The sequence below is a fragment of the Epithele typhae genome (genome assembly GCF_022376455.1).
Source record: "Epithele typhae strain CBS 203.58 chromosome Unknown BXZ73scaffold_44, whole genome shotgun sequence".
Lineage (NCBI taxonomy): Eukaryota > Fungi > Basidiomycota > Agaricomycetes > Polyporales > Epitheliaceae > Epithele > Epithele typhae.
In genome coordinates this window covers 4,485-135,087 of record NW_025954235.1, presented here as the reverse complement: position 1 = coordinate 135,087, position 130,603 = coordinate 4,485, and the positions used below count along the sequence as shown (strand labels likewise).

The window sequence follows — 130,603 nt, the reverse complement described above, 5'->3', positions numbered from 1 at the left end:
CAGAGCGCCCCTCGGCCATCGTTTCCCCTCACTGCCGGCTTGCCACAAGGTTCCCACCACGCAACTAGGAAGCGTGAGGTTCGAACGAGGCGCGAGGAACGAGCGCCTCGGCCGAACGGGTGCTTTCTAGGCGTGGGTTGCCGGTGGTTGCCGGATGAGGGAGACGCGCGCTAGCGCGCTAAAGGCTATCGCCTCTCGTCTCCTCCCGCATCGCACCCACGCAGCTCAAAGCGCACCCACCCACCACTCCCAGCGCTTTGGTTGTGAGAGTGGCGCAGAACGCGTCGCACTCCGGCCTCGCGCTCAAGCGGACCGTCCGGGATCGCGACTCACACTCGCGTTCTGCCCAGCATCGGGCCCGACCTTCCCGGACGGGCGCTCCGCTTTTCCCTCCCGCAGACCAAGACCGAACACGTGGGGCGCTACAGTGACCAGAGCGCCCCTCGGCCATCGTTTCCCCTCACTGCCGGCTTGCCACAAGGTTCCCACCACGTAGGGTTCACCACGGGTGACCCTCGGGTGATTTTGATTCGACCCGCACCCGTACCCGCGCACACCCGCACCCGTAGACCCGAGGGTCAGCATACACACGGGTCGGACGGGTATCTCACGGGTGTGCACCCGCGGCGGACACCCGCGGGTGAACAGGCCTGGGACGAGTCACCAGTGAGGTATTGCACGCAAGAGCATGCATGCGATACCGCACGCGCGAAACGGCATGTGCGAGATGAGGCGCATGAGACGGCACGCGCGAGACCAAGACGGTGACGCGCAGGAGATGGCACGAGAGAGATGGCGTGGGTGAGACTCCAGTATGGGCGAGAAGGCGCAGACGAGAAGGCGCGGGACAGAGACGGTGCGGGCGAGGGAGATGGCGCATGGGAGAAGGGAGACGGCACAGGCGAGAGACGCTGTGCATTATTATATTTATTGTACACTACTACAGGAGGGGACAGATGGAGGGAGGCAGAGGGCGGTGCCGAGGCGGGCGAGGCAGGGGAGGGCAGCGCGGGCGGAGGTAGGTGACGCGGATGCAGGCGAGGCAGAGATGGAGGAGGGCTCGAGGGAGGAGGCGCAGGGCCGGGACGAGGCGGAGGAGGTGAGGCGGGGGGAGCTGGATGAGGCGGGGGGAGCTGGACGAGGCGGAGGAGGGCAACGCGGACGCAGGCGAGGCGGACGCGGGGGAAGACAGTGCGGAGGAGGGCAGTGCAGAGGCGGGCAACATGCGCGGAGAAGGGCAACGGCGAGGCGGGCAATGCGGGGGCGGGCGGCAGTAAGCAGATGGGCGGTGCGAAAGGGGCAAGAAGCGTAGGCGGAGCAGGGCGAGGAGGAGCAGGACGGGCGAGGAGGGTGGAGGCCAGCGCGGAGAAGGGCAAGGCGGGCGGAGGAGCGCGGTTTGGAGGAGCGCGGCGCGGAGGCGGGCAACGTGGACGGAGGCGGAGGAGGCGGGTGACGGGCAGAGGAGCGCGGCGCAAGAGAGGAGGGTGGTGTGAAGCAGCATCAGGAAAACCCCCACTTGCTAATTAGAGAAAATTCGCTCTAATTAGTGCTCATTAGCAAGTCTTCTCTAATTAGAGCGAATTAGAGTAGTACATTGCTAAGGCATCTAATTAGCTCTAACTAGATGCAAATTAGATCTTCAGGAGCTCTTCATTAGCCGCAAGATAGATCTCAAAGAGGACTCAATTTGTGCCTAATATGTTCATACAATGCTCTCAATAGATCACACAAAGGTAAAGGAGAAGCTCTATATTTGTTGTACTACGAGATACAGAGTAAAGACTAAAGACTACAAGACAGACAGACATACAGCCACTCGACTAAAGAATCCAATACGGATGACACAGGTGACGTGGGCGAAACAAGCGAGGTGGGTGGCGACGCAGGCGATATGGACGATGCAGACGAGATGGGTGACCATGGATGACACTAGCGACATGGATAACCTGGCAAGGGGAAGCGAGCGACACAGACGAGGCGCGTGGGCGACATGGCGACGTGAATGACGCGGGTGTGGGCGATGTGGGCGCGGGCGACGCGGGGGCGAAATGCGGACGTGTCACGCAACGCAGGTGAGGTGTGTGCGACGAGCGAGGTGAACGTTAGGAGGGGTGGATGAATGAACGGCAGGCCGGCTACCCTGCGCGAGTCGAACAGGCTCGTCTGCGCGTATGTCGAGTGCCACTTGTACTTGAGCCGGCATGCACGCTGGTGTGTTCGTGCACCACGACCGTTGGTTAGGAACGATTTCAGCAAGATTCGCAAATGACTCACAAAGCTCCAGTGGGTGATGCAGGTGACACGCGCGAGGTGGGCAAAGACGGCGATATGAACGATGCGGAAGAAGTGGGCGATGCGGTTGCGCGCGGTGTGGGAGCAGAGGGCGACACGGGCAAGATAGGCAACGCGGGCGAGATGAGCGGTGGCCGAGATCGCGACACGAGTGAGGCGGGCAAGGTGAATAACGCAGGTGTTGTGGTTGAGGTGGGCGATGCGGGTGTGACGTGGCGACGGGGCCATAAGCTCACGCTGGGTGTGACGCAGAGCGAAGACGTGCTCACCAGCGTCATGCTGCTCGTTCTCGAGCTTGACGAGCTCGTACTGCGAGCAGTTGGGGGAAGAGGAGGGGTCGACGTCCTGGGTGGAGCGCGTTAGCGGGGCAATTCTTGACCTCGAGCTAGCGGCGGAGGTCCCCGAGCTCATGGATACGGACCGGCAGCGACCTGCTCGGGGTAACGCGGGTGCATGATTCCTGAGGGCGGTGTGGTGGAATGAGCGCGAGCGAGCGAGCTCAGGGCAGGGGGGAAGGGGAAGGCATACCAGCATCAAGAGTGGGGTGGGCGATGAACTCACAATCGCATGATATCGGGCACGGCGGGTCGGCGACCAACGGGTCATATCGATCGCGGGGTGCGTCGGGCGTGGTGTCGACGACTGAGGATCGGCGCTGGCCGTGTACAGGGCACGGGTCTTAGAGGATGTCGGAGGGAGGAAACCGGGGCTGGGGCGTGAGCAGGATGCGCGAAGAATGGGATTGTACCAACGTACCTCTTCGTGTGCACTGCGGCTGTGGTTATAGTGGCTGGGATCGGTGGGGGGCTTTATTTTGGACGAGCTCGGGCTCTCTGAAGGGGGAGGCTCGCACACGTCGGCGCGAGGGAGGTGGTCGATGATGAGACGAACGCGGTGGACGTACCTGTTCCATAGAACGTTGCCGCATCGGACACGTCGCGGATTGCGGTTGATGCTGCAGTCGATGGCCAGACGGCGGACGATGAGGGACGGGGGAAGGGAAAGACACGCTGGCAGGCGCCACTTTCGCGTGTGAACGGACGCGCGTCGGCTGGACTCCGCGCTTGCGGCAACTTCGCCGCGCTCGCTCTCTGGCTCACCCTCACCCTTACCACCTTCCAATCCCCTCTATATCGACCACGCCAGCCTCCCGTGCTCCATGCGTACGAGCACGCATGAATCATCATCACGCATGTTCACTGGCTCCCCAGCTCCCTCCTCTCGTCCAAGGATACCCTCTGCGACAGCGTGTGCTCGCCACGTAGTGACTTTAATCCGGTGAGCTCCTTTCTTCCTGCGCATCGTCTTCTCATTTTCCGTCTACCACTCTCCTCTCCCACACACCTCATCGCCGCCGATTCTACCTCATTTGATGGTATCTATCATTGTGAAGTGAGTGATCCCATACCTCGGACAAGTATCTCCCTCTCATTAACACCGTCACCGGCTGGTTTCCCTCCCCCGGCCAAGTCGCCGTCATCGACCTGCGCCTGTATCACGCCACGACCATCTCCTGTGTGTCTTCTCCACTACTTTCTCGTGCTTGTGCTGATCTCAACCACCCATCCCGCACATATCACCCTTTGCCCCGACCGTCCGCGTCACCCCAGCGTCGCCTTTGCTCGCTCTGCCCTGCCCCGTCCTCCACGCGCTCTCCTGCTGGGGCCATACAGGTGCTCGTGCTGAACCGCGCCACGTTCAAGCACACAATCCGGGCTTGTGCTCGCGTTCGTGCACACCATCGGGAGCGATGCGCAGCAGGATGAAGACGCCCTTGCGCGGTGGGTGTGCTGCAAGGCGAGCCACACATCGCTCAGCGACCGCGTGGGCGTTCGACGAACCGGACTGCCACGCGGCAAACACCCGCACATCTGGTCGCGCTGGCTGGCTGCCTCCGCGCCCACTTCCTCTCAGTCTGCTAAGTAAGTCATAACCGTCCCGATCCCCAGTGTTTGATCTGAAGTCATGAGCTCCCAGTGCCGCGGCTCGCGGACCACTCCCGCTAGCCCGCCTCCACAACTGCCCTGAGCAATCGCGCATGCTCACTGCCCCGGTCTGATGGTGCTGACCCCGCCGCCTCATTGTCGCCCGCATCGCCCTCGCCCGCGTCGCCCTCGCACATGTTGACCGTCTCGTCCGGCTTCACGACGGCCGCCCACTTTATCTGTCTTCTCGCCTGCGTGATCTGTGTCGCCCACGTCTCACCCACGTCACCTGCACCTTCCAGCCCCCACTGGGTATGTACAGAGAGGCCGTTATACCCAGTGTCTGCGTCATCATATGTAGTTTGTACTTTGTACCTTGTAGCATGATGAATATCAATTTGTTTGCTCCTCTTATGTGTTTGTGTGATCTATTGAGAGCACTGTGTGAGCATATTAGGCCCTCGTTGAGTGCTCCTTGAGATCTACCTTGCAGCTAATGAAGAGCTCATGAAGATCTAATTTGCGTCTAATTAGCTCTAATTAGATGCCTTAGCAATGTGCAACTCTAATTCGCTCTAATTAGAGAAGACTTGCTAATGAGCACTAATTAGAGCGAATTTTCTCTAATTAGCAAGTGAGGGTTTTCCTGATGAGGGCGGCGTACGCGAGCGGTGTGCGCAGGCAGCGCGAGCGGAGGAGGACGAGGAGGGACGAGGAGGAGCTTGGCGATGCAGAGGCGGGCGACGCAGAGGGAGGTGGCGCAGGCGGACAACATGCGCAGAGGAGAGTGGCGCAGAGGAGGAGGGCGACTTGGAGGGCCGAGAGGAGGAGGGAGGACGTCCTTGGCCTGTTGTAGTTGTCGACTGGGCAGCAGGGAGGACGGGTGGGCGTTGGGAATACGGCAGGGCAGGGCGGAGGACTCACCAAAACAGGGGCCGCGGTACATCGCCGCGGCCCCCATATTCCGATCTCCATACTGGTGACGTCCGGATGGACGTCCTCGTGCGCTCTCGACGTTGTGAGGGAGGCCGGTAAGGTGGGTGAAGGACGGCATGGAGGACCAAGGTGGAGGTCGAGGTCGAGGGCAGGAGGGGGAGGGGAGAACAGTGTCACCAAGTGACACTGCAGTCCAACAGCAGACGACAGACGACTGTGTAGTCGCTATCGTTTGCTTGGACAGACGGTGAGGCAGAGCAGGGAGCAGGCGGTGGAGGAGAGCAAGGACGGCGAAGGACGCGTGGCGCGCATCACTCGATGCGCACCACGCGTCCTTGCCGCCCACTGGGGCGCTGAGAAACGGCGAGGGAGACGGCGTGGGTGAGGGAGACGGTGCACAAGAGACGGCGTGGGCGAGAGGGTGCAGGCGAGAGAGGGCGCGGGCGAGAGACAGCGCGAGCGAAAGACAGCGTGAGCGAGAGATGGCGAATGCAGGCGAGAGACGGCGCGGGCGAGGGAGACGGGGCGAGGGGGACGGTGCGGGCAAGAGGGCGTGGGTGAGAGAGGGCACGGGCGAGACAGAGCACTGGGCGAGATGGTGCGGGCGCCGAGACAGTGTGTGCGAGACGGTGCGCATGAGGGGTACCGCGGTACCGAGTGGTATACGTACATGTACTTTGTCCGGCCTCCAGCCACCCTTACTAAGCAAATGTATAGCTAGTGGTGTTCGGCCCGACGCGTCAGCCTCAGGTGCAGTGCTAACGGGTGCCAAGGGTCCACGGGTCCTGGAGATGAGACCCGCACCCGCACCCGTGGTACCCGCACCCGCGAACCCGCACGGGTCACCCGGACCCTTGGTGATCCCTACCACCACGCAACTAGGAAGCGAATTGAGTATGACAATCTCAAGCGCGATCCCCAGAAAGCCTCACAAAGATGACGCTAAAGCGTGTCCACCAGGATACTTGCGGATGTGAACACTGGGATTGCGGTCTTGTAGCATACTGCACTGTTTGCCGACGAACATGCTGATCAGGACATGAATTCTTGGGCAACACCGGAATGGAACTCACCGTTAAGCCTTTATTACAGTCGCAGAGTGGTAGGATAGCGCGTGTCGCACTTGCACAGGAGGCTTGGATGGTGGATAAGTATACAGTAAACGAGAGAGAGAGGACGTGACAACGCGTCACTTAGGTCCCGCATCACTCCAAAACCAAGTCACGTGTGTCACAGTCTCTCAGCCTCCTGTTTGGGCGCCTAAGCATCACAATCGACGACATTCTTTGCATCCGCGCCTTGTCACCCTGAAATATTGGCATACTTTAGCACTGATCGGTTTATGAAACGCCCCTTTATTCCAGTAGAAATGACCTCAGTCTCCGTGATTATTAGACCCCTGCAAGAAGCCCATGCCATGGCAGAGGTGGTAGCAGCATCGGCATCGGCAGCGTTCTATCGTTATCGCCCGTGCTCGCCACACGGCCCCGCCATCCCGACCACCGTCTGACTCGACAGCGCCCCTTGACTCCGCCAACTTCCTAATAAGGCAGAACCCGCCGCGTGGCATCAGCGGGCGGGGAGGGGCGCCTTCCAAATCGAGGAGCGCGCCCAGTGATGGAGTCACACGGAAGCCCCAGAACGCCGGGCGTCTAGCCTCAGGGCGCTCGATATAAGCCGCCCGGTCGCGCGTGTGGCGGGGGTGCCGCGCCGCGCGTGTTCATTCCCTCTTCTCTTTCTCCCACAACCACAACCGCAACCACCTCGCCCACCGCGTGCTGCACGCTCCTCTCACACCGTCTTCACGATGCCCCCTAGGAAGAAGACCGCGGACGCGTCTCAAACGGACGGTGCCGCCGCCCCTGCCGCCCCGACGCGTGCGAGCGGGCGCACTCGCGCGCCCTCGGCCAAGGCCGTCGCCGTCGCTGCGGTGGCTGCCACCCAGCCAGCGGCCAAGTCGCGGGCGAAGCGGTCGAGGAAGGATGTTGAAGACGACGAGGATGAGGACGACGGGAAGACCGACTCCCCGACTCAAACCAACGGCGACCCCGCGGACGACGCCGAGGACGACGAGGACAAGCCTGCGGCGAAGAAGGCGAAGGTCGCGAAAGGTGCGAAGGTCACCAAGACCGCTGCGAGTAACGGGAAGGCAGCGAAGGGGAAAGGACGGAGCAAGAAGCTGGCGAGCGTGCCGGAGGACAAGGACGTGGAGATGGACGCTGACGCTGACGCTGAGGAGGATGAGGATGAGGAAGATGAGGATGAGGACGCAAAAAAACCAGCCAGCAAGAAACCAGCCAGCAAGAAGCCCGCGAGCAAGGCTAAGCCAGCAAGCAAAGCAAAGCCAGCGAGCAAGGCCAAGCCAGAGAGCAAGGCGAAGGGCAAGGCGAAGGACCCTGCGGACCTGCCGCAGAAAATGGTGCGTGTAATTGCTCTTCTTGCGCGACCTTACGCCAACGCGTCGATCGACAGGTAACCGTGCTGAAGCGCGGCGCGGCACCTGTCGACGAGCACTCGGGTATGGTAGACACCCACCAGGTGGTGTCCACCCCGGAAGCCGTCTGGGAGGCCATGCTCAACCAGACAGACCTCACGAAGAATGCGAACAAGTACGCATACATCCGCATTCCGATTGACCGCACGCTGAGCCGCCACCCAGATTCTACGTTCTTCAGCTTCTTCACCCAATCAGCAACCCGACCACTTGTACCCTCTTCACTCGCTGGGGCCGTGTTGGTGAGCGCGGGCAGAGCCAGCAGAAGGTTGGTAGTGTAGCTTTCATTCCTCTCACACGCGTGCTGAACTGCATCCCTAGGGTCCATTCTCCATTTCTGCTGGTATCGCCGCGTTCAAAGACCAGTTCAAGAGCAAGACTGCGACCGCCTGGGACAACCGCGTTGGGATGACGGCACACAAGGGTACGTTAGGTGGTCCACAACCGTCCCCCCTGTCTGAACTCAACTGTTCGCAGGCAAGTATACTTGGCTGGAACGATCTTACGACGAAGAAGACGATAAAGACGACGGAAAGGATCAAAATGCCGCGACCTCTTCGAATGACAAGAGCGTGGAGAAGATTCCCGACTGCACCCTCGCAAACGAGATACAAGTCCTCATGAAGCTTATCTTCAACGCTTCGTAAGTTGTACCGAGATTTGTCTCATGGCCCCAGCGCTCATACCTTTGCTCAGGGTGATGGACGCGGTCCTCTCGTCAATGAACTACGACGCCAACAAGCTCCCGCTAGGCAAGCTCGCAAAGTCGACCATCCTACAAGGCTTCGCCGCCCTCAAAGAGTTGTCCGAAGTGATCAACCAGCCCAACGGGCCTGTCGCCACCGCCAACGGAGGATTCCGCAAGGCCGTCCAAGATCTGACTGGCCGCTACTACTCCATTATCCCCCACGTCTTCGGCCGCAACCGCCCGACGGTGATCGACGACGCCGCGCTCCTGAAGAAGGAGCTCGAGCTCGTCGACGCGCTCGGCGACATGGAGGTCGCCTCGAAGCTGCTCGCGAGCTCGATCCCGCGCGGGCCCGACGGCTCGCCGTCCAACCCGCTCGACGCCCGCTTCCGCTCGCTCGCGCTCAGCAAGTGCGACCCCGTGGCGCGGACGGGCGCCGAGTTCGCCGCGCTGCAGGCGTACGCGCGGGACACGCACGGCGCGACGCACAGGCAGTTGAGCGTGGAGGTCATGAACGCGTACCGCGTCGAGCGCGAGGGCGAGACTGCGGCGTGGGACACGGCCGGGTTCGGCGGCTTGCCGGACGGGGAGCGGTTCCTGCTGTGGCACGGGTCGCGGACGACGAACTTTGCGGGTATCCTGAAGCAGGGGCTGCGTATCGCGCCTCCCGAAGGTGCGTTGTATGCTACGCTGCGTGGGGTGATCGGGGACTGATGTTCGCCACGCAGCCCCTGTTACTGGGTACATGTTCGGCAAGGGTGTCTACTTCGCGGACGTGTGTACCCTTGGTCTCAGCTTCCACACAATTCCGTCCTGATGGGCCTTGACCCGACAGATGATGTCCAAGTCTGCCAACTACTGCCACGCCTAGTATGTCTTCCTGCCTTCCGAACCGTGCCTTTCGCTTATCATGACCCTCTCTCCTTCAGTCAGAGCGACGACACCGGTCTGCTCCTCCTGTGCGAGGTCGCCGCGAAGCCGTTCTACGAGCTGACCACATCCAACTACAACGCCGACCAGGGCTGCAAGACTGCCAAGGCGAGGTGCGCCCCCCATCCCGTTCTCCTCTAATAACCCTCCTGACCCCCGTCGGTTCCCCGCAGGGCCACGAAGGGTCTCGGCCGCACGCAGCCCGGCGCGTGGCAGGACGCCGGAGAGGCGCTCGGGCACCCCGAGCTGCGCGGGTGCCACATGCCCAAGGGCCCCGGGAAGGATGTCGACGACTACTCGGGCCACCTGCAGTACAACGAGGTGCGTGTTTCTCGTCCGCGTTCCCTCCGCTTGAGCGTGCGGCGCTGACCGTGTCCGGCGCCCGCGCAGTACATCGTGTACGACGCGTCGCAGATCCGGCTCCGGTACTTGCTGATGGTGAAGATGAAGTGAAGCAGGCCGTGGGGGTAGTCGGGACGTGCGTACTCGGGTGCGCGTTGTTGTTGTCGTCGTTGTGATGTGCTGGGTCGTGTCGTTCCTGCCGTCGTTGTTGTGCTTGCTGTCTTGTCGTTCTTGGACTGTCCGTGTATTGTAAAGCGATGTCATAATTAGCCATTGCCGCGCATCCGCTGGTTAGGTTATTCGTCGTTGAGCACAAGGCGAGCGTCTACTCATCTCGAAACAAGGTTTTTCGTGAACCCTCGATACATGTGTACACTTGATCACCAGTAACTGCGAGTCTGCCACGTCTCTACTACCTTCCTCTGCACAGCGCGCAGCTCCGGCGGTCAACTGTGTCGATAAGAACATAACAAAACGCCCACCGGCCCGCTTATAGTAAGCGTGTGTTTGGCTCGAGCAGCAAATCGCGCCGGTTGAGTCACCTTCGTCAGAACCTGTTCTGATACCCCGATGTTACCCAAATTCCCCGGAATGCATACGGTCCGTCCCTCAGCCCAGCAAACACTCTACTTCCGATAAGTAAACCCCCCAAACACGACCGGTCCGTCCACCAGCCTCTCCAGCTCCGCCTGGTCGTACAACGCCGGGTCCGGCTCGTACTTCCCGACCACCGCGCCCGGCGGGAACCCCAGCCCCAACGACGCGTCCCACTCCCGATGCCGCCACTCCAGGCGCTCCAGGCGGAGCCCGCGCGCGGCGCGGTGCTTCAGCGTCTTCGCGAGCGCGGCCACCCGCGGCGCGTTCGCGCGCAGCGCCGTCGCCTCCCACCCCGTCTGCCGCGCGCGCAGCGCCGTGCACGCCTTGCGCGCGAGCGGCTGGTCGTCGCCGGGGCCGAGCCCGAAGGAGACCGCGAGGGTCTTGAGCCGCGGGCAGACGAGGTCGTCGCAGTCCACCTCGTCGTCCGGCCGGTGCCGGAGCGCCTTGAGGAAGACCGTCGTGCGCGGGCCGGCGAGGTCGAGCGAGGCGAGGCGCGGGAAGGCGCGGAAGGCGTCGGCGGCCGGCGGGATGTCCCGGATCTTGTGGAGGACGAGGTGGGTGAGGAGGGCGCCGTTGGGGCGGAAGAGGGCGATGAGGTCGAACGCCTCGAGCGAGGGGGGGCCGTCGTTGTCGGCGGCGTACAGGGTGTAGCGCACGCGGTCGGCGCCGTCCGCGAGCGTCGCGACGTCCGTCTTGGGGTTCTTCCACTGGTCGTAGTAGTCGCGTATGCGCAGGGCGGTCGCAGTGCGGACTTGCGCTTGGATGAGCGCCTTGTGGCGCGAACGCAGGTGCTCGAAGGTGCGCGCGATGCTAGAGGTCCTCTGCACGATGTTGAGGGTGACGGTGTGTTCGAGAGAGAAGAAATCCAGGAAGCGTTCGAGAACTACTTCGGTGTCGACGTTGAGGACCAGTGTGCGTAGAGATGGGAGGTCAACCGATTGGGATACCCACCCAGACGTGTCATCCTGAGGGATCAGGACCGGGTTGATCATGCACAAGTGGATCTGAACGAGGTCTGGGCAGCGCCGCAACGCGTCGACAAAGCCCTCTAAATGACACCGTTTGAACACCGCGGGAGTGATGCATATGTCGCGCAGCGTGCGACAGGCGAAGTGGGGAAGGAGGTCGATGGGGAGGCATCGTAGCGTATGAAGACGAGGAGTATCCGCAATTGTTCCTCGAACACTGGAGCCCCACGCGGTGAGTTCCTGGGAAAGGGTTTCTTGGTCATATGGGTTTTCGATATCGTGTTGATAGCTTCCAACGCCCGGCGCGAGCCAGTCGTGGTATAGTCCCGTGGTTCCGATGAAGGCGATGCCGAGGACTGTGAGATTGGGTACGCCATTTGCGAGAATCCGGCACAGGGATCCGAGTTGCTTGGCGCTGTCAAGACGCACATACAGATCGACGAGCCGGGCTGTGTGCGACATGAACGTGTGAGACAAGGCGTCGGGAAGGAAGTGGATCTTGAGGCGTAGCGGACTCGGAGACGACCGTTCCAGCGCGGCAACGGCAAACGAGATCCGATTATTCTCCAGATCTTGAAACTGGGCTGCGACTCGTGCCTTGTTGAAGGTAAGTTGGTTTCCCGGGGCTGCGACCGCATCTGCCCACAGTCGCGGGGTCTTGAGAGCGACGGCGCGCCAGTAGCGGCACACGTGAGTGAGGCGAACGCTACGCATGTCTTCCCAGCAGTATGAGAGAGCCTCGGAGAGAATTTCTGGAGGAAAGACGCGATTGATCGGCGCGATCGAGTCGTGGAGGGAGGCATAGTCTGCGGCAGGAATGGATTCCGCAAACATCGAAGAGGGAAGCGTGTCGGGAGCTGCCATGAAAATCGCGTGTCCTCTTTCTCCCTATGTGATGTAGTTTCGGTTGAGAATGAGCACCAAGTGGTCTGAAATATGAAGAAAGAGACTCACTTTGCAGTTCTGGGAGGTTTGCTACGTCACCCGTGTGGTGGACAGGAACAAGATGTGGCCGAAACCTGAGGCCTGAGCGGCTGAGCCAAGCCTCCTGGTTGATACCCGCGGGCGCCTCCTCTCCCTCTCCTCCTCCAACCGTACGACCGCCTGCATGGCACTGAAGATTTAGTCCTGAGGGGGGCATACAGTACATCGGAGACTACGTGAAGTAGTGATACATAGTCCGAGCCAATCAAGCAGTGACAACAGCGAAAGCAGAAACAACACGAAAGCATGCAATAGTGGCCATAGCCGTTCAAAGCAACATCGTCCAGGAACCTTCTTCGCGCCCTCCAGCCTCAGGCTCAGTGAGGCGCACCAGGGAACTCCAATCCTCCGTGCTGATTGACGGCAGGTTCAACAGATTGACCTCGCACGCATCCTACGCACGAGCCTTCCCCTTCCCCTTCCGGTCGACCGTTTGCGGCTCGACGTTGACGTCCATCGGGTCCTCCTCGCCGCTCTGAACCTCCTGGCGATGGCGAGGCACCCGCGAGGTCCTAAGAGGCTCATAGCCCATATCCACGCTCGACTCCAGGTCCGCGGTGAGGGGGGTGATGCACAGCGGGGCACGCCCGCCAGAGCTGACGCGCCGGTGCAGAGACACCGCGGGGGTCCGCGCGACGGTCCGGCTGCTCCCCGCCTGGGGAAGCTCGCCGTGTAGCCAGCCGTCCCGACTGAGCATGCCTTCGACTTCCGCCTCGGACCCCGACGCTGTGCGATTCGGTGCATCGTTCGCACCGCTCGCAGTCTCCGCTTCCGTCTGTTCTTCATCCTCCGCCTCCGCCTCATCCTGCGCCAGAGCCGCCTCCAGAGCCTCGCCCTCAACGCTGGCCGGTTCGTTGTCGGAGTCGGCAATCCCTGCGAGCGCCTCGCGAATGGCCGTGAGCGCCTGATCGACCTTCGTGAACGAGCGCGTCTCCTTGCACAACCACCACACGACTTCCTCGGGGACGTTGTGATGCCGTGCCCTGAGTTGCACCTCGGCCTGCATCCCGTACCACCGCAAGCGCTCGCGCGTCTCGTCGGGCAGCTGGTCGATCAAGCGCAGGTCCGCCGCGCTCGGTGGCGCGATACGTATCAAGAGGGAGGCAATGTCATCCGTGCCGGTGGTGGTGGGCGACTGGAGGCCGGAAGAGGCCCGTCGCGTTCCAGAATCGGTCGAAGGGCGGGCCGTCGGCGGATGGTCGTCGTCGAGGACGTTGGGGGTGAAAGTGCGGCGGTGGGCGTGCGCGGCCCCCGCCCGCGGCAGCTGGGGAGCGGTAGGCGTTTCGACGCGAGATGAGGACGCTTGAGGACCTGGCTGATCTGGGTGCTCGTACGAGGAGCGCCGACTCGGGTCGGCGAGACGCCTAGTGGATGGTTGCGACATCGACGAACTGTGGAGTCCTTCACCCGGCGGTCTCGCTGAGAGGGTGGTCCTCCGTTCCACTCCACTTGCCCCTGACATGTGAGATGACCCGCCAATGCTCTTCCCGGCATCTAGCAAGCTCTGGAGACGAGCAAAGTTGAGAGGAGGAAACGGTCCTGTAGGTTTGGGTCGTTCGGCATCGCGTTCGACCGTAGACGAAGAGGATGAGGGACGCTGTCGATCTGCACCGAGCAGTTTCGCTGGGTCGAAATTCGCGTTGTTCCTAACGAAGGCCGAGGTGCTAGGTGAGGACGACGTGAAGCTGGTAGAGCTGGCACTGGAGTGAGCACCCAGAGGTGGAGCGAATACCGGTTGGCTGAGGGGTTGGCTGAATGGATGGCAGTGCTGCGGCAGGTGGAACTCCATCTCCTCTACGCCAAGGCCGTCGTCAAGCACACTCGAAGTTGGGTGTTCGACGGTGACGGTCGCTTCACGCGCGAGCCCCGGAGGAGCCCTTCTCTTCGACTTGCGCTCGACAGTGCGCTTCGTCTCTATCATCACGATTTTGGTGGTGACAGCTCGGCTCGAACTGGGGGTGCGAGCATTATCGACTGTTCTTGGTGCAGGGCTTGACGGACCTGGACCACTTCCCTGGCGCACCGGGGGGCAAACGACTGGGGCATCTCGCGCAGATACAGGGGCTGGGTCGTCGTCTTCTGCGTCCGTGTGGTGATCGACATCCACTGCATCATGTATGCTGCCCTCTGCTTCCTCTTCTGAGTTCGCCCCGGAGCGTTTCCAAGCACGACCCCCTGATACGACGCGAGCCTTGCCCTTAGCGTCGGAGGACGCTTCGTCAAAAGTACCTCCGTCCGGCGGAGGGGGCTCCTTGGGCTCTGTAGACGGGTTGCGTGGGACGTGGGATAGGCTGGTACGATGCTTGGCTGCACGATCGGTCGGAGAGCTTCCCGCAGTTAGCGAGGTAGATGCCCCTGGCTCCGGGGTGGCGAAGACGTTCTCTTCCAGTGCCCGACGGTTGATGCGCTGCGGACGTCGGCGGGGTGGGGCTGGGGAGTGGCTGCGCTCGCGATGGTGTCTGTTCTTAGCCCGGTCCGTTGGAGAGGAAGCCGGCGTTGCTGGTGCGGCCTCGATATCACGTTGGATACGTTCGTGACGTTTGCGTCGTGGGGGTGACGCCCCTGATGCAGGTGCCTCTGAGAGCTCCGGACGTTCAGATGCTGACGCTTCGGCAGTTTCCTTAAAAGGCTCCGGATCCTTGGAGACGTCCAGACCAGTAGCAGTTCTGTAGAGTGAGGAGAGATTAGTAGACGCAAAAACCGGAAATGGACGACGACCGACTGAATTGAGAAGGGATTTTCGTCGACATCATCTCCGTGCATCCCGTCCAGCTCCTCCGAGTCGTCTTCGGGGGTTGGCTGATCCGTCAACATCTTCAATGTCATGTCTTCCTCGTTGGATGACTCGGAGACCGTGTCGGGGTCTTGCACTTCCCGTGTCCTGGCAACGATGCGTCCAGGCTTTGACCGCGCGGGTGGTTGGGTTGAAGAGTCGTCAGAGGCGTCTTCATCGTCACCGGAGGCGTTCGCATGCTCGCCATCTCCTGAAGCTAGTCGTACATGGCTTGGCTCCCGCGGCGCTGTTTTGACTTTGACTTCCACGTAGGCGCGGTTCTTCTTGGCAGGTGTTTGACCTTGCACATCGCTCGCCCGCTTCCGTTTCCCCGAGGGTCCGGGTTCCGCCCTCGGAGGCGATGACCTGCGCACGGTGGAGTCTTCGACCGTCCGCGGCTTCGTGACGCCCACGGGAATCGGAATATGGATGTCCTCACCGGCCTCGTGCTGTTCGATTGCCCAATCAAACCAAGCCTCATTCTTCCTGTAGCGCTCCCTCCACGACTGAACAGGGTGGCGAACCGCCCAGGGATACTCATCGGACTGCCAATTGGCATATTGTGGGCCAAGATGTACGCGGGAAAAAGAGGGAAACGCGCACATTTTCCAGGTCCGCGTACAGATGTATGCTGAGGCGACCCAGGGGAGGCGATGTCTTGCAGGAATCGGAGAGGTACTTGATCAGGTTCCGGTCGTCTTCGTTGGTGTATTCCGTTCGTGGCCGCGGGGCTCGAGTTGTAGACGTTCGAGCAGGTGATAGGACTGATGTGGAGGGTCTGGGTTGGGATGAGTCCACGAATTTGGCGATCCTCCTGTTCATGTTTTCACGGTCTTTGAGATAGTTGTACCGCCACGAATGCCACGAATGCCTCGCGGACCAACTCCACAGGCCATTCGCCTGAGAAAACAGATCAAGAACACTAAAACCACACATTGTTGGTGGACTCACATTCGCCACCAGCTGCCGATACAGATTTTTTCCCGACCTGCCCTTCTCCTCAGGGCAATACTTCGCAATATAGAGGCAGAGGTAGTGTCTGTCTTGATCTGTGAACTCGATCCGCCTGACAGATCCTATGGGTCAGTCAACAGAACGCCACGAGGAACAGACCATATAAGAGGGAAAGCAATGCAGCCACAAATATCGGCCTTGTCCTCAAGTGAAATGGGGGCAGCACGGCGGACGAAGACAAAGTGAACGCATAGAAGAGCTCGATCACTCACTGAGACATCCTGTAGGCTCAATCCAGCTTCATACAGCTCAGAAGCGGCCTGAGCGACCTCTCGCGTAGCCCCCGAGTATAGGAAGAGCAGGTCAAGTGGTGTGTGAGCGAGCGGGCGCAAGAGGATGAGACGCGACTGCCGGGAAGTCCTGGTCAACAGCGAACTCCGAGGACGTCGGCTGGAGCAACAATGCACGTGACGTCACGATAGTGCCATGATATTCACACCAGACTTAAGGACTTTCACCGGTCATCATGATGTTCTCATTTACACGATGATCGACGTTCGTGCGCACAATGATTAGCTACAGACCCAAGTGACCAAAGCAAAGGTGATACAAGAGAGCATTCAAAGCAAGAGGTACACGGGCTTCAACAGAGCGCGACAAAGAAGCGACGGAACTGTAGTAAGTGCGAACAAGACTTAGAATAGATACAGCATGCTGGAGGGGCATGGTTTGACCATCTAAAGGACGGAGAGCTCAATGCCGTCGATATTGACCCCACGCTACAAAAGAAAGCGTGTCAGGAGCCGGTATCGGTGACAGCGGCTGAGCGCATACCTTGCGCGCGCAGTGAGCCGTCAGTCGCCCGCAGCCCCACACCTTGAGGTCCTCGAGCTCGGAGCACTGCTCCAGCAGGCTCTTCACGAACCAGTCGTCCACCGCCCGGCACCAGCTCACGTCGAGCCGACGCAAGCCGTCGGCCATCTTCGGGAGGGCCTGCAGCGCCGTGTCCGAGAGGTCCTTCCACCCGTTGATGCTCAGCCGCGTGAGGCTCGCGGCCGAGTGATTGAGCAGGGCCCCAAGCGCTGCGTCCGAGAGCTCGGGGATGCGCGAAAAGTCGAGCGCCGCGACTGCACCCGCGCTCCAAGTCCCGAAGAACTCCGCGACACCTGCGTCGGTCAGGTCGACACAGTCGGCGAGCGCAAGCGCAGAGAGGTTGCGTGCATAGGGCTTGATGCCTTGGAATAGGACGGCGTCGGTGACGTTTAGGTTCCCGGAGAGGTCGAGGTGCTCGAGCGGGCCGCCAATGCGCCCGAGCAGGTCGATAATCGCCACCGTTGACAGCGCGTCGCCGATTCCAGGGTACGAGATGTCTAGGTACGTAAGCTGAGTGTTGAGGGGATCCAGGCACTCGAGGAGGTTGTCGGCCATCTTTCCAACTTCTTTCAGTCGCAGCTCCTTCAGGTTCAAGTTGCAATTCTTCACAAGCGCATTCATGCACTCCAGGTCGAACCGAGGACTCTGCGTGATGAGGAAGCCTTCGAGACTGGGGTGTTCGCGGAAAAAATTCTGCCACGAAGGCGCACGGACGAGGAAAGGCCCAAGGAGCTCGATGCGCTTGAGGTGTGGCAAGGACGTCGCCCATTCGGCTGCTACGGAGTCATCCATCCGGCCACAGAAATCAAGTCGTAAGGAAGTTAGGTTAGGGTTTAGCGACGCAAGTGCGCAAAGAGCGGGCGGAGTGAGATCTGAGGCAAATGTAAGTAGCGCATTCGTCGAAAACGGCGGAAAGACACACTAGTAACATCATACAGTGTAAGCTGTTCATTCTCTATGTTGTAAAACAGCATCACGTTCTCCGCGTTCCTGCAGTGCCATTAGCGACGCCGGGTCACCAGTAGACTGCGACTTACAAGCTCCTGTTGTTTGCGAGTGCCTTCGCAATCTCGTCCATGTTCATACCTCCAATATCTCCGAGTGCGTCGACGTCGTCAATGTGCTTAGTGATCACCTGGGCCTATCATCAGTGGACTAGTGATGCGCGCTGGGAACGGCTCTATACCTGTATGCACACCGAAGCCAGGCTCGGGAATCGACGCTCCTCGTAGCTCACAACAGTGCGCTTGTCTGATGCGGTCTTGCGTTTCCGCGCCGCCGCAGGCTTCTTGAACGGGTCGGCGCCGGATGATTTCGCGCAGTTGTGGCAGAGCCACCCTGGCGGAGGATTTGCGGCCATGGTGTACTTCGTCTGTCAAGCCGCCAAAAACCGACAAAGGGGGCTGCACGTTGGCATGGTGGGATACGCATAAAGACTGAGAGAGCACATACCACAGTAAACTGCTTGCTGCATCTGACGCAGTCCTCGAAACTGCCGACCGGTGGTTTCGACACATCGTTCTTCCACATCTTCGAGAGGGCTGAGTACGGGTCATCTTCGTCGTCCTCGTAGTCGTCGTCCTCGTCGCCCTTCTTTCCCTTCTTGCCCTTTCCCTTCGCTTTGGCTTTCTCCGCGGCCTTCTGCTTCGCTGCGGCAGCCCTGGAAATTTTCTGTTTCTTCGGGGGCGGTTCGTCCTCTTCTGGCTCATCGAGGTCATCGGAGGCGTACCCCCCATTCTCCTGGCACCACAGATATAGAGCTGCCACCAGCTGGAGTCATAAGGACCTACGCACCTGAGCCTCCGCCATCTCCGAATCCTCGTTGCCGCCCTCCTGCTCTCCCTGAGCTTGGTTACTAGGACCCGCCGTAGGCTGATCCTGTGGAACCTGACGTGTCCGTGCTCTTCTGGCGATGGTGGTAGGTGTGATCCCCGATTCCTAGCAGAGCCCGCTGTGAGCAAGAGATGCAATCGACATCTACCCCTCAAATTTACCCGCAGGAATTCGGTAAGAGCGGATGTAGGACCGCGAACGTTGTTGCGACGGCTCATATCTACTTCGGCGGGATTTTCGCTTGATGCGGGGAGAAATTGAAGGTGTGGGGAACCACGCGAGAAGGATGGCGGAAAGAAAGCGCGACCTAGGTGGGCGACGCGTCGCGACGTGTCTCATCAAATGTCACGTGCACCAAAACTACGGGAGCATTTGGCGCTAAACAAGGCTCTGAGCTCTGATCAACTTGTACTCCTTCTACATATGAAGACCTAGAGTCGCCTCTACATCAATGAATCAACCTTAAGATGTCGCATGAACTCGGACTTTTATGAAGTATGTCGATTTCTTTCTCTGAAGTACAGACCCGATGCCGCGCCGCGCCGCCCAGCGATCCGCCCCACGCGTGCGGGAAGTGCAAGCCTGCGATCATCATTATCAGCCCCCACGGCGCGAACATGGACCGCAGGTGCCGCGCATGCTGTCGCTCGCGCGGCCGTAGCACGCGAGCCAGAAGCTGGCGGTCCTCGCGCCGCTTGAGGTGCTCTGTGATGAGCCCACGTACGCGAGTACACTCAAGGGCTGGCTGCACAAACCGCTGCAGAAGTCCGCTGCGCTCACGCAGGCGCCGCAGCGCCAGCAGGAGCACGTTGACGAGTTCGTCGCCGCCGTGGTCGAGCGCTGGCTGGGCCCTTCCCTGCCACCATCTTCCGCCGTTCTACACCCTCTGTCTCTCGTAACCACACCCTGTATTCGTTCGCGCATGTTCTCTCGCCCTGTTCTGCCAATTTTCTCTGCGCGTCAGTTCTTCTTTGTCTCGATCAACCTCCGCTCGTTGAAACCTCTTCTGCATCTCGTAGATGAATCCGCGCGTGAGCATGGTGCTTGTAGTAGCACTTCCTGTAAAAATTTCATGTACCACGTTGGAGCAGAAGAGCGAAGATGTTATGCACAGAGAAGAGGCTGCCGTCTTGAAGCTTTGAAGGCTTGAAGCACCCTGAAGAGCCTTCGACGCGCGTCATGGTATCTGGTATTTCCCGGCCACTGGGGCTTGATCAGCAGCCGATCGTCAGATGGTCGTTTGCTGGTCATCTCACGTTCTGCACTCAGTGTACCCACGATCATTTGCACATTCACAGATCTAATAATTGTCGGGCCGATTAAAAAATGATCGCCAGATTTCAGCTCAAGACAATAATTGATTACATTTTCTCTACTAGACGAACCATGATCATGTGTTATATCGATGACGAAAACAGTTCATATCGTGATCAACGAGCGCTTTGGAGATCGTGTCCGTTCTATCTCGCGCGCGTTTCGTGATGGCGCCTTCATTCTCAGACAAATTATCTTCTATTTGCGGCTTACTCAGATGTGGAAGATAGCGTGAGGAAAGAAGCCAGTGCCGCTACATCTCCCTCACGATACGGGCCACGGCTATATCTCGTTTCGCTTTTGTCTCGATCGAACGAACAACATGAGTATCCCCGATGCGCAGATATTCCCTCATGCCACCGGTGCTGCTGGTCCAACTGTCGATCAACACCAAACTCCTCAGGACCTCATCTTCCACGCGGGATGGGTACGTCTCACTCAAGACTATACCCTTGGACTCATATTAATTTCGTGTTCCTTGTCCCTCCCACAGTTCTGTCCCTTCGTACAACGCGTATGGATCGCTCTTGAAGAACGTGGCATCCCATACGAATATAAAGAGGTCAACCCGTACAAGAAGGAACCTCGCTTTTTAGGCAAGCGCATTTCTGTAGCCATCTAGGACTACTTCTTCACTCCCTATCTTTCAGAGCTCAACCCCAAGGGTCTCGTCCCCGCGTTCGAGTACAGGGGACAGGCGCTGTACGAATCGCTCATCATGTGCGAGTTCCTCGAAGACGCCTTCCCCTCGCACCGCCCCGCCCTACTTCCCGCGGACCCCGTTCTCCGCGGCCGGGTCCGCATCTGGGCCGACTTTGTCAACAAGACGATCTCCACTTCGTTCACGCGCACGTTGATGGCCCAGGATCCCGCCGCGCAAGCCGCCAGCCTCCAAGAGCTGTACACGGGCATCCGGACTTTTGTCGCCGAGGTGAAAGGGCCATACTTCCTTGGAGACGAGTTTTCCCTCGCGGACGTCGCGATCGCGCCATGGATCGTACGTGATTACATCTTACAGGAGCACCGGGGGTACGATCGTGCCGCCGTCGGTGTGGATTGGACCGAGTACGCCGACAGGATCGTAGCGCGGGAGAGCATCACAAAGACGACGAGTGTAAGTGCGGTCTTTGGCGCTGCCGGGATGCCGCACTGATACATCATCGCGCGCAGGAGAGAGCCAAACAGGAGGACTTCTGGGGGCGCTACCTGCGCGACGAAGCGATGAGCGAGGGGGCGAAGGCAATTAGGGCGGGGAGGCCATTGCTCTGAGTGTTGGTTTGCAGGTTGTCTATCATTGAATGCTGGCACAATCGGCGCGTATACATCATTGACCATCTGCACTGGATCCTCTATTCCTTTCAGGATACGCATTGTGTTGGGCATCGACTTCCTCACTGAATGTAGGACCTCATCAGCACGCAATCCCGGTCCCGGACCGCTGAAGTTTCTCCATTTGCTTACCTGTTTTCACAAGCGGTTGACTCAGCAGTATGCTTCAGAGACGCTGACACGGGCGCAGTACAGACCATTGAAAAGGAGGCCACCTCGACGTGACCGATACGACAGAACAAACCAAACCAAGCTCAACTCCTCAGATATACGTCACTACCCAACATGAGCAGTTCCGACGCGAAGATATTCCCCCATGCCACCGGCGCTGCGGCGAAGACGGTCGAGGCGCACCAGGCGCCTCAGGATCTCGTGTTCCATGCGGGCTGGGTACGTCACTCGCAGCTCGATACTAGGACGCCAATGTTCTGACCTCTTCGCATCTTCTCTGTGCAGTTCTGTCCCTACGTCCAGCGCGTGTGGATCTCTCTTGAGGAGCGCGGTATCCCGTACCAGTACAACGAGGTGAACCCCTACAAGAAAGAAGCCCACTTCCTCGGTATTTCATTCCCCCGACCGCTCCGTGTGCGTGCGCTGCACTCGCTCACCACCGCCCCCACGCAGAGATCAACCCGAAAGGCCTCGTCCCCGCGATCGAGTACAAGGGCCAGGCGCTCTACGAGTCCCTCATCCTCTGCGAGTTCCTCGAGGACGCCTTTCCGACCTACCCCTCCCTGCTCCCCGCGGACCCGCTCCTCCGCGGCCGCGTCCGGATCTGGGCCGACCACGCGAACAAGGCCATATCGACGAACTTCATGCGCACGCTGATGGCGCAGGCGCCGGAGGAGCAGGCGGTGCGCCTCGAGGAGCTGTACGCCGGCATCCGCGCGTTCGTGGCGCAGGTCCGGGGCCCGTACTTCCTCGGGGACGCGTTCTCGCACGCGGACGTCGCGGTCGCGCCGTGGATCGTGCGCGACTACGTTTTGCAGGAGCACCGGGGGTACGACCGCGCGGCGGCGAGCCCGGCGTGGAAGGAGTACGCGGACAGGATCATGGCGCGGGAGAGCGTGGTCAAGACGATCAGCGTGCGTGTCCACTCTGTGGGTTCGTACAAGGGTGCTTGCTAAATGGTGCTTGCAGGAGAAGGACAAGATGGAGGGTATCTGGGGTCGGTACCTGCGTGACGAGGCGATGAGCGAGGGTACGAAGGCAATTAGGGCTGGCCGGCCTTTCTGAGTGACCGCGCACTTGTACTTCTGAGTGAATGACAGTCGTGCTTAGTGACAAGAAACCAAGCCCTAGTCCAGGGCAGAACGTATTCCACCATTAAAATACGGGGTAACCGGAACGTATAACATAACGAATGCGAGGTTAGAGTCCATCCAGGAAGCGCTGCGATGGTAGGAGTGTGGTGGAGGCTCGGGTTAGTGTGATATAGTGCAGTGCGTGGATGAAGTCCGTGTCTATCGTGTAAGTCCGGCGGAACGGAGGAGGGAGTGGAGAGAACGGACGGCCCCTCGTAGCCTCGTGCGCATCGTGGTCGTGGTCCATCGTAGCCGTGCGTGAGCGAGTGGCGAGCTTATGAGAGCTTCGCGCCGGTGTGGATTGCCATGGCGCTCCGCGCACCGAGTTTGAGGGTGACGTATCCGCCAGAGACGGTGTACCTGGTACGTAGCGTACAGTCAGTGCCACGGTCGATCGCAACATCCCGGAACACTCACGTCGTGCCCGTGCACTTGCCACCGGAGCGTGCGCCACCGACGACGTCGCAGTACTTGCCGTTGGGCAGCGACGTCTTCACCTTGACCGACCAAGTCGAGTCCTGGTTGTTGATCGCGACATGGCCAAGCGAGCCTGCACGCCCACAGTCAGCTTCGCATTCTTCCGATCGCCTGGTAAGAGGTGCTTACCACGCCCGAACGAGATGCGCTGCGACGACCCAGCGGACCAGTTCGTCATCGCCGCCTTTCCGACCTTGTTCCGGAAGCCAACCATGCCGGAGATCGCGGTCCAGCGGTGTTGACAGAGCCAGCCGTTGGCGCCGCCGTTGCCCGAACAGGTGCCGTAGCCGTTGTTCGGGCCTCCGTCGTCGGTGGTCGAGTACGAGAAGCCGGAGAGCACGGTGGGAGTGCCGAAGGGGTGGGCGAGGGAGAAGACAGATGCGAGCGTGTAGGCGTTCTTGGCCGACGTAGGCTTGAGAGTGCCGGGGTTCTGAGACGTGGGGGTAGAAAGTAAGAATAGGTAGGCGCGCAGAAGGCATGGAGACATACACGCTCGGTGTCGTGATTGGCGACGAAGACGTTGGCCTTCGAGCTGGAAACCCAGCCTAACGAGGGAATGAAAGCACGATCAAAGTCAGCGAATGAAGGCGCTTACCACGACCATCCAGAGTCTGCAGGTTGGAGAGCTTGGTCGTCCCGAAGAAGGCGCTCGCAAGAGCGTCAGTGTACCGGAACCTAACACACAATCAACGAAACATCCTGGAAGCATCATTCAAGGGCACTTACTCCTGGACGTCACCGACGGGGGTGTACTGGTTCGGAGTGACAGGCTGACCGGATCCGAAGACGACCTCCTGTGTGATGTAGATGGACTTGCCGTTCTTGTTAATCCGCGACAAGATGTTCTGAATGTCGGCCACGGGCATGTCTGATTCCGTGTGTCAGCGAGGCGTCATGAAGGCAAGCAGTGCAAGGCACTCACGCTTCGCAGCATCCAGGCGCAGACCATCAACGCCCAAGTTGATGAGGTCCTGGCCGTACTGGGCCAGCCGGCCGCGGACATAGTCGGTCTCGGTCGCAAGGCTGGGAAGCGAGACGGAGTAGAGCCGGTCAGCAGCACTCATGATTGAGGCCAAAAACGGGGACGCACTCGGCAAGACCGGCGAGCTCGCAGAACTGGACCTCGGTCGCGTTGTTGTAGTTGTTGATGCCGTGGTGGCAGGAGTGGAAGTCCCAGCCGGTGTAGGTGCCCGGGTAGACATACTTCTGGAACGAGGAACCGGCGGTGCCCGTGCCCGAGGTCTGGCCTGACATGTGGTTCCATACCGTGTCTGCAGAAAGACGTGTTGCCGATGAGCGCACGACTCCGGGAATAGGCGAAATTGGGGACACAGGCGAGAGTCTGGGCTTTGCAGCGCGCGCGGGGGCAGTGCGAGGAAGAATAGACGTACCGACAATAACAAGCACGCCGGCCGAGTGGCAGGTGTTAATCATGCTCTGGAACGCATTGCGGTCGCCATGCTTGGAGACGAGGTTGTAGGAGACGGCTTGGTAGTCCGTCCACCACTGGTTGCCCTGAATGTGCTCTTGCGGCGGGCTCACTGCGCAAGGGGAATGGCCGGAATGAGCTCGGGCCGTACAAAGACGCCCAAAGGCCGCAACGGGGAAGGGGCGCGGAGGGATGGACGGGGAACTGACCAGAGACGTAACCGTAGCCTGCGGGACCGATGAAGTTCGTGCACTCGGCGGCGACGCTAGCATAGCTCCACTGGAACATCTCGATGATGACGGTCTTGGAGTTGGAAGGTGAACGGGCATCGTGGGCGTGGAGGTCACGCGCGGCATGGCGAGCAGACGCCGGGACGGGCGCGAGGGCGGCGGCGAGGGTGACGAGAACGGAGAGGGCAGACCAGGAAGGCATGGCGGGAAAGAAATTGCGGCCTGCAAAGGAGTGGGCAGGAGGTATCGGGGAGAGAAGAGAAGGAGGCGTGAACGGCCCTGGCCCGTCCGCTGTGCTTTTGTGGCGACGCGGTGACGCTGTGATTCTGAAGGGACGCACGCGACCGGAGCCGCCGAGGCGCTGTCCCCGATCACGGCGTTCCCCGAGGTTGCCATCCGCCCTGCACTTTTCGTCGCAGGATCCGTTGCAGACTTTCTTTCCGGGTTGTAGCCCTTTGGCATGCGGCGCACACGTTGTTCAAGATGCCTCGAGTCCTGGGGATCATAAAGAGCGGTATCAGCCTCGGAGTAAATCAACGCAGCACACACGCACAGAGGCACACACGCAAGCTCGAAAATAGCCTAGATGTGCGCGATCCCTCAGACAGGAACCACTGGTCGAGGAATGGTCTCAGTTGGAACAGATGAACTGTATCCTGGATTCCTGCCCAGTTACGTACCCATGCCAGACTCGCTGGTGCCACAGCTCGTAGCCAGCGAAAGTTGTCTAGTAAGTACCTGTGGCAAGAGATGGGGAGCTTGTTATAAGACGCCTTCGAGAAGCGCACCATACTATATTGTGTACGTCACATTCCATCTATGCGATCGATGAAACATGACAAGAGTCGTCCTCGATAAGAGCAAGTACTCGCGGGGTCACGTCACATTCCATCTATGCGATCGATGAAACATCATCTGTACTTTGGTCCTACTTCTAAAACCTCTAAAACCTCTAATTTATTTTTAGAGATTCTTAGAGCTGCTTAGAATTTTTTAGAAGTGTTAGAGGTGATAGAAGTTTTAAGAAGACTTAGAGAAGGGGTAATTTGCTTCAATAGAACAAAGTATATATGCTATTTTAGTATCTGAAAAGTATGGTAATCAATGTAAGAGTTTACATAGTACCACTTGAATGCATCTAAAGTATTGTAGTGCCTCCAGTTCTTCAGTGATTTTGTACCATAGTAAGGTATCAGATGGCAAGAATGAACAATAGAGTCAAGGGGGATGATGTCTACTGAACGATGGTTATGGTTCATCTCTGGCTTCTGTGAAGACTGCAGCAAGCGACGGGAGCCGGAGAGACGAGAGGACGTCAGACAGATGGATACGAGGGGATAATCATGAGCATAAACAGACGAATACGACGGCTACAGGACTGTCTACAAGGCGTGGGAATGAACTGTACAGTATGAGACGGTGGCTAGATCTCGGCTGCATGCGCACAGAGACGCCGTGAACTAACAGCTTCACCACCCACATGCCTGTAAGCTCATCAGGAGCATCCGATACAAAGTCAAACCATTCAACTAAAGCACATTCATGCAAAAAGTAGTCCGTATTGAGAGAAAACAACTTACACAGCCTTGCCACTGCCAGACCGTGCATCACATCATCCTCTTCATCCACCTGCACCAAAACAGTGTCATATCTCGGCTCACGTCGCATCCAGTTTGGAGTGCAACGTATTATCTCTGAGTGCATACCACCTGGTAGACTAAGCTCACTTGGAGCAAAATAGGTGGCATGTGCACAGAGATAAAGAGATATTTGTGTCTCTAGTGAGATCCAAGGGCAGTCCTCAAGAGGAACTGCCTCCAGATCTCCCAAGTGACCATCCTCTTGTTGGTGCAGGAAACGACGTACACGAGCAACAAAGTCAGGAATGGCAAGCTCCACAGCAAGATCTGAAAGTCGTGTACGTGACACTAACCATGAACCAGTCAGAATAGCCATAGTATATGTCATAAAACTTACCTGGTTTCACTGCGAATGTAACCTCAGGCTTGGTATAGATATGAGGCACCTGGGGTTCTTGTTCAGGATGTGGAGGTAATTTTCCAACCTAATAGAAGTCTCATCAGAACAGGAGGAGATAATGAGCTGTGTTTGCTTACTTCTCGCAACGCCCAGTCAGTGATTTCTCCTTCAAGGAGACCCGATCGGCCTAGCTCAACCCGAAGTGCATTCAGCTTGCTGACCCGTATAAGACGTGTGAGCACCTGTGGAAGTGCATCACTGCGGTTTGATGCTCTCCAAGGTCGCTTAACGGCCTCAATGTGCTTTGACTCCGTAATTGATGTGCTTAGCCTGATAAGCGCACCAAACAAGATGATAGCCTGGGGGAAATGAAAAAGGCCATGTTGCCGAGGGAGAGACACATCATCTCTCACACCTGCCTCAATGAAGACAGTACGCAGGACACAGAACTCTTGAAGCAGTTCCTCCATCCGTGCAACAGTCTCGGAGGTGTGAACAGACAGACGAGCAAGATATGCAAAGTCTAGAAAGACTCTCACACACTCGACAACATCATCTGGCACCAGTCCAACCAGAGCAGGGAGCAGCACCTGCAGTGTGTCAGAAGCATTCTATCATACCCTATACCACACACACACCTTCATCAGAGCCTTCGAGTCATTCCCTGTCCACTGGCTGAAGTGACGACCATCAGGGAATCGTCTCAGTGCAGTGAAGATTGGCACCACAGCAAGTCTAGAAGAACATCTGTTATGGCCTGCTCGCCTGTCTGGTTACGAGCTTCGGCGCGCACCCGCTACGGACGCCCAGCATACGATCGTCCGCCACTGGTTACCTTACATGACTTATATTCTCGCACCCGCTTCACTGTATCGCTACGCGATTGCCTCCTGGCTCCTCCCCGTCGCCTCTCCTTCCCGTCTCCCCGCTACCGCGAGCCTCTCCGAGGTCAAGCGCGTCCTCTAATCCGATCCCGCCTTTCCGCTCGTCTCCGACTAGCCCGACCTCCGCGCTCCCGCGCTCCGCGACCGTAACAACATCAGAGGAATATCACTCTCAAATGACTAAACATACTGCCGGTCCAAGTCATCAAGTATGCCCAAGGCTTGTCGTTTGGTCTCGGAGGATGTACTGCTCAATCCATGTAACCAAGTGGTCCTTGAACGTGCCCTTAACCAGCTGGTGAAGCAGGTCAGGAGTTACAAGGTCGTGGATGTCGGCCCGAGGAAAGGAGTATGTGAACGGCTGGGACAGACACATAAGCTTGCATATATAGTGATGAGCGCATAACTGACCTCTACGTCTCGCACCACTCCAAAAACATCCCAGAGAGTACCAGGATCAAACACATCTTGGAGATGGTCCGTAAGAGCGCGAAAACGCGGTGTACCCTGGTTGTCCAGCTCGTCAGGAAAGGCGAGGCACCTACGACACATCAATGAGGCTCCATGGTGACCACAATAACTGATATACTCACTTCGGGCACCATCCTTGTACAATGCCAGACACGTACACTTGCTCGGGATAGTCGGCTAGAAACGGCCCAATGTCGAAGATAGCAGCACACCAGTGTCCATTGGGGCAACGCAACGGGAGCGGGATGTGCATATATGGTCGTAGTGGTAAGAGAATGTGCTTGATGACGTCGTGGTAGACCTGCTTTCGGAAGAGATGAAATTCCTTGTTGTTGGCCTCTTCACGAGTGCCTGATGAGATTATAAGCAAAGCACGCATTTGCATATAGATACGCTCACCTTTGATGATTGGAAGAAAGGCGAGCACAGAGACGGTGTCAGAATGAGCACACCGCACACCATTGTGCATGTTTCCAAGGGACGAGTAGAGCAGGTGGTATGCTCGGTTTCCAGTCCCAACCGAAACCGTTGTCTTGTCCGCACCGAGCATCACTGGGCAGAGCATGGCACCGTGAGTGTTAGGGTCCTCTGTGATCTTGTCCTATACAGGGAACCATCAACATGAGGAGAGCGAGAGCTATCAAGACACATACCGCTTCATCCCATGCCCACTGACCAGTCATAAGATCGGAGAAGACCCGCCGACCATCTGCATCAAACACCGCCTTTGGAGAGTTGTCCCAGTGCCCGTGGAGCTCCGTGTTGCCAGCCATCGCACGGATGTTCTCAATGATGTCCTGGTAATGAATCGTATATGACTCACGCTTCCACTGTGGGCTGTTGTTGTCGACCGGGCCAGTCCAGCGAATAGAAAACGATTTGTAGGGCACCCCACCAACCGTGATCGCGTCAATAGTGGTGACGAGATGCGTGTGTGATTCAAAGATGGGATCCGCATCGTCGTGACCAAGGAGAATGTCGCGGGCATGGATCGCGGTGAGAATATCATTTATGTCGGCCACGGAGCCTTGCATTTTGTTGTAAATGGTATCGGCGAAGTCCAAGGACGGGCGATCGGCAAATGGGGCAGTGTCGAAGCGGACATGCGGTGCAGGAGGAGGAGCGTAGTTGTCCAGGAAGTCGCCCCGCTCATCGCATGGCCGGCCTACATCATAATCTCAGATTACAAGAAATGACAACATGTAGCAACACATACCAGTGAGATCGGGGTGTTCATAGACAGTGTTTGGTGGCGGAGGAGGTTTTGGATGTGAATGATGGTGACGGACTAAGGCTGTTTGCGGATCGATCCACGGATGATCCGGATCCAAACCCACAGATCAGGTGACTTCCGGGGCTTGATCCAGATCCGCATGGCTCAGAGTCTCCGGAAGAGCCGGATCCGCGGGAGCTGGAGCCGTGATCCGTGGGTGGAGCCTCAAAATGAGCCGCAGAGTGTGGCTCTGTGTGGATCAGCGGCTCATACAGATCAGTCCTAGGCAAAACCATGTACTTAGGTTAAGATTAAGGCTGTGAGGGTACATTATAACAACTTTTTCATATACAGGACCCCTGAAAACACCCCTCACAAGGCAGATGGGAACGTGTGGGCCGGACGAGCACAACCGCGGCGTGTGGAGGGCCAGACGCGCTGAGGCGCAATCCGAGAAGGCAAGCGCGGGGCCATATGGGGCACGCTGTGAGGCTCAACGCACAAAATACCGACATGATCGCAATCACGGCAGGTGGAGAGCTGCCAGATACGTGGCTGAGCGAAGAGGCAAGCACACGCGATCACACCCAGCGGTGAGATCACATAATTGCGGCAGGGAGAGGGCCAAGGATGCAATGACATTCGCCACATTGGTGGCACGTTAACAGGCTACAAGTACAGAAGCGAGAGGGATGATCTAGTCAGAAACAACAATCGCCACAGTGCCACTGTCCTCTGCAGCACGACGAGCAGTCATGCCCTTCTTGTCCTTGAGGAAAGCAACCATTTCCTCCTCGGGAAGTAGACCCGGCACGCGCGCCCACGAGCCGAGGATCGTGTTCGCGCGCATAGAGTCATTCCCGAGGGAACAACGGAGGCGGGAGACAGTAAGACGGCCCCGGGAGAAGGCCCGCTTGGCATCTGTCGAGCTAGCTGGAACAGGTCTGCATCAGGTGTGAAAGGAGATGGCGATGCATGAAGACGACTTACCAGGGATGGACAAATAATTGAGGGCCATTCGGGCAAGGGCCGTGTTCTCCGAGCCGCTCTTGAGTGCAGCGTTCCAGTATGCAAGAGGATCAGTGATCGTGAGGACCGGGGGAGCATTCAAATACTCCTCGAGAGCATCAATGGCATTGTCAGCACGAGCGCGTGAAGCGATCACTGCAAAGAGCTGGGTCAGAATGGTCAGCAGTGCATGGTGGGACAACAAGGTGTTGGCATGGCTTACCGTTGCACTCGCGCTGCGGCATGTGCTGCCAGGCACTGAAGGCCGCCTGGGGATGGAAGCATTGAGCATCGCGCGAGATGCGGAGGCCGCCGGCGGGGTTGGAGGAGGGGGAGGCCTGTAGTGCGCGGCATAGTCGTCAGTGATGAGATCACGGGCCTCAGTGATCCAGTCTTCCGGCCAGTTGGCGTTCCGGAAGTACACTAGCTTGTATGCGGGGTGTAGGACTACAAAGTATGTGAAAAGGCGTCAGGCTGGCATGCTAGCGGTAGCGCGAAAAGGGCACTCACTCATGGCGATGTGGTAGAGCGGTGTCTCATCGGTCTTGCTATAGTACTTGTTTAGCATGTCACGCGCGAGGGCAGCACCCTTCTGGACGGCGGGATGAAGCTCCTCCTGGTCGACAAAGTTGTCCAGGTGCTTCGTAAGTATGTCCATGAATGGGATCACCTCGTGCAGCAGTGCATGCGTGCTCGAGGAGATCTCATTCGTGGCGAACAAGAAGGGCTGCGGTGATAGGAGCAATATATTTAGTGCGACATGTGCGACAGAACAGACAAACGAACACTTACATCCATCAGGTGATACAACTGCTCGAGGATAGACCACTCCACTTCAGTGAGGATGAACCGGCGAAGACGGACGCTCTTGCCGCGGTTGAATTGATGCATATCGCAGAGCGAGGTGAGGACCGGCTTCATGTCAAGGGCCTGGCCGACAACTGCAACGAGGGTGTTCCAGCGGGTCTTGACAGAGCGCACGAGAACGCGTGCATGAAGCCCTGCCTCGTCCGCAAGGTGCTCGAGCTCTTTGCGCACGAGCGGAGTGTGCCACACCTTCTTCGAGAGCTTTGTGATCTAATGCGTAGTCAGCGGACACATATGAGGAGACAAAATTACGATCACGCACCTTGTCAAGTGCTGCGATCGCCTCCTTCAGCTCGTCAGAGGTGCACGGTGTCAACGCTGCGAAGTCGTCCTCCGACAAGAGTTCTTCAATGATATCATTGTTGGCGGCTTCCCGCGAGTCGTCTGCAATGTCATTGTCGTCATCGTGCTCCGATTCCGACAGCTCATCTTGGTCATCCTCGTCCTCGTCAACAGTGTTGCGGGCCTTGCGTGGGGTGCGTGTCTTGGTGAAGGGCTTGACTGCGGCCTGGAGAGGTGACCTTGAGTGGATACAAAGACTGGTAATAATATGTCACGAATGTACCTTGCTGACGAGGTTAAGTACGTGGCCAAAGCACCGAACGAAGCCGTTCCCAATGCGGAGGTTGGGATGGGTCTCGCGGAGGGTTCGCATGAGGGCAACATTGACCTCCGCATTGTCGCAGGTGACGCCGATAACCTTCAGGCGAGCTGTAACGGCCCGCAGGCGTTACATTGCCTCACGGACTCTGTCTCATGATTAGATTAGATATGTTCTGTTTGATGTACTTTGTTCCCTGATCTGGTATGTCTACTGCACGCCTCGTTTAGGTACTTTCTCGTTCGCATCACACCCGGCCTCGTGCTCTGATAGATCGTAGATAAGATACACTTGTACTCTGTCACTTATACCGGCGTCGGCGCAGTCTGGCTCCCCGCCGAATCAACTTCTCTTCTTCTGCTCCCCACGCTCCGCTTCGTCCCTCGGTCCCGACTGTCAGCCCCGTCGTCCGGCCATTACAGTTTGATTCGGCCGCCTCTTACGACACCCCTTCGACCTCTACGTCCCACGACCTACGCTTCTTCGGCGCCCCGCACTCTTCGCTCGCCTCTCTAGCCGTCCCGTTTCATGTCCCGCGTCGGCAGGACAGATCGTCGAATCCGACTGCCACCCTCCGAACACTCCAAAGAAGAGTTCGAAGAGACCCACGAGCAAGCCATGGACACCGACAACCCTCCGGTCAACCCACCTCCTGATGGCGACAACCCTCCACCAGCCGACCCCGATGGAGAGGAGACAGCCGAGGATAACGGGCCTTCACCCGAAGAGGTGCTAGTGAGCATGCTCCAAGCGGTACGTACTCTCCAACGTGAATCGGTGCAGTCCCGCGACAGGTTCAAATCCGTCCTTTCCAAACTCGAATCCCTGTCCATCCGCCGCGAGAACACCTCCGGCGTCTCCTCAGGCGGCTCGATCAAGTTCCGCGACCCCCGCACATACAAGGGGAAGCAGGTTGAACTTGAGCCGTTCCTCGAGGAGATCGACATCGCTATTCGGTTGCAGCCCTGGCTCAACGATGGCGATGACGAAGTTAAGATTGATTATTTCATGCTTTATCTGGGCGAGATGCCGCGCAATTGGTTCTCTGCGCTGCTCAAAAAGAATTCCCATCTGCGTGATGATTGGGAAAGAGCACGCGAGGCGTTTAAGACGCGGTTCGAGGACCCCAACCTCGAGTCGAACTACCTTGCCAAGCTCGAGGCACTCACGCAGACTGGTCCCTTCATGGACTACGCGAACAAATTCGAGGAATACCTGCCGTACGCCAGCTGGGGCGACAGGTACGCCATGGACCGGTTCTATGCGGGCCTCGATGATACACTCGCTACACGTCTCGCGGGTGTTCCTCGCCCCGAGACTGTCGCTGAGTGGATCCCTTTCATTCACGACATTGACAAGGACCTCCGCGTCCATCTCAAGGCGCGCGAGCGTCGCAACAAGGCGTAGAAGCATGCGTCGAGCTCGAAGTTTTCGAGCTCTGCGTCCGGCGCTACAGCGTCCGGTTCTAAGTCGGCGCATGTTCAGAGTGTGCCCTATGTTCCTCCGCGCAACAACGACGTCGTCCCTATGGAGATCGACGCTGTTAGGACGCATTCCAGACCCAGCACGGAGGAGCGCGAGCGGCGCTGCCGCGAAAACCTTTGCTTCTACTGCGGCCAAGGCCCTCACCAGCAGATAGACTGCCCGAACATGTCCCCCGAGAAAAAGGCCGCGCTCCGCGTAAGGCTGGACGCTCGCGCGAGGGAACGGGCTGCCACTGCGCCGCAGGGAAAAGCCTAGCCAGGAGACGTTCGCCCGTCCCAGCCCTCTCGGCGAACTCAGGGACTCAGGCGCCCCCGCCGATGGCTGGCTCGCACGTGCGGCTGGTTAACGGCGTGTGGGTTCCCAAAACGCCTGCTGGCGCACCTCATTTCCGTCTCTCTTCTCATGTCCATTCTGATCCCACGTCTCCCGACCATTTTTTCGTCTCCGTTTCCCTCCGTTTCCCTAACAGAGAACCCATAAACACTTATGCTCTCATCGATTATGGTGCTACGACCTCCTGTATCTCGCTCGTATTTGCTAACCGTCACAGCCTTGCACGTCGTCTCAAGCCGACGCCCATCCCAATCACGGCTGTGGACGATCGTCTGATCGCGTCTGGGCTCGTGACCCACGACGTGGTCACCAACCTCCATGTCCACGACCACTCCGAAACCCTTGCCCTCAATGTTGTCTCCGTGGCCTACCCCATCATCCTCGGAGCAGACTGGCTCGAACGCCACAACCCATCCATCGACTGGGCCTGCCGGCAGCTCTCACTGTCGTGTTGCGGCGCCGCCTCAGCACGGCCTGTCTCGCTGCGTCGTACAGGCATCCTCTCCCCTCCTACGCTCGCCTCTCCCCTCCAGTTCGTCGCTGCCGCCCGCGCCTCTTTGCGCGATGCTGCACGACTCTCCACGCTCAAGGACGAGCAACTACAGGACGCCGAACGGTCTGATCATCCGTCCCGTCCGCTCTCCTTCCAGAGCCCCTCCTACGTCTCCGCTACGACCATCCCATGGCACTCTCCACGCCCTACGACCCCGCCGTTCTCTCCTCGCTCGGCACGCAGCATCGGCTTAGGTCGTACTGCGCCTAGCGTCGACGCATCGGCCCCGCCTACCATGTCTACGCCCATGCCCACGCACTCCGGCATCAGCTTTGGTCGTACCGAACCCGCTCACGCTCATGCCCACGCTCCCGACTTCGGCAACGGCTTAGGTCGTACCGACTCCCCGTCCCCTACGACCCTCCGCATTTCCACGCTCTCCGCCTCCAGCTTCGCCGCTGAAGCCACTGGTCAACCGGTCGGCGTCCTGTGGTACCACGAAGGCGGCTCACTTGGCTACCGTCTCGCCGCGTCCCGTCTCGCACCACCGCAACCACACCCAACACCCTCAGACTTCGACGACCTCGGCTCCGCTGTAGACCCTGACACCGGCGACGACTACCTCAAGCATGTGCCCGAGAAGTACCGCGATTTCGTGTCGGTCTTCTCGCCGGTCGAGGTCGAACATCTCCCACCTCACCAGCCCGACTTCGACATGAAGCTCGAACTCGAGCCTGGCAAGTCGCCGCCCAAGGGTCCCCTTTACCACCTTTCTCAAGAAGAACGTCGCGTTCTATTCGACTACGTTGAGGACGAGCTCCGCAAGGGGTTCATCCGTCGCTCGACGTCGCCCGCCGCTTCCCCTGTTCTTTTCGTCAAGAAGAAGACCGGCGAGCTCCGTCTTTGCGTCAACTACCGTGGCCTCAATGCAATCACGAAGAAGAACTCGTACCCCCTTCCCCTCATCGACGACATCCTCGACCGCGTTCAAGGTTGCAAGGTCTTCTCGGTCGTCGACCTCAAGAGTGCCTTCAACCTCATCCGCATACGTGAAGGCGATGAGTGGAAGACGGCGTTCCGCACGCACCTCGGACTTTTCGAGTATACTGTTATGCCCTTTGGTCTTTCTAACGCTCCAGGTGTCTTTCAAGGTTTTATTCAACACGTTCTCCGCGACCTTCTCGACGTCATGTGTGTCGTCTACATAGACATCAGCAAAACTGCATGGAGCGCGCCAAGAATCCCAGGGATTGTAATGCACGGGCGTCTGGGCCGGGACATTAGGATTTCATTAGAATGGCTTACTATTGACTAGGACATAGCGCCGCATTACAATATCTGAGCGCCGTGCCAGGCATTGCAAGCCATTAGTATGGCATTATATTGCGCAGGGATGCGACGGGAGTGCAGCCAAGATGAGACAGGTCGACCTATCAAGCCTGTGTTTCAGTGTCGCTACGGCAAGGCATTCAAGAAGACATTGTCTTTCGCACTAGTACACATCTGTTATTCAATACAGTAAACCCGTCCGTCTCATGGGCGTGCACCGCGCCACCTGAGACGACAGTGCCCTACTAATCATGCGCGAGCTGCGGCTCGCGGTCTGTACAGAAGAGGATGGATATGTTGTCGTAACGCGCTCCCTCGGGGACCCTAAACGTTGCTAAGGCAGCGCACCATGTGCCAGCCCCGTGAGTGTGGTCCACACGCTAGGTGGATGCGCGGCGGAGTCCCTAAACGACCGCGGCCTCGTCTGTGAGCTCCTGTGCACACCCCTGCTGCGTCGCCGATCCCAAGCCTGCTGCCCAGTCCCATCGGTCATAGTAGATGTGCGTGTCTGTGAGGGGCCACCGCTGGCCCGCCGCACGGCGGTCTGGGTGCGCGGCCGCAACATCGTGGCCTGTGGGAGTGGTGCAGTGGGGTGAACGCGTGTCACGAAACGCCGAGAGGCAGGTACCCACTTGCAACGGTCGACCTGCAGCCTGGTACGTGTCTAGTATTGCTCTGTGAGAAGCGCTGGCTCTTCAGCGACCGTACCACTCACCCCGTTGCCGGTTCCCGGTGACGATGCGTCGAGTGGGCGTTGCAGAGCTCTGGAGATTACACGGTGATGTCGCCCTCAAACACCTCCCCCGTCAGGCTTGGGCGATGCGGGAGCTACTGCAAGACCTCGTGCTGTGCCCCGCGCTGTGAGTGGCACGGAAATGAATGCGGGAGGAGGAGGAGGAGGAGGAGGAGGAGGAGGACCGGGTGTGGCCGGCGATGCTCGGTGGAGGACACGGACGTGGTGGTTGCAGGCTGGGCGATGATGTCGAGGGACGCGCGTCACCGGCGGGGCGAGGCTCGCTGTGGAGGGTGTGATCGTGGACCACAATCATGGCAGGAATTGTGGTTGCAGATGTCACGGTGTGGATGCAGGAGGAGGCGGGGCCACCAGGGGAGACGACAAGGAAGGGTAACTTGCAGGGGTATGAGAAATTGTAAACAAAGTCGTATAGCTCCACGGTGACATTTGCAGACGTCCTTGTACAACCATGGGAGATGTCATCCCGGGTCACGAGGATGGTGCTAACCTGGATGTCAAAGAGGTCAGGGATCTCCGATGAGCACGCTGGTGTGGCGTTGGAGGCTCGACTCTGTGCAAGAAGTTGAACCTTGATGTGTCAGAAAGCGCGACTCGGCGAGTGTTTGGCCGTGCTGCAACAGAGCAGAGCTGTAGGGAACGGCTGTTTTGAGCGTGGGGTTCGATACGGGCCCAGGTTCGAACAACGCACCTATAGAGCGGCGTACCCGTCAAGAGCGTGCTCGTCGTCGTCCCCGTCTTCGCCGTTGAGCTCCCCGACGTCCTTGAGAGCTTCTTCTCTGTCATCCTCCGACTCTTCTTGTTCAAGTTCATCCTCTGAAGTTGCGTTGCTGGTGGAACCGCCGGCAGCATTCTCGACGTTGGATGGGTGGACAAGCTCCGAAGCATCACCCGACTGCAAGAATGATGCGTGGTGAGCTAAGTGATATCATGTTTTGGACAGGCGCACATACATCCTCGATGGCGGGGGTGACGTGTGCTTCAGCACTGATGTGCAGATGTCCGACAGCACCACCAAAATATCTCATAAAGAGATCACGGTCTGACCACCTGGGTAATGGATATGAGCGTGGGCAACTTGAGGGGGAGTAGTGAGGACTTACATGCCAACATAGTGGTAATTCCAGTCGTCCTCAACGGCGATGTCGTCCGTCTCAATGCGTGCAATACTTGGACCTCTGAGAGCGACGTCGGAGCGACCGTGATGAAATGCAGGTATAAGATGCACACTACGCAGGATCCGGTCGGGGGAAATGAAGTCGAAGGCATCGCTCACAGGTGCAAAGCGGAGGCGGTGGGGACGGAGAGTGTTGAATCCTCCGGGGGTGAACGTGTCTAGCTCAAACCAGCGTACCCAGAGCACGTGGATAGGGCGAGGCTCGATGAGGGGCTCTGACCGGAGAGTAACGTTAACATGGAACACAGAGAGTACCCGAGCATATAGATAGGGGTGATCGCCTTCCGTGTCAGTGGTTTCATCCGGACGAGCCGCGAGCATCATCACGTCAGCGTGGCTGCTCGGGTTGACGGAGTCTTGCTCGCGACGCATATCGTAGGTGGTGTAGTTGACACGAAGCGTCTTGTGAAGCCACATTTGATCTTTTCTGATATGGACCGAAGCCACATCGCTGAGTGTCGAGGCGTCATGCCCATGCACCCGGTTATACAGGTTGACGCAGGAGCGGGCCGCGAACACCAATCGGAGGAGAGGGAGGGGTGGATGGGTGGAGATGGAGGTTGGATGACCTCGATGTAGTGGTGCAGAGGCGTTGCCGGCACTAGGCGCAAAGCAGACGCAAACTAGAGTCACGCGAGGGATGTCTAGCCCACAAAGACCAAGTTAACATAGCTCTACAGACATACAGGCAATCGAGATACTCACCTAGCCCACAAAGACCAAGAGGTCGAGATGAGGGCTAGGACACGAAGTGCAAGTGCTAAGAGAGTCCGCGATACGGGCGCTTAAGCGCGGGAACAACCTTCCAATATAGTAAAAGGCAGGGAAAAGGCAAGGAAAAGGCGAAAAATAATACATAGGGCAAGTCCAGAGTCCGTTCCACGACACAGGTGACATTTGAGTTTGTACTCGAAGTCCTGTGTAATACTATATTAGACTGTGTCAGACCCGGCATTCAACTAAATCTACTCACCGTACACGCGATGTCATCCTTGTTCTTGTGCACGAACGTCTTGATGTTGACGTGCTCCCGTTGTTCAAACGAGACGTGATGGTGGTCCTTGGGTGATGTCGACGAGAGTGACTCCTTGGTGTCACCAGGAATGCGAAGATCGGCACTCAACTCCTCAGGGTTCAATTTCCTTTTCTTACGCAGAGGAGGCTGCGGCACGTCTGCGTGCGATGAGATTTCGTGCAACAGCACCTGATGCCCCTGCCGTCGTGCTATCTGGCCCACAAACGACAATGTCTTGTTCGTTTGGTCGTAGAACTCCTTGACGTGGTGATGTTCTTGCTCTCCCTGGTTTTGAAATGTCAGCTGATTCTAGAAACGGAACATGCGACACGCACTGGCTGCGTTGTCGTGTTGTCTGTTGTCCCAAATTGGCGAATGCTTCTCGGATATTCAGGCATCTTATGAAACTTGATCGTGTTGAGATCGAAGACCTTGATCTTGGCGTCAGACGATGTCAGGGTGTTGGTAGACCCTCGGCTGCCACGTACGGAGGCGGTGGTGGCAACCTTTCGTCGTTGACGAGCTGCTGTCTCCTTAGGGAGTTCTTTCGTCAAGTATGCCAAGCAGACATGACGAACAAAGGACCTCATTGTAGCGCCAAGCAGGGTCGTCACGTGTTCCATGTAGCGTAAGGAGTCCTCTGAATGAAGGCGAAGCTTTGCCAGGGCGTGCCAGGTAGACAATCGGAAGATCATGTCCAGGACGATCTTGTTGTGTGATGGAGAGACGAAGCCGAGCCCTTCGAAGCAGGGGAACGAGCACTAAGGTGACATATGAATAACATGGAGATGATCCTCGCAACGTAGATCCGCACCTGAAGGATATCTTCATAGTCTCGAGCAGCAAGCTTTTTGAGACCCGACATATTTGACCCAAATGGTCGTATCGTAGACCTTCCAAAGGTCGGGACCTGCGAGAATCTATAATGCCAATATGTTAGCCTCCGAAGGTACTTTAGAGATCAAGAAGTACGCGCGGCGACCCGCACTCTTTGTGGGCGACCATTTTGCCGTGTCCGGTTTGACACGGCAAAATACACTGCCCGCGCCCAATGCGTCGAGCTCGCCGCACAGATCGAGCTCGCTGCACGCATCCAGGTCGTCACGCATGGCTGCGCTTGACACGCGCGAGGCATGCAGCTCACCGCACCTGTCACCCCCAAGGTGCGGAGCACATCGCGCCTCGCCGCCCAATGCGCCGAGCTCACCGCGCGCATCGAGCTCCCCGCACGCATCCAGATGATCCTCGTGCATGGCTGCGTTTGACACACGCGAAGCATGCAGCTCACCGCACCCGTCACCCCCAAGGTGTGGAGCACATCGCACCTCGCGCATCTACGCTTGCAGTAGCTCAACGTGTTCCGAATGCAAGACTGTGACCCGACCCGTACCCTCACCCATCACGTGGGCGATCGTGTGGGTGAGGGTATGGGTGAGCCTCAGACAAACCGACTCGGGTTTCCCTATCAGATGCGAAATACGTACCTTGAGTCTAGGGTCTGGATGTTGTCCCCCCCGAGAGCGATCACCAACCGTAGGAGGTGTGTGAGTGTTGACTTCCACACTCCCAGCTCGAACTTGTGCATGAGATCAGGCACGAGTATGCGATACACATCGAATCCAAATGCAGCGAGGCGTGTTGAAAAGGCATTCTGGTAGAGGTAAGCATGGTGTAGGACAAATGCGCACAAATAGCTCACCCGTGCCGGTGTTGTAGAGTGCTCATTGAGCGGTGAATCATTCATGTGCTTGGACTCGGGGTCGATACCCTGTTCGAAAACCCAGCCCCTCACATTCTCGATCCACCTCTGGAGTGTGGAGCTGAGGGCAGTGCGGGGGTGTCGTTGAGCTGCACTAGATCTTGCTTGGTACCCATGAGATGGATGTCAGTCTTGCGGACATGGCAGTCGGTACAGGGGCACTTTCCCATAGGTTTGACGCAAGCGATGAGGCATCTGTGGTAGCATCGAAATCAGACACAAGCAATACGATAGTAATGGGGCACGTACTTTTCGGGATAGTCAGCCGAGTACGTGAAAATGCGAGGGAAAAGACGACGGGTGATGCCGTCTGCGCAAACGATCAAGATGCCTTCTTTATATGCGAGCAGGAATTCGTCATCGAGAAGCAGCTCCCAGATCTTTTGCATGAGCTCGCGCTTGCAGAAGCGGAGTATAGATTCTGTAGCAGGCTCGCCGAACTGATCCTGATACCACTTCTGGATGGTTTTAGGAAGCTAGACCATGGACGAATATGCGTAAGAACAAGAAACATGGGATAAGTGCGGTACTCACCAAAGGGATGTATGCCAGATGATGTGCCGCGAATGCGCTGGGCTTGCCCCGTTCGTACTTGGACAACCAGCCGAACCAGACGTATAGGGGCCAGAGCGATGTGGTCCCGAAGTTTGTGAGGTGTGTTGAATCCGAGTATAGCATGAGAGGAGCGACTGCATACTCAACATCACTGTCGGAATCGGCAGGGTGGCGGGGTTGGGACTGGAGCTCGGCATCAGCATCGAGGAGAGCTTGTGAGTTGTACACCTCTGAGTAGATACGAGTTGATGGCAGGCTTGGCGTGTCGGGGCCGATAGAAGAATCCGCATCTTGAGGAGAGACCCGCTCCGGCGAGCGCGGTGGTTGCCAATAGAGCTCGAATGGAATCCAGTGAGCGGATCGTGCGCTGGCTGCTTGAGCACCCATTTGAATGATATCGCACAGAGTTCGGTACCAGATGCCATCGACCACCATCTGCGGCGCATTTGCCTCCGAGTCGCCGTGAACGAGGAAGTTCTTCGGCTTTGGAACCCCGATTTTGACTGAGCCCTCCCGCCACTTGTTGGACGCAGAGAATGTACCCGCCTCCGACGTTGCCTGATGGTCGTCCATGCGCTTCATCTCCCGTGCTGCACTGAAACTGTGCAGGTCCTCTCGGCTGAAGTTGTCCGCCAGAAGAACTTCGTGGACGAGTGAGTTAAGTCCAGCGATGGACTTGGTGAACGAAGACGAGTAGAACCACCTCATGAGGCGAAAGACCGTGGCATTGAGGAACGGCGCGAAAGACAACGTCTGGACGGAACCCGTATTGGAGACCCCGAACGATTGAAGTGGTTCGTGGTGGTCTGAGGCGCGAACATGTGTGGGGGCATCCGCGAAGGTGTCAAGTGTCCTGCCCTCTTCAGGATCTTGCACAGGTGTACGGAAGTAGCGGCGAAATATGCGGAAGCGATTGGCGACAGTGTCGACGAAGTAACGCATAACAGGTGGTGCTGCGTTCGGTTGAGACTCCTCTTGAGGATCTTGGAGTACCTGAGGCCCGCCCGAGTTTGCAGCTGCGGAAGGAGTGGGAATGACGGGGGGAGGGTGTCGAGGGATATGCTCAGGAAGGCCCGCGAGCGATGTAGGCACCATGTCTTGAAGTTTTGCTGGAGCGCGACGGCGTCGACCCGTTCGGCTGACAGAGTGAAACTCTGCGGCGTACTCAGCATCTGCTATCGCCTGAAAGCCAAGCGTAATGCAGCTATTAGAAAACAATAAGCACAGTGGTGCATACCTGAGCCTCAGCCCATTCTCGTTGAAGGCGAGCTTGCTCCTCCTCTGCCACACGCCGCACCTCTATCGCCTGAGCCTCAATCGCTTGAACCTCCACCTCAGCTGCTACGCGCTGTTCCAGTCCATTCTGGAAGTCGTTGTGGAATAACTTGCACTGTTTGATATGCCTTGTGAAGCGAGAAGGGTCGTAATCTCGGTGGCATCCGGTACACTTCATGAGCAGCAAGAGGGATAGGGCGGCAAGGAAGCAGAATGAGAGGGTGCGCATGCAAGCAAAGAGACTTGGAAGAGGTGGAAAGGACTGAGGCGAGACAAGAGATCTCGAATCTGCAGTGGAAGGGTGAGCTCGGAGTGCACTTGCATCTCAAGGCACAAAGCTCACTCTGATACGATTATCACGCCAGGATGGGCCCGAGTGAAACATTCATACCAGAAAGACAATATTCCGGGGAGCAATCAGAGTCGATAGCTTAGTGCTGGGGGCCAGGCTATTCGGGGATGGTCGTTCGGCGAGCACGGATAATCCTGACCATTCCACTGGCGACGAGGGCGACGGCGAGTGCTGAGAAGGAGAACATGGGGTGTTGTGGGCATATGTTTAGTTCAAGATGGTTGGAATACATGAGGAGGTGGTTGAACCACAGTTCACTGCAACTAGGGTTCACCACGGGTGACCCTCGGGTGATTTTGACTCGACCCGCACCCGTACCCGTGCACACCCGCACCCGTAGACCCGAGGGTCAGCTTGCACACGGGTAGGAAGGGTATCTCACGGGTGTGCACCCGTGGCAGGCACCCGCGGGTGAACAGGATAGGCTAGGACGGCAGTGACTCGATGCTGCATACGAGAGTGTGCATGCAAGACTGCGCGCGAGACAGTGCATGCGAGACGATGCCAGCGCATGCGTGAGACGGTGCGCACGAAACGGTCCGCAGGAGACGACGCAGTGAGTGAGATGGCATGGGCGAGGTGGCATGTGCGAGACGGTCTGCAGGAAACGGCATGGGCGAGCCGCGAGACGGTGTGCTGGGCGATGTGACAGCGAGGGCAAGACGGTGTGGACGAGAAGGCGCGTGCAAGGGAGCCTGATGGCGCGCTCGAGACGGTGCGCACGAGGGATACTGCCGGGCGGTATACGTACATGTATTCTAGTCCGACATCTCATTGTCCGATGTGTCGATGCGATCCCAATCATCATCCATCTCATAGTCGGAGCCCGCCTCGTCGATTACATCGAGCTTGCCCACGTTCTTCAAGACGTTCTTGTCGATGAGCTCAAGCTCGGACCAGGCCCCGAGACACAGCAGAGCGCGCGTCGTCTGCGCGGACATGCGGTTGCGCGTGTAGGGGATGAGGTGCCGGCCGCGGCTGAAAATGCGTTCAACCTCAATGGAGGTAGCTGTCAGAAGCGTGGAGTAAGCACAACGGTCATGGAAAGAGTGGAGCACCGGGGACAAACCTGGGATTGTGAGATAGTCCAACGCCATGCGGCTGAGGCGAGGGAAGCTGCTTGCGTGATCTTGCCACCACTGGATGGCATTGGTACCGTGAGGCTCGCGTGGCAATGCAAGGTATCGTGTGAGTTCGTCGCGGGTACTAGGGGCTGCAGACTTGGTGAAGTCCTCGGGCAAGAACGACACAGAATCGAACATGTTCTTGCTGCTCCGGCCGTCCTTCTGTGGGAGCACAATGCGACATGAGTAACACAGCAAGAAGAAGAGCGAACCAATGGTGACGTACCGGTGCAGTATTGTTGGCCTGACGGTCCGATTCTACGGGATCCTCCGAGTTGGAAGCCGCATGGGTGTCAGGAGCATTGTACGAGACGTTGAACTCGTCCCGGACGAGCTCAATGGCCGTCTCGATCATACCCTCGTCCCACTTCAGGGCCACGAAGTAGTCGTCCTTGTACGTCGGGTGGAGGACTGACAAAGCACGTTGTAGTCAAACAAAGTACCACAGATTCTAAGACACTCACTCATAGCAATGCGGTACGCCTCAACAGAGTCGGTGAGGTTGTAGTACTTGTGGAGCATCTGCTTTGCGAAGCCGAACACGGCACGGATAGCAGGGTCGTACGGGACCCTCGGCCGGAACAAGCTGCCCGGCTGGTTCTTGACAGTGAGCTCTTTGTCGATCTTGTCCATGACCGGAATGACGTGGGCAAGGTTGGGCGTGTCGCGAGAGAAGAACTCAGTGGCATCCTTGAAGATCTAGCGTGCCAACAATGAAGCAGAGAGAGAGAGAGAGAAGCAGGGGACCCGGGAGTGTGAGGCGAATGTCGCAGGAGTCGACAAACGCGCATGAAAGCCGCCGGTGGACAGACCGTGAGTATCAACTGTACAGCTGCCAAAACAAGGTTCGCACCTTCAGCGCGTCGACGAGCTGCTCTGCGATGAGCCACTCGTGCGGGGTCAGTGCAAACGAACCCAGCACATCACTCCCCTCGTCCGATGCACAGAACACCGTGATGGGTGTGCGCATCTCAACAGCTGTATCAACCAAGGTGAGTGTAGAGTTCCATCGAGTGCGGACGTCGATAGGGATGACCCGTGCTTTGAGCCCGAGTTGCGCTAACAGCTTGTTCCACGCAGGCATCAAGACGGTCGGGGACCCCTTGATCTTTACGGCAATGTTGCGAAGCTGTGGGCAAACAGGGTCGAGGTGAGTTTATGCTCTACAAATGATAGTTCGTACGCCAACCTTGGCTAGGGTCTGCCGGACAGGCGCGACATTCTGGAGGAACGCCTCCATCCCCTTCTCCGTCAACTTCCCCACGTCGTCCACCCAGTCATCCTCGTTCCCGCCATACAAGATCTCCGCATCCCCATCAAGACTGCGGTTCTCTTCGTTGAGCTCGACATCTCCCTCTGCCACCGAATCCTCGTCCTCGGATGCCAACACAGCAGCGATGTTATCACTGCTCTCCTCACCGTCGATCAGTGAGTCCGACTTCTTCGTGTTCTTCAGCCCGTTGAAGTGCTTCAAGAGCGCGAAGCTGACAAGCTGAATTACATGCCCAAAGCATCGAACGTGTCCGACACTAGCCAAGAAGTTGTCGAGCTCGACTTCAATCTGTGCCAGCATCTTGATGTTCGCCGAGGTGTTGTTGCACGCAACTCCGAGGATCTGTGAACACGGTATGTTAACATATGTTCTAGTCGTTGAGAGAGGACCCACTGCTCACCTTTTCGTCTATTCCAAACTCGCGTAGGATGCGGACAAACTCCCTAGCAAGTGTTGCACCGGTGTGACTCTGCCGCGGTCGCGCCGCAGTGACGATGATTAGCTGCGGGGACGGCGTGCCGCGTGACCAATAGTAAATGGTATGTACCTCTGTGATCTCTATGACGTCGAGCAACATGCTGATTGGCTTCGTCTTGTGGATGAAATAGACCACAACGGCCATGTACGGCCGCCCGTTCGGTGCCGTCCAGCAGTCTGTTGAGAAGCTAAGACGTCCAGGGTAGTTCTGGAAGGGGACAAGGTGAGCCTATATCCATGTGAATACCGCAGTCAAGTGATATGTTACCCAGAGTAGCTTCCGCACAGTCGCTCTCGATCCCGCAAATACGGCCTTGACGTCACGTGCCACGGTGCTTGCTGATGGAACTTGGTAGTTTGGACGACCGGTCTTCAACAGGGTGAGCAGATGGCGATCTTTGACGATGTTGTAAGGCCTTGACGACTCTGCGACCCAGCGCGCTATCAAAACACTACATGAAAACCGTTCATCAGCACCAACATCAAGAAAGCCAACAAGTTACTCCGCACCGAACTTCCATATTCGTGTGCTGCCGGTTGGAGTACGTCACCGGTCCCTTTGCACCGTCCGCGCGCTCGAATATGACACTGATGTCACCGCTCCGCGGCTTCGTCTTCAATAGCTTCTGGCGCGCATCGTCAACCGGGAGCTGTGCAGCGACGAGGTTGTCGACTGCTTCCTGCCCCCAGCACGAGATGGCGTGCTTCTTGAGCCCACTCGTAGACGACGAGTCACCCGTCTGAAGATAGCGACGCTTTTCCGACGTCTTGCAACCCTTTCCCTTCATGAGACACGTGAAGACGTAGCAACGCTTCCCCGGCAGTGAGTCATCAATGCGGGGACGCTTCTCGAAGAAGGCGTAATACGGTGAGCTCCATGACGCGGGAGCGGGCCGCGAACGCCAATCGGAGGAGAGGGAGGGGTGGATGGGTGTAGATGGAGGTTGGATGACCTCGATGTAGTGGTGCAGAGGCGTTGCCGGCACTAGGCGCAAAGCAGACGCAAACTAGAGTCACACGAGGGATGTCTAGCCCACAAAGACCAAGTTAACATAGCTCTACATACATACAGGCAATCGAGATACTCACCTAGCCCACAAAGACCAAGAGGTCGAGATGAGGGCTAGGACACGAAGTGCAAGTGCTAAGAGAGTCCGCGATACGGGCGCTTAAGCGCGGGAACAACCTTCCAATATAGTAGCAGGCAGAGAAAAGGCAAAGAAAAGACGAAAAATAATACGTAGGGCGAGTCCAGAGTCCGTTCCACGACATTACCCCCCTCCTAAAACCCATCCGTCCCGGATGGACATGATCCTCCCCTCCTGCCAGTCTTCCTTCTCCGTTTCTGCGTGCTCAGGGTGCTCAACCCTCCTCCACGGCAGCGCGGCGAATAGAGTCGCAGATATCTTGCGAGGCGCGTTGGGATTGCGCTCGTAGAACTCTGCGACCTTCTCTGGGGCATTGGCGACATTCGCCGCTGGTTCCCACGAGTCGTCCCCTCTCCGTATCCCTTCCACCGCACCTGGAACTGAAGCCGGCGGTTGAAGAACCGACTGTCCAGAATCCTCTCCACCTCGTACTCTTCCTCTCCGTCCACTTCCACCGGCTCTGGTGGTGGTGCTCGTCGCCCGTTCACCTCGTTCCCTCCATACTTGGACAGCCGATCCACATGTACGACCGGGTGGATCTTGAGCGTGGGTGGGAGTTCGAGACGATAGGCTAGGTCACCCACGCGTTCGACCACCTTGTAGGGTCCCAGCTGCCGGACACCAAGCTTGCGCGTTGCCTGGTGCACACTGATGTCTTTTGCGCTAAGCCAGACCTTGTCTCCGACTTCGAATGCCTTCCGATCACGAGGGTGTTCCTCTGCGAAGTGAACCTTCATCTTCGCCTTGCCTGCGCGCAGCACTGATTCAATGTCCTTCTGTGCTTGGCGCATGCCCTCTAGACGATCCTCGAGATGAGGGAAGCGAGTCTCTGTTCCCACTGGTACCGTGAAGTCTGGCTTGTACCCGTACATGACCTCGAAGGGCGTGTGGTTGTGCGCAGAGTGGATTCGGCTGTTCAGCGCGAACTCGGCAGTTGGCAGATAGCGTACCCAGTCGTCTTGCCGTTTGCGTACGAACAGGCGCAAGTGCTGCTCTACTTCCTGGTTCGTTCGCTCGGTCTGTCCGTTAGACTGAGGGTGGTACGCGGTGGTGAGTGCATGTTCAATGCCGAGCTTGCCGTAGAGTTCGTGCATTACGCGGGCGGCGAACTGGGGACCACGGTCTGACACAATCTTCCGAGGGACACCATGTAAGCGAAAGATCTCCGGTAATGCAGGTCTGCAATGCCAGCAGCGTCGACACTGTCGCGTGTGGGGAGGACGTGACACTGTTTGCTGTAGTGGTCGACGTACACCGCGATGGCGTTGAACCCTTCGCACTCTGGGAGCCCAGTGACCAGGTCTACTCCCACCACCTTCCAGGGGGCCTCAGGGACGTCGTGCGGATGCAGGGTGGAGCGTGGATGTGGAGCTGGCTTGTAGCGCTGACAGCGCTCGCAGCCTGCGACGTACTTGGCCACGAAGAGCGCCATCCCAGGCCACCAGTAGTGTCGACTGACAAGCTCAAGGGTGCTGCTGCGTCCAGGGTGTCCAGCTGTGACCGAGTCGTGGCATCGCCGAAGAACCTCTCGTCTAAGCTCTGGGTCGGCCGGCACGTATAGGCGACCTTCATGATACACCAGGCCCCCGTGCTCTTCCCACTCGGCTACTCCACTTGCCATCCTGCGAGGCGGCGCTGCAAGCCCGCTTCTAACCTCCACTTCGCGCTTGGTGCACTCACGGATGCGTTGCTCGAGCAGATCGGTGTCGCTGCAGATGGTTGCAGCTAGCTGAGCGAACCGTTCTGGCTTGAGTACGACCTGCTCCTGGTTGTCCTCCGCGTCCGTGACCTGATGAGTGGGGAGACGCGAGAGAGGATCTGCCTGCGTGTTCGTCTTCCCAGGCTTGTGGGTGAGGACGAAGTCGAAGCGTGCCAACCAGATTGACCATCGCGCTTGCCGCCGTGAGAGATGCTGAGCAGTACGCCAGTACTCGAGGTTCCGATGATCCGTGATGATCTCAAAGGGATCTGGAAGGCCCTCAAGGTAGTGGCGCCAGTCCTCCAATGCTCGGATGATCCCCAAGAGCTCTCGGTCGTAGATCTCGTAATTGCGCTCTGCATCCGACATGGACTCTGAGCGGAACGCGATCGGGTGCCATAGGCCATCGGGGAGCTTCTGGAGCAGAACACCACCGGTTGCGAATCCAGAAGCGTCCACCTCGAGTCTGGTGGGTCGATCTGGTGCCCATGTAGCGAGAACCGGTTCGCTGATGAAGGCGTCCTTGAGCGCGCGGAATGCCTGACGCTGCGCGAACTCCCATGTCCACGCGACGTCCTTCTTCGTCAAGTCGTTCAAGGGACGAGCCAGCCTAGCAAAGTCCTTGATGAAGCGACGATAGAAGTTGGCAAATCCAAGGAAACCGCGCAGATCTCGCAGGTTACGAGGATCTGGCCAGTCGCGCACGGCTTTGACCTTCACCGGGTCCATGCTGACCGAGCCCTGACGGATCACCAGCCCCAGGTACTCCACCTCCTCCCGCTCAACTCGCACTTCTCAGGGCGCAGGTAGAGGTCGTGCTCCTCCAACCGCTGAAGTACTTCGTGAACCAGTCGACGGTGCTCCTCTAGGGTGTCCGTGAAGATGAGGATGTCGTCCAGGTACACCGCTACCTTGCCCTGCGCAATGAGATCCGCGAAGATCGAATTCATCAGCGCTTGGAAGGTGGCCGGCGAATTGGTGAGCCCGAAGAACATAACCTTGGGTTCGAACAACCCTCGGTTAGTGACGAAGGCAGCCTTCCATTCGTCACCCTCCTTGATCCGGACGTTGTGGTACCCCAGCGCACGTCGAACTTGGTGAAGTACTTCGCTTCTCGCAGCCGGTTCACAATGTCTGAGGCGAGAGGAAGCGGATAGCGGTTCTTGACAGTGACGTCGTTCAGCTTCCGGTAGTCCTGTACTAACCGGAGCTTCCCGTCCTTCTTCTTGACAAAGAAGACTGGAGACGCCATGGGGGACTTAGAGGGTGTGATGTATCCCTTGCGCATGTTGTCCTCCAGGAACCGATCAAGCTCCTCCTGCTCGTTCAGAGGCATGGGGAAAACCTTGGAGCGGATCGACTCAGGCGCATCAGGCTTGAGGTCGATCGCTGGTCGTAAGGTTTCGACTCAGGGAGACGCTCTGATTCGACCTCGGAGAACACCTTAGCGTGGCGTCGATACTCCTCCGGGACCATCTCCTCGAACGTCTTCTGAGGTTTCCCCTTGTTGGCAGCCTCTGCCAGCTGCGTCGAATAGGTGTAGCCTGCCGCACACCACACCTCCTCCCTCGCATCCTCCAACACTCCTGCCTTCTGCCACTTCCGTCGCTGTGCCCGGTTCGCGTTGATACGCTCGAACGCAGGCCGTTCCTCCTCCTCCTCGTCCGTCTCAATCCGCATCTCTCCCTTCTCCCAGTCTATCTCCGGATTCACCGTACGTAACCAAGGCAAGCCAAGAATCATGTCCTCTGGTCCCAGATCTGTAACTAAGAAATCGAGACGCTCGCTATATGTACCCATACCTAACGTAAGCCTTGTGAAATGCGTAATACTGCCTGCTTTGTTCTTTGTACCGTCGATATTGTGCACTGTGATCTCCTTGAACAACGGGTGCACCGAAATACCATGCCTATCTATGAACCTTTTACTAACAAAAAGCGAAGTCGCACCAGAGTCAATCATTGCTGCGGTCTTAACACTCTTATCGTTTCCTTTTACTATCACGCTAGTGCGAAAATGCGAACCGGATCGATTTGCTTCAGGTATAGTACAGCTATCTACGGTATCGTACGCGCTAGGTACAGGTTCAGGGAAAGAAGAAGAAGAGACCTTGGGTGGGGGCGCCGCTGCCGCAGCTCTTAAGCGGGCCCGTTCGGAAAAGACTTTTGGAGCAGTTCAAGCTCGCCACGGAGGATCTTCTGCTGCTCCGTCATCTGCTGCATCTGCTCGAGGATTGCGTTGATCCCCTGCACATTGGAGTTCGCCGTTGAGGTCGACGCGACCGGGCTGTCCTCGGTGGTAGCTGCAACGCGCTGCTGACCGCCCAAGCGTGGCCTGCCCAGTGCCTTGCTCTGGCAAACGCTCTCGCGATGGCCACGGCCTCCGCACCAGCGACAAGTCTCGTTCGAGTGGTTGCCGTCCTTCTTCTGGTGGTCGGTCGCACCACAGCCCCAGCACCTGCCGTTCATCGACCGCCTGAACTCGCTCAGCTTGGCAGCATCAATGTCCATCGCGTCGGGGTCGCGGGAGGTGCGCATGGTCGAGGGAGTTGCCACGGATGCGAACTGCCCGGTGGCGGTACGAGGGACAGTCGGGGTCGCAACAGACTTGCCCTGTTCGCGCGCACGCTCAGCCTTGCGCGTGCGAATGCGCATGTCGAGGTCCGTAGCGACCTGAACGAGGTCGGGGAGCGCAGCAGTGTTGCGAGCAGTATGCACCAACTCGTCTTTGATCTCCGAGGAGAGGTGCTCGTAGAACCTGTCGCGGAGGTCGGTCTGGCTGTAGCCTGTCCTGTCCGCGAGCTCATTGAACCGCGCGTAGTACTCGACGACGGAGAGGCTACGCTGGTGAAGAGCCTGCAGGGCTGCCTTCGCGTCGACTGCCTCGTCGGCCGTCTCGAATCGCGTTTTGAATGCCGCTCTGAAGGTCGTCCAGTCGTTGTTGAACACGGCCAGCCCGTTACCGATCGTTTCCAGGTAGGGGGTAGCCCAGATCGCAGCGTCATCGGTGAGGAGAGTTAGAGCCGACTTGATCCACTTCGCGTCGTCGCGATCGAAGCCGCCCGTGGCGTTGGCAGTGTTCAGATGGCCACCCATCTGCATCGCGTAGACTTGGAAGGATGCTACGAAGCGGCGTGCATCCGAACTGGTCTTGCCGTTGTACGGCTGGGGCTTGTTCGCGACCTTTGTCGCGTCCTTCGTGGCTTGGGTGTTGACGTTCGAAGCCACCGTCGCATTCGTCATAGCTTGGGGAAGGGTGGTGGACAGGTTCTGGAACGCGGTTGCCAGATTTGTCACCGCCTGCGTAAGGTTGGCCTGTCCGGCAACCAACTGCTGCTGGTTCGCGGTGAGGGCCTGCATGAGGGCCTGAAACTGCTGGGCATCCATGACTAGGGGTGGGATAGGAGTGTGGGTCTCGTCGAATCTAGCCCTGCGGGTCGTGTAGGTGACAGGGGTACGGATATGAGGACACGGTTGGTCGTCGCACTCTCGCCAGAGGAGGTCGTTTCGCTCGTTGCGGACGATGTGGACGTGCCGGTTGTCTTCAGTGTCAACCGCGTGCTGATGACCTGCGCAAGCCACCGTGCTCTAGGAACCAGGATACGCTCCGGGGACGTGAACACCTATTGAGGCTTCCGGGCAGCCAATCAGTCGGGATGACCAACTGCGCGGATAGAGTCGTCGGCCGGGAGCGGGGTAGTGTTCTCAGAGTGTGATACTCGAGCTCAACAGACCCAGGGAGACTGCGATACGCTCAGAGCCTTATAACTCCGGCAGGTATGCAGGGTAGGGGAAGAGCGGGGCGAGTGGCACAGGGTGGGGACGATGCTTGCGCGAGCGGGGGCGATCCGATGCTTTGATGCCAGCACTCACTGGTTAGATCTCGACCTAATGACGCGGGAGCGGGCCGCGAACGCCAATCGGAGGAGAGGGAGGGGTGGATGGGTGTAGATGGGGGTTGGATGACCTCGATGTAGTGGTGCAGAGGCGTTGCCGGCACTAGGCGCAAAGCAGACGCAAACTAGAGTCACACGAGGGATGTCTAGCCCACAAAGACCAAGTTAACATAGCTCTACATACATACAGGCAATCGAGATACTCACCTAGCCCACAAAGACCAAGAGGTCGAGATGAGGGCTAGGACACGAAGTGCAAGTGCTAAGAGAGTCCGCGATACGGGCGCTTAAGCGCGGGAACAACCTTCCAATATAGTAGCAGGCAGAGAAAAGGCAAGGAAAAGACGAAAAATAATACGTAGGGCGAGTCCAGAGTCCGTTCCACGACACTCCACTTCATCATTGCCTTGTCTGTGTGGCAGTTGTTAACCAAACTCGTCATATCAGTGCTGTGGCGTGGAGCTCACCAAGCGCTTTCTCGCCGCTAGGGTCATCATCGTCATTGTCGTCCGATACCTCCATCACGTCACATGCGCGTGTGGTTGGGTTCCCCGCGGCACGTGTGGTTGAGTTCGTCACGGCGCGTCCTCGTGCGGCCGAGTTGGTTGCAGCCTTGCGCGTGGCCGAATCGTCCGTCACAGCGCGCGTGGTTGAGCTCGTCATGGCGCGTGCTTGTGGGGCCGAGGCGGCTGCAGCACGCGCAGTCGAACTGTCCACCGCAGCGCGCGTGGTCGAGTTCATCGCGGCGCGTGCTTGTGGGGCCAAGTCGGTTGCAGCGCGCGTGGCCGAAGTGTCCACCGCAGCGCGCGTGGCCGCGGTGTCCGTCCCGGTGCGTGCGGCCGAGTCCTTCAAGTGCTTCGTCCTGACCTTTGCACGAGCTGCTGGGACACGTTTTCCACCCGCGATGCGAGCGGGGCCAATGCTCGGAATGAACACGGTGTTCGCAGGTAAGGCCTCAGTTGTGACAGATGTTCCCGACGACTCGTTGACATTTTTTGTGGCCTTCTCATCCACTTCAGGCAAATAAGAAGGTTTTAACAGCGACGGTATAGCGAGATCCATACCTGTCTTAGGCTTCGAGCCTTCAGAGGTGAGCCCTGTTGACGCTTCTATTGCCTCGCCCTCTTTTGACTCTTTGAGGCGCTTTGAAGGAAGCCGGGCACGCTTCAGGCCATCGGGCAGGACCTCACCTGCTGGAGACGCTGCTCTTTTCTTACCCGATGGAGGATTACGAGTGGGAGAAGACATGGCAGGTTATGGAGAAGGCGACTCAGCAGTGGAGAATTGCGAGTAGAGTGAGATCGGGAGCCGGAGCAGAGTGTCATACACAGTGTCCAGTCGCCTCACACGCATCCAGCGTTCAGCCTCCCATCAGGAACTGTATAGCTGGTGGCGTTCGGCCCGGCGCCTCAGCCTCGGGTGCTGCAGCCGCCCAACTGTGGCGTTCAGTAGCCCCACGGGTGCCAAGGGTACACGGGTCCTGTAGACCGCACCCGCACCCGTGAACCCGTGCGGGTCACCCGCACCCTTGGTGATCCCTAACTGCAACTCGACGGAGCCGCGACGCGTGCCGTGTCTCACGTGCCATGTGCACAGGCCGTGCACGCTCTCTAATCAGCCGCCCTGCCAGCCGGGCGCGCGCACGCTCTCTGATCAGCCGTCCTCCCAGCCGGGCGCGCGCATGCTCTGATCAGTCCTCCTCCTTGCCTACGCCCATCTTTGTCCAGCCCAACAAACCAGGAGCAAAATTACACCCGAACAGCTCGTTTCGCGTGCGTCCGCGCGGCACCCGCAGCTCTGGAAGTTGGAGGGCATAAAACCGTGGACCCCCACTGACGTGCTGGTGAGTGCCCACAAACCTTCAATCTTCATCTCCACTCTCACATTTTGCCCATGCCTTCATCACAACACTCCCAAGACATACCGTCAATGTGAGTGTTCTCCCACATCTCATAGATCATCCCTCCTACCAACCACATATCTCCCTACAGGCCAGACAGCTCTGCCCCACGGCGGCGCGAAGAACGTGGACGGAGCCGTCACTCGGATCACTACGACCGGCATCGTTCGAACACCAGCCGTGGACGTTCGAACGAGGGCTGGCATCGTTCGCACAGTCGCCGTCGGTCGTACAGCCGAGATTGTTCATACGAACGTCACGGCCGCTCGAGTCGTAGCCATCGCCGTCGCACCCGCAGCCGCAGCCACCATCAAAGCGCACGGACCCGGTCCGCTAGCCCTCATCCGAGTCGACAGGACGACTCGTCAGATCACAACGACGCGACACCCAGCCCCCACCTCTCTGTGCCTCCGCCTCCTCATGCCAGCACCGCGCTCATCCCATTCATTCCTGGTGCCGGAGTGAGTGCCCCGACCTCTGCACCTGTTACTCTCGCTCCTGGCGGGATAATAGCCTCTCCCCTCACCGCCACTATGGCTTCCACCATGGTCACCACCAGCAATTTCCCGGTCCCGGTCCCGACAGCTCAAGCACTCAGCATCACTATCGACCCGGTCAGGCTCAGGTGCGACCGCATGATAGCGGACATGACGGACCCACACTGGACACCCAGGTACGTCTCTTCATTTCACGTGGGCGTAGAATGGTTCTCATCCCGTACTCTGTGCTGAAGCGATGCGAACAAGCACACGGACACCGCTAGGGTCCACCATTTCGCGCGCATGATCCCACGCAACCACAGCCCCTTCATCAACGTCATCGAGGTCATGAGCTATGGCTGCAAGATAGCCGTGACCAAGGACGACAATGCGAAGTGGGCCGCCCTTCTAAAAGTCATGGTCAAGTCCACGTAAGTTGCTCTATCTCGTTTAGGCCGATGCTTACTACGTTGTCATGCAGTCCACCCATCGATCCCATCTGGATCATGGACATCTTCGAGGCATTTGCCAACAACATGCCGTTCATGTGGGAGATCGTCAATGTGCTGGTCTCAGTCCCTCAAGCTGTCATTCATTTTGCCACGTTTGTTCGTCTCAATCTACTATTCGCACGTGGGCATTGCTCATAAACCCGAGTACGTCAGGTTCAAAAGCATGCGGGACAAAGCCAGATCGCGGACCTAGGTAAAGTCAAGGAATCCTTACGCCACTTTGTCAGATCCTGGACCATCCGCACACCTGGTGAAGACCCCCTCGTCGTTTCTCCGGAGCCAACGGGGAAGCAGAGTAAGGGGCAGCTGGGCTTCAATTCGCTCTGGACAGCACGCCTTCTCACTCCCCGAGAGAGACTCAAGGAGTTTGAGAGGGAGCCAAACCAGTGAGTACACACTATAGTTCTGATCGCACCCTTCAAACCATACAATGATGTCGCCCGGGACAGCTTCTGTACCCAGGTCCAGCTCGGCCTGACGACCATTGACGCTAACTCGTGGCCTACCATGGTATATAGCGAAGACACGCCGTACAACCCCGACAACCGTGTTCAAGGATTCTTCGAGAGCGAGTTGCTCATTGGTGTGAGCCCTCAGATATCATTCCTTGCGCGACGACCCTTGCTAATTTCACTTCATCACGCCAGGTGTATCGCTCTCTCTTCACTGGACATCAAACCGCTTTCGGGCCCCCTGCCATCACTGGAAAGGGACGCGCGTCCATCTCCAGGGAATATGGCCTTTCTTCCGTGACTCGCGAGAGGATTGCGTACATTGCTACCATGGTGAGTGAATCTCAACTGAATCTTGGAACTGCTTGCTCACGCTCCTTTTCAATAGGTGCGTTTCGCTCTCAGCGACACAGCAGTTTGGTGCGACCTGCAGGGCGCTTTCAGTGGAAAGGCATTCTACGATCTCATTGTCGATATACTCGACCCCCAGACCGTCTTAGGTGCTCAGAAGCTCGCGTTCTGGCAGAGGTACTTGCCCACATTGATCGGCCACGTCATATCGTGCTCACGCTCTCAACAGGAAGGTGTACGGCAGCCAAACAAGCTTCGACCAGGGGAGCTCTGCCACGCCTGCTTTGAAGCGCGCCAATGGTTTCGCCAACGAGGCGGAACTCATCAAGGCTCAGTTCGTGCAGCAGCTCGTCGCGCATGAGGACGATAGGTCAACCTCCGGGCCCATCTAGTTCTTCATGGTCAAGTCGCCGCCAATGTCTCAACACATGGTGGCTGGAAGGGTGTCCGCTAGCATGCGTTCTGCTTCGTGTCCCTGCAACAACGTCCGAAAATTATTTACTTGTGTCTCTGTTGTACTCGTCTGTTGTCAATCTACAATCCTCGTCCCTACTCATCTATATGTGCGCGCGATTTGAACCGGTACCACCCTGAGCGCTGGCGGGATTCCTGGGACCCCTCGTTCCGGGTGAGCCCATCACAATCACTGAGAGGACGGGAATCAATTGAGATATCGGGGATACAGTACATTGTTCAGGATGCTCGCATGTATCCTACCGAACCTACTTGAATTACAATGAGATCCCGCATATCCCAGGACTAACACAAGCGGATCCTTATCACGCCGTGGCTGTCAGATGGTGTTCCCAACAAGGCACACCCCTTACCTCGCATCCCAGACATCCCAAGGATTATGGCGCTTGCAACCCAATCCTAAGGCGTCCGCGCTTTTGCTGATGTCGTCAGGCTCCCGGTGTACACCGCCCTCGTCCTCTACTTCACGATCCGCTTTCAGCCCATGCAGGCCATGGAAAATCTAGCACTCGCGAACGAGCTCGTCCATCGCCACGACATACGCTTCACGACGTCCGACATCAAGATCTGGGACCCGCTCATCCTGGACTCGGAGGAGGTAGAAGGGCACGAAGCGACCGTGTGCGCGCTCAGCGGATTCTGGTACCACGCGCTGAGCCTGAACATGGTGTATGGCGCCCCCCTCCACCTGCGCTCCAGAGAAGAGGACGAGTCTTTCTCGGTCCAGGTAAGCCCCCGCCGTGCCCCGCCGCGCCGAGCTGACCGCCCGCGCCAAACCCAGGTCATGCACCCCGCGCTCTTCCGGACCCACACCGCGCTCCTCTGCGCGCGCGCCGTCTTCCTCCTCCAGCGCTCGCAGCGGCTCGCCACGAGCCTCTCCGTGGCGCCGGCGACGCCCTGGTCCGCGCCGGAACAGCCATCGGAGTGGTCGTACGAGTACTGGACGGCGCTTGAGGAGACGCAAGCGCAGTGCTGGGCCACCTGTAGTCTCGTTCCCAGACGCTCTACGAGTACACCCAACACACGCCTGCCCCTATACGGTGATTATATAATAGGAAGGGGAGGGTATACCAAATTGGGAAGGGGAAGACTGAATCGGGAGAGAATGAGAACCGTGCAAAAGCTGAAACTCTCACGCGGGCGGGGCAGGCGCGCATTGGGTGTGCTCGTAGAGCGTCTGGTGCATTTCGGGCTCGGGATGTAGATACGTGACTTTGGCGGTCACTCCGATTTCCTCCGAGGTCCCGTTCTGGTAGCACCGTGACCTCCCGTGACCTCGCTGCCTCACCGCGTTCGATGCCGGCGATAGCGCACAACTCATCTGGCGCCGCCGCGATAATCTCTCCCCGCACCTGATTGTGTCCTCTCGACCTCGTACCCCACCTGCTTCCACCACACGTGCCCCTCGGCGACGATCTCCCTCCATGGATGAAGACTACGACAAAGCCTTTGGAGCGCGCGACTCGTATGAGACAGATATCGGAGCCGACTCGGATGGAGATGATGAAGAACTCGACGCGCTACTGGCTGAGTACCCCAGACCGTTCCCTGTACGTCCTGCATCCCCGCGCGTGTCTGTCGAAGACGAAGACGAGAACACCCTCTGTGTAGAAGACGAGAGATTTGTAGCTGTCTGGGGTGAAGATACACAGTTTGGCCCGCACACCGCCTCTGATAGCCCCCTCTGGTCTCCCCCACGATCTCCTCCCCCTCCCCATCCGTCACACTCAACTCCCGGCCCCGCAACCCCTCATAATCCCACCCCTTTCACGTTCGATCCCACTACCGCGCTCCTTGCACGTCTCGAAACAGATCCCGAGCCTGTCGTAGAGAAAGTTCGCGCTGTACTACACACAATGGCCGAGAAAGGCCTCAATCTTGCTATGTTTATGGACATGGTTTTCTGGGGCAACAAGGACTGCGTTTCCGATCCAAAGGTTCGCGATGAACGTCGTCATTTCTTCCATGGTCCGCAGTGTGCCCGCGTCCTCTCCCGGATGTGGGATCCTCCCACCCGAATGGAGCAAGCACCTGCTGTCCGCGACTTTGTCCTCGACTCTGCCGCATCGCTATTCGATCAGGAACTCAAGAAAGCCATCCCTCTCCTCTCCCCTCGGCCGGATCCTCTCTCTAAGGAGAGCCTCACCAGCGTCGACTTTCAGGATATCGGGCAAGAACTGCAGTCTGAAGACGCCGCCCCGCATCTGTGGACATTCCTCCATCGTCTCGCCTTAACCCCCCGGCAGACTCGTGAAAACAAAAATAAATTCCGGTTTCATGTGAGATCCATCCCGTACTGAGGCTGCATATATTCGGATGTCGCTTACATCGTGCAGGTTGTTCTCATGATCATTTCAATGCTCTCTTATTCCCGATCTAGTCATGTATCCCGCATCCCCCAGCTCTGGTCCATTTACCTCAAGTCCTGCGGTCTGTCCGCTCGCTCCTTTAACGCCCTTCATCTCTTCAAGATCACAATGTGTCACAAGTGGACTGCAAATGCATATAAGACCATGGCCACGACTGCGAAAGCTCATCAACTACGTGCCATTGAAGAGTGTCCGTTCTTCGGCTCTCACGACAATGTCAACATTCCTATGCGCGTTTTCTCTCAGCGTCTTCACAACCAGAGCCATTTCATAAACGCGACCGCAGGAACTATCTGGATCCTTCCTGAACGTGCTCGGCTCCTTCCAGACATCCGTACGCTGATGCGTAACACTTGGTTAGCCGGTTCTCAACAGCGGTTCAGTCTCTTCGACACGGTCTTCAGAACATCACCTGAGGTCCTCAAGCGTGTCAAATCTCAGGCAAAATGGTGGATCCTGCGCTTCCTTATCAACTCCCCCACTTTCACAGACTACCCTCACCGAAACGACCTTGTTCGTGCTGCCACACCCCCTCCTGTCGATCTTCTTCCCTGCGGTAAGGACAGCATCGTTGAACAGCACTTTCTCGAAACGGTTGAACAGGATGAGTCGACATACGCAGGGACCACCCGCCTCTTTGAGAAGGAGTGGCTTGTCCAGCTTGGGATATCGGAAGATGACGACAAGCGCACTAAGTCTGTCAAGCGTATCATCGCCTGGATTGGCGACCAGCTCACAGTAGAGCGCATGCGCATCCTTGCCCGCATCCGCCATGGCGACGTCAACTCTTTCGAGCGTATGGATTGGCTAGAGCCTCACTTTGGATGGTTTCACGCTCTCATGACAGTTGCGACATCTCTTCACAAGCAGTATCTTGGCACATCGGCTGGAGTCGGGCTCCGCAAGTGCTTTGAGCTCCTTGCTCGCAAAGGACTCATGAAGGCAGACACAAAGGGAGTCTTCTGGAACAACCTTGACGAGGCACTTTAGCATATTGGCGAAGCTCACTTCCAGGCGCTTTGGTGCGAAGTTGGGCAGGTCGACAGCCTGACTGAGCTCAAACAGCTCTCTCCTGACGAGCTGTTGACAATGTTGGACAAGTTGCACTCTGAGAATGTCACTCGTGGTGCTCTGGAGAAGTTTCGAATGGAAGATCGAGACATGGTCAAGGAGCAGATGATCATGTTCGGGATGGATACCCTCCCCTACTTTGATCTCCGTGAGGCAATCCGTGAAGGCGATGTTGGCCGCATGGAAGACCTCTTGCCTATCCTGCTCACACGCTTTGCTGGTGGGCATAACCACAAGTATGTCATTGAGGTACTCGAGCTCCTGCAGAAGCTCCACCGTGAATGGCCTGCCCCATTTCGGTATGTACATCACCTGGACCAATTTCAATGAGGGCACACATTGATCAAAGCACACAGGGATTACGTTAAGCACCACTGCTGGCTTATCAATCGCAGTGGAAAGCGGAACGGCTTCCTGCCTGTCGATCTTGGCCAAGAACAGAACATCCGGGACATCAAGGTCACGTAGAGATCGTTCGGGCCTGGTGCCAACTTCGAGTACATTCAGAAGGTCTCTCCTGCAATCCCTCTACTCCGAGCTGTCAAGGCACACATCCGTGACCAGTTTTCAACCATTCAAGCACGAGGCACCCGACACGGAACTCCCTCCAAGGAGGCCGACGTACAGAAGCTCGTGAAGATGTACATCACGTCAGGCCTACACAACCACGAACCGGGTCGGAAACCCAAAAGCGCACTTGACATCGCCACGGATCTGATGACAGCGGGCGCGGACTCTCTCAATTCGGACAAGCACGTAGATACCTGGTGGGACGGACGGTCGGTGAAGAGATCTGCAGAGGAGATCTACGCTATGAAAGATGATCCACGAGTGGCCGAGTCGAACCCAGAGATGACGCAGTAGTACACATGTTCTACCAAAGCACAACTGTACCTAAAATCCATCCCGCATCGTCAGAAACAAGACGAGCGTCAAGCGCGGGTACAGCGTCGAAGGGGAGCTGGAGTCGGGTCAGCAAAGAGAATCCTCGCAGAGCGTCAGTCCTCACGCACCATTGCCTCCCTGGGGACAACACGCGCGACGTATGCAGGTGCGAGCACCCGCGAGGTGAGCGCGCCCTGCACTCCGAGCACGCCTCACGTGGCGAGCTTGTCGCTACATGCCATCGCGCGCATCGGCGGCACGTCCGAGCAACCGGATTTGGTGCGGAGAACGACAAGGGCAGCGTGGCCACCGTCGAGCAGGTCCTTGAGGTCCTTCGGCGGCGCGAAGTTGCACGAGCCGTGCCTCATGTAGTACAAGGCCGTTCGCCTGCTTGTACAACTTGTTGCGGTTTGGCCTCGGGCACTTGAACGGCTTCCAGAGCAGGAGCGACGTCGCGGGGCCCGACAGCGTGGTTGACGCAGCTGCAGTGTTCGAAGACAAGGACGCGTGCACGTTGGGCGCGACGACGCGGTAGCCGGACTGGCTGGGGCTTGGCGATGCGACGCGACGGGAGACGGGGGTGATGTCGGAGGTGTTGCCCTGGCTCGTGGGTGCGCACGGATACGCCACCGCCTGCGCTCAGGGTCAGGCTCGGCGGAAGACGACGGGAGACGGAGAGACCGCTTACAGGGCATGGTCGAGCATGAGCTCGACACGCTCGTATGGTGCGAACTTCATTCGCTCATCCCGTCGGCCGAATGAGATCAGAGCGAGCCTAACACAAGAGCCATGAGTAAGCAGAGACCGGGCACCAAAACAGTAGAAGCTCACCTAGACCAAGATCTAAAACTCCAAAACATCCGAGGCTTGCGCCTCCTGGCTGCGAAACGTACCCAAACGGCGGGATCCCGGAGGGTGGTGGCGGCAGAGGGTGGAGAGGAGCCGCATCAGCGGCTGCGCTTGTTGATGCTGCTGCCGAGCTCGTCGAATCAATGGCCTGGGCAGTCTTCTTATGCCGAGGCCTGGGACGTGGTTGAGGGCCAGGAGGAGGAACGGGAGGAGCGGGAGGAGGAGTGGTGGAGGGAGAAAGAGAGGGAGACGACAAACGCCGGCGCGATAGACACCGCCAGGCTGGCGTTCTCCTTATCGCCGTCGAGCGCCCGTTTGCGCAACTTCCCTGTCTGCTTCCTCGCTTCCTTCTCTGCCTTTTCGCGCGCAATCCTCTCTGCCCTCTCATCCTGAACCCACTTCCTCTCCACTGCCCTCGCCTCCCTCTCAGCCTGTTTGCGAGCCCGCTCCTCCGCCTTCTTCTGCTCCTTCTCCTCTCTCTCCACACGCTTCCGCTCCTCCTCTTCCGCCTTGGCCCGCGCCTTCTCCTCCAGAATACGCAACCTCTCTTCCTCCGCCTCCGCCTCCGCATGAAGAATAGTCAAGGCTCTCTTTTGATCAAGACTGTGCAAGATCTGAAGGACCTCCGCACCGTGAACATCCCGATGGAGCCATTGGAGCGGGGCCAGATCGGCAGGCTCGAGGTACGTCGTCCTACTTGAAAGCAATTTGAGGATGGAATCTGGGAGGATCCCCGCTGGGCCGAAGGGTAGTTCGCTGTACAGAGCCATGTACACCCGTCTAGTGATCACCCCGGGTACGGCCAACCCTCACGGGTCCCGGGTATGGGTGTGCTGGGTCCGGGTCCAGGTCACGGCCTCATGACCCACGCACTAGCCGGGTAACCCGCGGGTGACCCGGCGGCTATGTCACGCTGTACTGAACGCTGCCATCTGGGTGCTTCGGGCCGTTCCCGTCACTACCATCAGCACGACAGGGGGTGGCTAGCGCCACCAACTGTACAGTTCTACAATTACATAATCACAAACCCCAATCCGCCATCCTCCGCTTGCTATCCTGAGCACCCCACCTCCCCGCCCGCCGCCCAGAATATCCTCTTCTTGCACTTCATGTCCGTATCCGAGTCCGACCCCCGGCATCCTGCTCCGACGCTCAAGCAAGCTGCCTCTCCCTCTGCGCCAGAGGGGGAGATCTCAGGAAAACGAGTCCGCACGCTCTCAGACAGGGCCCAGAAGATGCTTGAGTCTGAGGGAATGGTTGTAAGTTGTCGGGCTACTACTTGAATACTGCAGCAAATTACTCACCGAATATGACAGCCTGGTGCAGCCGGTGCGAGCGAGAAGCCTGTCAGCTACGCATCTGCTGCACGCACAAAGCCTCTTGGCAACGGAGGTGCTCGCCCAAAACCGACAACTGAGGCCAGCTCTGCTGCTCGCGTGGCACCTGGTCCTGGCTCCACCACCGAGGCTCGTGCGGGACCTGCACCCGCCGCTCGCGCGCCAGGGCCTGCGCCCGCCGCTCGCGCGCCGGGGCCTGCACCTGGCTCTGCCGCTGAGGCTCGTGTGGGACCAGCACCAGCCAGTTCCACTGCCCACGCGAGCCCTGTTCACATCTCGGAGGCTTCGACTGCGCTGCCCCAGTCCTCCTCCTCCACTCCACCTGGCGGTGCCGCCTCCTCCCCTGCTGGTCGCCCCACTGAGATTGCGAAGTTGGCAGGTGGCGGGAAGGCAGTGGGTGGTGGGAAGGTCGTAGGGGGCAGCGGGAAGGTCGCGGCAGGTGGTGGGAAGGTCGCGGCAGGTGGTGGGAAGGTCGCGGCAGGTGGTGGGAAGGTCGCAGCAGGTGGTGGGAAGGTCACGGCGGGTAGCGGGAAGGTCACGGCGGGCAGTGGGAAGGTCGTGGCAACTGGTGCGAAGGCCACGGCGACCAGCGCGAAGGCCACGGCGACCAGCGCGAAGGCTGCGGCGACCAGTGCGAAGGTCGTGGAGGATGGTGGTGGGAAGGTCGCGGGCGGCTTGGCGCGAGGTGTAGACAAGCTGGGAAAAAGTCTGAAGAAGAGCAAGAAGGCCGCATCAAAGGGCAAGGTACGATATCAGTCACCGTACTGTTTGTCGGAGGAAGAGGAGGAGGCTACGCACCGTGATGTGATCGACATCGATGATTCTGAAGACTCCAACGAGGGCAAAGACTCTGGCACTCCGGCCGAATCCTTCACCAAGGGGAAGAATGGTGTGCCGTGGTTCGAAGATGATGAAGACGGACTCAAGCAGCTCGGTAAGTACACAGTCTTGCATATATGAACATTTACTTACTGGTAATCGTTATGTACGCTGCCATGCAGCCGCCATGATGGGTCGTGGTTGGAACTCCCCGATCTATGGGTTCTTCAAACCCATCCCCAAGATCGTGGATGTCGGCGGACGCCGTGTTCACATCTTCGAGTGTGGAGCGAAGGGCTGTAAGTGTAACAAAAAGTTCATCAATAGGTTTCTAAACACAGCCGACGCAACTTCGACTGGGAATATGTTCCGACATGCGAGGGTCTGCTGGGGTGAAGAAGCAGTCAATCACACTATCAAGAACAGAATGACACCGGGCGAAGTGCGCCAGCACTTCGTCAAGAACGCGTCTGAAAACGGTGACATCACCACGTTCTTCGAGCGCAAAGGGAAGGGACCGGTAACTTACTCACATCGTCAACATACCCGCACGGAAGTACGGTAAGTCTTGCATCGTTGTTTCTTGTTATAATGGTGCCTCTAATGTAGCTGTCAGCGCCGAGTTTGCGAGATGGATGGCAGAGTCTTACCGGCCGTTCAACATCGTTAACGACGAACGCCTCCGGTCGCTGCTCAAGACTGGACAACCCGGATACTGGATCCCTTTGGCGACAACTGTGGCGCGCGATGTCAAGACTCTCTTCGCGTGCTCGCGCAACCGCTTGAGTCATATGCTGCGGGTGAGTGAGTATCTTGTGATGTTAGATACCATGCGAGCTTACCCGATATGATTGTGCGCGGCCAGAACTATGACGGCCAACTCAGCATCTCAACTGACTGCTGGACGTCGCCCAATGGGCACCCGTTCGTTGGTATCCTAGTGCACTTTGTACACAACGGAGATCCGATCAGCTTGGTGCTCGATGTTATCGAGGTGCCGAAGGTACGCACCTTTTGAGATCCAGCCCAATCTGACGTTGGGCAAGCGGCTGATTGATCTTCTCTATCAGTCACACACAGGCCAGACTCTCGGCGACACACAAGTCCGCATTCTGTGCGAGTTTGGTATCCAAGATATGGTTCGTGCGCATATTGAGCATCCTGAGAGTGTTGAAGCTGACTGTAAAACTCACCTAGCTCCTTGCTGTTGCATGCGACAGTGCCTCCGCAAACAACGCAACGATTGAGCGGATGGATGATCGTCTGCCCAAGTTCCGCGCGTCGACCGGACATGTACACTGCTTTGGGCACGTCATCCAGCTTGTCGGCTTCGGCTTGCTGAAGCAGTTCGAGCCTGTTCGCAAAAAGAAGACCGCGGAGGGGGAGAGTGAAGACGACGTAGAGGACGAGGACCGTGAGGACGAGGACGAGGACGAGGACTTTGAGGACGCAGCAGAGGAGAGCGAGGAGGAGGAGGAAGACGAAGAAGAGGGTGAGCAGGAGGCGGAGAGTGATGAGGACCTCGCGGGGATCATCGACGGCGAGGAATGGGTTGACGAGCTGTCCGGCATGACTGACGCGGAGCTCCGCGAGTATCGTGCCGCTCTTCGCCCTGTGTGCGCGATGCTGACCAAGGTAGGTTCCCACTCCTATGATCTGCTGCCAGAGACTCACCGGCCCGCGGCCTCGTAGCTCCGCCGTCTCGCCTATGCGATCAAGAATTCGTCCACGATCTTGCTTCCGGCATGGAAGCAACAGCTTGCTCTTCTCAATCAGCCGACTCTGATGCTTCGAAGAGACGTTAAGTGCCGGTGGAACTCAACATTCGACATGCTGAAGCGAGCCTTGCGCCTCAAGACTGCCATCAAGTCGTTCTGTGCGCCTGACCATGATCTCCACCCCACAGATCTTGAGAAGTACCGTCTCTCTAAGCGGGAATGGGTAATTGCTGAACAGCTCGTGGAGGTCTTGAAGGTGAGTGTTCCTGCACGATGTTTGTATCATGCGCTGATCATCATTCCAACGTCCCTGTCCAACACGTCTTATTGGCCGCATTTCCTCTATCTTTCCAACCTCTCCGCTGCCTTCCTCACTTGCACGCCCACCTGCTCGTCCGTCCGTCCGCACCCACACCCATCTGTCTGTCCGCACACCCGTCGGCCCATCCGTCCGTCCGTCCGCACCCACGTACGGACAACTTCTCCGCCCTCTTCCCACACGCACGACTGCCCGCACGCTTGTACGCTCGCATGCCCACCGGCATTCGCGCTGGGTGACTTGCCTGCCCTCTTCCCTCCACTCCCCACATACCACCCGCCCGGCTGGACACCTGCACGGCGCACACCCACCTGCTGCACACCTGCCTGCCACCTGGCGTCCACACGCCCGCACGACCACACGTACTCACACACACCGCGCACGCACGCGCGTGGTCAACTTCTCCATTCTCTGTCCTGCACGACTTGATTGCCCACTGCCCGGCGTCTGCATGCGCACGCACACGCCGCACACCACACACACCGCGCCGCACGCACGCATGCACACGGTCCCGGGTCGACTTCTCCACCCTTTTATCTGCACAACTGCCCGCCGCCTGCCCACACACCCACCCACACGCTGCACGCCTGACACCCGCGCACCAACCCACTGTGACCCACACGCATCCAAACACTCGCCATTGCTGTTGTTCACAGATATTCAAGGATGCAACGCTCTTCTTCTCTCGCGGCGTCCCGAATCTTGCCACCGTCATCCCTGTGATGGACATTCTCGACGAACACCTCACGACCACGCACCTCCCTGGCAGCAAGACCTCGAAAGGTGTCCCATACGACATCGCTGTTCGCCAAGCTCACGGCTTCGCAAAGCAGGTCTTGAACAAGTATTACGCGCTCACTGATTCGTCTGAAGCGTATCGGATTGCGATGGGTGAGTCCGTAGCTTAATCTTGTTAGAGTTATAGCTAACAAAAGTATGCGCAGTCTTACACCCAAGCTTCAAGCTTGATTACTTCAAGACTCATCAGTGGCAGGACGACTGGATAGAGACCGCGAAGACTCTCGTTCGCGACGAGTACGACCTCAACTACAAGCGCGATCGAGTCTCCGATGAGACGGAGATGGATGTCGATGAGGATCCACTGCGCAGACAGGCAGGTCGAGACAACACCATGGTATGTGCTCTCTACTAGCATGTGCGGTGCGACAAGCTCTCATTGTATTGATACAGGACAACGAGAATATCAATATTTTCGATAAGCTTCCCTTCCTTCCGAGCGGTGGCGACTCGATGGACGAAGACGAGCTCACGCGCTACCTCGCGGAGTCCATCGTGCGTGCGGAAGACCCACTCGACTGGTGGAGGTCACACGCAAAGCAGTACCCCTGCTTGAGCCGTATGGCTCGTGACTTCTTGATGATCCCGGGTGAGTTCTTATGTGTCTGGAATCGTATCTCGTTATTTACTGGCTGGTGTAGCAACTTCGATCGACGTTGAGCGGCTGTTCAGCCGTGGCCGACTCCTTCTGCCCTACGTCCGCAACCGGCTCAGCGCGCAGACGACCCGCGCGCTGCTGTGCCTCGGGAGCTGGTCCCGTCTTGGTTTCATCCGGACTGAAGACGTCCTCAAGGTGGCAGCCATGGAAGAAATTGACGACACTGACCTTTTAGACTTCAAGATGCCGCGCGGCTACGACAAGATCGATCTCTCGGGCCGGGAATAACATGTTTTATTGTGTATGTCCTTATCAATGTACTTCCCGCTTCCCACCCACCTTGCCCCTCGGTTCCGCACCAGTGCGCGCGAGGCACACCACCATTCCGTGTGCGCCGGCGCGACCACGCGCGTTGTCTCTTCCCTGCGCGCTTCCGCCGTACCACACGCCGCGCACGTTGTCTCTGTCCCCATAAGTACCTTGCACGTCATGTACTGCACATGTCATCTCTGCCAACCCCACGCGCCATCTCATGCACCGTCTCTGTGCTATCTCCAAGATATGCCACTCGCTCTAGACCCTCGGGTGACCCACGATGGGTCACCACCCATGCCCACCCATGTATATAGACGCCTACCCGTGATCGTGATGACCCGGGGGTCCGTGGGTCCGGGTTTTGTGGGTATGGGTCCGGGTCATGCTGCGAATACCCATGGGTGACCCATGGTGATCACTACACCCGTCTCCGCCACTGCTGCAGGAGGGCGACAGCCTCGTTCAAGTACACGCCCGTCCGGGTGATGGGCACCACAGATCGCCATAGCCGTGGTCTTGGGGCATCGGGCTCGTCCTGCGAAGGCTCCTCGACTGCGTTTTCTGTCCCCCCGGAATCCGGGTCGGCCGGTGGATCGACATCCATCATTCCACCACCCTCACGCTCGCAGTGGTCACAGCACGCGCCCAACGGGTCTGCAGAAGCCAGCGGTGAGTAAACGTCATATCGGTTATAGATAAACTCACTCTGATGGGGCGGATTGTCAAACAGATGATCTGCGACCTCACGACGACACTGGTTCTCAGGTGCTTCAATCCACGAACGTAAGTCGTTGTCGATTTCCTTCCTGTGCTGGACCGGATCCCCTGGCTCACAATTTGCCTTGTTCACCTCTTGGAAAACGGACTCTTGCACTAATAATATCGCTCGCGCGCGAATGTCCGGACGGCGTCCAGCACGTCCAGCGCGTTGAATCTAAACTGTAAGCGAGTCTGGCACCATGAACTGCACCACTAGCTCAATGTCTGGTACGTCGCAGCCCTGTAGTCATTCGGTCAGCGTCTGAAACTACAGGACAACGAATACATACCATGCGGCTGATTCGGTGGGGATCAAGATGTCGACAAACCCCCTTCGAAAGAGCTCAAAGGTGAGCCTCTTCGATAGGTCCCCGCGTTGGGAATTGTATTCCTTAACGCGATCACGCAGGCGTTCCAGAAGCTGATTGCGAAGCCACTCCCCCGCCTTGATGAACAGCGCAATGTCGTTGAAGAACATGATTGACCAGGTGAGTTTTTCTGCTCGCTCGGCATCTTCTGGGACGAGGAACCCGAGCTCCTGGATGCTGGTCTTTGTCCCCTTCATCTTCCGCACCTCCCAGCTGATGTTTGGGCGATCATTACCGAGGTTGAGGTGGAATGAGTGCTGAGCGGAGATATGGAGGGCATCGCGGACTTTCTTTAGGGCATCGGGGTCAGTGTGGCGGAGGTCGCATGGACGGGAACATGTAGCGGGACGAGAGCGCGTAACGCCTCGAGCTGCCCGTACTCTGGTCGGAAGCTATCTCCCCACTGTGCAATACAGTGCGCCTCGTCGACGATGATGTTGAGGATTCTCTTTGAGAATTGTGGGTCACTGAGCAAGGGCCGGAAGCGGCCGCCGGCGTCGAGGCGAAGCTCTGGTCCGAGTATGACGATGTCATACTTCCCTTTCTTGATGTTCTAGTGGTGACGTTACCACACGCACGCGTATGTACTGCCATGACGTTTACAACATACCTCGTGCATGCCATCATCATACGTCTCCCCATTTACGGCAACTGCGCGCAGCCCCCACTCGCCGAACTTCCGAGCCTTTCATCATCATGTGAGCCCTTCTCCGGTTCTCCTGGTTGATATACACTCACCTGGTCCAGTTCCAGCACGTTCAATGGAGAGATGATGATTGCGGTCTTCCCCTTGCGTACAAACAGAGGAAGTGCAAACGGAGGGTCTTCCCCATCCCGTTCCAGCCATAGAAGTCGAGTCAAGACCAAGAAGCATGCTCTCTGCGATGTCGAGCTGCTCCTTGCGCGGTGTGAGCTTGACGCGCTTCTGGCACTCCGTAATCATCTTCTGCCTTGTAGCAATAGAATCATATCTTGACCTCTTCTTGGCGTCGGCCCGAGCTTTGGTGAGAAGCTCAAATGATCGTGGGTGCCGCTTCTCGACAGCGTCTACACTGTGGGCGCCGGAACGTCGTCCCAACGTCGTCCATGGGCTGGGGAATATAATGTGCAGTGGAATATGCTCTTGCCTCTCGCAGTGCTACGTTACACGCTGTCGGCTGACTAATAGATTACATAACGATCAGTTGGTGACCGTTGTCACGTATGTGCATCCCGCGCCCGAAATGCACCAGACCCTCCGGCAAGCGGAGCGTAGCGCTGGAGGGTCTGGGAACGAGACTAGGCCACCTGCAGTCCATCCTCGTCCGCGCGTCGATCCCGCCGACGGCATCGTCTTCACGCTCGGGCTGAAGATGTCGACGATCGTCGCGCTCACCGCGGAGGCGGTCCTGCACCACTCGCGCCGCGCGCCGAAGCGGTCTCGCGCGAGATGTGCCTCGCGCGGTGCTCAAGACGGTCGGGATCGGGAAGACGCTGAGCGCGAGCGACTACCGCACGATCGACCCGCTCGCCGGGGTGAGTGTGTTTGTGTGTGTGTGCGGTGTGAGGGGCGGGTGCGCTGACGCGTCGGTCGTTCGTTCGTTTCGCAGCTGTGTTGGATCGAGACGGCGTCGATCGCGTTCGAGGAGAGCGCGATGTCCACGGAGCGCCTCTGCGCGACGAACTGGCCACGGCGCGTGCGGTGCTCGTGGGCTGCGTGCCGACGCTGCAGAAGGCGGTCCCGTACCTTGGTGAGCACTTCGGTGTTGGCTCTGTCATCTGTGGCTGATTGTACATTGGCCAGCGGACGCGCTCGGGCAAATCACTAAATCCAATCATTTGTTCAATCAGCAGGCGCGCGCGCCCTATGGTGACCGCACGTAAATTATCGAGGACAATGATACTATCTTATTGGCGAGTTTGTTTTTTTGCTTCCTGTTCAACGCCCTGGAGGGCCAAGCCCTGTGATAGGCGCTCAGTACAGTCATATGGCCAGTGAGAGAGAGAAAGAGATGCGTATATGGGACGGAGACGTGTCGGCCCTGCGGGGGCCGGTTATTGGCAAGTGACTCAATCGAATCTACCAATTTCCGACGGGCCGACGCCTATGTCGTGAACACGCTTAGTCAAACTACTGCTATCCCATACGAGGGGATGGACGACGCGGCATTAGGTCTACGTGCACTTGCGGCAAGCTCCTGCCGTGCCGACCAAGGGTCCGCGTCCTGGACTCCTTGACCAGAAACCAAGCCCAAGTTCAGGGGTAGAACATATTCCACCATTGAGATACGGGATAACCGAGACGCATAAGATAACGAGCGCTAGTTAGAGTCCATCCAAGAAGCGTGGCGAGGGGGTAAGTAGGAATGTGGTGGAGGCTCGGGTTAGTGTGATGTGGTGCAGTGCGTGGATGAAGTCCGTGTCTATCGTGTAAGTCCAGAGGGGGGACGGAGGAGGGAAGGGAGGGGAGAAAAGGGCGGCTCCTCGCAGCTTCGTGCGCGTCGTGGTCGTGGTCCGTCGTGGTCGTGCGTGAGGCAGTGCCGGGCTTATGAGAGCTTCGCACCGGTGTGGATCGCCATGGCGCTCCGTGCACCGAGATTGATGGTCACGTATCCGTCAGAGACGGTGTACCTAGCACGGGGCGCACGGCGGTCAGTGCCACAGTCGCTCGCGGCATCCCGGGGTAAGTACTCACGTCGTGCCCGTGCACTGGCCGCCCGAGAGCGCGCCACCGACGACATCGCAGTACTTGCCGTCGGGCAGCGACGTCTTCACCTTGACCGACCAAGTCGAGTCCTGGTTGTTGATCGCGACGTGGCCGAGCGAGCCTGCACGCCCACAATCAGCTCCTCCATCTCCGAATGCTGAAGAGGTGCTCACCACGCCCGAACGCGATGCGCTGTGACGAGCCGGCGGACCAGTTCGTCATCGCCGCGCTGCCGACGTTGTTCCGGAAGCCGACCATGCCGGAGATTGCGGTCCAGCGGTGTTGGCAGAGCCAGCCGTTGGCTCCGCCGTTGCCCGAGCAGGTGCCGTAACCGTTGTTCGGGCCTCCATCGTCGGTGGTCGAGTACGAGTAGCCGGAGAGCACGGTGGGAGTGCCGAAGGGGTGTGCGAGGGAGAAGACAGACGCGAGCGTGTAGGCGTTCTTGGCCGACGTGGGCTTGAGAGTGCCGGGGTTCTGAGACGTGGGGGTAGAAAGTAAGAATAGGTAGGCGCGCAGAAGGCACAGAGACATACACGCTCGGTGTCGTGGTTGGCGACGAAGACGTTGGCATTGGAGCTGGAAACCCAACCTAACGAGGGAATGAGAGCACGTTCAAAGTCAGCGAACGGAGGCGCTTACCGCGACCATCCAGAGTCTGTAGGTCGGAGAGCTTGGTGGTCTCAAACATGGCGCTTGCAAGAGCATCAGTGTACCGGAACCTAACACGCAATCAACGAAACATCCTGAAAGCATCATTCAAGATGCACTCACTCCTGAACGTCACCGATGGAGTGTACTGGTTCGGGTGAAGGCTGACCGGATCCGAATACGACCTCCTGCGTGATGTAGATGGACTTGCCGTTCTTGTTAATCCGCGACAAGATGTTCTGAATGTCGGCCACGGGCATGTCTGATTCCGTCTGTCAGCGAGGCATCATGAAGGCAAGCAGTGCAAGGCACTCACGCTTCGCAGCATCCAGGCGCAGACCATCAACGCCCAAGTTGATGAGGTCCTGGCCGTACTGGGCCAGCCGGCCGCGGACATAGTCGGTCTCGGTCGCAAGGCTGGGAAGCGAGACGGAGTAGAGCCGGTCAGCAGCACTCATGATTGAGGCCAAAAACGGGGACGCACTCGGCTAGACCGGCGAGCTCGCAGAACTGGACCTCGGTCGCGTTGTTGTAGTCGTTGATGCCGTGGTGGCAGGAGTGGAAGTCCCAGCCGGTGTAGGTGCCCGGGTAGACATACTTCTGGAACGAGGAGCCGGCAGTGCCCGTGCCCGAGGTCTGGCCCGACATGTGGTTCCATACGGTGTCTGCGGAGAGACGATGCTGCCGATGAGCGCACGATGGGCGAAATTGGGGGACGCAGGCGAGAGTCTGGGCTCTGCGGCGCGCGGGGGCAGTGCGAGGAAGAATAGACGTACCAACAATAACAAGCACGCCGGCCGAGTGGCAAGTGTTGATCATGCTCTGGAACGCATCGCGGTCGCCGTGTTTGGAGACGAGGTTGTAGGAGACGGCTTGGTAGTCCGTCCACCACTGGTTGCCCTGAATGTGTTCTTGCGGCGGGCTCACTGCGCAAGCGGCAAGGTTGCCGTAATGAGCTCGGGCCGCACAAAGACGCCCGAAGGCTGCAACGGGGAAGGGGCGCGGAGGGATGGACGGGGAACTGACCAGAGACGTAACCGTACCCTGCGGGACCGATGAAGTTCGTGCACTCGGCGGCGACGCTAGCATAGCTCCACTGGAACATCTCGATGATGACGGTCTTGGAGTTGGACGGCGAACGGGCGTCGTGGGCGTGGAGGTCACGCGCGGCATGGCGGGCAGAGGCCGGGGCGGGCGCGCAGGTGGCGGCGAGGGTGACGAGAACAGAGAGTGCAGACCAGGAAGGCATGGCGGGAAGGAGAGTGCGGCCTGCAAATGAGTGGGCAGGAGGTATCGGGGAGAGAAGAGAAGGAGGCGTGAACGGCTCTGGTCCGTCCGCCGTGCTTTTGTAGCGACGCTGTGACGCTGTGAAGGGACGCCCGCGACTGGAGCCGCCCGTGGCGAGGCTGTCGTCCAGTTGCCCCGATCATCGTCACCTTCCGCTGGTTGTCGCAGGTCCGTTCCAGACTTTCTAGGTTGCACGCCTTGGACAAACGGCGCACAACTTCGCTCAAGATGCCTTGAGCTCTGGGGATCGAAGAGAGCAGTATCAGCCTCGGAGTGAATCAACGCGGCACACACACAAGCACGCACGCTCAGAAATAGGCTAGACGCACGCACAATCCCTCAAACAGGAGCCACCCGTTGAGGAATGGTCTCAGTTAAAATAGATAGATGAACTGTATCCCACCCATGTCAGACCCGCTTGGAGCTCAGAGGTCCTCCACAGCCCGTAGCCAACGAAAGTCGGACTTCAGGGCAAATCTTTCACAGGCTTGTTGGTAGCCGTGCAATACGCCTTCGAGAAGCGCACTCTATTGCGTACGTCAGTCTATTGATGTTCATGAAACATGTCAGCTCACCTGATATAAGTATTCGCATGGTGTCTTCCGAGTCCCCGCACACGCCCAAGGAAAGGTGCTTATATGCGTCGGTAGAGGGAGTGTAAAAGCACCGTAAGGGCATGCAGTGAAGGTCGACGTGTGCTCTGCATATATGCTTTCCCCAAAATCTGCGCGACGAGTGGTATGCTGTGGTATGTGCCACTACTGAGCAACGTGTAGTTCACTTGGGCGGCTTCCCTTGAGGCTGTGGACGCGGAAGGGGGAAGCTTTTGGGGGGCAGGATGGGTGGGTGGTGGTGGGGCAAAGGAAACATGCGACAGTGCGCGACTTGCGAATCACGAATTGCCAACGTGATCCCATCAATCTTGAATCTTGATAGATGAGGGGATTCACGTCTTATGCTATGACGTCATTAGAGTCAGACACTTCATCGAGTATACTTGGTGTATAGGACACTACAGCCATTATCAGCACGACAGGCCTGTTTTTTTAAAACATCACACACAAGACTTTCAAGCTCAAACGAGTCCACCAGGCCTTACCCAGTCGACACCGTCGGGTCCCGGTCCTGGGTTAGGGTCACTACCATAGGCATGATGAGTCTCCGGGGTATGCTACCCTGGTCTTACTACCACCATCGTCGCTACCTCTCGTTTTTTATCCCCGCTATAGATGTTGATCTAACGCACTTGCGACGGCCTCAAGATTCACCTGAGGTCCACCACCCCCGGATCCTTACAGACGCGGATATCGCTTCACGCGCGAAGGGGTCGCTACGGCTCGCTACTCATGGGCAAGCGTCCCGTTGTGACTCCGCACGAATTCCTCTCTGTGTGATTACTTTTTGAACGAGCCTATCGATATGATAACGGCCGGAAGGTTGATTTTGTGTTGAAGATATTGGGGGGATCTCATCACCGACATGCGACAAAAGTTGGTTGGAGGCCGACTTGTGCAACGTGCGCATAGAACTACCAGTTGCACATCGACGTATGTCATATAGCCATTAATCCTCTGCTACACACGTGCCTACGCGGCCATGCTGACATTGAGATACATCTCCGGCGTCGAGCTCTGAGCGCTGGTCGAAGGGTAGGAGATCCCGGCAAAGTTCCAAATGATCGGCTTCTCGCGCGGGCCCGGTTCGAATTTGACCGCGTTCAGAAGTATGTATAGGACCATCTCTGCGCATACCAAGTCAGTATCCCGGACGCGGAGCTGCGCCAAGCTACGTACTCATCTCCAGCTGAGAGAATTTGAAGCCACTGGAAGCGAAATGAGTGAGTGATGCGCATGGACCCTTGTACATGTATGGAAACCTACATGCAGGCGTATCCGCCTCCGAGGAACGTCATCCTGCAGCCAGTGCGATCAGTCACACGTTCAGAGCCCATCGTGCGTGCGCACGCACAAATTTGCATAGATCCCAGGGATCCGCGCGTCGTCCACGGCCTGCGGGAGTGGTTCGAGCCAGCGTTCAGGTCTCCAGACCTCCGCGTCCTCGCCCCATAGGCCCTTGTGGGTGTTGCACGCTCGGAGGTTGACGAGGAGCGTGGTGCCCTTCGGGATCGGAATCTCCGTTATGAGTCGCCCGTCGACCCCGCGAATCGGATCGGACAGAGGGAGAATGGTGTCCTTCATAGCTCTGGCGGAAATCGTCATTATGGGACTCAGGAACCCCATATGACGTGTGCGGATCTTACTCTCGGGACGTAAGCGCGACCGGGGCAAAGCTGGCGATCGGGGATTTCAGTGGGGGATATACCAGCGTGAGTATCGATGGACGTACAGTCGTAGCGTCTCGCGGCAGATGGCGTCAAGGTAAGAGAGCCGGTTCAGGTCGTCGTACGAGATGTTCTCGCCAAACCGATGGTGGGCTTCGCGCAGTTCATCGCGCAACTTGCGTTGGACGTCCTGGTGCTCGGAGAGTAGATGGAGGGCGCGTGCCAACCCGTTCGAGGTTGTGTCTGTTCCAGCGACAATGAAGGTCCTAATGAGTACGTGTGAATCAGCCCAGAACGAGAGGATAAAGTGAGGCTCCGCGCACGCCATCTGAGCGAGCAGCTCGTCATCAGGCAACTTGTCGTCTTCGGCCGCGAGCATGTTCTCCCTCACTGCATAACGTCAGCCCACTGTCCTCGAGTGAAAGCACAAAAGACACCCACACAGCACGCTCATGACGTCCTTTCCCTCCCCGATCTTCATCAGCAGGTCTTCGTCGCCACGCTTCAAGGCTTCCTTCCGCTCGTTGAAGAGCGCGGTGCATCGTGCGGACACGATGTCGAAGTTGTTCTTGACACGCTGTACGCTCCTGATCGGAAGCCTGTCAAGTAGCCATCGACGGAACCGCATTGGACCGAGGTAGTCCGCATACGGCAAGAGCTCGCGCAGCGCGCGCACCTCCGAGTTCGCCGCGCTGGAAAACCGCCGTTCGTAAGCGAACACGAGCAGCGCGCGCACATCAACGCGAGGACGCACGAGAACCCCTTGATCGCCTCCGCGTACGCGTCCTGCCTGTCGTCGATGAGCGAATCGAAGGACGTCCCGAGCCCGCCCTGCCCAACAAGCTCGAGCGCCGTGCGCCCCATCCAGCCGACCATGTCGAGCGGTGCAGGCCCATCGCGGACGCGCTTCTCGAGCGCCGCTTTCAGCTGTTCGGGGAGTCACGTGTGCGTCAGACCGGATACAAGCGCCACAGGCGACGCAAGGTGAGGCGGCGGCACGCATACCTGCGCAGCGATACTACCGAAGACGGGCGTGAGCGCGCGCATGTGCGCCCCCGAGAACACGGGGTTCAACATCTTCCGCTGCTTCTTGTGACGGTCACCTGCGGTAGATAACAGGCCTGGGCCGAGGACGAGCGTGAGGAAGCTACGGAGGTGGTAAGTCGGAAGTCGGTGGAGGGAGGGCGGGGAACCTGCCTGGTCGTGACGACGCCCCGTGAGTAGCTCTCCGCATCCTTGACGAGCATGCTATGCAGAGCTTTGGGGTCGTAGACGTGCAGCCAGGGGACCTGGAAAAACCATCGGCTGTCTGTTCAGACACGAATGGGAGTGGTGCGTACCTGGAACATCCCTCTAATGCGAGCCACGGGCCCGTATGTGTCATTGAGGTTCTTGATGAAGTCCCAGCTGTCACGCGCAAAAATCTGCAGCAAGTTCCCTGGAAAACGTGTTATTGCTGGTATAGTAGTGCCGACAGACTCGGGACGTACCTGTGATGAACGAGCCTGAAGGTGGACCAGCGACATTGCTGAACGGTGGACGAATGACGTGGATGTAAAGAGCCCGGCAGATGGGGCCAAGCACTGCTACAGCAAGCAGAAAATACTCGAGGGACGGCATTGCAGTTGACGGACTGAAGGGGTGTGGAGAGGGCCGAGGTATGCGACTGCGCCTTTTTATGCCAACCGGCGTCCGAAGGGAGCGGCGACCGGGTTAGAGGATGTCAATGCCATTGACACGCTGCACCGAAGCAAAAACACCTTGACTGAGCATGGGGCCCCTTCCATTCAGGAAAGCGGACGTAATGAGCAGTTAAGCTCAGCCGAACGTGTGAGCGTAATCTCTGACGAAGGGACTGTAGGGCGGCAGGGTCCCCATCAGTAAATATGACATTACAATACGTCGCGCAAGTCGCACGAAATGGCCCACGCACCTCACTGTTTGCAGGTAGCACTGCTGCTGGAAGGTCTATTTGTCGCGTGAGCCCACACTCTCAGAAACTGTGTGAACGTCGGTATCAATTGGAGTGGGAGGAGAGAATTTGTGCGTCACACGTCCCAGCGCGCACCCTATCGGGCCGTGAGAGCAAACTCGACGATCCCGAAGTGTGGTAGGCCGGGCTGAGCGGCGTCACCATTGCTTTAGGCACTTCCACCTCCCACCTACAGCCACCTACACGCATATCAATGGAGGAAGAAAGCCGTAAATGCCAAAGGACGAACAGAACGACGATGGTGGATGGGATGAGAGACCGCCGGATATCGATTCAGCTACTTAGCCTCCAATACGGCGGCATACAATGCGTGGGAACGTAGTATTGATATCTAAGCGCCCGGGCGTCCCGACGTGGACAAGCGCGCGACCGGCCCACGGACTGTCCCGTCGTTGTATGCGCGCTTCTCGATTGTTCTGTTCGCTTTCAGATCTGTGACGAGTCGCCCCAGCTTCATGAGAGGACGGCTATGGGGCGACGAGCCCTCATATATATACACGCTCCAGTCCCTGGACATTCAACTCCGTGTCTCCCCTCAACATGCACCCTTCCCGTTCGCCCGTCTGCTCGACTCAGCCGTCCATCTCCCGACGCCCCCCCCCCCCCCCCATCCTTCTCTCCCACTCTCTCGCTTGTCTCTTCAACACTCGACGACATACTCCCAACACCTCTTCAACATCCAAGTTCAAACTAGCGCTCACTTCTACCTCAGCCGCCAACGTCAGATTCCTCAATCTCTCCCAGCGTCGACAAAGGCGCGTGTGGAGCAAGCGAACCGCGCCAAGTTACACCTGTAAATCAGGAAGAGCATCTCGTGAGCACGGCACCGGCGGCAAACGCACCTCCGTGTAGTCAAGCGTCTACATCCGAGGTTTTTCCGTAACTCACGTGCAGCTATCGACATCGATGCTGTCATCCCAACTCTTCCTTCCCTTAGCCTATCTCACAAGTGTCCACATGCCCTCGACGCCATGATCATAGGACGGCAGAAGAAGATGGCCGGCCGGTGACCATGTACAGCGCGGTCGCTTTCAGGGCAACTCCCAAACCGCGACGGTGCCCGAAACGACTGCTCAGCCAACGACTATCGCCAGCGTGCCGTTCTCTGTGGCAACAGCTCGTCATGTGAAGATTCGCGGGGTCGAAACTTGCAGTTGGCCTGCCATCTTGAATCACCCGGACGCGCGCCCCGACTGTCGCGGCTCGCCCCTTAGAGTGAACCCCTAGACGCTCGGATAAACCTCGGCGCAATCCCCATGGGGTATACCCTCATCCCTCATCCCATTCTGCTATAAGAGCCCTTCACCATCCCTTCTCATCCCACCTCTTCTCGCTGCGCGCATCTAAACGACGCGCACAGCTCTCTTCACGTCGCCCTCTCAACCATGTCCAGTTTCGCAAACGCCAACATCGAGGAGGTCGTCGAGCAGCTCACTGTTGATGAAGCCATCCTCCTAACCGCAGGTGTCGGTTTCTGGCACACCCACCCCGTCCCTCGTCTCGGTATCCCTGCGATCAAAGTCACGGACGGCCCTAATGGTACGTGCGTGTGTGTATTCTTTGCATCTCGCTGACCCGCTGCTCTCCATCAGGTGCTCGCGGGAACTACTTCTTCATGAGTACTCCCGCCAAGTGTCTTCCTAGTTCCACCGCGATGGGCGCCACCTTCGACACCGCCCTCATGGAGCGCGTAGCTCGCGAGCTCCTTGCCCCCGAAGTCAAGCTCAAGGCTGCTTCCATCATCCTCGGCCCCACCTGCAACACCCAGCGCAACCCGCTCGGTGGCCGCTCCTTCGAGTCCTTCTCCGAGGACCCGCACCTTTCTGGCATGATCGCTGCGGCATACTGTAAAGGTGTCCAGGCTGGTGGTATCGGCGCATGCATCAAGCACTTTGTCGGAAACGACAAGGAGAACGACCGCTTCGCGTACGACTCGATTATGACCCCGCGCGCTCTGCGCGAGATCTACCTGATGCCGTTCATGCTCGCGGAGAAGTACGCGAAGCCGTGGGCTTACATGACTGCGTAAGCTCTCCTCCTGCGCTCCTATCTCTGTCCGGGCGTTGACCGCGATTGCAGCTACAACCGCGTCAACGGAACGCACCTTTCAGAGAACCCCGCAATCATTCGCGACATTCTCCGCAACGATTGGGGAAGCGACGCGATGGTCATGAGCGACTGGTAAGCCCCTTCATCTGAGCTTCGGCTCGCACGTCGCTGAGCTTTCCCGCAGGTTCGGCGTGTACTCCATCGACGGCTCCATCAACGCTGGTCTCGATCTTGAGATGCCTGGTACCAACAAATGGCGGTCGCTGGATCTCATGAACCGCACGTATGTGTCCCATCTGATGTGTTACGCGAGCTTCTGCTCATCTACATGTACCTGACCAGGATCGCGTCGAGGAAGATTACCATTCGTACAGTGAAGGAGCGCGCGACCAAGGTCCTCCAGCTGGTCCAGAAGTGTGCCAAGGGTGCCCCCGAGGTATGGTGCTTCGATCAACCCAGGCATGTCACTAACCCTCCTCGGCAGGTTTTGGACGGTGACCATGAGGAGCGGACGGGTGACCGTCAGAGTGGCCGCGATATCATGACTGACCTTGCGACTCAGTCCATTGTTCTTCTCAAGAACGAGGGCGGGCTCTTGCCTCTGAAGCCCAAGGAACAAGGAATCAAGAAGATCGCTATCATCGGCGGGAATGCAAAGGCCATCGTCTTGAGCGGTGGTGGATCCGCCGCTCTCAAGCCCAGCTTTTTCGTGTCGCCCTACGAGGGTCTGGCCTCCGCGATTGGCAAGTTGGACAAGGATGTCGAGATCACCTACGGAGAGGGTGCTCGGGGTGCGCTATCTTTGTTTTTATTTCGGAACGACATGAAATTGACCGTTTCTTCAGCATACATGCAGCTTCCAACGCTTGAGAATGAGCTCGAGACTGAGGACGGCCAACCTGGCTGGACGGGCCACTTCTACTCACACGAGGATGATGAGAGCATGACGGCCCTGAAGGACCCGAAGGTGACGCGATACATCGATGAGACGCGTGTCTTCCTCAGGTACGTCTCCGGTTGTTGTTGTTACGTGCTATCGCTAACTTCACCCCCAGCATCGACTACCCGAAGGAGCTCACGAAGCGCTTCACTCTCCGCCTGCGCGGCTTCATGAAGCCGCGCGAGAAGGACACCGATTACGAGTTCGGCCTTCTCTCGGCCGGTCGTGCGAAGCTCTTCATCGACGGCAAGGAGGTCATCGACAACTGGACGCGCCAGATCCGCGGCGATGCCTTCTTCGCCACGGGCTCGACTGAGGTCTACGGCACCACGACTCTCAAGGCGGGCGTCAAGCACGAGGTCCTCGTCGAGTTCATGAACGTCCGCGCGCCCTCAGACTCGGACCCGATCGAGGCCCTGATGGACACCAACGCCGGCGTACGCCTCGGGGGGCAAGTGGTCGAGCACCCCGACGAGCTCATGGCCGCCGCGGTGAAGCTCGCGTCGGAGGCGGACGCGGTCATCGCCGTCGTCGGCCTGAACGCGGACTGGGAGACGGAGGGGTACGACCGGACGACGCTCGCGTTGCCCGGGCGGACGGACGAGCTGGTGCGCAAGGTCGCCGCGGCGAACAAGCGCACGATCGTGGTCACCCAGAGCGGGTCGAGCATCACGATGCCGTGGGCGGACGACGTGCCGGCGATCGTGCACGCGTGGTACGGCGGGAACGCGACCGGGGACGCGATCGGCCGCGTCGTCTCGGGCGAGGTCAACCCGAGCGGGCGCATGAGCCTGACGTTCCCCAAGCGGCTCGAGGACGTCCCCAGCCAGGGCCACTTCCACCACGAGCACGGCACGGTGTGGTACTCGGAGGACCTCTTCGTCGGCTACAAGCACTTCCACCACCGCGCGATCGAGCCCCAGTGGCACTTCGGGTGCGTTCTCTCTCGCACGGCTCTCGCTCTTGCTGACGCGCGCCGAACAGCCACGGCCTCTCCTACACGACGTTCGAGTACTCGGACCTTACCCTCACCGCGCCCGTCACGGCCGACGGCGACGTGCGCCTCGCGGCGACGATCACCGTCGCGAACACGGGCGCGCTGGCGGGTACGGACGTCGTCCAGCTCTACGTGTCGCTCCCGGCGACGTCCGAGCTGACGCACCCGCCGCTGATGCTCAAGGCGTTCGCGAAGGTGTCCGTCGCGCCCGGCGCGCGCGAGACCGTCACGCTCGCACTCGACAAGTACGCGGTCTCGTTCTGGGAGGAGCGCATCCGCCGCTGGGTCGTCGAGCCGGGCGTGTACCGCGTGCGCGTCGGCCGGAGCAGTGCGCCCGCGGAGCTCAAGCACGTTGCGGAGTTCAAGATCGCGAAGCGGTTCGAGTGGACGGGTGTGTAAGGCGGTATTGGAAGAAGTGGATGCGCCGTATGTATAATGTATCATATCGACACGGCCATGAATGCGTTTTTGGATTTTCAGATCTCGCCTTTGTGACGTGACTTGCGTGTCCAGTCATTGTCACTCGGTGACTGTTGGTGTTCTCCTCGGATTCAAAATGCGACAACCTAGCCACGTCCTACTCCTTCAATCACTTACCAAAGGTGAGCATACGCATTCTTTGTTTCATAGCTGATATTATGGTTTACCTCGCTCTTACTAGCATCCAATCATCTGGCCAACTTATCCACACAGACCTATTGGTGGAACATACCCATTTTCATGGTGGGAATATGCTCCGGGGATGCTCGAGTGTTTCATCCAATGCGGGGAAGACCACTGTGAACGTGCGTACTATCCATTCATCCATGCTGAGAACACACTCCTGTGCGCTGTTCCAGATGGTGCTGGCATAAGTACAGCCAAGCCCGCAGCGAACTTCGTTTCAAGCCTACTACCCGGTGCGCAGCCATGTTCGGCACCGTCAGGCTTCCACGAGTGAACGACATCTCATTGACGACCTTTCCGTGTCTAGGATCGCATTGTTCTTGCTGCGCATCTCCAGTGATCGGATACATATTTTTGGACCATGCGCTACGTCGAGGTCATCCAGGGTCATCCTGGTGCTGCGAATTACTCATCCGACGATCGCTCACGCAGTCTGAGCCGTTCGCTCTTCTCCGCGGTTCTTGGATTTTGCAGGCGTCCACGCAAAGGTGGGCGGTAGCAGGCGGGTATAAAGCCCACTCCTCGCTGCCACTCACTACATCTCCAACTCGCTCATTCACTCTACATTCTTCATTCGTCAAGTTATACTAGGCAACTCGTCTCACCCTTCCTAAACTACTTCAATATTTCCATCATGAAGTCTACTTTCGCGTCGCTCGTGCTCGCCTGCGCGTTGCTCTTCGGTCAGAGTAAGTTCCCCTATGGCTTCCGACACGACCTAGTACATGCTAACTTCCTTTCACTCCAGGCTTTGCCGTCCCCGTCAGCCCGCCCTCACCGAATGCCGCGCTCACTGCCGTTCACGGACCCCCCTCGGACTTCGTCAGCTTCGTCCCCGGCTCCGCCCCAGGCTCAATCGACCCCTCGCAGACCTTCACCTTCGCCCGCCCGAGCGGCGTCCCCTCCGGCTTCCCCAGCGACGCCCCGGCTCTCCCTTCGGGAATGCCCAACGCTGCCCCCTCCGGAATGCCCAGCGGCGCCCCCTCCGGAATGCCCAGCGGCACCCGGATGATGATGCCGGCCGCCGCCAGCGGCCAGTCCATGCCCTCCGGGAGCTTCTCCCTGCCTCCTTCCGGCTCAGCCCCCTCGGGCCCCTCCGGCGGCGCGTTCGACGGGCCGAGCCTCACCCCCCGCGCGGTCGTCACGGCTACCGCGCCCAAAGAAAGCGGGTGAGGCGCGGATAAGGGGTAGCTAGAGCAGGAAGTCGTAGAGGGGGGAGGCGGGTCATGGACGGACATGTTTACCTCGGATTGCTCGTATGCGGTAGTACTTTGCGTCCTTTGGTTTTGCAATCCACCCGCTGTTTGACGTCTCTCGTCCTGTTCGGCGGGTGTGCCATGCTCACTTGTTCGAAGACAAGCGTCGTGGGACTGGGAACACAAGGGGTCTTTCCAGTGCCGTTGGGCGGTACGACTGCGCGGAAAGTTTCACGGCGTCTTCGCATCCGGAGGCAGGATGAGCACTTCACAGATGAGGAGGGAATACATCCCCTGAGGAACAGGCACCGTCGTTGACCGGGATCTGAGGCATTTCCTCCCAAGCACCGGGAGCGACGTCCCAGAGGAAAGCCTTATCGCAGGTCGTGGGCTTCCGCCGGGAGATCGGAAGGACTCGTGGTCATGTACATCTGTATAACTGCCGCGGCCTCACTTGAAGTAGACCCATAGCGTCGATGTCGACCTCTATATCATGAACAGTGATGCCGCACATCAGCACAGCTGCCCACGCGACTCTGTGCGCATTCAACGGGACCGAACAATCTCTACAAAGTGCTAGCGATATAAAACATACTAAGTACATCCGAGTCTCTACGCGAAGGCTCCGAGCAGCGCCGCAGTCACGATAGACGAAAGCAAGTTGACCTAACCGAGGTGAGCGCAAACGCGTCACGTTCACGCGCTCGACGTACCTGGTTGTTCGTCAAGAGGTCATAACCACTGATGATCTTGACGTCCGATCCGGGAGCAGGAGCGCCGGACTCGTCAGTGACAATGCGGTTGGTGGTGTTCAGGAAGCGTGTGCATTGTACAGTTGCGCCGAGCAGAGAGTCGAGCTGCGAATAGGATGTGGTCAAAGTGAGTTGGGATACCTCGGGAGCATGGAATGGGGACGTGAGGCAATCGCGGACAGGTACAACGGATGATCGAGAATAAGCCGCTGAGTCGCCCAACATCGAGGGAACGATACCCAGGCACTTCGTTCGTTCTACAGGCACATCTTTAGAACGAACGAACGACGGCCCGCCATGCGGCAGGGAGTCGGTTGCACCGGAGTGTGTTCCGCTACAACAACTTCCTTCTCGCTGAACATTGGGAGACGGGAGAAGTGAGATTACAGGCCATCAGAAATGAGTCTGCAGTGCTGGTTCCGTAATAGGGGCACCCACACTGCTGCCGTTAAGGACAATACCGAAGACAAGATCTCGCGACCGAGATATCGCCTTCGGCGTGTGCCCAAGTACACAATCCACCCATGCTCCAACCATCTCAAGGATAGAGTCTCAAACTCGGTCCTTCTTGTGCACAACCCAGACAGAAACGCGATGAATGCAACGACAACTCACCAGAGAGCCGAATCCGCCGGCAAACGTTCCCCACAGGAGAAGGGAAGCCACAACGTCCGTCCACTGCGACTGGCACGCCGGGCTCTGCCAGAGCAACATCCCCGCGACGGTGAGGCCCATGAGGGTCCCCCCCGCGAGCGACGAGAGGGTGCCCACGGTCGACATCCCGCCGTTCGTCCCCGGCGGCACAGGCTTGAGCGTCGTGACGAGGATGGGGGGAGTCTTGGAGAGGATGCCGAGCTCGGACGCGAGCGTGTCCCCGAGGCAGCACGCAAAGTGCCTGTGCGCCCCTCGCGCGTGAGCCGAGCCCACCCCTCGCGAAGATCCCCAGCGGAGACACTCACCCGAGCGTCGCGAACAGCAAGGTGCGGCTCCACGCCGCCTGCGGCGGGGGCGTGAGCGGGCACCACGCGTCGAAGTCATGCGGCACCCGCAGCTCGCCCGGGACGCGCACGCCCGCCGCGTCCGCCACCGCCGCCACCCACGAGCCCGGGGCGTACAGCGCGCTCCATAGCAGCGCGGCGGCGGCGGCGCTCGCGGAGTTGCAGAGCACCTGCGCCGCGGAGCGGTAGCCCGCGTCCTGGTGGCCCTCCTCGAGCTTGTGCTTGAGCGCCTTGCCGACTTGGTCGCGCGCGAGCCGGTGAGGTAGAAGACGATGAGGGCGACGCCGAAGGCGGAGAGCGGGACCGACATCATGGTGTATCCGACCGCAAAGGCAGCGCCGGCGCCGGATGGGGAAGGGAGCCTTTGCGGAAGCCATGGCCGGCTAAGAGGACGGCGAGGAGGAGTGGGATGTCTGTGGGGAAGGGGGGCTTGGGCATGATGGTGGTCGACGACGGGGAACTGGCGCGAGGGTCATGCCTAACGCCGAAGTAGGGAGCAAAGGCCAGGTGGCCGAGTCCAACGCGTCTACTGGCGCGACGCGCAGACACGTGACTTTCGACTCTTGACTCGCAAATATCCTGTTTTTCTACCAGGTGGTTCACCCACCGTGCGTGAAATCACTCGGGATGAATGGCAACACAATGCATAACAGAAGACCCATGCATCCGAGAGAAGAGTAAACAGTACAACAGACGAGGGAGTGCGAGCGAGTAGCGGGTTCAAGTGGGGTGCGACACAATGTAACGATGACACGCTGGTGTCCAAGTCCATGCGCTAAAATCAAAACCATTGTCCAAACACTCGAAGCAAACCCTCAGCGAAAGCGAGAGCGGCTCTACGAGAGCTTCGCGCCGGTGTGGATGGCGACCGCGCCGCGCGCGGGGACCGTGCCCTGGAACTTCCCGCCCTTGACGGTGAACTTCCAGTAGCCCGAGCACTGCCCGTTGGAGAACAGCCCGCCGATGACGTCGCAGTAGACACCGTCAGGGAGCGCCGTCGTGAACGTCGTCGTCCAGTCCTTGTCCTCGTTGTTGATCCCGACGAAGCCGTTGCTCCCGCGCCCGAACGCGATCTTCATCGACGAGCCCGCGACCCAGTTGTTCATCGCCGCGCCGGCGACCCGGTTCCGCCAGGCGACCATGCCCTGGAACGCGACCCAGCGGTGCTGGCACACCCAGCCGTTCGTGCCGCCGGTGCCGTCGCAGGTGCCGTAGCCGTTGTTGGGCGCGCCCGCGTCGTCGTTGCTGTACTGGTACGAGGAGATGATGCTCGGCTGGCCGTAAGGGTGCGCGAGGAGGAAGACGTTCGCGAGCACGTAGCCGTTGTGCGGCGAGCGGGTGAAGCTGAGCTGGTTGGTGTACTGCGATGGGAAAACGAGTCAGAGCGTAGTGGAAAAGACGGGATGAGAACACTCACGCGCTCGGAATCGTGGTTGGTCACGAAGGTGTTGGCCTGGGCGCTGGGGAGGTAGCCCTTGTTATCGAGGTTTTGGAAGTCGGACAACTTCCTGACGCCAGTCATGAACACATCGCGGATGTCGTCGCGCAGGGCGAATCTATGACGACGATAAGCGACTCTGCAAGTTATTAGGCTCATGAGAAACGTACTCCTGGACGTGACCTACAGACAAAATGAGCCCAGGTATGTCAAAGAAGGTAGCAATGAACTTACCAATCGCGAGGTAGTCACTTGGGTGCAGCTGCTGCGCGTCTCCCTTGATGACCTCCTGAGTGATGAAGATGTTGCGACCTTGGGTGTTGAGCTGGGACACGATCGACTTCAAGTCGGCAACAGGCATGTCTGTGTCGAATGCGTCAAAGCCACCCAACCTACGAGCGTAAAGGACAAGACTCACGCTTCGCAGCATCCAGACGGAAACCGTCAACGCCGAGGCTGATGAGGTCGCTTCCGAACTGCGCGAGTCGGCTGCGCACGTAGTCGGACTCCGTCTTCAAGCTGAGACACGCATGAGCACGGACGGCGGCAGTAACGGGAGGGAAAAGACGACTCACTCCGCCAGTCCGAAGAGCTGGAAGAACTGGAGCTGGGTCAAGTTGCCCCAGTCGCTGATGCCCGCATAGATATCGTGGAAGTCGTAGACCATGTACGTGCCCGGGTAGTTGTACTGGGTGTACGAGGACCCACCCGTGCCCGTTCCAGACCCAGAGGTCATGTGGTTCCAGATGGTGTCTGGGCAGACACGCGCGCACGTTCATCGCAGGTCGCAGAAAGCGCATGACGAAGGGGGACTCACCGACGAGGACCTGGACGCCCGCGGCGTGGCAGGTGTTGATCATGCTCTGGAACTGGGAGCGGGTCCCATGCTTGCTGCTGATCTGGTACGAAACCACCTGGTAGTCCGTCCACCACTCAGTGCCCTGGACGTGCTCCATCGCCGGGCTCACTGCATGGATCCCAGTCAACCCTCCGGACGCCCCAAGACCGCAACAGAGAGAAACTCACGCTGGACGTAACCGTACCCCGCCGGCCCGATGAAGTTGGTGCACTCCGCCGCGACGCTGTCCCAGTTCCACTGGAACATCTCGATGATGACGTCCTTGGTGCCGGAGGCCGCGGTCGCGACGAGGCTAGTCGCCTTACTCACGTCCGCGACGTTCTCCACCGGCGCGGCGGTCGCGCTCGCGGACGCGCTCGCCGTGGACGAGGTGCTCTTGGTCTTGTCCATGTGGATCCTGTGCGCAGCGCCGCGTCCGGACGCCTCGACCGCGGGCGCAAGCGCCATCGCGAAGGTCGCGAAGAGGGAGAGCCGAGACCAAGAAAGCATCGTGCTGCTTTTCTGAAGGAGCGTGGGGGAAAAGAGTGAGGGGACCCGGGGTGGGTGAGAGAGAGCCTCTAGGAGGAGGGGGAGAGTGCAGGGCAGGAAGCCTGGTGAGCGATGTGACTGACCTGGCCGTGTCTTTATGGAGAGCCAGGTACGCCAGCATATGCCGCGCCGCGACGGCCGGGTTGAAGGATTACGCAGAGACTGGCACCGAACGCGGAAGAAGGAGCTCCTTTCCGATGGAAAGTTGCGATGATGGCCGCCGTGCCCAACTGTTCAGAGCTCTCTGAATTCATGACGCGGGCAGGCATAATACCACCGAGGCTTCAAAGCGTGCTGCAGCAAGTCCGCTACAAGTTGCTCATTGCCTGTACATAGCAAATGAGTGTTTTGAAGCGGAGAGAGCTCAGAGCACCATAGGACGAACGAGCGAGCTGGAGGCGCAAAACTGATGACGGTGTTCCTGGATCGGGAGTGAGGCCGGCGACGCGGCTAATCAACCGAAGGGACATTGTTACCCGTTCCGCTGACAGTGCAAGAGGAGCGGAGTTGTCCAGAAAGAAGCTGGGGGGCTTGTGGTTCAAACGTTCATGTCCAAACGTTCAAGTTGCACAAGTGAAGGAGCAAAAGGAAGCAGCGCACAGAGATTGCGTTCAAATCGAACAAGGCAGGCCGCCGCGGGAGAGCATCCGGCGGCCCGGCGCTGGCGCCGGCGCCGTAAGCCAGCGTCTCTTGCGGATCCCACCACATTTGGAGCCGCACCAGTGTAGGCGGCTTATATTTATCACTCTCGCTCAAAGGTCTGATTAAAGAAAGACATAGCGGGACTACACCTCTGCGGAGCAATGCGTGGCGATTTATCCCCAAACACTTCGGGTAAAGGCCGCCTCCACAATTGTCCCTTGCTAACGAGGCCCTTGTCCGAGGTGAAAAGTATGGATGCGATAACAGATGCGATTGCGACGTGCGAGAGAGCGTACAGCATGCAGGCGAGAGTACTTTCCACTATCTAAATGTCCCAAGTTTTGAACAGTACAGATCCCATTACAGAAGCGCGGGTGGCTCGCTCAGACTCAGAGGCCGACCGCGGAGAGCAGCTTGGCGAAGTTCGGCGTGCCGAGCCCGGTGACCGGGTCCCAGCCCGCCTTCGCCGGGAAGCCGTTCGTGCTGCAGCCGGGGTTCGAGCCGGAGGTGACGTCGTTGAGCGCGGCGGCGCCGGCGGAGGAGTAGAGGAACGGGTTGAGGAAGCCCATCGGGCTCTTGCCGGCGGCGACGAGGCGGTCGTTGAGGAGGCCGACGACGGAGGCGAACGACGGGGACGCGCACGAGGTGCCGTCGACGAGCTCGGCCTGGCCGTCGACGACGATCTCGAAGTTGGAGCCCTGGGCGGAGACGTCGGGGAAGCCGCGGCCGGTGGTGTTGAACTTGCCGGAGTTGGTCGAGCCGAGCGCGGAGAGGTAGGTCTTGATCGACGCCGTCTGGTAGCTGGGGGCGGCGAAGTAGTTCGAGAAGCCGCCGGACGAGTACGAGGCGGCGGCCTCGGGCGAGATGCCCGTGACGGCACCGACGGAGGTCATGCTGGAACGCATCGCGGTGAGCTTCGGCGAGAACAGCTATGCAGGAAGTTGTGCTCACAAGGGGCAGCCAGAGGGGAAGGTCGGGACGAAAGTGCGGCAGCTCTGGGACTGGGAACCGGAAACACCACCATCACCGGAGGCGAAGAGGATGGAGACACCGCGGGCACCGAGCTGCGCGTACGCGTTGCACAGGGTGCTGCGGAAGATCGTATTTAGTTTACTATCGAGGACGGGTTAATGTGTGACTTACTTGGCAAGGTTGCGCGAGATGGTGCTCTCGTCCTGACCGTAGCTGGTCGTCATAACCGCGGGAGGAGCGTCCTCGTCAAGGAGGAAGTTGACGATGTCGAGGAAGCCCTCGAGGTCACCGTCCTGGAAGTTCTCACCAACAGAAATGAAGACGGTGGGAACACCGGTGGCGACACCAACGGTGTACTGGACGTCGAGGTTCTGGGAAGGATCTTGTCAGAACGTCATCGGTCGAAAGACATCGAGGTTGCCTCACAGCCTCAACGCCAGCCTGCGAGCCGGACTGAGAGTTCGAACCGCCGTCAAGGAGCTGGGTGGTGAAGGTGGTCGACGAAGAGAGATCCGTGCGCAGCTTGGTCAAGAAGGTCTACGAGAAGCGTGAAGGTCAGTTCAAACGCGCAGGCGAGAACTGGGTGAGGCGCACCTTGAGGTCGGCCTGGTTGGCGAATTGCTCAATGAAACCGGAGACAGCGATCTTGTTCGAGGACTGGGTGGCCTTGGTGGTCGGGATCCCATACAGCGCCTGGAGGCAGGCCGGGGTGATGGTGCTCTTGCACGACGAGGGGACCGCGCGCGACGTCAGGGTCTGGTTGGAAGCGAGGTCGCCCTTGAACGGAGAGGCGAACACGGGGAGGTGGCTGTTCGGGCTCGGGAAGGTGATCGTGGGGTGGACGAGGTCGAGGTGGTCCTGGAGTTCGGCCGGGATAGAGTAGGAGAGGGTGCGGACCGCCTCCATGCCCGAGTCGTCGTGGGTGAACACGGTGAAGTCGGCGTCGAAGAGCTCGTTCGCCTTGCTGACCGGGACCTCGAACGACAGCCAACTGCCGGTGGAGGTGGTGCTCGTCGCGGTGATGTCGTTTTCCGCGAGCCACGCGTTGACAGCGTCGATGCTCTCCTGGGTCGGGGCAACGAGCTCGTTGACCTATGAAGCACAGCGATCATGAGCATAGTCTACGTGTCGAAGGTTGAAATGAGCGCACCTCAGCCTTGGAAAGGTGCTTGCCGTAATTCGCGCTCGACGGGGTCGAGACGTCGTAGAGACGGCTCTCGAGCTCGGGGAAGTTGCTCTGGGTGAGCGCGATCCTGAGCTTGAGAGTCTGGTCGGGGCTCGCCGCAGCCTTGACCGAAAAACCGCTGGGGACGCCCTCGCGGGTCTCGTGCACCTTCATGCTGCGCGCCATGGGCTTCCCGAAGGCGGCGGCGATGAAGAGAGAGGCAATAGCGAAGCCGGTGGCGACCATGTTGGCGACGACGAACGGAGGGCTAGTTTGGTTGAGGGCTGGAGAGCTGACTCTAGACAGGACCTTGGGCTTGGAGAGGATGCCTCTCGTGTGCGCCCCTTTATACCATGGCGATTAGAAGTCCCGTCGTCGTTGCGGGCGGTGCGGGTCAATGCACGCCGCGGAATGGCCGGTGTCGAGGTTGGCAATCGTCGTCGCCCACATGGTGTCATCAGCGATTTGCGCGACGAGGTCTCGAAATAGTGCAGACACGAGCTCGGCGCATGCTGTAGGCCGGGCGGTTGAACTTCCCCGCGTGGCACGCGCGAGCGGGGTCAACGAGAGACCCGCGTCATGAATGGGATGACCGTGCGGTGTCTGATTGCCCACATCGTGCATGTGCATGTGCCGGTTGCGGGAATGGGTCCACACCTGCAGGCTATTATTAGACACAGTCTTGGCAGCTCCGGGACAAATGTGTGCGCACCGCAGGGTGGCCACCGTCAAACCGCGACATTCGTGTCTCCAGATACGCCCGAGGTGTGATTACAACGCGTGCTGCGCCCGCTTCTTCTCCGAAAACCACATGGGATGGGCGGGTACTGAGAAGAAGTCCTACGAATCCGGCAGTGTGGTCGCTGTCCTCAGGATTGAAAGCGCATCACGACCGCGTTAATTTGGACACTCTTATCGTGGAAGTCGAATACTCTGCCTTCACGATCATGCAGAGACGTATCCCTGTGTGCGACACAGGGTGATATGTTGAGTATGTATGATGAACGGGATGATATCACATGACGAGTAGATGTGGCTTACGCTTCTGCGCCGTTGCTCGTCGCCGCCGGAACAGATGGAAATATTGATCAGGCTGTCCGCAGGGGCCATTCGGAGCTGCTTATTTCAACAGCTCCCGTCCTTGACGACATGCGAAGCACGAGCTGCACGCGCGACGACCTGCGAGCGGTGCTCTCCATGCCTGGAATTGTTATCTCCGTGAGAGCAAGGAATTGGGAGCGCATGCGTCGTGTGATAGTTGAGGCCGAGGATGGCGAGGAAGCAGCAGGGGACCGAAGTCGAATCATCTTGATGCGACATGAAACTTCCCCGAGTCGGATAGCGGCGAGGTCGCGTGGAGCACGTTGCTAACAGCATCTGTCAAGACGGGAATGTGGTCTGGGTAGCAGTAATAAAGCCTGCAGACTGGCTGCAGGGAGCAGTGGTACGGTCGAAGAAGAGGACGGAAAGGGCATGCGGCCGTGTGGATACGATCATATTTCGTAATTCTTTTCCACGATCAGGTGCGGATCCGGGACGCCGGGCCGAGGCGCAGCGCCAGGTCGCGACGAGGCATCGACGATCAGCACGACGTCGGAACCTGAAAGATATCCGAGCTCATGATGCGCGCATACGCCTCCCAGTGGGCGCGCGGCGGAGAAAAGAGCGTGGAGCCCACCGCGAGTCCGTGAGGGGCCGACCACCATCGCAGCGGCCTGCGAGTCGGAGGGTTGCAATCAACCTCGAGCTCTTTCGCTTGGCCGGCCGACGATTCAACTATGCATTTTATATCCCGAACGGACAGGAGCGTTTCACCAGTGTTTCGAATCTTGAACTTCGAACACCTTGGCATGCCGCCCACCGGGGAAGAAATCCCGTAACGACGTAAATCTTGGCGGTCTTCAGGAATTAGGATGCTCTGAGAGAAGCCTGTGACGGAGGTGAGCGAGAGGGTGTCGACATCGTTTGGATCCACGCCGCCGGGGAGAGTGAAGGTGCCGATATGAAATCCACGTGGCAAAGAGCAAATTGAGCTCATCACATGCGGCCGACCACATTTTGCGGGAGGCGAAAAGGACAACTCCCACGTCAAGTCCTTGCCCAATGTCCTCGTCAAATTGCAGCTTGAACGCTTCATCTCAGCTTGTTTTCGAACTACGAGTCATAGTATCTGATATGCCCACGATGTTCTGGGAGGAAACCAACGGTAGCAAGTGCGTATGGCTTCGACACTTTGGAAATGGAAGGAACGACAGTGAAACGTGTATCAAGGGCGGTCCTGGCCATATACGAGCAGGTCAGGTGTGACACTGATAGTCCGCGATACAAGGCTTACAAGAACAGGCTGATTAATTGATTATATTCGTCAGTCGAGTTTCGAATGGAGTACTGGTGCAGGCCATCCATCCGAACTGTCGACTTCCCGTGATCAAGAGGCTTGATCGTGCTCTCCATCAAACTATGGCGTCACACCAGCGTCTCTTTGGAGTTATAAGGCGCGGGATAGCGTACCCTGCAAGCGCCGACGTTGTAGAAAATAGGTGTCGTGCGGCCGAAAATGCAGGATTGAGCGTGCGCTGCGGACGATGCTGATCTCGGTCGGGAGTCGAAGGAGTCCGGGACCGAGAATCAAGTATGTGTTCTAGAATGTAGCGAGGAGACGTACTTGAAAGATCCCCTTCGTCTCCGCCACGCGCGGCCACCATCTACTGCTGGTGGCGCAACATGCCCGATCTAGAACCGAACGGGTGGGATAGCCACAAACGATTGACTCGCGCGTTGTCCAGTGGGCGCAGTTTAGACCTGGATGCGTTATCGACAACTCTTCCTAACTGATTCGTCTCGTGCAAGTCTCGTGGGGCCACGAGCGATGGTGTGCTCAGCTTGGCGGAAGAAGTCAAGCGCTGACTATCGATATGTGCGTGTCTGCTGACATGATGGAAGCTGATAGTGGCTCCTGTTCCTTCCGTCATGAGGTGGGTCCTAGCCCTCTATTGAACACGACAAGGTCGTGACCGTCTCAACAGCGAAGTAGCTGTCGAGATGGCCGCGCACGATACAATGAATGAGGAGCGACAGAAAGCTGTTCTGATCTTCGAGAGCGTCCGCATTACATCCGAACTTCTTCGGAAGCGGAGACCAAGTACCTTTTCAGTCTGAGCTCCGAGAGATCACCGGAGCCGCACGAGCAGCCATGGTCATCCAGTTGCGCGACCCGAACGAGCACAAGCTCAGGTACTGTGTGGTCTGAACAGAGCAAGGACGATCGCAAGGGCACCCCGGAAGGACACACGAGCGCAGACACTGCCCAACAATGTGCCCTCCCCCGACCCTGGTAGAAGCGTTCTCGAACCTCCACAAAGCGCGAGAGAAGCCGGGACCGTCCAATGGAAGCTCGACATGCGGCACGGCGCCCCTGCCTCGCGGCGATAGCCACGAGCGAAACCGTCCCTGCGCTCCGTGCGCACAATTGGGTCCAGCACAGAAGCGGCTTGGTGCCCCAAAGACCCGCGGCCGGCGTGCTGCGTGCAAACACCGGGGCGGCAGACGACGCTTCTCCGTTCCCGCAGAGCACGAGCCGTGGGGCGTGGCACCGCCTCCGCTGGTCGAGGCGTGCGCGCGTAGGACGGGATTGGGAGACAGAGACGCACCATCGCTCCCCGATGTGGACGGCCCTTTGCCGCAGCTCCACGGTTCTCGTAGAGCCGGACAGTGCCTGGAAGCCGGACGAAGTGGTGCCACTGCGGGTGCTGGCCTGAGCGCGGACGCCGCTACAAGCAGCCTAGACCGCTGCGGAGACGGAGAGGGTTCGTGCACGGCAGGAGGACGTACATCTTGCATCGAGGACCAACCGGCCTGCAGCGGCTTGAGACAACCAGCGACGTCAAAAGGTCGAGACGCGAGCTCGGCCTGGATTCCAGCGCGATGGATGACACAACGGCAAGACAAGGGGGCGTGGCGAGGCGAAATCGATGCCCCAGGACAAGCCACCAGGCCGGCAGTTGACAAGCGGGCCTCGTGTCGGGTGCGTGCGGGGTGGTTGACACCCTTGTACTCGGGCGCATCTTTGTGGGATAGAAGACGCGCCCTGGAGAGCGCACGGCATATGTAGACGGGACAGCGACAAAGAACATAGCAACTCACGGAATCGATTCTGTCCCGACCGTCTCGTCTGGAAGGGGCAAAAGAGAGGACGTCGCGAAAGGAGAAAAAGCTCCCGTCGTCCGCAATGTCGGTGATACGCGCTCAAGACCCCAGGGCCGGTACTTACCCGGGCTTACCGGGCCGACGGATTCTACTTATCGGGACTACAATCGAGGGCTATTGCGGTGAAAGCCAGCGTCAATGCCAGGCTGCGGACGTGCACGGTGCACAGCCCTGCAATTGTGCGGCGGTGGCCGGGGGCCGGAGCGGGCGAAGATGTCGAACACGCCTGCTCGAGTGGGCAGCAGCGGCTGGGCTCTCTCATCCTGACCAGTTGCTCCTCCTCGCTGGCCGTACCCTCTCTTCATCGCATTCAATCATGGCTTTGTAACGTGCTCACGACGATCCTTGTGAGTCGCACCATGCTCCCGACATCTCGCGATATCCCTGTGCCACCCGTTGCTTAATCCACCTTCCAGCGAAGACTTGCAACGCCGCGATAATGACTGCGTGCAGGGCACGGCATTTGCCTCCAGACAACCCGCTTCATTCTTCAACGCCAGCCCCTTCTGTTCTCCCACCTTCTCCCACCGACCTCCCAGCACACGATCCCGCCTCAAGCCTCTTGCTCCACTCATCACCACCGCTGGAATTTCGCCCAAAGTCAACGCCACCCTCCGACCGGTTCCTCAACGTGCACCCCGTCTATCCGTCTCCGCCTCTTACCGACGCGGCCCTCGCGTCGACCGTCCCTCTACCTGACGTATACGCCGATCCGCCAATACTGAGGGAGAAGGTGTTCTATCGCGAAGACTACGTCCCCCAGAACATGTCACACGATGCCGCCCAACTGATAACTTTACCGTCCCCGCCTCCGACCGTTCCTGTTACCCCGAAGGAGCTGCCGTACGGAGATGAGGAAGATGACGAGGGACACTCGGTTGAGACATGGACCTACGAGGAGAGCAGGTCGGATGGAGGCGTTCCCGCGCCGCTGTTCCCGCCGGTACGTGACGACTCCGGGTTCGAGGAATTTGTCCCTTCAAGAGGACGCGATGATGTTCACAAGCACGAACGTTACTGCGGAGATTCCCCTTTGCTCGAGCCGACGCCACTGTGGGCCAGCCCGCAATGCATGGACGACGAGGGTCTCCCGCCGGTCGGTCTCCCTCCTTTCCCCCAACTGAGCCCAATGTTCGATCGTAGTTTCGGTGACACCGACTCTCTGATCAGTCCAATCAGTCCCTCCGACACGGACTCCCCCTTCGGACGTTGGGAAACACAGTCGGACATGGACTGGAGCCCGATCCCGACCGTCGTGGACACCCTCGCTTCACCCCTCCCCAAAGATCTTGGTTCTTCGCTTGGTTTTCAACTGAGTTTCCCTCTACCGTACCATGCACAGTCCCCGACCTTCCCGCAGTACGCCTCATTCCCTGGCGTGCGACCATGGTACCCCCAGGACCTCTATGGCATCACTGGATACGATCCCGTATCGCCCACGCCTCTCGCGGAGGATCACCGTCTTTTCCTGAACTTCGACAAGTCTCCCATCTCATCAGAGCCTGCGGATCTCGACTCCGAGTACGCGGACTCCATAATGCCTTCGGACGACGACAGCGTGATGCTGCCACCGCCCTCTCCGGGCCGACGACCCTCGAACGACCTTTACGAAGACATGCCGCCGTACGGTGGCCCATGTGTAACGCCCGTTCCTGAGTCGCCTCATTGTTCGTCGCTCTCCCTTCCCGACCTCGATGAAGCCCCGTCGTCTCCACACTCGCCCCACACCGCCCTCCCGGAGCTTGACGGCCTTTTCGCCGAACCGTCTGCGCCGACGCTCGAAACGATCTCGCCTTCGCTCCTCGGTGGCGCACCGGACCTCGAAGACAGCCTGCGGCTCGACATGCAGCCGCTGTCGGACCCAGCGTTTGTGCGTTCCCCGTCGCCCGGCGACGAAGACGACTTTGGATTTCTGGACGTGCAGTTCGACGCGGACGCCACCCCAGCGGAAGCCGAGGAGTTCTGTCGTCTCCGGAGTATACGCAAGACGGCCCAGGCTCAAGAACGCGCGGCACGTGCGGCTGAAGCCGAGCTCGGCGAACGCATCCAAACGGTCGCGACCTCTCTGCTCCCGCCCACTCGCACGGAGGCGCCCCTCAACTCGTCCCCTCCACCCACGGACCCCGACTGCATGCAGACGGACGAGCCGCCGCCGGACACCCCCGGTCCGTCTGCGTGCTTCTCTACCGCCCCCGACGTGCGCGCGCGCAAGCGCGAGCTTCAGGTGCTGACGGAGAAGCGGGCCGACGCGCGGCGGGCGCGCAAGGCGGCGAAGCACCGCGGGAAGGAGGTCGGTGCGCTGCTGGAGCTCAAGACGCACACGTCTGCCGCCGCGTTCGCGTTCCTGCCCGTCGCGGGGCTGCCGCCGCCCGGGGCGAAGGGCTGGACGCGCTCGCTCGCGCACCTGATCGCGCACATGATCTTCCGCCGGCGTGAGCGCGCGCGGCCGCTCGAGAACCGGCTCGGGGCACTCTGCGCGGACGGGTCGCGGCCGCCGCTGGTCCGCCGTCCGTCGCGCCTGGGGCTGGTCAGGGACGCGTGCGCGCCGGGCGAGCTCGAGGACGAGGGTGGTAGGGCCGAGGATGACGGCATGGTGATGTGAACTGCTTTCCCTCTTTGTTGCGAGCAAACTGGTGCGTTGTCGCTCGTCTCTCGTGTTCCAGCGGGCTTGCGCTGACGGTGTGGATGGCTTTGTTTCCCCTGCGTTGCTTTTGTTTTGCTCTCCGCGCTGTTTCTGTCATGTCACGCTTTCCCCGTAATCGTTGTCCACCCGGTCCGCCTCTCCGCCCCTTGGACCACAGGATGGAAGGCAAACGTTGTACAATACCAACATCCCCATGCAATCCTTCTGTAGCTATTACATGTTGTCATAGTCGATTTCCGCATACCCGTGCTTTCATCTATTCACCCCCGCCCCGCACTACATATCATGTTTTCGCCGCAGATGCAGATTCAGAATGGACAGTGCTTGCTTTCGCGCGTGGCGCCGCGCGCCGGCGTCGCCGTTTCTTTCTTGTTTCGCCGTGTGAGCGTGCGATGAAGGGAGTGCATCTACTATGCCCACCCCAAAAGCGGTGCAAGTACCGCCGTTCTGCCTTCATATTTTACACATGGGTGCCGAATCCTGATTCCTTCCTATATACCAAATTTCACGAAGAACGGGCCAGTAGGGCGAAGCAATTGCGCAAGGAAATACTGACACACCCCCAGAAACGGTGCTTTGGCGCCGCATCGGGTCACGATGCCGTCGGTCGACCACAGCCGACACAAGCTCCGTTGTGACGATTCAAAGCGCCGCCGGGTTGGCGACTCCGCTTGACCGCCGTGTGCCTGATGTCACGCCCAAAGCTCATTCCTCCACGGTGTGCTTTTCTCCTCCTCCGGGGCCTCCGAAAAAGATGTACTAGCCCCTGATAGCAATGCATAAGTATCCTCTAGCCCCTGCGAGAGAGCGCCTGCAATTACATGTCAAGAGGCTAAGCCATTAATGTCGATTGTGACAAAATCACGACTTTGTTACTCAAATTGCGAGAGCTCTCCTGCCCAGAATCTCACAATTGTTCCTCTAGTCAGCTCGTAGGAACCTCTAGATACGCGCCTCATAAAATTTGTATCGCAGAAGTGCGAGGAAAAGGTAGCGGAAGGCCGAACACCGCTTCTGGGTCAATTCTTTCAAAAACCGCTTCTGCGGTTGGCATAGTGCTTGTTGGTTCTTCTGCTCAGCATGGTCCACCTTCGGTGTTGCACGGTCGAGGGTGCTGTAAGCATTTGACTGATCGCCACAGCACGACGTCACTTTGCCCATAAAAGGCATCCGTCGGTGCGGTGTCACATCCGGTCCGCGCCCAGGCTGTCCTCCATTCTGCCTTCTGCAGCTGCGCACGCCGCCGCGCCCCTTTACAAAACCTGCGAGTCCCGTAAGTCCCAGCCCCTTTCCCTTTCGCCCGGCCACAGATACCACCGCGCAGCGTCTCTCCCGCCGCGATGCCCGGACGCAAAAACCCGATCCAGATGTCTCAGATATTCGGCACGCTGCACAACGCGATGAGCCGCGCCAAGGACGAAGCCAAGGACGGCGTGAAGTCCGCGAAGGCGCTCGTGGAGGAGCAGCACGGGCTGGAGCGGCACTTTGTCGACATTACGGTCAAGTTCATCGGAGCCTCGGGCCTGCCGAAGATGGACGTCGTGGGCTCCGCGGACCCGTACTTCGTCGCGAAGGTGGACGACAGGCTCTCGTTTGTGTGCGTGTCCTCGTGCCTGCTACTCGAGGCCCATGGTCTGGACTACAGCTGACGCTGTGTGGATAGATCCACGGTCAAGCCCAACACGCTTTCCCCGGTCTGGAACGAGCTGTGGAAGATCCGGAACGTGCCCAGCACGGCGACGCTGCACGTCGAGGTGCTCGACAAGGACGTAGGGAACCTTACGGACGACCACATTGGCACCTTTGACTCGTCCGTCGCTCCCGGCGCAAAAGAGTGCTCCATCGAGAGCGTGTCCCTGCGCAGGAACCGTGGAACCTTCTGGTTGCACGTGAGTGCTTGCGACAACCGAAGGGCAACTGCTGACCATCGGCGCAGATCGACTCTACGCCGTCGACGGACGGGAAAGCCGAGCGTCGCCAGTACATCTTCGACGGCCCCATCCGCTTCTCTCGCCACTTCTCGCCCACCGTCGGCCGCCTCACGAACCTGAACGACGCGCGCCTATACTCGACGTGGAAGGTGTACATCAAGGGCGTGCGCATGTTCTTTGGGGACACCGTCCAGCCCTGGAACCGCGACTACAAGGCCGCGCAGTCGATCTTCCAAGGCCCCGCGTCGATCGCGGTCCGCTCGACGATCCAGGCGGGGCACCGCATGCTCTACGCGCGCAGCACGACCAACGGCTTCGGCGTCATCGACGGCCCCCAGGACGTCTTCCGTCTCCTCCTGCACGGCAGCGTCGGCAACCCGGACGGGACGACGAGCGGGGCCGGCGTCGCGCAGGGCATCCTCGCGAGCCTGTCACGCACCCAAACGGGCCCGCAGGCGACGTCGACAACGACGGAGGTTCCGCACGCTCACCGGGTGAAGCCGGCGGTGTACACGTACGTGATCGCGGCGGAGGACGACTCGTTCCGGTTCTCGGAGACGGGCGCGGCGTTCTTCGTCGACTTCGCGTCCAAGCACGCGCTGCACGCGAACTGCGCGCGCGCGGTGCGCTACTCGGGCGAGTTCCACCCGCGGCCCGAGGGCGGCTGGGCGCGCTTCTCGGACGACGTCGCGGACGAGGCGGTGAGGTGGGAGCTCGTGATCGACAACAACTCGGGGACGTACAGCCCGGACGCGCTGATGCTGCCGGACCTGAAGGAGGTGCTCGAGTACAACTTCCCCGGGTTCACCGTGCACGCGTGGGACCGCAACGACCCGCGGCTGAGCGAGAGCCGCGAGGCGTGCCGCGCGTACGCGCTCGAGAAGCGCGGGGTGCGCCGGGAGGAGCTGCAGCCACACGCGGTCGACGGGCAGGAGACGCTCTCGCACAGCGCGTCGCAGCGGCGCGGGGCGGGCGCGGATGCTGCGGAGTCAGAGGCGGCGATCGGCGAGCCTGTCGTGGTGAACGACTAGCGGTTTGTTTGTTTGGTTGATTGTTTGTCTCCCGTTTGACGGTGGAGGGTCGAGCCCTATGGTAGGCGCTACGTACAGTAATCTAGCAGCGAAAAAGGAAATGCGCATACGGGATCGGACGGATGACGTGCCGTCTCACCGACTAGCGGCGCATGTGGGTCCCCGAATCGTTGATCTGAATCTTGTCGTGTATCTACCCAGTGTACTCGGTCTGTCTGTATTCGGTTTGCTTCTATGTATGCCCCACTTCTGCCAGCGCCGTCAAAGACCAACAGCCGCCAACAGCCTGTCGAAGTCCGGGGTCCCAAGGCCAGTGACGGGGTCCCATCCCGCTCTGGCCGGGAATCCGCTCGACAGGCAGCCGGGATTCGACCCAGAGGTGATGTCCGTGAGCGCCGCCCTGCCTGCGGCGGAGTAGAGGAACGGGTTGAGGAAGCCCATCGGGCTCTCCCTGGCCGCGATGAGCCGGTCGTTAACCAGGCTGATCACCGACGCGTAGAGCGGGGAAGAGCACGACGTGCCGGAGACCGCCTCCGTCTTGCCGTCGACGACGATCTCAAAGTCCACGCCCTGTGCGGCGACGTCGGGGAACGCGCGCCCGGAGGCGTTGAACCGCCCGGCGTAGGTGTCGCTCCCGAGCGCGGCGAGGTAGTCCGCGACGTCGTCGGCTTGGTACTCGGGTGTCGGGAAGTAGTTGGAGAACCCGCCGGAGGAGAAGTACGCAGCAGTCTCTGGAGACGTGCCCTGTGTGGCGCCGACGGAGGTCAAGCTGAGTTCGTGTGGTGAGTAAACGTCGACGTGCTTAGAAAGGGGGAGCGGGGACGCACAAGGGGCATCCTGAAGGGAAGGTGGGCACAAAGTTGAAGCACACGGAGGGGTGCGAGCCGCCCACGCCGCCGTCGCCGGAGGAGAAAAGGATTGAGGTACCACGGGCACCAAGCTGGGCGTACGCGTTGCAGAGGTTGCTACCAAATCTCCTCAGCCCGACGTTGATAAGGATGGTCGCAAACTGTGTATGTACTTAGCCAGGTTCCTCGACATCGTATCCTCGTTCTGGCCGTAGCTGGTGGTTAACACCTGCGGCGGGCTGTCCATCTCCAACAAGAAGTTGACGACGTCGAGGAAACCCTCCAAACCGCCGTCTTGGGTGTCCTCTCCGACCGAGATGAACAGAGTGGGCACATTCGTGGCCATACCGACGGTATACTGGATGTCCAAATTCTATCTGGTTTTCTCAGCATAGTGCAATGTCCTCGTCCCATGCTATGACTCACGGCCTCGGTGCCGGCCTGAGAACCCTGCTGTGGATTCGAGCCACCGTCAATGGTATCAAGAGTGAACGTGGTTGACGAAGGCATGTCGGGACGAAACTTCGACAGGAAAGTCTAGGAGGTACGGCGTGCTCAGCAATGCCAGTCTCCAAGTTCACCGAGAGATGGGCCGACCTCCAGGTCTGCGGTATTCGCATACTGTTTGATGAACCCAGTGACGGCCAGCCTGTTCGAGTACTGAGTCGCGGGTGTCGTGGGGATGCCGTAGAGCGCTTGGAGGCAGGCGGGGTGATTGTCTTGCCGTATGAAGGAGGAACCCCGCGAGAAGTCAAGTTATGGCCGTCCGCCGTCACGACTTTCATTGGGGACGCAAGGACGGGGAGGTGGGCCATTGGACTGGGGAAGCCAGTGAGTGAAAACGTCGTCAGTCTCTCTGAGTTGACTGAGAAACGTCACAACTGACGTGACTGTAGGATGCACGAGGTCGAGATGGCCCTCGAGCTCTACGGGGATAGAGTATGAGAGCGTGCGAACGACCTCGTACTCCAAGTCGGCATTCTCGAAAACGGTGAAGTTCGCGTCGAAGAGCTCGTTCGCCTTGCGCACGGGAACCTCAAATGAGATCCACTCCCCGGTCGACGACACACTGGTGGCCGTGAGTCCGCTTTCCTTCATCCACGCGTCCACCGCTTCGACGCTGTCCTGTTTCGGAGCTACGAGGCCCTGTACCTGCACAGACGTCGCCATGTCAGAATATATCCTGCGCGCAGATCCGAAACGTACTTCGGCCTTGGACAGGTATTTTCCATAGTTCGTGCTCGATGGCGTCGACACGTCATACAGCCTGCGTTCGAGCTCCGCGAAGTTGCTCTGCACAAGCGCGATCCGGAGCTTGAGCGTCTGCTCTGGGTCCGCGATGGCGACGGCGGAGAAGCCGTCAGGGATGTTCTTGAGCAGCTCGTGGACCTTCATTTGCGGTGTCGCGGGCTTCCCCATCCCAACAGTGACGAGCATGGCGAGGACTGCGAGGCGGATGGAGACCATCATGGGCGCGCCAAGCGAGCGAGGGGGCTGAGAAGGCTTCAAGATGCGAAGTTCAAAAAGGGTTTTAGATGTTTCGAGACCGCCGTTCATCTCACCTCCTTACACATGCACCGAGCATGTTGGGAGTGCATGGTACGATCGGTGATGCCAGACGCTACATGATCCCAGGCCATTGAAATTGAAGGGGGACATATGGAACGGAGGGTGGCACTTACCATGCGACGCAGATCATGTTGAGCTGAAAGCACGACAGTGTGCCATCCAGCGCGCGGAATGCTGGCCAAGCAAACTTCCCGTCTCTTCGGTCCATCGTCCGGCGCCAAGGCGAAGCGACGGAGCGTCCGGCCTCGCTTGACCGCTGCACCAGGACCCGGGGCATTCGCGCAGGTACGTAGCACAGCCGAATAGCAGTTGAATCGTCGGCACCCACTAACTTATGAGATAACAGAACCACTCACCAGTTTGACTGGATTGGTGTACCGGACGGAGGCTGGACAAACGAAGGGTTGCGAACATGACGAGAGCCAACCGTATGGATGGTTACTAATCCTTGTATGAGGAAGATGCGCACTGGGGAATCGGGTAGATGAACATGAAGTCATAAGTCGTCGTCTTATAAGCGGTAGTCGATACAGTGGATGCGGGCGTGATAGTTAAGCGATGATAGTGTACAATACCTATGCATGCGACGAGACATTATACCTCCGAGCGAGCAATTATCTAGACACAACGAGAGCGAGTGGAAAGCAAATCGGTAGATGATACGAGCCGGTTACGACTTGCCGGGAACGGGGGATCCCTTCGACGACAGTCCGGCGTTGTCGATGATCTCGTTGAGCATCGTGGTGCGCTTGTGCGCTGACTCGAGCTGCCGCTGGAGAGATCTGCAGTGCGCGGTTTGTCAGGGACACGCTCGGTGCGAAGCGGACATCAACTCACTTCATCTGGGTCTCCAGCTCCAACGCGCGCTCCTTGCCGCCCTGCCGCTCGCGCTTCACCTTCTCCTCCGCGGTCTTCAACATCGTCTCGTACTGCTTCACACGGGACTCCCACTTCGTGTCCGCCACCGTCGTCTTCTGGTTGACCGCGGTGAGCCGCTCTTCCGATTGCAGCAGCTGATTCTGGAGGTTGATGGCTCGCCGCTCGGCGTTCTGCGCCCGGGCGGTCAGCGAGCGGATCTCCATAGAATCGCCCTGGGTCCCCTTGCGCGAGACGACGTGCGACTGGAGCGCGGTGTTGGTGGCCTGGCAGAGGAGGTCAGGACGACGACGACATTCCAGCAAACAGCGTGCGCACCTGCAGCGCCTCGATCTCCCCGTCCTTCGTGGCGAGCTTCTTCCGCCACGTAGCCTTCGCCTCCGCGATGGTCTTGACGCTCGCCTCGAACTTGTCGATCTGCCTCCAGCGGAGGTCGAGCTGCTTGCGCATGTCCGTGAGCTTGTCGCTGTAGCGCTGCTCGGCTTCCTTCACGCGCTTGTCGAATTCCGACTGAATGTGGCTCAAAGCCTTCAAGCGCGTGATGAGGTTGTCGTGGAAGACGCTGAAGTTGGTGAACGGCTTTGTCTCCGCTTGACCGTTCTTCTTCTGCAAGCGTGTCAGACGTCATGCGAGAGAAAGAGAGTGCGCAGACTACGCACCGGCGTCTTTTCCACGCCCACGATCTTGTCCATGTACTGGTAGATCGTGAGGAGGAGCGTGTTGCGCTCCGTGAGCTGGTCGCGGTATTGTGCCTCCGCAGCGAGCAGCGCCCGTTGGTCCTTCGACAGCCGCTGCTCGAGCTCCGCGATACGCGCCTTGAGCGTCGACGTCTCGTTCTCCGCCGCGCGCAGGCTGCTTTGCGTGTCGTCGAGCTTCTCGGAAACGTTCAAACGTGCTTGCGTCTGCGCAGCAAGCTGAGCCGCGAGATCACGGTTCTCCGCGTGGAGCTTGTCGATGACCCCGTCCCGATCACGCCCCTTGCCCTCGCGGTCGTCGAGGTCCTTGCGGGCGCGCACGAGTTCGTCTTCGAGCCGCTCCACGTCGCGCCGCAGCCGGTCGACCTCGAGCTGGAGCGAGAAGCGTGCGTTCGTGTGCGACTCCCCGAGCTTCTTGTTGTCGGCCTCGAGCGTCTGCAGCGCCGTCTGGACCGCAGCCAGGTCGGCCTCGCGCTGAGTGAGGAGCGACTGCGTGCGCGAGAGGTCGTTGAGCGCGGACTGGAGGGCGGACTCCTTGGCTTCGAGCGAGCGTCGTTCCCGGCGTATCGCGTCCTCGTGCTCCTGGTCGGCCTTGTCGAGATCCGCCTCCAGGCCACCGCGCAGCTCGCGTTCGCGCTGGAGCTCTTCGACGACCTTCTCGATGTGGCGGGCGAGGTCCTCCTTGCGATCGCGGTGCTCCTGCACTTCTGCGTCCCGCTGGTTGTAGAGGTCGGTGAGCTCCTCCAGGTCCGCTTTGAGCCCGGCGACTTTCTGTTGACGGGGTGAGCGTGCAATGCATCAAACATCTCCGCAGACGTACCTGCTTGAGAGCGGCGGCGAGTTGCTCTAGACGATCCCGCTCCACCCCTTCGTCCTCTCGGACCCGGTCCATCTGCTCCTTCACCCGCTCATGCTCCTCCTCAAGAGTGTAGAGCTGGTTGCTGATCCGTTCAAGATCTCGGTTGGCCGCCTCCAGCTCGTTGTCCTTCTCTTCAGCCTCCCGCTCCAGATGTGCGAGCGTCGCCTCGAACTTCTGATGCAGATCCTCGGCGTTCGCCTCGTACTCGTCGATGTGCAGCCGGAGCTCCTTGCATTCCGCATCCCGCTGCTCCAGAGCCTGCGTATCCGTTGTGAGAAAGCGCACACCACACGCGGAACAGGCACTCACATCACGCAGCTCTTCCATCTGGCCCTTCGCCTCGTCCACCTCGCCACGCCACTGGTCCTCGACGCTTTCGACGACCCGGTGGTGCTCCGCAATGAGCTCCTCGATCTCCCGGTCCTTCGTGTCGATGTCGTCTTCCTTCTGCTGCAGCTCGATCTGCGCCGCCGCGAGCTTGTCCCGGATCGCGTTGAGGTCTTCCTCCACCGCCTCCCGTTCCTCCCGCTCCTCGATCACCTGCGCCCGACTCTGGCTGCGCTCCAACGTCTCCGCCTCCCGTCTCCGCTCCAAGTCCTCAAGCTCGAGCCGGGCGGCTTCGAGCTCGTCCATCAGGTCCTCCCGCTCGTCCGCCCGTTGCGCCACCTCCTCCTCGAGCTCTTCCACCCGCGCGCGCAGATCCCCGTTGTCGCCCTCCAGCCCCTGGACCTGCCGCCGCCACCGGGAGTCGCCGTGGGAGGAGTGGTCGCCGCGGGCCTCGGCGAGCTCCCGCATGCGCTCGAGCTCGTCCGTGTTCTCCTCGAGCAGCGCCCGGACGTTCTCGAGCTCCTCCTCGAGCTCCGCGTTGCGCGCTTCCAGCTCGCGCAGGAGGCCGTCGTCCGCGCCGGGGCCGCGGCGTCGCCTGAGCCCGCGGATCTCGCGCTCGCGCTCCTCGAGCTTCTCCTCGAGCTCGCGGGCGCGGGAGTCGGCGCCGCCGGAGCGCTGGAGCTGGTCGAGGGCGCGTTGGGCCTCGAGCATGAGCTTCTTGAGCTTCTTAAGCTCCATGCCGCGCTGCTGGACCTCGATCTTGAGGTTGATGTTCTGCTTCAGGGCGGCGTCGATCTGGTCGGGGGCGAGTTGGGCGAGGCGCTCCTCGAGGAAGTGCACCTTGAGCTTGATGTTAAAGTTCTCCTTCTTGAGCGCGTCGATGTGCTGCAAGGGGCGTAAGCACGCCGTCTCGCGACCGGCGACCACGGGCTTCGAGCGAACGGAGACGCACCTTCTCCTGGTCTCGTAGAGTCAAGTTGATACCCCCCTTCGCGGTGGAACTGCGTGTCCGTTTGTGTTTCCCCGTACCCGCGATCTCAGACGCATCCCACCGCCCCTCCTTCTTCCCGTCCGGGGTGTCCAAGACGTCTCCGTCGTCGTCATCATCATCGCCGCCTCGTCCGAAACGCTTCGAGATGGGTGTGGCTTCCTCTGCGCGTCGTTTAGAGAAAGATGTGGACGGTGAGACCGCTGTAGTGGCCGTCGAAGAGGAGGGAATACGAAGGGGCCGGCCAGGGGTTGAGAAAGTGGAGGCGAACGAGCCGAGTGAGATGTCGGGAATAGACGAGAGTGCGGAAGAGTCTGCTCGATGGTTCGGCGCCGTCGACATGGCGTCGGCGACGGTAGGGGCGGCGAGCTCGTCGAAGGGAACGACGTCGCGAACGCCTCCGCGCGCGAGCTCACCGCGCTCGGCAAAGTCCGGAAATGAACAACGGGCACGTGCTCCGTGTGAGCGGGCTTAAACTTCCACACCAGTGCTTCACGATACAATTCAGACTATCATGTACTCTCAAAGATTCGCACTTCGCCTTCGGGGCAGCGCGCTGCTGATTAATGCATACTACGCAAAGATCTCGAATTTTACAGACCCCCAATGGTGCAATCCGAGTCGTCTTCAAGTAATTCTTTCTTCATCGAGTCCTTCGAAGCTCCATGTCTCAAAGAACCAGGAGAACCCCCGCAATCAGAAGCTCCTGCACCAGCTTTCCCCCCACATCAAATCTCCGAGTACTTATGCTTACTCCGTGTGTATTCCAAGCGCATGAGACCCACAGGCCTAGGCCTGCAGGCTGTGCAAGCGATTCAAGTGGGGCCCCAACCAACATAGCCGTCTCCGAATTTGAAAAACCTTCGACCCGTGCTGCTGATCGGTGAATCAATTTCAAAGTCCGGAGCCAATGCACGTCTGCTGGCAATCTGCTGGAGCCGTGAACGGAGAATCCGAGGGAATAAACACCTCAAATATACGATACATCCAATGGCGACGTCGATGGTTCAGACTTACTGTGGTCCTTGCAGAATCTGCCCGAAGGCCCAGCCGAAGCCCATTTGATCATTGATGAAAGCATCAGTTGGTTGCTTACATAATGGAAAGGTAAATCGTGCAGTCAAAGTAATCCCAGCAAATCGGGCACCGATCGCCGTCGCAGCACGACATCGCATTATATATCACTCCGCGAGCAACATCGAGCTGACCAACAGATGATCCTTTCGGAAGCCCCCATCTACTGTCTATTCCACCTGCTGATATGACAAAAGCCTGTGCGCTGTGCCGGTAAGTGCCCTTCACAGCTCTTTCTCCTCCTGTTCTGAACGGATCGTCGTTCACAGAGAACGCGATATTGTGAGCGTATTCGCTGGGCCCTCAAGCCAGCGCTGACAACTTCGTCAGCAATGCGATGGAAGCCAACCCATCTGTGGCCCATGCGCTCTATTCGGCTCAAACATCAACTGTGACTTCAGCAGTCGCGCCATAGGTCCTAGCGACAAAGCTGCCAACCTCCTCCAAAAGGGCGCCGCATGTCTTCCGTGCAGGTGAGCCGATATTGCGTGCTATGGATGACGACTCATAACTTCTGCATCGTCCAGGCGAAAGAAGAAGGTTCGCGCTCTTTCAACTCTCTCCTCAGAAATCTCATCTGACAGATAAATGGACTAGAAATGCGATGCAAAGCGACCATACTGCTCCACGTGCAAGGCCACTAACAAGCAACATCAGTGCATGTACGAGTTCGATGCACAGAAGAACCTCATCCAGTCACTGCTCGCGCGGACTCGAGAGCTAGAAGAGCGTTTAGCGTCAACCTCTCGCCAGTCACCCGCCGAATCCACGTCTTCTGGCGAATCTGGCGTTCTTGCCGCCACGACATCAGGTTCCTCCTCCGCTGAAGCCCTCCAACACGTATGGATCCCTCCGCCAGAACCTATCGATCGTCCCATGACACCCCGCGCGACGCTTCAACAGTTCCGTGAATTGTGCGTTCCGAGCGTCATGGTTCGCACAGTGCAGAGTCTCAAGCCGCTGACGTTTCTGCTGATCCAGCCGACAATTATTCTTGAACTTCAGTTGCATCGTCGGCTTGAAACTCAACGACCACGCTCAGCGAGCCTATCTCGACGGTGATTTCTTCAGCCCTCACGTCCACCCCGCCATCATCCACGTCGGACACCTGCTCGGATGCAGCGTGTGGCAAGAGCGAAATTTCACAGACTCTCTCAGCGTCATGGAGACGTTCGAACTCGACTCCACGGTAAACCTTCTGAGCGAAGACACTGACCCCCTCGTCAGGCTCCCGGTGTACACAGCCCTCGTCCTCTACTTCACGATCCGCTTTCAGCCCATGCAGGCCATGGAGAATCTAGCGCTCGCTAACGAGCTTGTCCATCGCCACAACATACGCTTCACGACCTCCGACATCAGGATCTGGGATCCGCTCATCACGGACTCGGAGGAGGTAGAAGGGCACGAAGCGACCGTGTGCGCGCTCGGTGGATTCTGGTACCACGCGCTGAGCCTGAACATGGTGTACGGCGCCCCCCTCCACCTGCGCTCCGGAGAAGAGGACGAGTTCCTCTCGGTCCAGGTGAGCCCCCGCCGTGCCCCACTGCGCCGAACTGACCGCCCGCGCCAAACCCAGGTGATGCACCCCGCGCTCTTCCGGTCCCAAACCGCGCTCCTCCGCGCGCGCGCCGTCTTCCTCCTCCGGCGCTCGCAACGGCTCGCCGCGAGCCTCTCCACGGCGCCGACGACGCCCTGGTCGGCGCCGGAACAGCCGTCGGAGTGGTCGTACGAGTACTGGGCGGCGCTCGAGGAGACGCACGCGCTGCTGGGCCACCTGCAGTCCATCCTCGTCCGCGCGTCGATCCCCGTCGACGGCATCGTCGCCACGCTCGGGCTGAAGATGTCGACGATCGTCGCGCTCACCGCCGAGGCGGTCCTGCACCACCTCGCGCCGCCCGCCGAGGCGGTCTCGCGCGAAATGTGCCTCGCGGCGGTGCTCAAGACGGTCGGGATCGGGAAGACGCTGAGCGCGAGCGACTACCGCATGATCGATCCGCTCGCCGGGGTGAGTGTGTTTGTGTGTGTGCGCGGGGCGCGGGGCGGGCGCGCTGACGCGTCCGTTTCGCAGCTGTGTTGGATAGAGACGGCGTCGATCGCGTTCGAGGAGAGCGCGATGTCCACGGAGCGCCTCTGCGCGACGAACTGGGCCACGGCGCGTGCGGTGCTCGTGGGCTGCGTGCCGGCGCTGCAGAAGGCGGTCCCGTACCTTGGTGAGCACGTTCGGTGTTGGCTCGGCGGTCTGTGGCTGACTGTTGGCGCAGCGGACGCGCTCGGGCAGATCACCAGCTCCAATCACCTGTTCAATCAGCAGGCGCGCGGGCCCCGGGATGTGCGTGGTAAAGGCGTGTAAAGTATCGAGTACAATACTACTATCTTATTGGCTTTGTCTCCTGTTCAACGCCCGGAGGGCCAAGCCCTATAGTGGGCGCTACGTACAGTAATCTAGCTAGCGAGAGAAGAGATGTGTATACGGGACGGATGACGTGTCGGCATCGCGGGGGCCGCTAGTGACTACATCAAATCTACCAATTTCGGACCGGCGGACTATCACGGTTGTGTCGTGCTTGGTGTCGTGAACCTCAAAGCGAAATGCACATCTCGCGAACACTTGCGCATCAGATATAACATTTTTCACCTTGCGACTGATGGCCTTCAATCACATAAACATATGGGTCTTTCCTCGATCTCGTTCAGTTCTCCTCCGTTTGCTGTAAGAATATACATATGAGGTACATGGCTCTAGTTTAAGATATATCACCAAATTCACCAAATCCGAGAGGGATTGACGCAAGAGCGGGAGAGAGACGACACTCGGCGCAAACGTTTTGCACATGGATCGGATGTAAGCCGGTGTAGGCCTAGTAGACGCGCTGTTCTGGGAAATAACCTCGCCTCAGGCCATGCAATGATTTGCAATCCATGCATCTAACTTCCAAGGGTCGAAGCGTGAAGGTGTGGTGGAGGAGAAAGAAGTGCGGCGGCGGCGGCGGCAGTGCCGCGGGACTCTGCTGGCAATTTGGCTGCAATCACACCCACTTCCTATCCACAACCGTCCACCTCACCCGATCAAGACACCGCTGGCGACACGGGGACGCACGGCAGGACGGAGAGAAAGAATCGACAAAACTGAGTTCCATGTAGCAGTCTATCTACATGCAGGCGAGGGCGGCGGCGGCACCCGGCGTGCCGCGGTCGGACTCAGAGCCCGAGCCTCGCGCCGTCCGGATCTCGAGGGCCAGCCCAAGGGGAGGAGCGCGTGCGGGTGGGGAAGGGGGGACGGGAGTACTAGCAGAGGGAGAGACAGCGAGCGAGAGCGAGAGCGCGGCCGACCGGCGGGGATGCGCGTCCGGGGGACTTGCGGCGCAGACTACTCGGCGATGGCGAGGCTACGGGCCAGTGGGAGGAGGAGAGGGAGGGATGTGGTGGACGGTACGGATACACTATCTACTTGGGTTTGCGACGGACGGGGATACGGAAAACAGGGTTACGACGGCGATTATACGACGAGGGAGAGACGGGTAGAGCGGGAAAAAAAACCAGGGCCGGGGGACCAACGCGATACTACTAAAGCCAGTGAGAGTAGGAGAGTTCGCAAAGAGATTAGGTATTAACGATTATGCAAGCTAGTGGTACGTCATCTGTGCAACAACCGGACGAGTCAGCGACATCGCGGGGCGGCAAGACGGAACGACTCACAATCGTCAGCAGGTCGTGAAAGGCTGAAGGATCGCGAGGGTCGAGGTCTTGCAGGTCGGCCAATTGCAGCAGGTGAACGAATGCCGCCGTCCAGACGACGGACAAGTGGAGAGGGAGCGCCCTTCAGCCGTCAAAGGGGGAGTTCGAGGGGAGGAACGTCGTCGACAGCGGCGACCGCCGGCGGCGCGGCGAGGGCGGGGTGAGCAGGTCTTCCTCGACGGCGCGCTTGCGCGACGACGACGACGACCTCGGGCGCACGGCCGCGCGGTCGCGGTGTCGCATGATGAGCGTCGCGACGAGCTGCGGGACGGGGAGCACCGCTGGCTGGAGAGGCAGGTCCTGCGCCGGGCGCGAGGCCTGGGCCTCGAGCGTCCGGCGGGCCGCGCGCTCCGCGGCGGCTCGCGCACGATCGGCGGCGGTGGTGGTGGCCTGCGATTGCTCGATCGCGTGGTGCGCAGATTCCTCGGTCGAGGCGGGCGCGGTTGGCGACGGCGGCGGCGGGGGTCTGTAGCCCATGTCGACGAGGTTGTGCCAGATGCGGTCGACGAGCACGGCGTCCTGGGCGGACAGCACGTCGTCGTCCGAGCCGGCGGCGGCGGATATGGACTCGGCGAGGCGGGAGAGGCGCGCGCGGATGTGGAGGGCGATGCTGCTGTGCATCGCGGCGAGGAATGCGGCGTCGGCGACGACGCGACGGGCCTTGCGCGAGGGTGGGGGAGGAGTGCCTGCGCTCATGCTCTCGCGGCGGCCGGCTGGCCGTTTGCGGGAGCCCGCGAATGGAGGAAGGGAAGGGGTGGAGGATTTGGAGGACGAGGTGGGAGTGGAGGATGGAGTGGAGGGAAAGGCGACGGCATGCAGCTGCTCTTGCGGCAATTGAGCATCGGTGGGGAAGATGGAGCCGGGGACGCAGGAGTTGGAGCGGCGGCGGATGATGTCGATGTGGGAGATGCGGCGGTGGAAAGGGAGTGCGTTGGCCTTCGTCGTGTTCTCACCGTCGTCACCATAGCCCGCTCTTGCTCCGACTACGTTCGGCGCGCCGTGTCCAAAGTCGCTGAGGGCGCGTTTGCGCGAGCTGGCGGGAATCGGGACCGGGGCGGACGGGAAGGAGATGGCGGCAGGCTGCGGGACATCGGCGCACACGCTGAGGACGCCGAGGCGGGCAGCAGCGTTGGCGTTGGTGATGGAGACGGTGGGCGAGGCCTTCTTGATGACGGGCAGCTTGAAGTGGACCTTGAGGGAGCGGGTGGATGGGGCGTTTGTCCGCGAGGAAAGCCTGTGCGGCATCGGGATAGGGGAGGGGGATTGAACGAGCTGCATGGCGAGGGTTGTGCAGGACGACGACCAGCGCGGCTCGTGCAGTGAGGGCGGAAAGGACAAGAAAGGAATGTGCGGGAGGCGAGTGCTAAATGGCGAGCATTGGTGAAGGAAAGGTGGTGGTCAGAACATGCGCGGAGCCGTCGCCAGCTCGCTCCCCATCGTTTCAGCCCGGATCACGGTCCTGTGACCGCTGCCCCGCCCGCTAGCTCTGGCGCACGCGGCACAGCGCTCTTCAGCTCATCTTCATGCTCAACTTGTCCTCGTCCCACCACGCTCGTTTGCGCATCAACAACGGCGTTGGTCAAAAGCTCAATGTTTCCCAGTGGCGCATCGACGGTAGACCAGCCCCCCGCACCTTGAACTCTCTCGTCTACCCAGGTCTACCCCCGCACGCGCGCGACTTCCATGAACCCCGCCGGCAAACATGATGTGATTTAAACAACCGAAGCCAGCCCGCAGCCGCACGTCAGCGTACGGCATTTCCTCGCAGGCACCTCTGCCTTGCCCCAGCCTCCAGGACACGCCAGGTCAGGCTCATATTCCCTGACACTTGCAGCATCGCTATTGGACCGCCTGCCAGGCTGCCAGCCATAAGACGAACTTGCCGCCTACAGCCCTCCGTGCCGCCGTGCGCGTACGTATGGGGATCGAATGGGCTCTGTGTCATTCGTGCTCGAACATAGCTACTGCGACATCTCCCTTCGCGCCTCCGACACGGTCGGGAACTCTGGTGGAGACTTCGATGTATTCCGCTCTCTCAACCTAGAACACAACGCGAACGACGTCCATGGACAAACTCGGCGTCAAAGAATCGACCGGCACCCTTCGGCACGAACAAGTCCCGCGTCAGCACCCCCCTCCGAAAGAAAGCAATCTTCTCTGCCCTATCCGCCATCTCTGCGCCGCTTGTACTGCAGACATTTCTCCACCAGCACCCGCTCTCGCAGCCGAACGAACTCGTTGCGGACAACCCGGATATTTTTGATTGGTTTTCGGTGCGCGGAGTGGCCCAGTAACACAGTACAGGAGAGCTCACCCTGTGGGTGTCCATTACACAGGGCACCGTAAACCCGGCCATCCATGGAGTACACTCCCTACGCCCAGACGACCGCCATCGCGCTGCGTATGATACTAGCCAACCGTCGCCGCTTCATCTTCATCAACCCTGGCGGCCCGGGTTGCATCAGCCGCCGAGTTCACGCAGCACGGCGGCACGCACATCTCGCGCGACGCGCGTCGTCGGCCCTCCTTCGACGTGCTTGGCTTTAACCCGCGCGGGGCCGCGGGCTGGTCGATCCCGGTCCGCTTTTGCCTCGCCGACCCCTCTGCCAGGTGGGGTGTTTCGGCCGCGCAAGAGTGCCACCAGCCGCTCCACGCAAGCCAATCAACAGCTCTTCCACAGGCGGACGAAGCTTGTTGCACGCCGATGCAAGTGCACCATTGGTCGGACACTGAGGACGACGCCGGGGATTCGTAACGTCGTCTTCTGAGCAATCTTTGGGTCGTGACTGACACGCGCGCAGAACCACGGGTCAATTCTGGACCAGTAAGTACTTAGCTTTCGGCCATGTGCCCTGAGAAGGCGAAGCGCGTCGTCATCGACGGCGTTCTGGACGCGGAAATCTACCGCCGCACGGTGCGGACGGTGGAACTCAGCATCGACGACGCCGTTGGATCACGCGGCCAGTCCAGCCAGCTGTCCCATCTACGAGCCCACCGCCGACCGCATGCGCACGCGCGACAAATTCCGCTTCCTCGACGCTCTCGAACCAGAACCTGTGGAGATCCCCCTCCGCGTTGGTTCCCCCTTCGCAAAACCACTCGACTTCCCCTCGTCGCAAACCCGATCCGCACAACGAAGCCCTCCCCACTGCGCGCTCGCGCCACTCCTCCTCCTCGCGCGACCGCCGCGCGACCCCGGAACTCTGTCGTCAAGCTTCAAGGCGGACCACGGACGCCAAGTGTTCGCTCGCAGACGGCTTCGGCCCGGGGGACCCGCCGTCCTCCCGCGCGCACCGCCGCCACACATCGCGACCGCCGCGCTCACGGTCCTCCAGACTCCGGGCGACGTTCGGCAGCGCACCCGCCGCTCGTCGTGTCGACGCGCATGCGATCCGGTGACGCCGCCGCCGCCGCCGCTCAGGGCGTGCGCGCGCGGCGGTTCCCCCCGGCCCGGTGCTGCTCGAGCAGGACTCGGTCGGACACAAGCATTGAAGTTGTCGTCGCCTTCGACGAGGCGCCTGCCAGAGGAGGGACGTCGACGGTGTGCGGGCCGGACGGGATGCCATTCGTCGGAAGCGTGCGGCGAGCGGCGGCGGGGTCGGTGCAGTGGTGGCGGCGGATGGTGGAGTTGGTGGATGCGTGGAGAGGGACTGGGGACTGGTTTTTTGTGGTACATACGGATTGGAAGGTTTGTTGCTGCGCCGAGTCGAGGACATACCGTACCTTTGTAGTCCTGGACCACGATGCCTAGGTACTTATTTGTGTAACGCTCAGAGATACGACAAATGCGAACAACCAAAGCGATGCATTGGACAAGGGGCGTAAAACAACAACACGTTCTACAGCAACGAGAGGGGCGCTGTCGCACGAACAGGCCCACGTGGGTATTCGAGATCCTCTGGATCCTCGTATTCCGCAGAGGTGTACTCCACGGCGTTCAGAAGCGCGATGAGCGCCTGAAGTCCTCCGGTTCAGGTGGCAAACAGGTGTCTGGCGCCGGCCTCCAGTCATCTGCAGACGGCACATGAGCTCCCGCCCAGTCGCAACACATGAAAGACACGTACGAAGCGCGGTGCGGCCCTGTCGGACGGCGGTCCACGACGGCTGCTTGACGAACTGCTCTTCGAGCTCCCTCACCGAGATGCGCTGCGCCGGATCCTCCGCAAGCATCTGCAGGACGCTCGTCGGTCAGTGCCGCCACGGCGGTGAAGGCCGAGGAAGACCCACCATGCAGACGAGAATCCAGTGGCCTCCTCGATCTCCCAGATGCTCGCAGCTGCAGAGGGAGGCGCTCCCCGTGCTCGCGCGCGATCCCCTCGAGGGTCCTCGCGCGGAACTTCGTCGAGGCCGCCATCCCCAAGATCTCCGCGACGACGAGCCCCATGCTCCACACGTCTGCGCGCGTGCCGAAAGGCGTCGCCGGCGACCATCTCTGGGGACATGTAGGGGAAGGTGCCGAGGAAGGACGTCCTGTGCCACTCGTCGTAGCCCGCGACGGGCACCGCGCGCGCCATGCTGAAGTCCGAGAGCACGGCACGGCCGTCGTCGGCGATGAGGACGTTGCTCGGCTTGATGTCGAAGTGGCCGATCCCCAGGTGACGGAGCACGCATAGAGCGCAGATCTGAGACGGGGTGGTCAGCCGATGCAGTCGGTGGATGAGTTTCAGATGCCTACTAGTTCTTGCACGAACAAGTACCGGTCGTACGCGAGAGCTGAATCTTGCTGCGGAGCAGCGTATGCAGATCGGTCGGATAGACGGGCTGTCAGATCGAAGCAGATCAGATACACATCCCAGCGGACGGCGCAGGCGGTACGCACCATGACTAGGAAGATCCTCCCCGCATCCTCCCACGACATGACCAAGGGCACCAGGAACTGAGCGGCCCCAGCACGCTCCCTAACAGCCGCCATGGCTTCCTTCTCCCTCACGAAGGTCGCGCGGCGGAAGTGGTTCGCAGCGGCCTTGGCCTTGTCGACCACCTTGACCGCGTACGTCTCGCCACCCGACGAACCACGGAGCACCGTGCTCGTGGCGCCCTCGCCGAGGCGACGGGTCATCACGAACGTGGCCCCATTGTGCGACAGAACGGGAGAGAACGAAGACGCGTAGGCCGGGGGCTGAGGCTGGTCCACGGCCACCTCGTCGAAGGGGTTGAAGTTGAAGCAAGAGACATACGGTGGCGCCGGCGTCAGAATTGGTTGGGGAGCAGCCACCGGGGCGACTGGAGGCGAAGGGCGAGTGTTGACGTTCGCCACGGCGTAAAACGTGCTCTTGTCATAGGGGCGCATGAACGCCTGGTGGCCAGCCTGGTTGGAATCCGTGAAGTGGCGCGGGAGAGCAGGGACCGGAGGAGGGGACCACTGAGCCGTGCCGGCCTCAAAGCGTTGACGTGCTGCCACTGTCCATGTTGCGCGACAGGAGGTGGGGGAGGGAGGAGAGGGAGAGCTTGGAAGGGAGAGCGTTGCATCGTCCGTGGTGGATATCTGCCAGTCGCGGGGCCGGGCGCCGGCGTCGCCCAAATGTTTCCACCGGGCCCGTGGTTGACCACCGGAGGTCCTTGGTTGACCACCGGAGTCTCAAACGGCTCCATAGAGAGGCGTGAAATTGGCGCATAGGCGGCCGAGGCTTCTCAATCCCCCATTCGTGTCTCTGTGAGGTGCCGTGCGGCAGGAGCGGTGGTTGTTCGTGACCGTCCAAGGGTGGTTGGGGACGAGGCCCAATATCGAGAAGTCCGGAAACTGCGCCCACTCGTTGGGCATCGGCGCGGCCCACGCAGACGGGCTAGACGAGCACCTCGCGGGCGATCGAATGCGGTGAGGTTCATAAAGCGAGCGTCGGGATGACGCGCGTGTGCGGGTTGAAGCTGCATAGGGAGGAATGGGGGTGCGACGGTGTTAGTGGTGGTGTGACGGAGGCGTGTGGAACAGCAAGAACGGTCTGACGGTCGACAGACCAGGAGGGTATCGTGAACGTCGTGGAGGGAGAAGTAGAGCAATATGGGGGGATGGTGGGAGAGAGCAGCAACGTGCCTTGTGGCCTGGGCACAAAGCGCCTTGCGCTTTTCAGCCATCCGTGTTGATTGTTCTTTTGACGCCCGTTTGTTCCTGCCACCCTATACGGATAGTGGCGCAAGAGCTGTTTCTTATGGTCGTAACCGAGAGCGGTAAGTATAAATGCATCCATCGGGTTATCCGTGGCTGGATGGTGATCATTGAAGGAGAGACATCCCAAGGCCAAAACGTCAGGACGACTTTGGCAGACCGGTTCCTACCAGCCAGATCCTTCTGTAGATACGTGAGGATCCGTTATTGAGCACAATGAGATAGAAACATACATACCACACATGTTTTAAGCAACAACCCTGCAATTGGCAGTCCTCCGACACCCGCTCGACGCCGTGCAAATTGCCATGACGAAATTTACCCGCTATCAGCAATCGGGTGTTATTAGCCACGGCAGATACTACAATTGCGAAGACGAGACATACTCGATTGAGCAGTTTCCAGGCCACCGCTAGTGGAAACTCGTCTGTGTTGAGCTGGTCTTGCGGAAGGAGGAATGTGGTCGCTGGCGCCGGCGCACAGTGGTTGCCACGTGGACGGCAGGACCCGGAAAGAGTAGGACCCCGAGGCGCCGGAGCTCAAGCAAGACATCATTAATTGGGCGAACTTGCGCGTATCCACACCTATCCGCCTTCAAGAAGACTTCACTGCCACTCACCAACTCCTCAGAACACCCGGTTTCAATTGATTTTATGGCTAAGATTTCGCAGGCAAGCTTCGTTTCCGCCCAACCTTGCAGCCCTTGTACGTCCCCCACTGTCTCCCACTCCGACTCGGACCAAGTCTAACAAAAGCATGCGCCAGACTCAGTGCGGATTTGAGAAGCGCAGCGAACCTACACCGCCGCGGCCCCGAGCCTGTACTCCACGACGACCGCGCCCCGGGGCCGGAGCGACTGGACCGTCGAATTGCTCCCAAGCTGCAGCGCCAAGGCACACAGCCTCCGTAACACCGTCACCGCAGGGGTGTGTCAGCCGTGAGTCCAAAATCAGCTTCAGCAATACGGTGCGCGCGCGGGCAAAGCGGAGCGTCTCCACATGTTCTCGGCACGCTGTGGCTCCTTGCCGGCAAGACCGGCTTCTCTCGTTCGGACATTGCATCGCGGTGCGTTGTTTGCGTGGGCGAGAGCGTGGGCGCGGCCGCGGAGGATATTGACCTCCTACCGCCTATGACGTCCGGTGAGGAAATGGGCTGGTGCGATGCTGCGTATGATGAGTGTCTGACGAAATTGTTTGGGCTCTAGCACGGCTTGCGGCACGCGTGCAGGGGTATATAAGGGTGCTGGAGGGACAGGTCGACCCCAACACACCGCCCTCGCAGCTCATCCACCCAAGTACTCACACCATCCATCCAACATGCAGTTCACCGCCATTGTGACGCTCGCGGCCTCCCTCTTTCCCTTCCTTGCGGCCGCCAGCCCTCTCGAGTCGCGCCAGACGTGCAGCACCGCTCCCATCCAATGCTGCCAGACCACCACGACGGTAAGCAACTGCAATTTAATCGAGGCTTGCCTGTGCGCTCAACAATCATCCCCTCAGGCTGGATCCGCCGCCGGGACCTCCATTCTCGACTCGATCGGCGTTGTCGTCCAGGACGTGAACGTCCTCCTCGGCCTTACCTGCTCCCCCATCAGCGTCGTCGGGGTCGGTAGCGGCGACGCTTGCGATGCCCAAGCGGTGTGCTGCCAAGACAACAGCCACGTACGTTCCACAGTACATGCTCGTAAAGTGAGATGCTGACGGTACTTTGGACGCGCAGGGTGGCCTCGTGTCCATTGGCTGTGTCCCGGTCACTCTCTAAATGGTCTACGCAGGGCCATTTTCGCTCGAATGGACGTCGTAGCCTGTACCTAATGTGTTCTTTTGTGACCAAGCCACCGAAAAGAATTGAATATACTTACTGCGAACCAAGTGCCCGACTTGAAAATTGCCTTCATGATACCAACCCTTCGCTTCTGCCAGTACTATGCGGACCGTTGGCAAGTACGGTGGAATCCTGCGGATTCTACAGATTCCACCGTTCTTCATCGGCGTCCAGTGGTTCTCTCCGTTTTTTCCCATGCCATACAGTAACGTCCAGTAGCCTATGTAGACATGGTGCCCAGTAAAACTAGCAATGTAAGCTGACATCCGGTGGATGATACCGCACAACGCCACAGTCACAGTTGAATTCGGCGGCGGAGTTCGCTGCATCTCAGTAAACAGCGGCCACAGCGTACTGAAAGTGACCTGATTAGCCCGGGCCCTGGACGCGGTGCGGAAGTACAGCGGTGTACTGATTGTTCGCAGTGAAGTACACTGGCATCCGCTGAATACACACACTGCAGCACCAGTGGATACCGTCGAACTCTGCACGTGGAAGCCACTGGACTGGGTCGTTACAAGTTGTCCCCCAAAATGATGCCAAAAACCGGAAATATCCACTGGATTCCACTGGATATCGCCGGTGTTCAACGGTGGACGCTGGTGATGCTAACGGCGGGCGTAGAACTCGCTTCTGCTTCATGCACAGACTGTATTAACGGCGATGTTGATTATGTACACATAGGACGGTACGAAAGCATGTCATAACTCATAAAAGCATAGCATGTACAGTGATGTTCGTCGACGCCCGCTCAGAGCAGCTTCTCGAGGGCCTTTCCGAACGCCTTCTTCGCGCCCCCAGGCCCGTTTAGCCGCTCCAGCCGACGCCAGTCCTCCTTGCCGTACGACAGCATCTCCATAAGATTGACCTCGCGCGCCTCCTCCGCCCGACCCTTCCCTTTCCCCGGTCGACGGCAGGCAGCTCGACGTCGACATCCATCGCATCCTCCTCGCTCCGCTGCACCTCACGGAGGTGGCGATGCGCGCGCGAAGTCTTCGGAGGGGAGTACTCCATGTCCACGCTCGACTCGCTGTCCGCCGCCACGGGGGTGATGTGCAACTGGTCGCGCCCGCCAAAGCTGACGCGTCCGCGCTGGGGCACCGCAGGGGGCCGCGAGACGACCCGGGTGCTCTCCGCCTGGGGGAGCTCGCCGCGCAGCCATCTGTCCTGGCTGAGCACGCCCTCGACCTCCGCCGCGTCTTCGGAGCCCCTGCGGTTCGACGCGTCGCTGACGCCGCTCGCAGTCCCCGCTTCCCCGCCCTCCTCCTCGTCGGAGTCGTCGAACCTGTAAAGTGCCTCGCTCGCACCCTCGCGCATGACCAGGAGCCGCCTGTCTGCCTTCGCGAACGACCCCGTCTCCTCGCACAGCCTCCGCACGATGTCCTCGTGGAAGCCGTGGTTCTGGGCCATCGTCTGCACCACGAGCTGCATCACGTACGCCTGCAGCAGCTCGCGCTCCGCCGCGGGCACGGCGTTCACGAACCGCGCGTCCGCTGCGCGCGGCGACGACAGGGACGTGCCCGCCCCGGGCAGGTACGCGGACGCGGCGGGAGCGTGATGGTGCGCGTGTGGCCGGGCCCGGAGGGGAACAGGAACTGGAAGGAGTTCTCGCGCGAGAGGCGTCGCTGCCAGGCTGGAGCCCGACGGAGGCCGAGTGAGGTCCGTCGGGCACGAGGGTCGGTAGGTGGCGTGCCGGGTGGTCGTAGAAGATGTCTGGGGTGACGGAGCCGCCGAGAGTGTGGCGGCGTGTGTGCCCGGCGCTCTTCGACGGCTGAGGGGGAGGGGCGATGCGGGATGAGGACGCTTGAAGCTTCGCTCGTCGAGGGATTGATGGGAGGAGTGCGAGTCACCCTTGTCGGCGAGGTGGGACGGTTGCGGCATTGAATGGTCCTCGAAATGCACGCCGGTGTGCTTCCGCTGGACAGTTTCGCTGGCAGGGTGGTCCTCCGTTCGGCACCGCTGGCTTTGGTCCCGTTAGACAGCACGCCAGCATCCAACAAGCTCTCCAGACGAGGGCCATCGAGAGGAGGGAGAGGACCTGCGGGCTTCGGCCGCTTGGAATCGCGTTCCACCTTCGATGGAGAACTCAAGGGACGCTTTCGATCGGCATTGAGCAGTTGTTCAGGGTCGAGTTTCGCATTGTTCCTACCGGGGCTCAAGTTGCTAAGAGGGAACAGCGCGGAGCTCGTGGAACTGGCGCTGGAGGAAGCCCCGAGACGCGGAGCGAATACCGGCTGGCTGAGCGGCTGGCTGAACGGGTGGTGAGGTTGACTGAAGGGGTGATGCTGCGGCAGGTCGACGTCTATCCATCCAGCATGAGGTCGTCGTCACGGGTTGCCGCACGGGCGGGGATGGGGACTCGACAACCGTAGGTGCGGGCGCGGTCCGCGAGAAAGGCGTTTTCTTCGACCCCCGTGGTACTTTGCGCTCGACAGTGCGCGTCCTCTGCACGGTGACGGTTTCGGTGGTGACGACTTGGCTCGAACTGGGCGAGCGCGCGTTCTCGTCGGCTCTCGACGGGCGTGCGATAGTAGAGGGACCGGGGTCTCGTCGCCTCCCCCCGCGCACAGGGGGCCACGATGGAACTGCTCGTCCGGGTACAGGGGTGGTCGTCGTCTTCTGCGTCTGCACGACGGTCGATATCAACTGCGTCGCATAGCGTGTCCCCCATATCGCTGGCCTCCGCTTCATCCTCGATGTTGCGTCTTCGAGCCTTGCCACCCAACTCGACACGAGTCTTGCCTTTCGCATCAGAGAGCGCCTTGTTGAACGCGCCCTCGTCCAGCCGCGGAGGCTCCTTAGGTTTCGGGGACGAATCGCACGAAGCATCAGGTTGACTATTCCGACGCTGGGAAACCTGGGCAGCGGAGAGCTAGCCGCAGTAGGAGGAACGGATGACGAGGGAGCCTCTGGCTCCGGAGTGGCGAAAGTGATCTCTTCCCGTTCCCGACGGTGGATACGCCGCACGTGCTTGCGACGGGGGCCGGAGAGTGGCTTCGCTCCCGGCGGTGTCTTCCCTTGGCCCGATCTGATTGGGGAGAAACTGGCGCGCCCGGTGCGGCCTCGGCCTCGGGTGGAGGTGTTCGTGACTCTTCCGTCGTGGGGGCGAAGCGCCTGATGCAGGTGCATCCGAGAGCTTGGTGCCGGCTCTTCGACAACGGGGATAGCTGCCTCGACAACTGGGCCCGCAACAGGTCTACAGACCGAAGCGTATTAGCACATGTGAAGTAGGAAAGAGAGGAATGCTTACGAAATTGCGAACAGATTGTCCCCGACATCGTCATCATGTCTCTCGTCGAGCTTCCCGCCACGGGGAATTGGCTGATCCGTCAACATCTTCGACGTTTCGACTTCCTCGTCGATGCTTCAGACGCCGTGGCAGGGTCTTGCGCTTCCTCTATATCGTCCACATCGCGGTCGAAAATGTCTACTTCCATACGATAGTCGTCCGACCCAACAGGACCCGCCAACTCATCGCTTTCGCTGTCGTGTCGCCGTCGTCGTCCTTATATTCGTCGCTATCAGTGTCGCCATCGTCGTCGCTGTATTCTAGCTCGATTACTTCTTCCTGCCGTGTCAGGGTATGTCGACGGCATCGTCTTCCTCGTCATCGGAGGCTTCAACAGGGGCGCCGCCCCGTCGCGCAGAGCTTGGTTTATTCCGCAGTGGCCTAGCCTCCACGTCGACACGGATCTTCTTCTTAGGAGGTGCCTGATCTTGAATGTCGCTGACCCGCCTCCGCTTCGCCGCGGGTACGGGTTTCGCCCTCTGGGAGGACGGCTTGCGCGCGCCGTAGTCTTCGACCGTCTCGGCTTGACGACACCTTCGGGCATCGGGATGACCACGCCATCGTCGGCCTCGTACTGCTCGACGGCCCAATCGAACCAGGCCTCGTGCTTCTTGTAGCGCTCCATCCACGACTGCTCAGGATGGCGATCCCCCCCGGGATACTGTCGGCGAGTGGTGAACCAAACGCCGTGCGCGGGAGAAAGAGAGAAACACACACGTTTTCAGACCCCTGTACAGCTTCGTTCCGAGGCGACTGCCGCACGATGGACCGCACGCCGAGAGATACTCGACGAGGGTTCGGTCGTCCGCATCGGTATATTCTACTCGTGGTCGCGGTATCCGAACCGTTCTCCTCGCCGCAGGGGCGGGGGAGGCCTCCGATGTGGACGGTTCGGCGTACCGCTCTGCGACCGCTGAGCTTTCTTCACCAGCGATGCGATTTTCTTGTCCAACCTTTGCTGTTTTTCTCGTAGTAGTTCCGCCACGACTGCCACGGGTGCCTACGGGACCACTTCCACTTCCTCTCGCCTAGGAAAGCCACTGAGCGAGCCAGATTGGGGAAAAGTATTTGACTCACGTTCTCCACTAGGACCTTATAGAGCTTGTTCCCTGACCTGTCCCTCCCATCAGGAAGTATATCGCCAAGTGATGGCAAAGGTGCTCTTCGTCGTCCATGTAAATTGGTACGCCTAGTGAGGGGGACATTGAGCGAAGCGTTCAGCAAAGCCGCACGGGATACGAGGGCACGACGAAGGACTCGACCACTCACTGAGACATCCTGCTCGAAGAAGTATTCTGTCGTGCAGACCGCAGCTAAAGCCGAGTGTTGAAGGAGGGAGCACAAGGAGGACGGCGAGCTCGACGAGTGCGACAGCGACGGCCGGCATCCCCTACCGACGAACGATGCACATGACTTGCGCGCACTGTCACAAACACGTGATTTCAAATCACCACTCTGGTAGTCCAAAATCAAATGATTTGAAATGCCGGGCATTGCCACTATCGTACTACTACAACCACATCCTCAGTTCAACGCAATTGTGAACCCAGAATCGAACGGAACGTCTACATTAACATCCACAACCCCGTTTTCTCCATCAAAGGACACCCTCCCCGCATCCACCGCCTCCCCGTTCACCGTCACGCTCCCTGGCGCTGCGCTCTGTCCCGCAACCCGCACCCGCACGACGTTCACCCGAGAGCGTACCCAAAGTCCCCCGAGACCTCCAGCGTCCCGCTCGAGAACTTGAAGTCCACCGTGGTCGTCGCCGCCTGCTCCACCGAGACCCCATCGTCCGCGTACAGCGATCCCGCCGCGGTGCCGTCCACCCCAGGCGCGACCACGAGCTCAAAGTCGGTCGCTCGGAGCTCCGTGGTCGTCATCGCGCCCGGAGCGCGGAGCGGGAGGACCGCGCCGCCGACGATGTGCACCGGGATGCTCGTCAAGTTGACGTCGGCGAGCGTGGTGGCTCCGGCCCCGGGGCGCCCGCGAGGGAGTGGAAGTCGTAGAAGACTTGCGCGGGCGGAAGTACGCGTCGACCGACGTCGCGTTCTCCTCGATCACGGGCGAGACGAGCACGGACGGCCCGAAGAGGAACTGGGTGTCGACCGCAAACGTCGCCGCGTCCTTCGGGAAGCGTACCACAGCGGACGGAGGACGGGGGTGCCGTCCGTTGATGCGGCGTGGAACGCGGTGTAGAGGTAATCGAGGAGGCGGTAGCGGACGTCGAGCGCGTTTTTCGCCGCGACGGTCGTCGTGGGCCAGCGGTAGAACTCCTGGCTGATCGACGTGTCGCCGTTGTGCTGCAAGGCACTCAGTACGAACGTCACCGTGAACGCGGGGGGAGAACTCACATTACGCATGAAAGGGTAGAACGCGCCTAGCATCGCCCAGCGAGCGCACAGCGTCTCGGTCGTGTTCTCCGCGTACCCGCAAATGTCCGCACCGACCATCGGGACATGGAAGATACCGGCCATGCCGAGGATCCCGTAGATGCTCTGCTTGTAGTGGCTCCACTCGCTGAAGTTGTCCCCGAGCCACTTGCCGACGCGCGTGCCCGCGCCGGCGAACGTCGACCGCGTGATGACCAGCGTACGAAGTCCAGGGCGGCGAGCGAGCATCGCATTGTGCGTCGCCGTCGACATCATCGTCCCGTACAGGTTATGAGTGTCATACTCGATCAGGCCGTTGGCGTGCATAGCGTCAGTGTATGCCGTCTTGTCTGAGAGCGCCCCGGCCCCTGCAAAGTTCTGGATAGCGTAGGGCGGGGCCTGGACGTTGTCGCTCGCGTGGTCGACGCGCTTGACGAGAGGCGCAGGTGCAATTGACTCGACGCGGGTGCGGAGCGCTCATCACGGAGGCAGACGGAGTCGTCGACGTCTGGTTAAAGATCGGTGCATCGGGCGGGGGCGGAGCCGTGGAGCGAGGAGGGGGGAGGTCTTGTTGCTGCGCCTGAGCAAAGGGGTCCGTGCAGGGGTAGTTGCAGAAGCTCGATGGCTCGTTCATGTCGATCCAAGCGCCGTCGATGTCGATACCCGTCTCGGGGTCATAGAATAGCGCGAACTCGTTGTCCCAAAAAGCTTGCGTCTTGTCGTTGAACCAGTCCGGGAACACCGTCACACCCGGCCACACCGCGCCGAGGAAGGGACTGCTGTTGTTGGCCGCCATGAGCCAGACGTCGTCCGCGGTACCACGGTCAAACGGACCGTAATCCTGGTCGGGCAGGTAAGCAATGGCGGGATCCGTCATGAGCACTACGCACACCAGGTTAGTTCGTGACGCGACTGACATCCAAGTAGACTCACCGTATTTCTGGTCGTGATCGTGCAGGTAATCAACGATCTCTCGCATGCGGTCGAGAGGAAAGTAGTCCGGGTCCACGGTGAATATGCGCCGGCGGTCCATGTAGTCTGAGGGGTCTGTTCAGGTCTGCTTTCTCTCCCGGGTCTCCAGCCGATGGCCACTCACCAATATCAGTCCACATCGTCTCGAGGGGGATGCCAGCCGCAGAATAGTTGGTGATCACCTCGGAGACGTCGATGTAATCTGAGTGGAAACTCAGTACGTGCAGTCGTTCCGCAAGCATGAGCACTCACTCTGGTACCCAAACCGGCACTGGTGAAACCCGAATGACCAATACGGCACCTCGGCCGGAGTCCCCACCACGTCCGCGTACTGCCGCACGAGCTCCAACGGGTCGGTCTCGCTGCCGGCGAGGAAGTAAAAGTCGAGCACGCCGCCAATAACGTTGTACTCCAGCGTCGTGGTGTTCGCCTGCGCGTCGTCGACCTTGATATCCATCCCGTTGGAGTTCGCAAGGAAAACGCCGTGCGTGCCTGTCGCCGGTGCTCAAAGTAAATGGGGTGGTTCCCGTACAGGTTGTTCCCCTGTGGCACTCCGTAGCGTCGCGCGACCACATCGTGCGCGTGAAGTTGTGCGTCGGCAGGCGGAACGTATCGGTGTGCTCCCCGAGTCCATACAGGTTCGCGTTCGCAGGCAGGTCGGTTTGACGCGCAGTACTGAGGCTCGAATATGAGAGGGTGTGAGGCGGTGGAGAAGAGGACCTCGGAGGTTGAGGCGCGGTATACGGAGAACGCGAAGGGCGAGGCCGTGTAGTTGAATCGAATGTTGGCCGTGGTCGGATCGGTGGTCGGGTCTGCTGTTGGGCGAGGGAGCACGGACTCTGGGATTTCGTATCGCCATTTGAGGGGTCTGTGATTTTGAGGTGGATCCGGTTCTCTGGATTGTCGTGTCAGCGAGCACTCTTGCGCAGCGTTTGGGGAAATAGGGCAAGAGCTATCCGCTCGTTCGTCCGTCTCGTTCTCCAGGGGACACTCCTAGGTGGAATGTAGACATGAACTCACCATTTTCATACGTGACCTCCAACTTCAGCGCCGCGATGTCCGTTCCGAAAACATTGCATGGCGTACCCGCGAGGACGAGGTTCGCAGTGAGAGCATTCCCCTGCGTGACGACGCTGTCCACGGTGTAACCAGGGCACGCGTCGAGCACCGCCGGGTCGGTCGCTGTTGCACGCACCACAGCGAGGGCGACGAGCTGCGCGAGGAGTGCGACCCGGAGCTTCATGCTGGGAGTGTAGTACGGGTCGGAGACTGGGGCGAGCAGGCTCGGCGGAGCAGTAAATCCTTCCTTCGTTATATATGTACGTCACCGGACATTCTTGGCCGCGGCGACGCACACGAAAGTGGGAGATGGGCGCGTGGACGACGAAGCATCTGACCCGGGACCATTCATGTGACCGAGGTTCTGATGCCAGAAGAGAAGCGAGGGCGGTTGGTGTGTAACGTCGAGCTCAAGGCGCGAGCATCCATGTCTTGGCCATGGGCGGAAGGATAGAGGAGGAGGAGGAGGAGGAGGAGGAGGAGAAGGCGGGCGCATGCACAAACATCGGAAGCGCCCAAAGTGCAATACGCGTGGTCACCGCCACGGGTCACACACTGTTCACTGGTGAACAAGTTCACATTCTCTTTCTTTCTATGAAGCGTACAAACACATGGTCTCTACAACACCAGATCGTCTCCCTTACGCCGTCCTCTGCTTCTTGTTCGCCGGTTCGGACCACCAGATTCGGCCGCGGCGGGCGGCTTAGGGATCACTGCGTACCCGTTCTCATCCATCGGAATGATCCCCGCCGCCCGGAAAAGGTCGGGATCCTTCTTTTTCGCGTCCAAAGACTCTTCCAAGGCTTCCCCGTTCCGTAACGTCTTCACCTTGCGCCAGTTCTTGAGGTCCGCATATTTCTTGAAGATCACCTTCAGGTCCTCGTGAGTGCTGAGCAGCCCGCCCTCGGCAAAACGCATGTCCTCGACATCACCGGGGGCGACAGTGGGTTGATCGGAGGGCGCTTCGGTGGGGGCGACGGCGGGATGGCCGGAGAACACATCGCCAAGGGGCTTGTGGCCGTAATGTTTGGAGTACATCAACTCGTCAATTGCGGAATAGTGTTGACTGGTTACTGCGGCGATGTTCTTGAGGATATCGTATAAGGTATCGTTGTTCACAGGTACAAGCCAGGGTTTTGGGTAGCCCATGCTTATGAACTTCTCGTCGCCACCCCTGTAAACATCGTTACCGCCGTCGCACTCGGCGTAGACACTCTCAAGACGTGTTGCAGCGCGTATACGACTTTTTTTATTGGTGAATTGCGTCACGTTGAATCGCAGGACGAGATACTGGAAGACGTGTACGAACGCCTCGACTTCATCGCTTAGTCGATACGGGCGGGATAAGGGATACTTCAACGACAGGCTCGACTGGAAGTACCAGGGTCCCTAACAGGTCCGATGTGAGCGCGACAGCAGTTGTCGTACAAATGTGTGACACCTACCACTACCGCACGTTGCCGAGGGCCCGTCGCATTGTCCATCAGGGTTTTGGTCTTCGACAGCTCCCAGTCACCGAGGAGCGCCGTTCGCGTGATCTGCTGGGTGGCGTCGTCAAACTCGGAGAGGATGAGGATGCTGTTCGTGCCGATCTGACGATGGAGTGTTTTGGCTTCGCCGCACCACGCCTGTCGTGGCTACAAAGTGAAGCATGAGACGAGTCGTTCTACTAGAAGCGGCGTCATCACGGCAGAACGCACCAGTCATAGCGTTCAACATGAACCCTGAAAGCTCGTGGAAGTTCTCAAATTCCAAAAGAGGCTGAGCAAACCCTCGAGGACGATTCGGTAGTGAACAGTCCCTCATCCTTCGTGCGCTGGACCTTGCCGTTGACTTCGACGTCGCCGCCATAAACGCAAGTGGGGATGTTGGTGACCTTCGCCTCTTTCAGCCGATCGTAGACCTTGTGCTCGAGCTCGATCTCCTCGTGGTCGGGTCGCCAATAGTCCTTGATAGTGTAACCCTTGATCGAGCCGTCCTGCTCGACATGGAAGGCGTGGAAGAGTCGCGGTGCGGGTCCGTGGAGCGCAGAGGTCTGGATGATCGGACGCCCAACCACATACGTCTCGCTTCCGACCGTCATGCGCTGGAGTGGCCACTGCGTGGAGACTGATTCGTAGGTCTCGGTCTTCGGATCACGACACAGAGCGCGGAGAATCAGAGCCCGTTGCGGATCGGCCATCTTCATGCCCCGTGCGTGCGCGAGCAGCCGCCGCTCATCTTCACCGTCGGCCAGAATCACCGACGGATCGAAACCGAGTTGCTGACGATCCATGCGCGCAAGCCGCCAGAAGAAGCGATGCAGTGTCTGATCTTCGCGTGTGCCGTACACGAACTGTTCCGAGATGTGGCACCGCTCGCGATCGATGAAGAGGAGTCGAGCCTTGTCGCGGCAGACGTATACCGCGTACAGATGGGTGCGGTGCTGTCGTCCTAGGATCGCGGAATAGTACTCGGTGATCTGGGTTAGAGACTGACACCCTTTCTCGCTGTAACGTCGTGCCATCCCGCCAGTGTGACTTTGGAACCGGAAGGCTGCGTGGTCGTGCGACGTCTTCACTTGTATAGGAACGACGATGTCGGCGTACGACGTTGCACCAGCGAATTCGTTCATGGCTTGGGCACGAGTCGGAGTCTGTGGGCTGTCGCCGAGTTCGTCGCAGGCCTCGGACTCGTCGGGTGGGTTCGCGGCCAGCAGCTCCCGAGTGCGCTCGGTGTTGAAGTAGATGGAGAGGCTAGGGCGGGTGCGCTGGTGCCCACCGGCGCCGCGGTTGTCGTCTTCCAGGAACCTCGTCGAGGTGTCTAGCAGCAACGTGCGAGGCATGGCTGAACGGCGAGTGTTCGCTTCGGCCAGGAGGACTGAGCGAGCCATTTTTGCCTGTGTGAGTGCTCGCGCATCAGCAAAGCAGAGACGCGGGGCGGGCGAACGCCAAACGCTCACGATCTCGAGTTTGACACGTCGCTCCGACTTCATGGTGTAGATCGAGCCTTCGCTTGGATAGTAGAGCTCCGTGGTGTCCGTTGGATGATCCTCCCCGGGCATGTGTCTTCGCAAGAACTTGTCGATCTGCGTCTCCTCTATGGCGAAGTGTATTCTTTGCATCTAATAACCTGGAGTAAAATTTACGGTAAGATCCAGTGAGTCACGGTGTCGAGCGTGGCAGAAGCAAGCGAGACCCACTGTAGGATGTCTAAATTTCGACAAATGTTGATTCACACTGTGAATTTATATGTTGAGAATGGAGAGGGAGCTTCAAAGTCAGCAGGGAGTAGGGAGTCGGGACGCAGTTGTGGTCGTGATGAGACCTCGGGAAGCGCCGGTCGGCCCTCTGTTGGCGATAGATGTCCATCGCGTGCATGAGCTATCCTGAATTTTGGAGCCAGCCGGACTGCCTTTCAAGCGTGGGCAACACCGTCATTTATTCGTCGTGTGTCGTGGTAGCTTCGTTCTATCCTTCTACTCTCTCCCGACCCATTCGATATCCGGACTCTCTTGTACGTCACTAGGTCGACAGCCTCCGCGCTGACCGCTGCCTCACCGAACTGGTACCCGTCTCTCTCCTCCGCGACCGCGCTGTCCTGCGGGAGCGGAGACGAGGGCCTCCTCCACGAGTTCCCCGTCACGAGATGAGGGGATCGGTCTGTCTGATAAAATAGTATATATATATATCGTGGCGTGTAGAACGCGTGCGATGGGTTCGAAAATACACATGCGATCACGATACCGAAGTACAACCCATTAGTAGCGTATAGGGGTCGACAGAGGCTCTCCATATCCATCGGGATCTCTAGGAGACATACGAGCGACGCTTGCGCTGAGCGCGGATAGTGCGAGGTCGTTCTCGAGACGTTCCGCTGGAAACGTCACAAGCATGCGTGATCGGCATGGCCA

At 59.1% G+C, this 130,603-nt stretch overlaps 38 protein-coding genes across 38 annotated transcripts in view; 14 read left to right on the top strand and 24 right to left on the bottom strand.

The window, feature by feature from the left end:
* Window positions 1–1,929: 1,929 nt before the first annotated feature.
* Window positions 1,930–2,703, bottom strand: BXZ73DRAFT_103779 (uncharacterized protein; the record flags this gene model as incomplete). The annotated part of the gene is made up of 2 exons (XM_048015686.1): window positions 1,930–2,208; window positions 2,275–2,703. The coding sequence occupies 2 exons, from the start codon at window positions 2,701–2,703 to the stop codon at window positions 1,930–1,932; spliced, it is 708 nt and encodes a 235-aa protein (XP_047875389.1).
* Window positions 2,704–6,960: 4,257 nt separating this feature from the next.
* On the top strand, window positions 6,961–9,718 carry BXZ73DRAFT_50861 (poly polymerase catalytic domain-containing protein; the record flags this gene model as incomplete). Its single annotated transcript, XM_048020518.1, has 12 exons — window positions 6,961–7,124; window positions 7,293–7,572; window positions 7,626–7,762; window positions 7,813–7,915; window positions 7,969–8,071; window positions 8,125–8,290; window positions 8,344–9,008; window positions 9,064–9,110; window positions 9,171–9,205; window positions 9,265–9,378; window positions 9,439–9,586; window positions 9,656–9,718. The coding sequence occupies 12 exons, from the start codon at window positions 6,961–6,963 to the stop codon at window positions 9,716–9,718; spliced, it is 2,025 nt and encodes a 674-aa protein (XP_047875388.1).
* A 515-nt stretch (window positions 9,719–10,233) lies between these two features.
* BXZ73DRAFT_103777 (uncharacterized protein) lies at window positions 10,234–12,036 on the bottom strand (the record flags this gene model as incomplete). Its single annotated transcript, XM_048015685.1, has 1 exon — window positions 10,234–12,036. The coding sequence occupies one exon, from the start codon at window positions 12,034–12,036 to the stop codon at window positions 10,234–10,236; it is 1,803 nt and encodes a 600-aa protein (XP_047875387.1).
* Window positions 12,037–12,550: 514 nt separating this feature from the next.
* On the bottom strand, window positions 12,551–15,751 carry BXZ73DRAFT_103776 (uncharacterized protein; the record flags this gene model as incomplete). Its single annotated transcript, XM_048015684.1, has 3 exons — window positions 12,551–14,822; window positions 14,879–15,474; window positions 15,533–15,751. 3 exons carry the CDS (start codon window positions 15,749–15,751, stop codon window positions 12,551–12,553), a joined length of 3,087 nt encoding a protein of 1,028 aa, XP_047875386.1.
* An 869-nt stretch (window positions 15,752–16,620) lies between these two features.
* Window positions 16,621–18,807, bottom strand: BXZ73DRAFT_103775 (RNI-like protein; the record flags this gene model as incomplete). Its single annotated transcript, XM_048015683.1, has 8 exons — window positions 16,621–16,662; window positions 16,718–17,628; window positions 17,679–17,746; window positions 17,794–17,891; window positions 17,943–18,128; window positions 18,209–18,496; window positions 18,551–18,694; window positions 18,751–18,807. 8 exons carry the CDS (start codon window positions 18,805–18,807, stop codon window positions 16,621–16,623), a joined length of 1,794 nt encoding a protein of 597 aa, XP_047875385.1.
* A 1,418-nt stretch (window positions 18,808–20,225) lies between these two features.
* Window positions 20,226–22,468, top strand: BXZ73DRAFT_91411 (glutathione-S-transferase; the record flags this gene model as incomplete). Its single annotated transcript, XM_048025965.1, has 4 exons — window positions 20,226–20,330; window positions 20,397–20,499; window positions 20,554–21,017; window positions 22,373–22,468. 4 exons carry the CDS (start codon window positions 20,226–20,228, stop codon window positions 22,466–22,468), a joined length of 768 nt encoding a protein of 255 aa, XP_047875384.1.
* Window positions 22,469–22,811: 343 nt separating this feature from the next.
* On the bottom strand, window positions 22,812–24,730 carry BXZ73DRAFT_50792 (glycoside hydrolase family 13 protein; the record flags this gene model as incomplete). The annotated part of the gene is made up of 10 exons (XM_048020507.1): window positions 22,812–22,896; window positions 22,954–23,086; window positions 23,143–23,443; window positions 23,503–23,558; window positions 23,609–23,688; window positions 23,740–23,881; window positions 23,936–24,036; window positions 24,104–24,284; window positions 24,405–24,554; window positions 24,652–24,730. The coding sequence occupies 10 exons, from the start codon at window positions 24,728–24,730 to the stop codon at window positions 22,812–22,814; spliced, it is 1,308 nt and encodes a 435-aa protein (XP_047875383.1).
* Window positions 24,731–25,745: 1,015 nt separating this feature from the next.
* On the bottom strand, window positions 25,746–29,516 carry BXZ73DRAFT_91410 (uncharacterized protein; the record flags this gene model as incomplete). The annotated part of the gene is made up of 12 exons (XM_048025964.1): window positions 25,746–25,940; window positions 26,119–26,579; window positions 26,650–26,677; window positions 26,790–27,242; window positions 27,291–27,387; window positions 27,727–27,770; window positions 27,802–27,897; window positions 27,948–28,077; window positions 28,130–28,358; window positions 28,407–28,608; window positions 28,661–29,172; window positions 29,345–29,516. The coding sequence occupies 12 exons, from the start codon at window positions 29,514–29,516 to the stop codon at window positions 25,746–25,748; spliced, it is 2,619 nt and encodes an 872-aa protein (XP_047875382.1).
* Window positions 29,517–36,781: 7,265 nt separating this feature from the next.
* BXZ73DRAFT_103768 (uncharacterized protein) lies at window positions 36,782–41,691 on the bottom strand (the record flags this gene model as incomplete). Its single annotated transcript, XM_048015682.1, has 13 exons — window positions 36,782–36,985; window positions 37,044–37,140; window positions 37,194–37,911; window positions 37,973–38,006; window positions 38,241–38,567; window positions 38,618–38,719; window positions 38,771–39,043; window positions 39,097–39,202; window positions 39,767–39,933; window positions 39,982–40,089; window positions 40,137–40,236; window positions 40,291–40,517; window positions 40,576–41,691. 13 exons carry the CDS (start codon window positions 41,689–41,691, stop codon window positions 36,782–36,784), a joined length of 3,579 nt encoding a protein of 1,192 aa, XP_047875381.1.
* Window positions 41,692–43,651: 1,960 nt separating this feature from the next.
* Window positions 43,652–44,623, bottom strand: BXZ73DRAFT_30400 (uncharacterized protein; the record flags this gene model as incomplete). The annotated part of the gene is made up of 4 exons (XM_048017789.1): window positions 43,652–43,758; window positions 43,812–43,857; window positions 44,201–44,476; window positions 44,537–44,623. Coding segments are annotated over 4 exons (516 nt in total), but the record flags the coding sequence as incomplete, so codon positions are not given.
* A 183-nt stretch (window positions 44,624–44,806) lies between these two features.
* On the bottom strand, window positions 44,807–44,965 carry BXZ73DRAFT_34902 (uncharacterized protein; the record flags this gene model as incomplete). The annotated part of the gene is made up of 1 exon (XM_048017862.1): window positions 44,807–44,965. A coding segment is annotated over one exon (159 nt), but the record flags the coding sequence as incomplete, so codon positions are not given.
* A 25-nt stretch (window positions 44,966–44,990) lies between these two features.
* Window positions 44,991–45,978, bottom strand: BXZ73DRAFT_50916 (uncharacterized protein; the record flags this gene model as incomplete). The annotated part of the gene is made up of 3 exons (XM_048020527.1): window positions 44,991–45,305; window positions 45,366–45,538; window positions 45,594–45,978. Coding segments are annotated over 3 exons (873 nt in total), but the record flags the coding sequence as incomplete, so codon positions are not given.
* An 8,294-nt stretch (window positions 45,979–54,272) lies between these two features.
* Window positions 54,273–57,211, top strand: BXZ73DRAFT_103765 (uncharacterized protein; the record flags this gene model as incomplete). The annotated part of the gene is made up of 11 exons (XM_048015681.1): window positions 54,273–54,412; window positions 54,473–54,649; window positions 54,700–54,826; window positions 54,884–55,116; window positions 55,180–55,315; window positions 55,378–55,515; window positions 55,571–55,710; window positions 55,763–55,903; window positions 56,440–56,734; window positions 56,789–56,976; window positions 57,157–57,211. The coding sequence occupies 11 exons, from the start codon at window positions 54,273–54,275 to the stop codon at window positions 57,209–57,211; spliced, it is 1,770 nt and encodes a 589-aa protein (XP_047875377.1).
* Window positions 57,212–57,863: 652 nt separating this feature from the next.
* On the top strand, window positions 57,864–60,311 carry BXZ73DRAFT_91408 (uncharacterized protein; the record flags this gene model as incomplete). The annotated part of the gene is made up of 6 exons (XM_048025963.1): window positions 57,864–58,286; window positions 58,344–58,710; window positions 58,738–59,333; window positions 59,367–59,746; window positions 59,804–59,867; window positions 59,916–60,311. The coding sequence occupies 6 exons, from the start codon at window positions 57,864–57,866 to the stop codon at window positions 60,309–60,311; spliced, it is 2,226 nt and encodes a 741-aa protein (XP_047875376.1).
* Window positions 60,312–61,342: 1,031 nt separating this feature from the next.
* On the bottom strand, window positions 61,343–61,951 carry BXZ73DRAFT_79412 (uncharacterized protein; the record flags this gene model as incomplete). Its single annotated transcript, XM_048023080.1, has 1 exon — window positions 61,343–61,951. The coding sequence occupies one exon, from the start codon at window positions 61,949–61,951 to the stop codon at window positions 61,343–61,345; it is 609 nt and encodes a 202-aa protein (XP_047875375.1).
* A 1,576-nt stretch (window positions 61,952–63,527) lies between these two features.
* BXZ73DRAFT_50791 (uncharacterized protein) lies at window positions 63,528–64,355 on the top strand (the record flags this gene model as incomplete). Its single annotated transcript, XM_048020506.1, has 3 exons — window positions 63,528–63,898; window positions 63,954–64,137; window positions 64,203–64,355. The coding sequence occupies 3 exons, from the start codon at window positions 63,528–63,530 to the stop codon at window positions 64,353–64,355; spliced, it is 708 nt and encodes a 235-aa protein (XP_047875374.1).
* Window positions 64,356–64,534: 179 nt separating this feature from the next.
* Window positions 64,535–64,735, top strand: BXZ73DRAFT_29618 (uncharacterized protein; the record flags this gene model as incomplete). Its single annotated transcript, XM_048017781.1, has 1 exon — window positions 64,535–64,735. A coding segment is annotated over one exon (201 nt), but the record flags the coding sequence as incomplete, so codon positions are not given.
* Window positions 64,736–65,029: 294 nt separating this feature from the next.
* Window positions 65,030–66,282, top strand: BXZ73DRAFT_50825 (uncharacterized protein; the record flags this gene model as incomplete). Its single annotated transcript, XM_048020512.1, has 2 exons — window positions 65,030–65,311; window positions 66,040–66,282. Coding segments are annotated over 2 exons (525 nt in total), but the record flags the coding sequence as incomplete, so codon positions are not given.
* A 1,221-nt stretch (window positions 66,283–67,503) lies between these two features.
* BXZ73DRAFT_91407 (P-loop containing nucleoside triphosphate hydrolase protein) lies at window positions 67,504–69,300 on the bottom strand (the record flags this gene model as incomplete). The annotated part of the gene is given in 9 exon segments (XM_048025962.1): window positions 67,504–67,739; window positions 67,791–67,950; window positions 68,026–68,085; window positions 68,131–68,502; window positions 68,544–68,765; window positions 68,823–68,897; window positions 68,951–68,995; window positions 69,015–69,211; window positions 69,264–69,300. The coding sequence occupies 9 exon segments, from the start codon at window positions 69,298–69,300 to the stop codon at window positions 67,504–67,506; spliced, it is 1,404 nt and encodes a 467-aa protein (XP_047875371.1).
* Window positions 69,301–69,435: 135 nt separating this feature from the next.
* Window positions 69,436–70,075, top strand: BXZ73DRAFT_103759 (uncharacterized protein; the record flags this gene model as incomplete). Its single annotated transcript, XM_048015680.1, has 4 exons — window positions 69,436–69,597; window positions 69,665–69,731; window positions 69,802–69,942; window positions 69,996–70,075. The coding sequence occupies 4 exons, from the start codon at window positions 69,436–69,438 to the stop codon at window positions 70,073–70,075; spliced, it is 450 nt and encodes a 149-aa protein (XP_047875370.1).
* A 662-nt stretch (window positions 70,076–70,737) lies between these two features.
* BXZ73DRAFT_50872 (glycoside hydrolase family 13 protein) lies at window positions 70,738–72,651 on the bottom strand (the record flags this gene model as incomplete). Its single annotated transcript, XM_048020519.1, has 10 exons — window positions 70,738–70,822; window positions 70,887–71,019; window positions 71,072–71,372; window positions 71,432–71,487; window positions 71,538–71,617; window positions 71,670–71,808; window positions 71,863–71,963; window positions 72,031–72,211; window positions 72,323–72,472; window positions 72,573–72,651. The coding sequence occupies 10 exons, from the start codon at window positions 72,649–72,651 to the stop codon at window positions 70,738–70,740; spliced, it is 1,305 nt and encodes a 434-aa protein (XP_047875369.1).
* A 1,768-nt stretch (window positions 72,652–74,419) lies between these two features.
* On the bottom strand, window positions 74,420–76,734 carry BXZ73DRAFT_103757 (cytochrome P450; the record flags this gene model as incomplete). The annotated part of the gene is made up of 13 exons (XM_048015679.1): window positions 74,420–74,574; window positions 74,627–74,655; window positions 74,714–74,746; window positions 74,802–75,035; window positions 75,094–75,123; window positions 75,180–75,380; window positions 75,438–75,504; window positions 75,556–75,806; window positions 75,869–76,041; window positions 76,120–76,203; window positions 76,266–76,403; window positions 76,455–76,552; window positions 76,605–76,734. The coding sequence occupies 13 exons, from the start codon at window positions 76,732–76,734 to the stop codon at window positions 74,420–74,422; spliced, it is 1,623 nt and encodes a 540-aa protein (XP_047875368.1).
* A 1,758-nt stretch (window positions 76,735–78,492) lies between these two features.
* On the top strand, window positions 78,493–81,492 carry BXZ73DRAFT_50822 (beta-glucosidase; the record flags this gene model as incomplete). Its single annotated transcript, XM_048020511.1, has 9 exons — window positions 78,493–78,646; window positions 78,700–79,132; window positions 79,187–79,288; window positions 79,341–79,439; window positions 79,499–79,592; window positions 79,641–79,947; window positions 80,002–80,161; window positions 80,212–81,030; window positions 81,081–81,492. 9 exons carry the CDS (start codon window positions 78,493–78,495, stop codon window positions 81,490–81,492), a joined length of 2,580 nt encoding a protein of 859 aa, XP_047875367.1.
* Window positions 81,493–82,393: 901 nt separating this feature from the next.
* On the top strand, window positions 82,394–82,932 carry BXZ73DRAFT_103755 (uncharacterized protein; the record flags this gene model as incomplete). The annotated part of the gene is made up of 2 exons (XM_048015678.1): window positions 82,394–82,448; window positions 82,508–82,932. 2 exons carry the CDS (start codon window positions 82,394–82,396, stop codon window positions 82,930–82,932), a joined length of 480 nt encoding a protein of 159 aa, XP_047875366.1.
* Window positions 82,933–83,567: 635 nt separating this feature from the next.
* Window positions 83,568–85,082, bottom strand: BXZ73DRAFT_103754 (integral membrane protein DUF92-domain-containing protein; the record flags this gene model as incomplete). Its single annotated transcript, XM_048015677.1, has 4 exons — window positions 83,568–83,621; window positions 83,669–83,812; window positions 84,323–84,602; window positions 84,667–85,082. The coding sequence occupies 4 exons, from the start codon at window positions 85,080–85,082 to the stop codon at window positions 83,568–83,570; spliced, it is 894 nt and encodes a 297-aa protein (XP_047875365.1).
* Window positions 85,083–85,541: 459 nt separating this feature from the next.
* BXZ73DRAFT_50809 (glycoside hydrolase family 13 protein) lies at window positions 85,542–87,248 on the bottom strand (the record flags this gene model as incomplete). The annotated part of the gene is made up of 7 exons (XM_048020509.1): window positions 85,542–86,066; window positions 86,123–86,282; window positions 86,374–86,506; window positions 86,562–86,662; window positions 86,719–86,896; window positions 86,961–87,110; window positions 87,170–87,248. The coding sequence occupies 7 exons, from the start codon at window positions 87,246–87,248 to the stop codon at window positions 85,542–85,544; spliced, it is 1,326 nt and encodes a 441-aa protein (XP_047875364.1).
* A 1,313-nt stretch (window positions 87,249–88,561) lies between these two features.
* BXZ73DRAFT_103752 (family S53 protease) lies at window positions 88,562–90,555 on the bottom strand (the record flags this gene model as incomplete). Its single annotated transcript, XM_048015676.1, has 6 exons — window positions 88,562–89,066; window positions 89,124–89,261; window positions 89,316–89,515; window positions 89,571–89,681; window positions 89,739–90,236; window positions 90,295–90,555. The coding sequence occupies 6 exons, from the start codon at window positions 90,553–90,555 to the stop codon at window positions 88,562–88,564; spliced, it is 1,713 nt and encodes a 570-aa protein (XP_047875363.1).
* Window positions 90,556–96,130: 5,575 nt separating this feature from the next.
* Window positions 96,131–97,117, top strand: BXZ73DRAFT_50933 (uncharacterized protein; the record flags this gene model as incomplete). Its single annotated transcript, XM_048020530.1, has 1 exon — window positions 96,131–97,117. The coding sequence occupies one exon, from the start codon at window positions 96,131–96,133 to the stop codon at window positions 97,115–97,117; it is 987 nt and encodes a 328-aa protein (XP_047875362.1).
* Window positions 97,118–98,526: 1,409 nt separating this feature from the next.
* BXZ73DRAFT_50836 (uncharacterized protein) lies at window positions 98,527–100,121 on the top strand (the record flags this gene model as incomplete). Its single annotated transcript, XM_048020515.1, has 3 exons — window positions 98,527–98,756; window positions 98,823–99,048; window positions 99,096–100,121. 3 exons carry the CDS (start codon window positions 98,527–98,529, stop codon window positions 100,119–100,121), a joined length of 1,482 nt encoding a protein of 493 aa, XP_047875361.1.
* A 261-nt stretch (window positions 100,122–100,382) lies between these two features.
* Window positions 100,383–102,406, bottom strand: BXZ73DRAFT_91399 (family S53 protease; the record flags this gene model as incomplete). The annotated part of the gene is made up of 7 exons (XM_048025961.1): window positions 100,383–100,890; window positions 100,949–101,095; window positions 101,143–101,342; window positions 101,396–101,506; window positions 101,567–101,688; window positions 101,836–102,121; window positions 102,176–102,406. 7 exons carry the CDS (start codon window positions 102,404–102,406, stop codon window positions 100,383–100,385), a joined length of 1,605 nt encoding a protein of 534 aa, XP_047875360.1.
* Window positions 102,407–103,208: 802 nt separating this feature from the next.
* Window positions 103,209–106,625, bottom strand: BXZ73DRAFT_50841 (uncharacterized protein; the record flags this gene model as incomplete). The annotated part of the gene is made up of 7 exons (XM_048020516.1): window positions 103,209–103,320; window positions 103,376–103,680; window positions 103,733–104,020; window positions 104,074–104,880; window positions 104,930–105,226; window positions 105,278–106,180; window positions 106,248–106,625. 7 exons carry the CDS (start codon window positions 106,623–106,625, stop codon window positions 103,209–103,211), a joined length of 3,090 nt encoding a protein of 1,029 aa, XP_047875359.1.
* A 1,190-nt stretch (window positions 106,626–107,815) lies between these two features.
* Window positions 107,816–109,707, top strand: BXZ73DRAFT_91397 (uncharacterized protein; the record flags this gene model as incomplete). The annotated part of the gene is made up of 6 exons (XM_048025960.1): window positions 107,816–107,830; window positions 107,955–108,271; window positions 108,339–108,879; window positions 108,934–109,362; window positions 109,426–109,594; window positions 109,619–109,707. 6 exons carry the CDS (start codon window positions 107,816–107,818, stop codon window positions 109,705–109,707), a joined length of 1,560 nt encoding a protein of 519 aa, XP_047875358.1.
* Window positions 109,708–111,176: 1,469 nt separating this feature from the next.
* Window positions 111,177–112,370, bottom strand: BXZ73DRAFT_103746 (uncharacterized protein; the record flags this gene model as incomplete). Its single annotated transcript, XM_048015675.1, has 1 exon — window positions 111,177–112,370. One exon carries the CDS (start codon window positions 112,368–112,370, stop codon window positions 111,177–111,179), a length of 1,194 nt encoding a protein of 397 aa, XP_047875357.1.
* A 3,137-nt stretch (window positions 112,371–115,507) lies between these two features.
* BXZ73DRAFT_34282 (kinase-like domain-containing protein) lies at window positions 115,508–115,708 on the bottom strand (the record flags this gene model as incomplete). Its single annotated transcript, XM_048017842.1, has 1 exon — window positions 115,508–115,708. A coding segment is annotated over one exon (201 nt), but the record flags the coding sequence as incomplete, so codon positions are not given.
* A 2,803-nt stretch (window positions 115,709–118,511) lies between these two features.
* Window positions 118,512–118,956, top strand: BXZ73DRAFT_50881 (fungal hydrophobin; the record flags this gene model as incomplete). The annotated part of the gene is made up of 3 exons (XM_048020523.1): window positions 118,512–118,637; window positions 118,695–118,856; window positions 118,915–118,956. The coding sequence occupies 3 exons, from the start codon at window positions 118,512–118,514 to the stop codon at window positions 118,954–118,956; spliced, it is 330 nt and encodes a 109-aa protein (XP_047875355.1).
* An 814-nt stretch (window positions 118,957–119,770) lies between these two features.
* On the bottom strand, window positions 119,771–122,355 carry BXZ73DRAFT_79396 (uncharacterized protein; the record flags this gene model as incomplete). Its single annotated transcript, XM_048023079.1, has 6 exons — window positions 119,771–119,916; window positions 119,988–120,978; window positions 121,092–121,321; window positions 121,588–121,876; window positions 121,987–122,215; window positions 122,270–122,355. 6 exons carry the CDS (start codon window positions 122,353–122,355, stop codon window positions 119,771–119,773), a joined length of 1,971 nt encoding a protein of 656 aa, XP_047875354.1.
* A 1,644-nt stretch (window positions 122,356–123,999) lies between these two features.
* Window positions 124,000–126,895, bottom strand: BXZ73DRAFT_91395 (alpha-glucosidase; the record flags this gene model as incomplete). The annotated part of the gene is made up of 11 exons (XM_048025959.1): window positions 124,000–124,246; window positions 124,323–124,435; window positions 124,468–124,611; window positions 124,663–125,109; window positions 125,165–125,562; window positions 125,614–125,718; window positions 125,777–125,854; window positions 125,905–126,156; window positions 126,185–126,333; window positions 126,404–126,545; window positions 126,673–126,895. The coding sequence occupies 11 exons, from the start codon at window positions 126,893–126,895 to the stop codon at window positions 124,000–124,002; spliced, it is 2,298 nt and encodes a 765-aa protein (XP_047875353.1).
* A 434-nt stretch (window positions 126,896–127,329) lies between these two features.
* Window positions 127,330–130,603, bottom strand: part of BXZ73DRAFT_79394 (uncharacterized protein) — a gene marked incomplete at both ends in the record, with an annotated part of 3,630 nt that continues 356 nt past the window's right edge. Inside the window, 6 exons of the mRNA XM_048023078.1 lie at window positions 127,330–128,100; window positions 128,157–128,348; window positions 128,483–129,589; window positions 129,653–129,814; window positions 130,240–130,352; window positions 130,513–130,603. The exon at window positions 130,513–130,603 is cut by the window's right edge and continues 97 nt beyond it. Of these exons, the coding sequence (XP_047875352.1) occupies window positions 127,330–128,100; window positions 128,157–128,348; window positions 128,483–129,589; window positions 129,653–129,814; window positions 130,240–130,352; window positions 130,513–130,603 (2,436 nt within the window). The remainder of the gene's footprint in view (window positions 128,101–128,156; window positions 128,349–128,482; window positions 129,590–129,652; window positions 129,815–130,239; window positions 130,353–130,512) is intronic.